Genomic DNA, 113,584 nt, shown 5'->3' with positions numbered 1-113,584 from the left:
TTCATTTCTGTTTGAGTGAATGAAACAGAATTTTCCCAAATTTCTAAAAGGGCCCTTCTTAATTTTTTGTTGTTATTCACATCCACTCTTCTCTGGATAATAGGAATTTCCACCCCCATTTGACTGGCAGAGACAGAAAGAAAAAGACAAAGACATAAATCACGTCTTCTTCTGTCTTATCACCTGGATTTTACGTTAAATGGCCAGATTTAGAGGATGCAATATTGTAAGGCTTCAGGAACAGAGAGAAAGCTTTCCCTTTTCTGCACCAAGTTAATCTTTTGACGCTGCCGTTTATCATTCTTTTTTCATTTGGATAGAGAAATATCAAAAGACGAAGATACACACAAATGTATATGAACCAAGTTTGTCACCACACAAGGAGCAGAGTGCAAGTGCTCAGTTGCTGGTGTGGAGTCCTGAAAAATGAGATGCTTCCCAAATTTCACATTCAGTAGCCATACAATTTTACAGTTGGAGGATGTACAGTATAAAGTAATTATCTATTTTAGCTCCTTCACCTACTGATAACTGGAGTAAAACCGAGAAAGATTAAATGATTCATTCAAAGCTCCTAAAGTGGCATTACCTAGCAATTTCTGACAAAAAAAGAAAAAGAGATAGTGGAATTGCATCATGCTGAATCAGGTAAATTACGAGATTAAACTAGTCAAAAACTAGTCAGATAAATTAACTGTCTGACTTTGGCAAAATAACTAAATGCCTTAATTGGGGGGCAGGCCTCATCTACATCGACATTTAAAAAAGAGTATCTCTAGATTTTTGTGTAGCTTTAAAACTCAACGTACAGAACTCACCTTTCCATTTTGGAGTCAAATACTGTATTTTTGGCTGGGGATTTTTCTACTCATATGATCAAATCATACTTGTCAAATCTTATACCATATTTGCAACATAATGTAAATTCTGATTTCACAAATATTTGAGAGTGGCGATTTTAAAAGCTATGTGGAACTATATATGTTTCTGGTCAATAATATTTAAAGTGGTTATGATGGAATTTTAAGTTCCAACAGTTTGAATCAAATAGATGAATCTTGCACACATAAAAGCACATTAAACAGATTCACTTGGCTGGGCATATTTGTTGCAAATCTCAAGGTTAGACACATATTTATCTCTTCTCAGTCACTGCTTCCTTCCCACTGTATTTTCATTTTATTGTTCAAATCAATGCAATTCATCTTTAAGTCACTAGGGGGTGAAAAAATCCTAGACCTTACTACATACTTTTATTAACTTATTTTACATTTATTCTTGTTGAGATGATATGGCATATGAATGAATTAGCTTCCCAGTCCTTAGGCCACTTGGAAGACTGGAGATGGAGAAACAGGTTGATTAAGGAATAATGATTATGAAAAAAATATTCTGAACTCCTATCATTTACATAACAGATAAAATCTATTTCTATATACAATTATATCTTTAGATAACTCCATCTTACCCATGAACTTTTATAAGTAGAAAATCAGAATGGATCAGGCAATTGATGAAGAGAAAGTAGAAAGGGTAGCACTTAAGTACTTTTTCTAAAGATTGCTAACTGGGGAGTGTCACACTTTTAATTATTAGGATCCAAAATCAACACACCAATTAGAAAGAAAAGGAATTTCTTAAATGTTAATTCAAATGATATACCATAAGATGATAATGTCACGAATCTAGATGGACAATCTGCTTAAGACTAGTTCTAATATAGTCTTGTTAGAAGAGAAGTTTCAGAGACAGGGCTGAGATCACATGTGGGGACTTGCAAAGTGGGAGCAGATGTTACAGTAAATAACCCTTAGACAGGAGCTGACTAGAGGGGCTGTTAACCATAGGCAAGAACCAGCTTCAGCTGGCTTGTCATTATGATTTCTGTCATTTTACATGAACTTAGGCCAATTATTACTGGAGTTTTACAATTGCTCCACCCTTGAAATCACCATGATGGCTCAAAGACAGCCATATACAGTATTAAAATGAGAGCAAACCCAATTTTAGGAATTACTACCCAAATTCATAGCAAAAGTCAGCCCCTTACTCATAAATACTCCTCCCCTCGATTAATAAGACTTCAGAACACCAAAAACCTCTTCCTCCTGATGCAGATGCTCTTTTCAAAGCCTGCCCACTCTCTTACTCTTGAGAGAGTGCACTGTTGCTTTCAATCATTCAATATAAAGCTTCCTGCTTGACTTTCATGGTCCATCCTAAAATTCTTTTCCTGATTAACACCAAGAACTTGGAAAAAACCTCCATTCAGAGGCCACTAACAGTCTAAAGTCTCCTAATGACAGTGAATTTAAAAATATAATAACATTTCATGATTTCCCACATTAAAACAAGTTAGAAAGTTGTTTGTACCCTAACACCAAAGGACCCCTTCTTAAAGATATGAGTCCCTTAACAGACAGTACAGATGACTTTATGACCCTATTCTCACCCTGGACATAGATGATGAAGTCAATTAGAGACCACAAGGCAGAAGAAATCTTTAACCGTGCCATTAATGATTGATAACATAAAACTGAAAATTCTGAACCACTGGCAATGGTTACTCCTTTGACATGAATACAACTCAGTGGTCATCACTCTTAAATTACTCATAATTTCTATTGCTTATAATTCAATATTTGATGTCACCCTCTTTATCATGTAAGGAAGTTGTAAAAATGGAAGAGTAAACAAAATTTGGAAAAACATATGCCTCAACTCCAAGGTAAACATCAGCTATAAGTTACTAGAGATTGTAAGAATATTTTCAGTTGCATAACTACTTTAAATGGGGGTAGGTAAACTCATAACTAATGAGCGCATAGCACACTGTATGGGGGATGGGCACACTTGTAGCTCTGGCTTGGGCAATGCAAAGGCATTACACATAACCAAAATGTTTGTAGACCTATAATATTCTGAAATTTTTTTGAAAAATGAAAATAAATAAATAAATTGGAAAAATAAAAATATAAATAAATAAAATTATAAAATAGTAAATGATTATTTACTCTAACAGGTTAGTGCAAAATGATGTTATTAAAATGAAGAAAATTATGTTAAACCAGAAATTTAAATTTAAATCTTTACATACCGGTGGCTGGTTATTTTCACTTCCTTCATGACTCTCTTGCTCATTCTCTGATGTCACTTCTAGGTCTTCTTCTGCTAAAAAATCCATACATTGAATTAAATTGGATTAGTTAGAAGAGTGAGGTAAAAGACAGTCTTTATAGAAATAGATAGAAAATAAAATTTTCATTGTATAAATTTAGAGTTTAAATGAAGCTAAATCTATGATGAAATACTTACTTCTTTAAGAAATATTTCTAATTAAAAAAAGAAAAAAAAACCCAAGCTTCAAGAAACCACTTGGGGAGACACCTGGTCCAAGGCATACAACATCTCAAAGATTCACTCACAAATTCTATTAACTATTAGCTATGTCTGTTAACTGAAGAGGAAAGTGGCCATAGATCTGTGTGAACATGCTGATTGATGAGGGGAAAAGGGATCATTAATCAGCGGAGAAAGTCATGACGCTGAGAGGGTAACCATCAAAACTGATGGGAGAATGCTACAGCATATCTGTAACACAACCCAGCAGAATTATTTGTACCATTATACTATAATTAGTTATCACGTTCTTCAATTTGTCCCACGATTTAGAAGTACTCAGCTGCAATGCAGTTGAGAGCATAATTCATCTTTCATTGGAAAAACTATTCTGAACTGATCAGCTTGGATTCATTTGTAGAATGCTAGTTAATGAAAATATTCACCTTTTTCATTAGTTATATGGGCTATTGGTATGCCTACATTTCTTGTATCCTCTGGGTTAGTCATCTTAAACTTTCTTGATACACACACATACAAAAAGCCTTAACACCACATCTAAGAAACAATGTATAATAAATTTTCTATATTGAAATAACAATTTTAGTATTCAAGGATGAACTCTGTAATTTTTTTTCTTTTTAAAATTAGTTTGGTTACCAAGTAGTCTTTAAAAGACTTTTATGAAACAATTACCTTACCAAAAATTTAGCTATCTTAAAAAAGCGGCTGATGCTTCTATATTCAAATTAATCTCATTTGATTAACTAATATTAATGCAACAGGTATATTTGCTGTCTGACAGCTATGGGGAGGAAAAATAAATTACTATTGTTCACCCCAATTCTAGCACTCCCTCCTGCTTCTACTAACCTTTAAAGTAGCAAGAATCTAAGCTTCTGTTTGAGTGTAAATATAATGAAGTCATCTGAAGTGCTCCCAAGTTTCCTCATCAACTCCAAAATCACCTTCCTAACTTCTTTCATTCCTCCCTCCTTCACCCCTCACAATCTTTCTTCCTTTACAGCAGTCATGTAGAGATCTGTGCCCCTTATTCTCCTCCTTCAACATCTTTGATTTATTATTCCCACCACATCTTTCCTCTTCATTTAGCAGTAGTACCTCACATCTCTAATTTCTCCTTCCTCATCACTTGGCTCCTTCCCCTCTGGCTACAAACATGCTCAGAAATGATAACAAAATAATGTTTTCCCCTGATCCTGTAACGTCTTAAACTGTTATCCAATGGCTCTTCTTCCAGATTTCTCTAAAAAGAAGTCTATACCCAAGGCCCACCAGCAGGAGCATCAGCTGAGAAGTTACTAGAAATGCAGAATCCCAGAGCTGCTGACTCAGAATGTGCATTTTTAACACAGCTGATTGATGAAAGTTTGAGACGCTCTGGTCTACACTGAGTGTACTTCCACATTCCTCTACCTGAACTGACCCTTTTGGAATCTAGCCTCATGTTCCTCCCTATCATGTCCCCACAAATGAAATTGTATTACAAGTCATAATGTTTCTAATGGGCTGCTTATCAGCCTCTATCTTCCCTCATCTCTCAATAACTGACCCTATTCTCTTCTTCTCTCCAAAGTTTTTATCTTGAGCAGTACTAATTCTACCCTATGAAGTAAGAACATTTCAAACCACATTAAATTATGCATGTGTACAGCTGACCACATATGCTTCTATTCCTCTATGGTATAGAAAAGATAGTGCTGCAGGCTTAGGTGCCTCAATCCTTAGTGCCTTCCCAACAGTGAGGGAGATAAGAAGAGTGAGAAATGTTTGCTATACTTCTCTGACACACTCTGGTATTGGAAGCTCACTTTATATGCTTCCCACATTTCAAACACTCTGCTCTTCCTTTTTCTGAAGAATTATTTTATTTGACCACCCTCCATTACATATGCCTGCTTCTTGATGCTTAATGATATTCTTTGGATTTTAGAATGTATCAGTGTACATGTTTTTAAATAAACAGTCTGTTAAATTATTTTCTTTTAATAAAATATGGTTCTTACCTTCTACTTGTCCATTTATGGTGTATTCTTGTTTGTGAACTGCAGCCCACCGTAAATCACCACCATACTTCTGTGGGAGATTCGTGGAGACATTCTGTTAAAATTAATATCAATAATAAGTTTCAATTAAAAAATAAAAATAATGAATTCCATCAAAATTTTCCAATCATATTCTTAAAACTACCTGAATTTCCTATTGTAAAGGCAATTAGACTTAAAAATAAGAGAAGTATGTATTGAAAAACCAAAACATTTGTACAGGGAACTTCACAAATGTTATCCAGCTCAAGGTTACCTTTTATCTATTTCTGGCTATTGACTCTGAAAACCAAGAATGGAGGAAAAAGGCAATATAGTCACAGACAAAATATTAATGGGTATGCACATTTCAACAAGGAAGTAACTTCAAAATACCTGATTGTACTTTACAATCCCCACCAAAAATAAGAAGAGTATTTAATATATATACATACATACAATACACCTACTATAATAATTACATAATTAAATATTTAGAATAATTTTAACCTTCGAAATGTTTAGTGTTAAAATAAGATACTTAGCATGATAACAAACATCAGAGTATGTCAAGTTCAGGAAGAACAGCACATTTAACAAGCTGCATCATTTTGGAAACAAGGGCTTGCAAATATCTAAATATTTTTTAATAAAGTTTTTACTGATAGTATAAACGGATGAATAAAATGATGGAGTAGTAAAAAAACATATCTTTATGTCATATTTCAATAAAACCAAGGAAATGTTACACATGTACAAGGTAAAGCAAACAAATATTAGAGATACACAAAGTAAAGTATATGTAACTCTTTCCCAATTAAAAAGAAAACTGCAAAAAAGAATAGCAAACCTTAATGAAGAGACAATTATAAGAATATTTATTCATAAAGCATCTAAATGGTGCTGGACACTTATTTGTACATTTTTTCTATACTTAATAATAATTGAGTAGGATGGTGGTTGTCCCATTTCCTGCTTCCTGGTCATTCCAGGATGTTAAGGGTAAAATGAAGAGATGTGATCCACTCATCTCTCCATCCAGAATGTCCTCCTCCTAGACTTTCACGTAGCTTGCTCATTCCTAGTCATGTGAAAGTCGGCGATGTAAATGTCACCCTCAGAAAGATATTCTCTGACTACAGAATTCTATTCACATTTCCATCCCCATCCTAACTACAAACTACCTCAATATTTTCTAACCAGTCTCTGTTTTCCTTATATGCAGAACTTATAATGACCTATAGCTCTTTGTTGTTTACTTATTTTTCTCTTCCTACCCCTATAGCATATTCCCTCATCTTGTATATTCAGTGTCTTACTTCCCAGCATGTAGTTGGTACTCAATAACAGACATTTAATCAACGTCAAAACATGTAAAATCCCATCAGGAAGGTCTCAAGCATCAAATCACTATATTCCCACAGGACATCTCTGGTAATAGTCTGCTGGGAAACTGAACATAACCAAAATTAGGAATCCATATGCTTGCTATAACTTCCATTCTTTTCTTAGGACTACTGCCTTCTGGTTTGCAAAAAGTACCTTCAGCATTCATTAAGTTAGTGAGTATCAGTGTAATCATTTGGTCCCTCATTTGTATAAACACTCTCTCCAGTTTACAAAATGTTTTTATGTTTCTTACCACATTTGTTCATTGCGCGTACTTAAGGAATAGATGTTAGTACCATATTTATGAAGAAGGTCACTGATATCTGAATAGGATAAATCATTCATTTTTTTCAAGATTGCATGGCTACTAAGCGACAGTACCAGGACACTAACATGTCTTCTGGCTTCCACTCAGTGCTGGTACCACTGTGCAGCAGCTGTTCTATCATCAGACCCTTCCCATATCTTTCCACAGTTGTCACTTCAATGTACACTGTCATTATATTATGCTGACACTAGTACAAACATGGATGCCACAAAAATATCCAATGGCTTCTATTTTTAAAAATGAATTCTACTTATTAAAACACCACTAAACTGAACTGTTGTTACTATAGTCCTACATATTTACTGTTCCCATACTTTTCCTTGTCTGGAAATGTTGTTTGCAGATCTATACTTAACAACCCAATTATACGAACACCTTCAAGTTGCAGATATTATCTTTTTAAGTTCCACGTTGGAAAAGACAATCGTTCAAACAGTTTCTCTCTGAGTATCATTAGGACTTTTACACACCCACATATAACATAGAATGATTCATTTGATCATAAGTTGACCTGGAATAATTCTTTTGTTGTAGAAAAACCTAAGTTGAGAACCCAAACTGATTCCTTTTCTAAGCTTTATTTTGTTGCACTATACTATAGTAGCTTCTTAAATGAATCCCACAGGTGAGAAGAATTGTACTATGCAATAACCAATTTGTTAATTGTGAGCTGAAAATACAAGAAACTAACTCTTTACAGGCATAAACAGAGGTGAGAACATAAAGTCTAAACATTTCCTTTTAGGTTCTAACATCATTTGATACTTATATTTTAAAATAACAACAACAATAGACAGTACCTCCAAATCCTGAGGTGATTCTGCATCTTCATTTTTTCCAGGCTTTAATGCAGACATCTTGTCTATAAAATGGTATTCACAGATACACTCATGAGAACATTTTTATCATACATTTTAAATACATATACAAGTCTATCACCATTCATTTTTATCTCAATAAAATAAAACTAATAGCAAAAATAATTTCAAGGTTGAACCAGTTTTAGGAAGAAAAAAGTAGACAGTATCAAGAAAGACAGCAAAAGAAATATATTTAAAAGAAATGGATAATATATTTGGGTCTGCATACTTTAAATGTTTTTTGTGTATGTGTGTGATGGCATTTAAGGATTAAAGAGTATCATAGGTATTCACTAACTTACCACTTCTGTTATTTTTGTGCACATAAATAAAATTGACATTACTTTTTGCTCTCGCGGAGCATGTTCAATAATACCAATACCATTTTCCTTTTGTCCAGATGCTGGCTTTGTTGCTCCTTCCTATTTAAAAAAAAAAAAAATCCCAACTTCAGAAAACATTGCATTTATTCCCTCACTCACTCACTCAATTAGTCTATAAGACAATGAACGTTACTCTGTCTATCAAATCACAGGCACTATTCTGGCAGAAGCTGATAATATAAAAAAACGGTGGATTTTGCCCTAGATTCAAGAGGAGTTTGAGATGTATGAAAGAGAGATGGAAAAGAATAATTCACTGATTCTACAATTAAAGTGAATAAAGGACAGTAAGGGCACAAAGGAGAGAGCAGTGAGTTCTGCCTGGGAAGATCAGGAAATACTGCAAAGATATATGGCCACATTGTGAAAGATAGAAAAAGTGCTGAGAATGGGTGTGAAGCATTTCAAGACAGGGCAATGTGAGAAAAAGGATGAGTATTTGTAAAGTATATGAAAATGGTAGAATTAAATAATGAAATTCTATACAGAACTCAGAAATTTTGAAAATGAGAATAAGAGGAGGAAAAATACAGTTCAATTTTTTCAACTATACTTTTAAAAATTTGAAGAATGTGAGATATAATAGTACTAATATATGAAAATATTTATTTCTGGAATATTATCATAACATACACTTTTAAATTGAATAAAAAGATTTAATTCTAAAGTACCAATTCAAGATGCTGCAAGAAGACTATTTTTAAAATTAATCTTAAGTTCCATCTGGATCTCTCCCTTGACCCAGTAATCATTCAGCAAGAGATTGTTTAATTTCCATGACCTTGTGAAGCAGTGTTTCTGTTGGAATTGATCTCTAGTTTTATACCACTATGATCTGACAAGATACATGGTACAATTTCTATGTTTTTAAATTTGTTGAGGTCTGATTTGTGGCCTAGGATTTGATCAATTTTGGAGAAAATTCCATGAGATGATGAGAAGAATGTATATTCAGCTTTATTTGGGTGGAATATTCTGTAGATGTGTGTTAGACCCATTCGTTCTAGAGCTTTGTTTAAGTCCATGATTTCTTTGCTTACTTTTTGTTTGGGAATCTGTCCAATTCAGTCAGTGGGGTACTGAAATCCCCTCCTAATATGGAATTACTACTGTTTATCATGCTATTTAGATCAAACAGGGTTTGCTTTATGTATCTGGGTGCTCCTGTGTTCGGTGCATAAATATTAAGAATTGTTAAGCTTTCTTGTTGGATTTTTCCTTTCACCATGATTTTGTGACCATCTTTGTCTTTCTTTAGTCTTGCTATTTTAAAATTTATGCTGTCTGAAATCAGAATCACCATGGCCTCTCTCTTTTGGTTTCCATTTGCTTGGAAGTTTGTTTTCCAGCCCTTGACTTTGGGTCTGAAAGTATCTTCAAACTTTACTACAAGGCTATAGTAACCAAAACACCATGGTATAGGCACAAGAACACAGATATAGAATTTTGGAGTAGGACAGAGATCCCAGACATAAAACCATCCTCATATTGTCATCAAATCTTCAACAAAGCAGACAGAAGCATACATATGGGAAAAGAATCTCTATTCAACAAGATGTGCTGGGAAAACTGGATGTCCATGTGCAGAAGATTTAAACTGCATCCCCACCTCTCACCTCTCACAAAAATCAACCTATGATGGATAACGGACTCAAACCTGAGGCACGAAACCTTAAGAATTCTGGAAGAAAATGTTGGGAAGAGTCTTTTAGACATCCACCTAGGCAAAGAATTTATGAAGAAGACCCCCAAAGCAATCACAGCAGCAACAAAAATAAACAAATGGGACCTGATCAAATTACAAAGCTTCTGCACAGCCAAGGAAACTATCATTACAGCAAACAGACAAACTGCAGAATGGGAGAAAATATTTGCTTTCTACACATCTGATAAAGGGCTGATAACAAGAATCTATATAGAACTTAAGAAAATCAACAAGAAAAAATCAAATAGCCCCATCAATAAATGTACAAAGGACATGAACAGCAACTTTTCAAAAGAAGACAGATTAATGGCCACCAAACATATAAAAAAGTGCTCAACATCTCTAATCATTAGGGAAATGCAAATCAAAACTACAATGTGACATCACCTAACTCCAGTGAGAATGGCCTCTATTAAAAAGGCCCAAAATAACAAATGCTGGCATGGATACGAGAGATTGCGACACTCTTATACTGCTGGTGGGACTACAAATTAGTACAACCCATGTGGAAAGTAATTTGGAGATACCTCAAAGAGCTAAAAATAGAGATATCATTTGATCCCGCAATCCCACTACTAGGCATCTATCCAAAGGAAGAGAATAAAGACATTTGCAATCAAATGTTTATAGCAGCACAATTCACTTTTCCAAAGCTATGGAAACAACCCAAGTGCCCATCAATACATGAGTGGATTAATAAAATGATATATGTATACCGTGGAATAATACTCAACTACAAAAAAGAACAGTGATCTAGTACTTCTTATGTGATCCTAGATAGAGATTGAGACCATCCTTTTAAGTAAGGTATCAGAAGGATGAAAAAACATGCACCACATATACTCACTATCAAATTGGTACTAACTGATAAACACTAAGGTGCTCACAGGGTAGTAATACTCACTGGGTGCTGGTCAAGTTGGGGGGTGGAGGACTGAGGGGAGTAAACCCACAGTTAATGGAAATGGGGAACACTGTATGTGGGAAGGACACTCTTATAGCCCTAGCTAGGGTGAGGCAAACAATATTTCATGTAACCAAAATGTTTGCACCCCCAAAATATCCTGAATTAAAAAAATTAAAATTAAAAAAAGGAATGACACTAAAAAAAATAAAATTAATCTTAAAATTTTAAACTGTAGAAGAGAAATGCTTATGTGATGCAGAATTATGATGTATTTCTAAGTACTATGATCATGTAAGGAAGAAACATAAAGCCCTCCATTAGATTTCACCTTGTTTTCTTACTCCCATGTAAGCAACATACTCATAGCTCTAATTTCCTATTTCCATCATATACGACGGTAGTTAAAAATTGGACAGAGCATCTACTATAAAGAACATAAAGCTATGATTACCCGAATTGAAGATTTAAGAATCTTTAAATACATCTACAATTGTCAAACAGGCCCCAATATTCACATAAGGAGTGGAGAGAGGACTACAAAATCAAGTCTACAGGCTTTCTGAGTTTTGCAGATGAACAAATTTATGTGCAAGATATAACAACTATGAATACTAAACTTAAAAAATCTTCCTGAGAATAATATAAAATGTTCCCAATGCTAGAAATATTTTTTAAAAGTAAACAACCATCTTCCAGAGATGAATGTGTATACTCTGTTGACAGTCACCCCTTCTTTATAATGCTATGACAATAAGTAGTTTATTCTAGGGAACAATAATCAATTATGATTGCATTCATGTGATGTATACATATGTGTGTCTGTTATATGTAGAAATTATTGGCACAAGATAAATCACATGTCCAGAAGTAAACAATTGTAGCATTTATTTCTTCAAGAGGGTTGCAGCTCAAAATTTATATTCTTATTTAATGAATACTGATTAAGAACCTCCCTTATATAACCTGAAATTTTAAAAAAGATCAAATAAAATGTTTATTCCTTTCTCTATTTTCAAACAGATCTAAAATGATTGTCAACATTATACCAAACAGTAATACAAATTATTTAAGTAAGTTATGGATATGCAAAAGATAAGTTATAAACCTTAAAGAAGAAATGAAAGAGTCAAAAATTAATAATTCATAATATCAGATATGGCCTGAAATATATTTCACTTGGCATTATCCAGGAACATAGGTTTTACTCGATTAAATATATTACTTTAATAATTTACTAGATTAAATGTATTACCTTAATAATTTTTTAAAAATGAGGATTCATTTTTTTCCTTTTTACATAGTTTTTATTTGAGCATAATAGATGTACAAATTTTGAAGGGACATAAATTTTGATACATTTCTAGAATCTTATCAGTGTACTTGAGATATGCATCATGTTAAATAGTATCTGTTCTTTATGGCAGAATCATTTGAATTATTCTCTTATAGCTAGTTTTAAATGTACAATATATTAATTATAGCCACCCTTAACTTTTCGGTTTGTTTTTCATTAAAGCAACCTATAAGTTTTTAAAAGAATATCAGCCTCTTTTTCATTGCCTGTCTTTTCTTGATTTGCATGAAAACAATTTCTAACATACCTTATGATACAGAGTTCCCACTCTCATTTATCTCCACTATTTCTGTTATCTTTTCATAATAATTTGTGTGATCTTGACTCTCTTAATCAAACTTTGTATTTATCTTGCCCTTCTTCCATGAATTCTTCACCATCATCCCCCTCTTCATTTCCACATTTCTGAGCTGCTCTTTTGGGTTGCTTTCTAATTCTTTCCTTCTACAATTTCTAACCTAAGAATTGTTTACTCCCCTCAACTTTTACAAATCTCAATCCTGTCCATCCTTCCTTTTGTTATTACATTTGTTTTCTATTATGGCCTTGAGGAGGTCCATTTCTTTACAGTATTTTTGTCAGCATTATGAGGATGGGGGAGGGGTACATAAATATATGGGGGAGAAAAGTTTTTCAAATAATAACTTACCTTTGTAAGACCACAGTTTTCCAATGACCCGGAGGAAGGTTTCCGCTGAGGCTCAGGTGGTGGAAAGGAAGGATTTAAAAAGCCCTGGACTTTGCCTGATGTTGTGGGAAAGCATTCAAACACATCTTCCTTTGGATGATCAGAAATCTTGTCCTCAAACACGTTTCCCTTACCTGTTCTCACAGTAGCATATTTTGCTTCTACTACAGTAAAAAGAAAGTAAATAATATGTAAAGATATTTGTAATGAAGAATCAGTGGATAACACAAAAATAGGCAATCTTTAAAAAGCTTACAATTTTTCCTGGATTGCTGAGAAGCAGTAGTTAAGTTGGTTAAGTTTGGTTCAGAAACATCCTAGAACAAAAAACAATAGCTTTAAGGATAACAAGTATCAAAGTGGTAAAATAATTATAATATTCACCATTACCATATGACCTAATGCAAAGAAAAGAGGTTTTGGAGTAGATTCAACCTCAATTCTGTCATTTACTAATTTACATCTTCTCATGGGGTGAAGATTATGAGAGATGGTACAGATGTCCTAAGAATGTTACTCCCTTTGCCCATAATCGATTATTCTACAAATGCTATAATATCCATTAGATTATATTCTTAGCCAAAATAGCCTGAGACAAAAATGGACCTAGTCAGCTTACAGGATTATTAAAGTAACTATCATTAAGATACTTAAATTAATCAATTTTGTGTTACATTGTGAAATGTGTTTGAATGATTTACATTTGGATTAACTATCTCTTGCCAGGGAAAATGGGAGAGTTTAGGTTTTAGTAATAACTTATTTTAATGGGTTGGCTTTGCAAATATTATCAATCACTTCTATTATGTTTGTCAAAATTCTAAAGATAAATTATTGTATAGATTCAGGTTCTCCCAAGAAAGACAGAAAACAATAATAAACCTTGTGGGGCAATCATTGAAGAATGAAAGCCACAAAGAGCTACTCAGTAGAAAGCTTTCACTAAATACGATGACAATGAAGACAAAGAGGCACTGACAGGGTACACACTGAGGAAATGCATTCTGCAAGGAAATATTTAGATTGGGGAAAAGCATTTTTGCAAGGTGGAAGAGGAGGATGAAACAAACAAACAAAAAGAGACATGACCACTCCACCTAATATGTGATTAAACCATGGAAGAAAAGGAAAAATATTCTGTATGATAAGGTACATGGAGAAATATGAGAATAAAACAGAGACTTTAGTTTACAGTATATCCATGATAAAACTGATAATTGATTAATATTTACTCTACAATTTACTTTCCTATATTCTTCTATAGGAAAGAATTTAATTTAATTACCATAAAACAATAAATTATTGAAACATAATCATCTTCCACTATGTGGAAGCTGTGACACTATTGCTACAGAGATAAAAAAATCAGAAAAAGAAATATTCCATCTCTTTTGTACTTGGAGAAAAAATTGGTAATTAGAATTATAAAGATTAATGTATTGCTTAAAAAGACATTTTTTAATAGAACTTCAGTTGAAGATAAGGAACACTTAAGAAATTTTAATCTGAAATCCTAATCTAAACTTCTAGTTGGATGATACTAGAAAAGATAACATAGTTCTCTTTCCTACTTATGATATGTTGCTAATTTGTTCATTTTTATGAAATATTTTCTCATAATAACTCTCCTGAAGTTGTACAATCTAATTATTAAAGGGGAACATAAATTTAAATTATATTTTAAAAATTCAATAGATTTAATTATTAATTATACTATGGATATTGTTACTTTTAACATTCCATTGTAACCTTAACATTCTAACATTTCTTTCCACTAAAATTCATTTATCTATTCATTTATTCCCATTAAAATATATTAAAATGCTTTATACATGCCAGATTACATTCTCCATACTCTAACACACACACAAATATGTTTCCTAACCTGTAGTAACTCATAGTAATACAGGAGTTATAAAATTATTATTTAAATAACTAGGAAAAACATGGAGTGGATATAGCTTAGATGGCTGACTAGAGATATCAGAAGCCAGATCATCTCAGAAAGAAGAGAAAGTTTCAGATGAAATCATAGCCCAGATGTAATTCTGCAGGAAGAGTACCAGAATCTGCCAGAGACGCCAAGGAAAGAAGTCACAGGAAATAACAAGAAGGAACAAGATTTTGGAAGAAATGAACCCCCAGGGAATTAGTGGCCCCATGGAAAGGGTAGGTGGGTGTGTTTGATTTTCCTCCTTTCACACCTCTGGCAGTCCTAAGGCTCCAAACTATTGGGTAGACCCTGTAGCCTCATAAGCCCAGCACTGCTGCCCTTAGTGAACTGAGAGCTTCTTGACAATACAGCACCAGGCTTCTAGCCCACTGGTTATCACTCACGCTTACCACAGACCCAAGTTGAGGCAGCAGTTGTCATACTGCTTTTCCAGCTATTGTGTGCCTTTGCCCTGCCCAGGGGAATTCAGCATTTTACATTTCTTGACACTGGAACCCACACAAATATTCTCTAATACTCAGTCAGATTGCAGTAACCACAGGGCACTGGTAGGTCTTAGGGGAACTGTGTGATCCCAGAGCTTGGACATACAGGGTGGGCTCCCTTCAAGTAAAAAGAGAGTGCATCCCCTGCAGGGTACACCTTGGGAAAAAGAGGACCAGAGTGCCAGCTCTCCTCCATTCAGACTCTTCTCCCCTGACTCACAGCACTGGACCTGCTCTACAGAAAATGCTCAAAAGTGCTCTAAAAATCAGAGTACAGTCAATACTCTACAGTGTAAAAATAAGTAGAAGTTAAAACTCACAATTCTTACAAAATAGTAAATTAAGTGAGAATACAAAGCTACTGGTACAAATCAACAAGACTGAAACAGTATTTCACTAATCAATATTAACATTCAATGTAAACCTTCTAAATATCCCACTGAAACGTATCAATTCGTGGCATGGATAAAAAAAACAAAACCCAAAAATATCATGTCTCAAAAAAATACATTTAATTCATAAAGATTCTCACAGAATCAAAGTGAAGGTCTGGAAAAAACATTCGATGCAAATGGATATAAAAAGCAAGCAAGAGTAGTTAATCTTATACCAGGTAAAATAAACTCTAAAACAACAATAATGACAATACAAAGATGGTTATTATATAATGATTAAGAGATCAATTCAATAAGAAGATTTAACAAAACTAAATATATATGTACTTAACACCAGAGCTCCCCAATTCATAAAACAAATGCTACTACAGCCAGGAAAAGAAATCAATAGGGGCATAATTATACTGGGGGACCCTAACACTCTACTGACAGCACTAGATAAATCACTGAGGCAGAAAATCAGCAAGGAAACAATGGATTTAAGATGGTAGAACACATACACCTAAGAGACATTTGCAGAATATTCTGCCAAAAAAACTGCAGAATGCACATTCTTCTCATCAGCACATGGAACATTCTCCAAGACAGAACTTATTCTAAACCACAAAACACATCTCAGAAAAGTTTTAAAAAATCAAGATCATATCATGTATTTATTGTCTCATACTACAGTGGAATAAAATGAGAAACAATTCCAAGAGGAACTCTCAAAATTGGACAAATATATAGAAATTAAACCACTTCCTGTGAAATGATCTTTGGGCCAAAGTTGAAAACACGACAGAAATGAAAAAATATTTTTCGATTGAATGACAATGGCAACAAAAGCTATAAAATTTTCTAAAATGCAGAAAAAGTAGTAACAAGAGGGAAGTTTATAAGAGCACAAAATATCTACATGAGAAAGACAACAAATTAATAACCAAATATCATACCGCAGGAAACTAGAAAAAATGAAAACAAACCAATGCCAAATCTAGCAGGAGACAAGAAATAACAAATAGCCAAGCAAAACTAAACAAAAGTAAAACCAAAAAGAAAATACAAAATGTCAATGAAATGCAAAATTCGTTCTTTGAAAAGATAAAACCATTGACAGACCATGAGCCAGATTAGCCAAGAAAAGAGATGATTCAAATAAACTCAATCCAAAATGGAAAAGGAGACGTATTTTAAAAGAAAATCTGAGATTACTACAAACACCTCTATGCACACCAACTAGAACATCTAGAGGAAGTGGACACATTTTTTGGAAAAATGCAAAGTCCCCTGCTTGAATCAGGATAAAATAGAAATCCTGGATGAACCAATAATGAATAATAACATTGAGTCATTAACAAGAAAACTCCCATGGGAAAAAAAAAAAGCCTAGGGTGAGATGGATTCACAGGTATATTTTACCAGAGCTACAGAAAAGAACTTGTACTATCCTACAGAAATTGTGCTACAACAAGGAGGGAATCCTCCCTTACTCACCTGACAAAACCAATATCATCCTGATAACAGAGCCAGGTAAGGACACAACAACAAAAAAAGAAAACTATAGGCCAATGTCCTTGATGAAAATAGATTTAAAAATTCCTCAAAAACAAACAAACAAACAAGCAAAACCTAGCAAAAAACACTTCAACAATATAATTCACCATGATCAAGTGGGTTTCACCTGAGAGAGGCAAATGTGGTTCAACATACAAAAGTCCATAACTGTAATTCACCACATGAAAAGAATTAAAAACAAAACCAAAGCCTAATCTCAATACATGCAGAGAAAACATCCAACAAAATCCAATACCCCTTTCATGACAAAAACCCCCAAGACACTAGGCATAGGAAGAATATGCCTCAAAATAGTGAAAACCATATATAAAAAACTCACTGCCAACATCATACTGAATGGGGGACATCTGAAAGCATTCCCTTGAAGAATTGGAACGGACAAGGATGCCCACTTTCACCACTTCAATTTAACACACCACTGGAAGTCCTAGCCAGAACAATGAGGAAAAAGAGAGATAAAGCGCATACAAATTAGAAAAAATTGAAGTCGAACTATCCTTGTTGGTTGAGAATATGATCTTATACAAAGAAAAACATAAAGACACCTCCAAGACATTCCTGAAATAGATAAATAAATTCAGTAAAGTCTCAGGTTACAAATTCCATGTATACACATCACTAGCATTTCTATGCATTAACAACAAACAAGGTAAGAATAATATCAGCAACTCAATCTCATTTATAACAGCTTCCAAATAAACAAATAAATAAATAAATAATCTGGGAATATACTTAACCAAGATTGTGAATCATCTCCACAAGAAGAACTACAAAATACTACTTTAAAAATGTACTAGATGATACAAAAAATTGGGAAAGTATCTCAGGATTATGGATTAGAAGAATAAATGTTGTGAACATGGCCACATTGACAAAGTAATCTACGGATGCAATGCAATTTATACCAAAACACCCATGTCACTTTTTTCACAGAATTAGAAAAAACAAACCAAAAAAATCATATGATACCAGAAAAGAGTACGACCAACAGCGAAAGCAATGTTAAGGAAAAAAGAAATCAGGTGGCATCGCATTACATGATGTTAATTTACACTATAAGGCAATATTAACCAATAAATCACACTACTAAAATAAAAGTAGATACATACACCAATAAAACAAAATAGAGAACCCAGGAATAAAGCCAAATACCTACAACCAACTGATCATTCACCAAGCAGACAAAACCATAGACTAGAAAAAGGAAACCCTATTCAATAAATAGTGCTAGAAAAATTGGATATTCCTATACAGAAGAAGGAAACTTGATTTCAATCTCTCACCATATACAAGAATTAAATCAAAATGGATTTAAGACTTAAATGTAAGACCTGAAACCATAAAAAAAATTTAGAAAAAAAATACTAGAAAAAACTATCCTCAAAATAGGGTTAGGTAAAGAATTCATGTCTATGACCCAAAAAGCAAATACAATACAATCAAAAATAAATAAATTGAAATTAAGTTAACTAAAATGCTTTTACATAGCAAAAGATGTAATCAACAGGGTAAACAACCTACAGAATGTATGCACAAGCTCCGTATCTGAAAAAGGCCTAATACCCAGAATCTATAAATAACTCAAATCAACACGAAAAAAGAAAAAAAACCATCAAAAGTAGGCAAAATAAATGAACATTTTTCCAAAGGAAAGAAACAAATGACTAATAAACATATGAAAACACATCACTATTCATTGTACATCACTATTCATTAGAGAAATGCAAATCCAAACCACAATGCGATACCACCTTACCCTTGTCAGAATAGTTGTTATTAAAAAGTCAAAACCAATAGATGCTAGTGGGGATGTGGTGAAAAGAAGAGGCTTATACACTTTTGGTAGGAGAATAAATTACAACAATCTCTATGGAAACTATATGGAGATTTCTCAAAGAACTAAAAGTAGACATACCAAAAGAAAAAGAAAGTCATATTATAAGAAGGACATCTGTAGGAGATCTGAGAAGAGCAAGATGACCAAATAGAAACCTGCAGCAATCATCCCTCCACATGAACACCAAATTCAACAACTAGACACGCAAGGAAGCACCTTCAGGGAAACCAAAAATCATGTGAGTGATCTCAGTACCAGGTTTCACATTCAATCAATGAAAGAGGCATTGACTGGGGCAGTAAAAAGCCTTGCACACTATCCCTCCTCCATCCGCAGGCAATGCCACACCAGCACATCAAGCAAAGAGAATACATTTCCCTGAGTCAGAGAGAATGAAGTGATTGTGGGACTTTGTATTGAATTTCAGAGGAACATAGCACAGGTCAGAATGCTGCCAGTGCCCACAGAGGGAGCATTTGGACCCACCCAGCCAAAGAGAAATTCTCTGTCCTGAAACCTTAGTTCTGACTACGTCCATCAACTGGCTGAGAAAAAGCAGCCTGGGGCCTGAAATAAATTCGTAAGGCAGTGATTTCACAAAGGACACCATCCTTGGGTAGTTCCTGTGCCTGTGCTGGCTCCGATCCAGTGGGCTTGAGGTACACATGACCCAGAGATACACTAATGGTGGTGGCCAAGACAGTGCTTATGTCACCCTTCCCACAAACCCTGGCAGTGCAGCTCAGGGAGAGTCTTCTTCCATTTGGGGAAAGGAAAGGAAAAAATTCAGAAGACTTTGTTTTGCAACTTGCATGCCAACAGCGAAATAAAGTACATAGCAGACTCCCAAGGCCCTGGATTTAACAACATAGTCCATGAATTACACTCCTAGAATCACCTTGAGCCCGAAAGATACACTCTGCTATTAAAGGAAAGACCCAGTCCTGGCAGGATTCACAACTTGCTTACTAAAGAGCCCTTGGGCTAGCATAAACATCAGAGGGAGCCAGGCAACAGTCACCATGGGCTTTTGTTGAGATTGGCTGGGGTCCAGTGTGACCTAAGCAAAGTCTTAGCTATGATGACCATGAGGGAGTGCCCACATTGCTCCTCCCCCAACTCCACCAACTCAGCACACAGAGTGAGGAAAGAGAATGACAAATTTTCCTCATAATCCAGGAAATTCTCCTATATCATTCCCAACTCCACCAAGCCAGTACTACAAGGATTGAGCAATCGTCATATAATTACTGGACGTGGGGTTCCCCCTGTGCTGATTCACCTGTAGTAACCAACAAGTTACTTAACAACACTCAATTTCCTTTGAATATCTGGAAAGCCTTCCCAAGAAGCTCATGTTAAATGGAGCCCAGATCAAGAAGTTTAAAATAAATAACTGCAAGATGGTGAACCAGAGGCACCACTAGCCAGAGCATCTCTGTAAGAAGGAGGAGCTTTAGATGAAAGAGAAAGAACAAACAGACAAACGAACACAGATTGAGTGACAGTCTAAAGGAAGGGTTTCTGAACCTACAGGAGACTCCACAGGAAGAGGCTGCAAAACACAACTGGAAGGAGAAAGGCATCAGTGGGGATTAACCCATTAGAGGCTTGGAAACCTACAAGAAGGGTAGGTGGAGGAGGAGTTAACATCCCCCTCCCTCACATCTCAGACTGTCGGTGGGCTCCAGAGCTGCTGGAGCATCCTTCTGCCCACCTAAGCCCAGAGAATGTTGCCACCAGTGAGCAAGGAGCTCCTTAAAAACAGGAAACCAGGCTCCCAGCCTCCCAGGACACCTCCCGCCCTTCTGGGAGTCAGCTATTCTCCAAGAAATACAGGTTCCAAGCAGAATCCTTGCAAGACATTTGGAAATAATAGAGATAGAGACAAAGTGTAGTTTAAAATGATGGGGGAGGCAGAGGTCCTCCAGCATTCCCGTGAGCCAGGAGTCACTGAGTGAAATCCTGCATCAGTATTTATTGGTACAACAATTAGCTGTTAGCGGTTACAGATATATGTGTACAGATCATTCATTTAGGTTTAAAGGCTCCCCAAAGGTTTCAAGAGATCCTTTAATTAATTCTATCTACGTGAGCAAATGTTTACAAAATTTTTCTAAGATAAACTTCTTAAGCACTAAGTTAAGAATAGACCTAGCTGAGTATACAAGTTAAAGATAAAATTACCAATTAGCAATAAAGCTAAAACAGAAATATACAGACCATGTATTTCTTTATCTAGTTTGTCATTAACTGAGACATGTGGTCCAGAGTGAAGCAGGAACTGTCCATGAGGCTAATTAGCTTTAGCTACAGGTGCCTGCTGGGCTGGCATCCTTTGATCACTTCCTTAACCTGTGACCCTATGCCGAGCTCCGCCTTACACAAGCTCCAGGTGCTGGCCTGCAGGCCTCGAGACAAGCATAGCCTTGCAGTCACCCCTGGTCAGTGGAATGCCTCCCCTGTTGCTAAGCAGCTTCTGGAATGTGAACTAATATGCTCAGTTTCCTTCAAGCAAAGCCCTGAAAAACTCTTGAAACTTTCCATGTCTCTTAATTCTGTATTCCAACAACACCCCACAGATCTGAGCTGGACAGTAGGTGTCATATTTCTTGTCTACCACCAGACACCTTTGTCCTCCCTAGGGGGCTTCAACCCCTCAGGTTCCATATTACTCACTCTCACATAGACATTGCTCAACTTTGTCCCAGACTACAGGAGCCACAGGGGCCCTGTGGGTCCCAGGTCATCTGCATGAATCTGATACCCCATCATTCTGGACAGACTGCCTCCTGGAGAGAGGGCTGGAGATGACCAGAGTGGATTTTCCTCCAGCCAAACTCTTCTTCTCTCCTTTCCCTCCCCAACCCATCGCTGCCAAGAGAAACAAATGGGCGACCACATGGAGGCCTCTATAGGAAACAGGGTTCACACTTTTCCTTATTGGTCCTGCAGTGGAGAGAGGGGTAACACAGACCATGAGCTCCCTGTCTGCTAGCCATCCCTGGTGATATTTCCCCAGCAACTCCAGTAAAGCATGGAACTACCAAAGGTGGGGGGACAGAGAATCAGCTTCGGTACCCCATGGATGACTTGGGAACAGCATCCACATCCCTGGTATAGTCAAGAACTGGATCCCAGGGATGGGCCCACACACCAGATCATGTATGCCCAGGTCTCAATCGTATTGCCCGGAGGCACAGAAGAAATATTTGTGAATAAGTGTCATGAAATGTGGGTGCCTGCAGGGACAAAGAGGAGAGTGCAGTGGGGGTCCTAGATGTAGTGTGCTCTAAGGGCACCCCTTCTTACATGGGAGGACCACACTTCCAGCTGAGGCCAGGATCCTGGGAAGGGAACATCCTGGCTTGCACAACAGTTGTAGGGGACCTTGGCTGGTTTGAGGGCCTAATGGCAGAGGCCTGGGAGAAACCATGTAATAAAGGAGGGTGGAAAGGAGTGAGGCATGCTCTAAACTGCCAGATTGAGGGACTCAGATAGCCCTGCCTCCTCACACAGACTTTCTGGTTGAATGGGGCCACTTGAGCCCCTCCCTGGCAGCTTTGTCCAGAGGTAGGGAGCAGATCTTCAACCCTTGTTAATAGCATTTTTCATCTTGATGGCAAGTTCACCACCCAAGCCAAACATGCCCACCCTCACTCCCCCACCCACAACTGCTGTGGTGGAAAGTAAGGGCACACTTGGAAGTCCCAGGGTTCATCCAACCACTGGGGGCATGAGAGTGCTTTTCTTGAGGGACTAGACCTGGTCACATGACCCCCCCAAAAAGCATTGCAGCTTGTTCCTTCTGGCAAGCACCACCTACTAACAGTGAAGTCAATTTGTACATCTTTTTACTGCATTTACTGACTCATCATATGGGCTGTAATTGATGCTCACCTCCAAGCACCACCTACTGGTTCAGAGAATAAACTGGGCATGTCATTCTCTAAACAAAAGAAAATCCAAAAGTAAGAAGCAATATCTGCTCCAGATGAGAAGGAATATGAGACAGAACTCCAGAAATATGAAGAATCAAAGCAAAAGGACACCCCCAAAAGGGGACACCACATCTCTGGCAATGGGTAACAACCAAAACCAGAATATTGAAATGACACATAAAGAATTTTGAACGTGGATTATAAGGAAGCTCAACGAAATACAAGATAACAAGGAAACCCAACACAAAGAAAGGACCAAAACAATGCAAAAAATGAATAAAAAAAACACCAAAGAGACTGAAATATTAAAGAAAAAAATCAAACACAATTTCTGGAAATGAAAAAATCATTCAAGGAATTACAAAACACAGTGGAAGACCTTAAGAATAGGTTAGATCAGGCAGAGGAAAGATTCTCAGTACTTGAAGACAACACTTTTTAATTGAACAAGTCAGTCAAGAGATGGAGCAGATAAGCAAGAGGAACAAGCAAAGCCTACAAGAAATATGGGATTCTGTAAAAGGCCTAACATAAGAGTCATAGGAGTCCTTGGGGAGAAAGCCAAAGTAGCTGACTAGAGAAAAAGCTTGCTGGACCATCCCAGCAGAACAGTTGAGGATTGGACTGAGAGCAGAGAGTGATTACCGCTTGGAAGTAGACTTCGGGGATAGATACCACTGGAGTCCAGGAACACCACCAAGAAGAACTGAGTTACTGAGAGAGGAAGGTAGAAGGGAGTTATTGGCATGTCCTGGAGCCCAGGGAAATGGTAAGGGTTTTCTTTTCCCCTCCCCCACCCAGAGGCCTCAGGGCAGCAACGAGATGCAGGGTTCTCATCCAATAGGGGAGTGCCAGAAGAGACAAGGGAGTTGGCATCTCTGCATGCAGATGCCATCTCCTCTGCACTCCCCGACTCCTGGCATCACAGGAAGTAATTTTGGCTCAAGCAACTCCTAGCCATGAGGCTGCACCCACACCATAGTAACCACCAAAGCACCTTGTACTGAGTGACTTGGTTCCACACAACAACACACTCCCAGCTGAGCCTGCCTTGAGCCAGAGAAGCGCACTCCCAGACCCCATTCCAAGCTCAGCCTGCCTGGGTCAGCAGAGCTGCCACCAGGGCTCAGAGAGGCAGACAGACAGGTGCCACTCCAAACTTCAGAGTGGTGCAGGAAGTCCACAGCCCCTTCCCCAAACCATAGCAGCCCTGGAGTTCTCTGTGCTCAGTAACATGCTTCAGTGCCAGGGGCACTTTTCCACCCACAGCCCTCAGTTTGTGATCTTGCTGCCTACAGGTGCTTGGTGTGTTCAGCTGCTAATTGTGCAGACAGAAGGGCAGGGGCCATGGGGGAGAGATCCAGTTCTAAGTTCAGGTGGCAAGTGAGAACCCATGCCCATTGGGAGGGTGTGGAGGAGCACAAGAGAGCAGTGTTCTATGGGTGAGCCCCATGCCCCCTTCCCCACTGAGAAGTGCCATATTGGAGTTGGCTGTGCCATTGGGATGCAATTTGCATAAGTACTGGTTCCTATGGAAACCAAATGCCTTGAGTGCCACAGGCTGAATCAGAGCAACCGTCCCTATCCCCACTCACTTTAATAGAGAGTTAAGCTTGAACCAAAATTTCCTTTAGCTGCCATTATTCTCCCAGTGGGAGCATCACTTTAGTGGTGACTTTGGGGGGTAGAGAGGCCCACCCACCTTGCGTTGGGGTCTAGTGGCACAAAAGCAGTGTACAATTGGAGATCCCCCTATCTATCAGTGATGTGCAGAGACACATGCCAACAGGCCAGATACACAAACTGTGGGGAAGCTTGAGAGCCCACCTTGGGTGGAGAGGAAACAAAAGCGGACCGATCAGAGGGAAAAGTGACCAGGTTTGTAGATAAGAATGGAAAATCTGGCCAGAGGCCTCAGCAATCACATGAGTAGGCACCTGCCATCAGGAGCAGCCCTCTAATCTTCCAGAGACAACTCTCAACTCTGTATCAGTGGCTCCCCCTAATGGCCAGATAAGCAAACTCTGAGCCCCATGGAAGCCCACACAACCAGGCTATTGCACCCCAGCTGTGATCCATCTTGCTCCTCCCCCTACTTAAGGAGGGAGCAGGGTCCAAGCAACACCTGGAAGCTAACGGCCCCTCCCAAAGCTTAAGGCATTCGTATACCCCACCTGGTGGACCAGAGCCTACCATGGGCACAAAGGATTACCTCAGTAACTGGCTCCTCCACACAAACTAAAAGCAATGACAGCAGGAACAACCCCATAGCTAAACACAGTTCCTTCCATCTCAAGCTAGTAAGGAGCAGTGGATTCGTACCCACAAGTACAGTCCACAAGCTTGAATCTTAATCTGGGGGACCGAACTCCCTACACTCCATTGGGAAGAGGTGAAGAGGAAGATAACAGGTCAGAGGTAACACAAGGGTTTCATCAAACTTATGTAGAATGGTTTTCTCTGACCAATTTTCTATTATAAAGTCATATGTAAACCACTGCTAAATTTTAAGAGAATATACTATACAAAAGGAGATTCAGAGTAGTAAAATTAATTTCACAAGAAACCACTTTACCTTGGTATCGACACTGCTTAAATCATCAATAGTCGGGTAGGTGGACATCCTTTAGAGAAAAAATATACAACAAAAATAAATGAGGTTATCGCCTTAAAATAAAAACATCTACAGGGTTCTATCTAGGTGCACTCACCCAGAAAAAATAAAACAACATGAAAGGTCAGCTATCTAGATATTAAATGATGTTTCTTGATATAATTATTAGTAAAATTTGGTCTCTGTTTTAAGAAATATTCTAGTTACTTACTTCTGTCTCCACCTCTCACAGTCTATGAAGTAGTCAATGAAGACTTACTTTTAGCTTCATAAGAGATATCGACCGCCAATATATTAGCAAATCCCGAGTATAATATGTCTTCACAAATTGTCTGTTAACTTAGTGACTGACATGACTCTTCTTACCTGAACTGGAAGAAACCTGATAACCTGAAACAAGGTAGAAAAATATGCTGTCCCTTCTCCATTACATGTCTCTGTTTCAAAGACTAATCTGTGTAACTCAGAAAATCGGGAGGCTTGCTTCTTCAGGAAGGAAAGCACCTAAGAAGGCCCTATATCTCCCCTTTACTCTAAAACCATACAGGGAGTTCCAGGAAACATCTGAAATGTTTGAAAGACAAATGTACAAAAGTAAAAAAAAATTATATGTTGTTATTGGGGATATTCTTCCAAGAAAAAGTACAAAATTAAAAATTATATTACCCGATTATTTTGCCCATACAGGTCATTCCTTATTCAGGTCTATATAAACTAGCAAGCCTTTAAAAACCTTCATAGACACTCAGATACTCAAGGAGAGAGACTACTGGAAAAGGAGAATCCTGGTAGTCATACTTCTCTTTCCCAAAGTACTATCTAAGTACCTTCTTATGGGCTCCTGATTCCAGGTCCTTCTTCTGGAGGACTCCATGGCAGTCTTCAAACTTTTAATCTTCAGTCTAATACAGCACAGGTTCCTGAAAAATAGGCTCAAATGACCAAGAGCAGAAATCCTCTATTTCCCTCATCCTGATAAGCAGGCTAAACGAGTCTCAGTCATCCTCTCCCAGGATAGGAACATTACCAGCTACCCCAGCTCCATGACTGATTTCCCGGCAAATCTTACCCCGTCTCTACTCTACATGTACATGGGAAAGACATCAGTGAACTGGGAAAAAGGACAGAGGTGAAGGGACACGTGCCATGGGCCACAGACCTATGTAATTCAGCAACCGCTAGCCCCCTAGTACTCAAGGGGCTGTAAGCCACCCCTGTGTAGGTTGGAGTGGAAGTAGATGATACCACATTCCTATCTGCTACAGAGACTCTTCCCAGTGGCTCAAATTCTTTTAACATCTTTTGACAGAAATTTCAAGTTTGCCAGTTCCTCCAATTAAACAAACAAAAACACAGCAACCTGTTCAGAACTCCCTCAAACCCTCTATTTTAATGTGCCTTTCTAGATAAATCCCAACATCCTTTCTCATTCATTCATATGATTTCTCTTTATCACACTTGTCAGAAGCCCCAATATTCTGATCTGTTTTCTTAAACCTGTATTTCTCTCCAACCCAGCATTGTTCTTCTTCAAAATTGGCCTTCCAATGCTAATTCCACTCTTATCCACTGCCACTGGGTTCAGCAGCTAATTTCATTCTTATTCTCTTCCATTGGGTTCCCTAGATCTACTCTCCATTTCTATTATTAAAACACTCACCTACAAGATGATGAAAAAGGAACAGTACTGGGCTTGAATGAAGAAACATGAGTTCAAATCTCATTTCTGCCTCTGACTATATCCAAATAAATCACTTAAATATCTTGGGTTTCAATCCTTTGTTATTTACCAAAGTAAAAAGTTTCAGGTATGCTATCTAAACAACTACTTGACCAGGATGTTAAACACAGATTAAAGTACCAGAGGACATTTTTATTAGTCCCTAAGATTCCTTAAAATCATGAATTTCTATGTGCTTTGCATTCTCTGTTTAGAAAAGTAGGGAATATTTAACAGGAAAAAAAAACAATAAAAAACCAAGAAATGCAAAGTAGAAAGTAAAAAAATATTAAGACAAAATTATAGAAAATCATGGGAGAAAAAAAGATTCTAGGAAAAAAAAAAAAAAAACACGTTCATGGGATTAGGCAAGGATACCAGCCTAATGGGAAAACTAAACTGGTAAGTCATTAAGTAGAAAAATCAATTAGAAAGAACTTCTAAATAGCTCATAAATAATTAACATAACATAGCGTATATGTAGATAACCTTCACTTAAAGTAAAACAATTCCTCTCTAGGACTTGCCTGGTCTTGCTTATGTAAAACCTATCGTCCTACAACCACAGTGAAGTGAGATCCGCCCTAAAACCTTTGATGTTAAAAGGAAGGACCACTGTCATTCTCAAATACATCAGGACATGCTCTTGGAATAACCAGATTTCTAAGAAGAACTCTTGATGAGAATTAATATATAACTAAATCTGACTTTCTAAATTGATCTAATTTGTACCTGTACCTTGATGCAATACTGCACAGGTTTCTCTTGATCTATGCTAAAGGACAAGCAAACACATTTGGGAGCCAGTCAGGCTGATAATCAAACTATGGGATCATGGAGCAATTAATTAACTTCTTGGAACCACAGTTACTTAATCAGTAAAAAGTAATAGCATGGATTCTTTGAGAAGCAGTTGTGATGACTATAGAAGATATGAAATGTTAAGCACATAATGTGGTCTGCAGCCCAGAATAGAACACTGAAAAGTTAGGTTATTTTCTCTGCATTCCCTTAGTTATCATACAATTTTTTTAAATCTGCAAAATCCTACCTGATTGTAGAGTCTTCAGAAATTCCATCCACTATTAAAAAAAAAAGCAAAGTATTTTTAAATCAACAACAGACAAATATAGAATATTAAAAGCATACAAGAGCATGGTGTTATGTGCCTATAAGTTCAGCTACTCGAGAGGCTGGGGCAAGAGGATCCTTTGAAGGGTTCGGAAATAAGACCAGCCTGAGTGACACAGCAAGGCTCCACCTTCACAAAACATAAATAATTAATGCACACTTTTGTATATGTTTTAGATTTTGGACCAAAATAAGAAAAAGACTCATGCTTTGTTACAAAGGATTCTTTTGGGGTCATACCTGAGGACTATACTAGTATTAATATTATTGATACTATTGGTAGGCAATCAATACATTAGTAACAGTTGCCTCCCCTCCTTTGATTTATCAAATGCAAGGGAGACTGGAATTTTTCAAAATTTGATACCTACAGGTGAACCGCTGTGTACAATCATCATAATCCCAACTGAAACCTACCACAGTGACAGAAACTGGTCTCACTAGCAGAGTCAGTATTGTAAGAAGACAGTGTCAAACTTAAACAGCATGATTTCTGGACTAACAGACTGGGAGATGTAATCACAGAGTATACAGCAGTCCCCCTTGCTGCTGTATGTTCTCACCCCACAACAGCAATTATCAACACAAAGGACTTCTTTGACAAAATGTGGTGGTGGTTCAGGGGCTCCCCATGAACAATCAAGCAATTCATTCTGCTGGAGACGCCTGTTGAGAGTCCTCCAATCCAGTTCCATCACTATCTTCAGATCCCACAGGTTGGGGCTCAGTTCCCAAGGCTGGCTTTTTCCCACACCAGTAGCAAATGTGGGCCTCCAGAACTTCTGAATGATCAGATTCAAGTCCAGGTTCCTGTAATACCCTCTTTGGGTTCCACTAATTTGTCAGAATGGCTCACAGAACTCAGGCAAACATGTTGCAAAAGATATGGATGAAGAGATGCATATGATAAGGTACGGGGGAAGGGGTAGAGCAATTCCATACCCTCCTGGGGCACTGCCCTAGAACAGCTTCCACATATTCAGCTATCTGGAAGCTCTCTGAACTCACTCCTTGGCTATTTATGAAAGCTTCATTACAGAGATATGACAAATTAAATCATGGGCCATTGAAGATCACATTATCTTCAGCCCCACTCTCCTCCCTGGAGGTTGGAGGTAGGGTGGAAGTCCCAGCCCCCTAATCATGCCTTGGTCTGTGATGACCAGCCTCCATCCTGCAGCTACCTGGTGGCTGCCAGCCATCAGTCAATCCTTCACACACAAAAAGATAATCACTTTGGAGAGTACAAAAATTTTAGGAGTTGTATGCCAGGAAACCAAATCAAAGACCACATATATATTTCATAATATCACATCCCCTGTTTTAAGTGCCTGCATTGCCATAGTAACTTATGCACAAATATCTGTTAAACATTCATTAACAGTAAAAAAAAAAAAAAGTAAACAGCATTGCAACTTAATATGGATCATGCAACTAAAACAACTACCATGTTATGCTATATCATTATATTATCTGCTATTAAATAAAATTTTAAAACCACTAAAAATTAAGTTGGGGTGTAACTGCTGTGCAGAACAGATTTTATACAGCAAGGATGAGACTGCCATCCTTAGAAAGGCCTGCTTGCAAGGCTGGCTCATGGCTGGGATCCAGGACATTGGCTTTGAGAGGATTCCCACCATTCCCTAAGTGAAAAGAGCGGCACACTGTGCCTAAAAACTCTTCATATAAACAATGTGACTTACTCTGAAGAGCGGCTTTCCTTCTGGGAGTCTGGAAAACACTAAAAAGACTCTATATGAATATCCATTAAATTCAACATTTATAGAAAAGTGTTCATCTTCCTTGGTGAACTGCTGCTCTTCTCTATGCATATGCCATATGGTTTGTAAAACAAAATGTTACTGGAGCACAGTCATGCCCATCTGCTTACATATTTTCTATGACTGCTTTCACACTACAATGGCAGGGTTGAGTAGATGTGAAAGCGATAACACAGCCTTAAATATTTAATACTAGATCCTTTAGAGACAAAGCTTGCCCATGCCTGATTTAGACCATATACAAAATGCCCTAAAACTGAAATCCCACCTTAAGACTCCCCTGCTCAATATTCTTCAATGAATCACTACAACAAACTTTAATGGCTCCCTACCCAGTAGCCATTCCTTCTTGTCTCTTGCTGGAGAAACACAATTCTATTTCAATATTTATCATCTTAATACCCCTCCCTGGCTCCAAAAAGAGAAATAATTATTCTAAGCTAATCACAGTAATTACATCTGTTTCCCAGTGACTGATTTAAAAATGAGCATATGGTGTGACCCACCTGATAAAATGTTACAGGGAGACCACTGCATCCTTCCCACTTTTCTCCCGAGTTACAAAAAACATATGAAGAAAAGCAGCCCTTCCCACCTTTAGATACTATCTTGTAAGAACATTGTGTTTGGAACTGGTGCTAATGAGCCAACCAGGAAAGGAGCCATAAGCACAACAGTGCCAAGAGCACCCTTGAAAGAGGGACAACAAAGTGGATCCTGGTGGCATTACTGAACCACCAAAACAACTTGGTTCCTATTGTTTCAGCCTCTGTTCCTTAGGTCATCCATTATTTGCAGCCAAATGCATTCAACCTGAGAAATTTCCCATGGCCAAAAAAATAAGATCTCTCCATTTCTACTTTTTAGTGTGGAAGCATTAAAAAGTCTTCCACAATCTTGTCTTAGCTAAGTGTTCATCTCATTCCCAAGCATTACAATTTTATGCTTTTTGCATAAGGAAAACTGAACTGCTCACACACCCTGCAAAGTTCACTCATGCATCTCAGATTTTGCACTTGCTGATCCTTCTGCCAAACATGCAATCTTGTCAGCTGTTCCTTCTGCCAAGCATCATTCTTCTGTCGCTCTACCTGGCATGCTTACCTGACATGTTACCCAATTTTTTAAAGCATGAATTCCTTGCCGTGGACTTAAACTGTCTGGCACATATGTAACATGGTAAGTACATTAGAAATGGTAGTTATGAGCTCACAGAGGGCATCAGACACATAGTAAGCACTGAATAAAGTAATAAATAATAAAAATGACAATAAAAATATAAAGCTTCTGAGTGTATTTCTTAGACATTTATATTTGGTAACATAACAAAAATGCTTATTGCCTAAAAGACTCTTGAGCGTTTTGGTCAACTGGTCAAGAAAATAAATGAATGAAAATGATTTTTGACAATTCTGTTGAAAAACCACAGACATTACTTCCTAGGACAGCTCTATTTTATTATGAGAACCCTAAGGACTGAAACTACATCTATCATTGTCTACTGCAACTTGCAAAACCTAACTTATAAAGGCTCTTTCATAAAGACGTACTAAATTAAAGGTGTCTCGTACGCTTCAGATTAGCAGGTGCTTAAGTTGTCACACCTAGGGAGAATAGTACCATTTTTGCTATTGTGAAATGTTTGTGTACTTTTATTACAATTTGTTGAGCCCAAAGCAAGTCTGTTGGAATACTGACTATGGTAATCTTTTGCCTAATGGTAACAGGGTATCCTATTCTAATAAAATTACTGTTATCATGATAGCTATCTGGCAGATAGAAGAATATATATCTTGTTTTAACAAAGTAAATATATCTCATGCAGTTTCAATTTATTTGGGATGAGGTCGATAATAATGAGACCACGTTAGAATAAAAATATGTAAGATAATTTGTGCTTCTCAACAAGTAATATCTGACTTTTGTACTCAGTATCTTTAAAAATGAATCTTCTTCTGACACTACTGCACACTGGCTACTTTTTACAGTTCTTATTGCTATTTTTTCATACCAGAAAGCTATTTTTGAATTGCCAGTATTAAAGATAATTACTTCCTTAGTGACAGGAAACACTATGTAATACCCTTGATCACTGAACAACAAGGATTTGAACTATAGGGGTCAACTCATATGCATATTCAACTCATATGCATATTTTCTTCTGCCTCTGCCACACAGAAGCAACAACACCAACTTCTATTCCTCCTCCTCAGCCTACTTTGTGTGAAGATGATGAGAATGAACACCTTTCTGATGATCCACCTCCACTTTATGAAAGTAAATAGTTTTTCTTCCTTATGATTTTCTTAATAATGGTTTATTTTCTCTAGTTTTCTTTATTGTAAGAATACAGTATATGATACATATACAAAACGTTTTAACTGACTGCTTAAGTTAACAGTAGGGCTTCTGCTCAACAGTAGGCTGTTAGTAAAGTTTTGGGGGACCCAGAAGTTATACGCAAATTTTTCACCACACAGGGAATTGGTGCCCGTAACCCCTGCAATGTTCAGATCAACTCTAATTAATATTCATTTCCTAGACAGAAACATTTATTATAAAATATAAATAACTCATTTTAATAAGAAATCCAATTGATTATAATGTCACCACAGAGGAAACATATAACATACTAACTTTAAAACCTATTTTATTATTTATACAAAAATATCATAGAGCATTTTAAGGACCATAATTAAATGAAGACTTTTTTTAGACAATACTGTTTGTGATTATAAACTCCCTACAATTAACTTCTTACATAATTCTAAATTCTAGATTACTAAGAAACAAATTTTTAAAATATGCACACAATTTACACATTGACTTTTTAACTGCCCCTTTTGTGCTCAAAACTTCCTTACTCTTTATTTTTTTATCCATGGTAGAACGACCAAGAGCAATTCACTATCAGAAGTCTTACCTGGATTGTTGTTTTCAGAAAGATCGTCAGGTATCTTTTCTTCTTTATATTCTGAAATTTGGTGGTGAATGCTATGTATAAAAATGTAATAAGTAATATTACTATTTTAATGCTGATATGAAAACATTTACCAAATATATGAAATTCTCAGAGTATTTCAACAAAATCAGGGCTAATATCAGAACTTTAATTAGCCCACACACTTCAAATGTGTAAGCGCTGCAAACTTATTACGCTTTGATTTCAAGAATACAAAACTAAGGTGAAGTCCTCATGAAGTGTGAGCAGCATAGTTCAGTCAACAAACTAGAGTACGCTTGACATAACAAAAAGTGTCCTGAACTTAAAAGAAGTCTTAGGTGCTATGACCAACAGCTATTTGTTCATGGAAAAGTTGCTTGTCTTAGGCTCAATGTCTTCAAAACATGACGATTTTTCTTCCTTGTGTCACTCTTAATAGACATTTTTATAAATATTTAATATTAATACTATAACATTTTTACAATGCTTGAAGAAATAGTCAAGTAATGGATTACTTTGTTCTTTAATTTAATTGCTGAAATTATTTTAGAATCCCAAATACAACCCATTCTGCATTTTTCCCTAGGCTGCAATATTGAATGAAATGTTGAAGTTTCAAGAAAATGTTATTAAGTCCTAATTTTGATTATTAGTTTTCCTATTCTTTGTGGCTTGTAATTCAGGGTATCTCAGTTATTTCATAATTTGTGACAAATTTATTAATATATTATCTCATTAAATTAGATAACATAACTCTCCCCCCATTACTGAGCTAATCAATCACACCAAAGGCAGAATAATCAATAAATGTCAAGACCTGCCTTGGACTGCTACTATTCCTTCTCTACCTACTCAAACTCTGAACCAGCAGATCTTCGTTAGCAAGATGCTTAATCTCCATGTTCCCTCCAAGTGATGGGGAAGGCAAAACCTTACTTTTATTTTTACTAAGTTCAATGAAGGAGATGCTGGTTCATATTTTCTCATGTCTGAGATCAGTACCGACAACATATTTGCATATGACATTATACATGTTGCTCAACACTCAACTCCACTGTCATTTCATACATCACTTTACACAATTTTCTTGTTAGTGAAACTCACAATCTTAATATTGAGTCACACCTGTTTTGCTTTGACATACACTGTTTCCTCTGAGCTAGTCAGCAAACAGTCAAATGATGTTCACAGGACTGCACAGAATATGGAATGCTTCATAAATTTTCATGTCATCCTTGGGCACGGACCATGGTAATCTTCTCTATATTCTTTCAATTTTCATGTATGTGCTGATGAAGCAAGCTCAAAGCCCTATATGGACACTGATGAGTCAGGGATGAGGTTTGGCCCTGTTAAATCCAATCAACCTCCTGTATGTATGTATGTATGTATGTATGTATGTATGTATTGTATCAACAGAAGAGCCAAACAATTAACCTACTTTTAGCTCAGAGAATTCTGATGAATGGTTTCCCTAAGAGATAGAATTTGAAAGAATTTAAGAAACCTCAGGTACAGGTCCAAGTAGCTTGGGAGATTTTCATTGTTATGGAAAACAGATCACTTGAGAGACCAGCTACAAGTTGGTGACCATTACTCTGCAGAAGGATGAAATGTGACTTTCCAATACTTAAAAAAAGGCACTAAACAGAGGCAAAAGGAGCCTTGGCATACAAATTTGTAGCAAAGAAAAAAGGAAGTTCTAATATCTTCCTACAATGATATTTGAAACTCTCTGACAGTTTAGAACAATCTCAACTATTTGCTAGAGGGAAGACAATCAGGGGCATCAAAGGATAACTTACCATAAAGACCTAGGCTAAGTCTAGGCTGAGATGAGGGCTCCACATAAGGTTTGGAGTGTGGAGGGAGGGCCCTTTTGCTCACTATGTTTGTGGCTGTAGCTAGGAGGCCCAGCTGCCAGAGCAGGGTACTGGTGATTTAGGAACAATGGTTGAGCATATGTGCACGAACTCAAAAAATGTGTATGTAGCCTTGAAGTCTAAATATGGATCACCATATGAAGACTGAGGGATCTGAATCTGCAAAGGTCAATCATTTCCAGACAGCAAGACCAGTGTCAAATGGAATAACAGAATAAATGAAACAACAGAATGATTGAAGTGTCCTTTCATTCCCCTCTCTCAGACTTGTAAAAACAACTGTCTTCTTTGCATTTAGAGAACCATTCCATTTCCTGAAAAGTTCAAGGAGGAGGCTATAGGAAATAGCCCCCAGAAGACACTACAACATTTTCTGTTAAGTAGACATTTCAAGACCCAAATAACTAATTAGAAGGATCAAACATGTGGCATATTATCTCATGCACGAGTTATTCTTCAAATGAAATGGATGATGCTGATACCATCCCTAATGATAAAGGTTTCTTGAAAGTCTTGAGATGATGAATTCTGTGCCCATTACTACTTCTAACTCGTTTAGCCTTTTGTTTGATTTCTGGCTGATGAATTCGACTAATTCACTGCCATTCCAACACTACCTGAAACACACTATGAAATCTCACCTGATGTATAAGATATAAAATTTGAAAATATTTTACACCTTGATTTAGTGTTCACTGGTCTTTTAATGTAAATACTTACGTATTAAAACCACTAGTAGTGCCATAATCCTTCACAGTCCTTCCAGAGATATCTTCAGAAAAAACATCCATACCTTCCTCAAGAAGGTGTAGTATACTTGGTGAGTTATGATGTTCAGCAAGCATGAGGGCCGTTCTAAAATAACAAAGAGATAACCTCACCCTTGGGAACTTTAATAGTTATTTAAAATGCTAATTTGATATAGATTGCCAGCTGAATATTTTGCCTATCAGTATAGAATTAACCTTTTATATGTACTAACTGACACAAGCATCCTGGGTGCTCAAGCGTGCCTCTTTGTAAATTACCACCTAGGTTAAAAGGAAGGGACAAAAACGTAGCTTCTTGTGTCATTAAGGTATGACATAGTAGAAGTTGGTCATTCTCTGCTGAGATCACTTATCTAAAGTAAGCAAAGCATTGCATGAAGTATGCTCCATGTCTTCCCTATTTTGACATAATGGACTGTGATTCAGAGTCAACTAGGGGTCAGTTAAGTAAGAGCTATCTGCAGGCTTAAACAATAACATTAGTAGTAATGGTGAAAATAGTAACCATAGTAGTTTCAGTTAATGATGTTGATGAGCACGTGCTGGGGACTGAATTCAATGTTCTATACATAATCTTACTTGCACACAACCACCCTGGAAGGGCATAGTGTTATTCTCCTTCTCATATTAGAATACACATTTGGTGGGAAGTGGTCTTCCCAAGGTCACACGCCTAGCAAGTGGGAAAGCGAGAATTTAAACCCGGTTTTATGTGAATGAAAAGCTGTCTCTTCCCTTTATCATCCACTTATGACTTATCTTCATTAAAGAAAAATTTTATCCACTTAAAGTGGTCTTTCTCTCATTTTCATAACAATTAAAAAGAAAACATCAAAATACATTAGAAATGAAAAAGGAAAACAACTGATGAACCCACAGTATCTAGTTATAGCAATTAATAATCCTTTACAGATCACCTAACATCAATATTTTTCAAAGAAAGCACTTAAGGCAAAAGAGTCGTCCCAAAGAAAAAATGATTTTCAACTTCTATTTATGTTTCATATACCATTTTTGAAGGAAATTCTATAAGAAGAAGTTAAAAAAATACTATAAAAGGATTAAGAAGTTCCATATTGAGTCATAAAGTGATCTAAAAGTTAAAGTCCACACTTCAGTAAAACTAATATGAAACCTCTTTAGGTGATATAAGATGACATGATCAAAAACATCAGATTACAAATAACAAATATCAGTCAGTATCATAAGAGATGATGAATCCTACTGCATATTGTTCTTTAGGTTCCCCAGTCCAAATAATTGCTTTTCTACCTAACTGATGATTTGTGTTGATATTTGTCACTCTATCCTCTCAACAATTATGTTAATCTTCTCATTCATTTAATAATTCTGACTTGAGTGACTCTTACTACCCTAAAATAACATTCACATTTTTTTAAAAAAAGCACTAAATACTATACCTGTTCATTTTATCTACTGCATTTATATCTGCATTCTTCTGTATCAAAAATTCTACCATTTCCTCTTTAGTTCCACTTACAGCAAGTAGAAGTGGAGTGAGGTGATCCTGTAATACAGAAAAATCAATTTATCATTCAAAAAATTTCATATTTCTCAACTGAACTGAACATTTGATGTAAGAGCCTATGAACTTAAATGTATCATACAGAAAGTAAATGAAAGGTAGTTTCATCCACTCACCCATCTGTTCTGCTCCTTCCCTTAGAAACTCCCCTCCTCTGCCTCTCCAGGCTAACTCCTGCCATCTCCAAAACTCATTTCAAACGTTTCTGGGTTCTAAGAATCTTTGTTTCTATCACAACATTTACCATGATATGCTGTACTTAATTTATTGTTTTCCATCTAAACCAAGAGCTTCTTGGGGGCAGGGGCTGTATCTTTTATCTCCATATTCCGAAACCCTAAGATGTAGTAGTAAATGCTTCAAGCATTTTTATTGAATTAATATCAATTATTGTACCTACAGCAACGTTTTTTACATGATATTCCAAAGAGTATTTAGATACCATAAGTTAAACACTGTATCCCAAAAGGAAGATTCCATGACCATCCAGGCTAGAGAAGTACTGCAAAACTGTGCATCATATGTCCAGTATTAAAGAAATCTCTCAAGCTTTGCCTGATCTCTATTTGACAAGTATTATTATTATTTAGTTTTTTTGGTAAACAACATGTGAAGAATTAAATCTTTAGAGATACAGTTTTAAGAACTTTCCAGTGAATGTGGAGGTTTCCTCCAGGTGATACAAACTCCTGTGATTCTCTTCTAACAGTAGCGTAGGACCCCAGGGTACCAATGTCAGGTACTCCTTCTCCAAAGGGTCACTAAGGAAATGGGCTCTGAATAAAAGAGAGAGGTTTCAAATGAATTTCAACTCATTATTTCATGGTCCATGTTGTTTCTCCTGTGACAAGGTGACAGATTTTTATCTTAGTTATTAGAAGGCTCACTATGATTTTTTTCCTCAATTATCCTGATGATCCTGAGATGCTAATGCCTATCTGCTTTATTTTAATCCACTTGTATTCTGATTTCTATTTTAATTGGTACTCCAGTTGGTTTTTACTTCATGCAAAATATAAATCAGAAATAAAAATATAATGGCTTATCAATTAGAGTTCTAATACTGATCTATATGGATTATTGCTAGCACAATGGAAGCCACTAAATCATTTGCATTTTATAGAGTTTATGCTGAGGAGAAAGATATAATGCTGTCTTCATTACACACAGCCTAGCCAACTATAACCATGGGTAAAGTTCCCTGGTGGTCTAGTGGTTAGGATTCAGTGTTCTCACCATGGGTAACCTAAAAAGCTTATAGGTATTCCAATACGAAGATGATTTTTTATGGTATATATAATAAAAAATTGATTTTTTAAAAAAATTTCTATATTCTAAAATCCAACCATATTACTAATGGATAAATGTATATTATAATATAGATGACATACATTCTAAACAAGTATAAACTGTCTTGAAAACCTTGAAATTATTTCAAAAAATACTAAAAAACAAGCTTTGTCCTCTCAAGTGCTTAGGTAGGCAAGTAGATGTCCTGAGCCTGTGAAATACCTAGATAGGCACAGCAGCAAACTGGAGAACATACACCTTGTATAAAGGGGGAAGATTCTGCACAGCACAGCAAACATATGAGCTCAAGGGACAATAGGCTTGACTCTTTAGGGAAGCCTGAAACCCAGGTTCCTGCATGTCTCCCAAATTTTACATGCAAACTCAATTTATCGAGGCAAAGTAAACCTACTTATGGGCTGCATTTTGACTATAGTCTCATGTTCTAAAATTCACTAATGATGTTTCCAAATAGTCATGTATAAAGCAAGTACTTGCATGTGAAATCTTTGTTTTCTTTAGTGTCATAGGTTTTGCCAAAATATCAAGCCCCAATATGGAATAAAAATTGCTATTAAGATTTATAATACCCACAACAAGAATTTTTCAAACATCTATTCGTTTACTATCTACTTGTGTTTATTTTTCCCAGATTGTTACCCAAATTGTTAACTAGTTCATAGGACTGCTAAAACTAAATTATTAAAAGAATTCCTCTCTATGTTCTTGGAAACTTCATGCTTTTAAGTGTTTAAAACTGCCATCCTCATTACGTCAAAGCTGTATGAACTTAACAGACATACTGAGATAGTCCATAATACAGCTGTACCTGAATAAAAGATTCAAGATTTGCTACTGTGCTAATTGAGAATGCCTTGCTTGTAGTAAACATTTGTTGAACTAATCCCCTGAATGATAACAAAGAAATGTGAAATCCCAAAAGGGCCCGTTACTACTTATTGAAAGACTGTCCATAAGCAGATTTCTAAAGACCCTCTGACTGGCAGTGAATGATTGCTAAATAGCAGGAAACGGGTGTTATTCCATAAGCTGATAGATGTTGCCAATAATATTCTTTGGAACTGCTCAACCACAGAGCTAGAGAGAGGCAGATAAAGTCAGGCTAATATTATTAGAAAGGAGAGATTTGAAGGAAGTAGCATCTATCAAACTCCAATTCTTCTGGAGATTTCTTATGTTTTTGAAACATGGGAATTTCTATATTATATTTATTTATTCAGTGGTTGTTAAGTAGGAATGCATCAGAATCTCAAGAAAAGTATTTTTATTGGCTAGAGAGAGGGTCTGACTATGTTGCACAGGTGGACTCAGACTCCTGGGCTCAAGTGATCCTCCTGCCTCAACCCTCCAGGGTAGCTGGGACAACAAGCACACGCTTCTGCACCCAGCTTTGAGGAAATCTGTTTCAATATACATATCCAGGCCTTCTTAGATTTACTAAATTAAAATCTGCAGGGCTGAGCCTAGACTTCTAGATTGTTAAAAAATGTTCCCCGGTCACTGTGACACAGCTCTAGCTGAGCACTAGCAGAGCAGGCAGTCACTTCAGTGTCCTGTCTCTCTCACATGGCCAAGGCCCTTTATCACTTGGAGATCTGGCCCCAAACAGGAAATAGTGAGAGATGGAGTCATTTGCTGAAAACTCCATTTAGTCTTGCTGCACAGGGTTAGAACAGGGACTAAGAAACTCAAAATGCAACTTGATTTTGCTATTTAGAAGTTTTGTACCTTCCACCTTCCCAACAAGAAATTCTAGTAGAGTCTTGTCGAAGTGGCTGTTTCTGCAAGAGGAGGATAAGTGGCTGTTTGGGCAAGAGCAGGATATTCTTCCCTCTTCTCAAGTCTTTCCCACATCCTCACCACCTATTCACTGCCAATCTGCTTTCCTCAGAGTCCTCCTAACACTGATTTCTGGGCAAGTTTACAACTCCCTAACACTCTTTCCCAAACTAAGAATTACTTTCCGTAAAACTGAAGAGCACTTTGTCTAAACATATAAACCAAGAACAAACAGACAAGTAAACACACAAAAAACTCTTCATTGTATTTCCCCAAATTACCTAATTTCCAAATGGCCAGCATATTTCTGACTGTTCTCTTTTTCCCTTTCCATTTCTTTCTCTTACGACTTGCCAATTAGAGATTAGTCACTTTGATATAAATTGCATTTCTAAGGAACTTGTCAGCAGCAGCAAGAATTCCATTTATTATATAATGCTTTAGTTTTCAATTATAAGATAAAGCGTATTTCCAGGGCAAATTTGGCTCCCCTGGCTTGTTTTATACTAAATAGAAAAAACAAACAAACAAAAAAAACACAACACTTGTTTGGAAAAAAAGTTAACAAGTTTTCCTTTAACAAATGCAGGGTTTTCACAAATATTAACCATGAATGTATAAAAGAAAACTGCATCTTCTAATGCTTCTTTAAATGTATAAACATTTTAAGTAAAATTTTAAAACAATTAAGGTATTTCAAAATATTTTCATTCACGGAACGTTTGAGCTTCCAAATATGGAAAATTGATAGTTACATATGTCAACGTTTGATATTTTTCAAATACAGTTCATTGATCTCTACCTTGTTTATGGCTTCTTTATTTGCGCCATGTGAAAGGAGCTTTGCTGCGATCGATGGGGTGTCGCCATAGACAGCATAGTGAAGAGCTGTGTTGCCATACACGTCACTGTGATTCGGATCGGCACCGTGTTCTAACAGGATGGTGGCACACTCCTCTTCCAGGCATTGTACCGCCTATCAGTATCAGATCAAGAAATAGATCATAAATTCTAACAGTTCAAAAGAAACATTCCAAAGATCCCACCGACTAGTTACATTTAAATGAAACAAATTTATTTTTATTGTGTATATTGAAATGAAATCCATCTCATGCTGCAAAAGGTGGCTGCTATATACCTTAATCAGAGCTGTCCTTTTTTCACTGTCGGGGACATTGAGCTTGCATTTTCTGTCCACCAGGACAGTAACTACTTCTGGATGGCCATTGGCACAGGCCAAATGGAGAGCAGTCCTATGAAAGTGAGAGAGATTTTTAGGAAATTGTAGTGCACTATCTTAAAATATACAAAGATTCATGTAATTATAAATATTAAACAGCATGTTTTCTTCTACCTTTAAAGCAAATATTTAATTTTCTTGTGAAAAAAGTACAATATTTATTAGCTGCTATTCCTCACTAGATTAATAAAAGAGCAGCCTATTAGAAAGAGATTGGCTTTTGGCGTCAGTTCAACTTGGATTTGCATCCTACTTTAAGCTCTATCAATTATTAGCTATTGACCAGGTGCAGTGGCTCATGCTTGTAATCCTAGCACTCTGGGAGGCCAAGGCAGGTGGATCATTTGAGCTCAGGAGTTTGAGACCAGCTTGAGCAAGAGCGAGACCCTGTCTCTACTAAAAATAGAAAGAAATTACCTGGACAACTAAAAATATATAGAAAAAATTAGCCAGGCATGGTGGCACATGCCTGTAATCCCAGCTACTTAGGAGGCTGAGGCAGGATTGCTTGAGCCCAGGAGTTTGAGGTTGCTGTGAGCTAGGCTGATGCCATGGCACTGTAGCCTGGGCAACAGAGTGAGACTCTGTCTCAAAAAAAAAAAAAAACTTATTATCTATCACTTAGCCCTTCTGTGCCTCAATTTCATCTTCAATAAAATAGGGGAAAAAAAACAGTAGCTATCTCATAGGACATCACTGTGATGCTCAAATGAGAATCTGTACTAAGTATGTGGAACAGTTCCTAATGCAAATAACAGCTCAATGACTGTTACATAATGTAATTATTACTACTGCTTAACAAAGATAACATTTTAATTAAGCAAAATAATGCAATTATACCTACTTTGTGGTTTATTTAAAGACTAGAGATAACATTGTATTTCAGTGATGCTAGGGTGCTCATTTTCTCACATTTTAACATCACTGATACTGGAACAGCACCTTTTATTCATGATTTATTTCAACTACAATGGGCAGCACAGAAAAATTATCTCATTGATAAGCAAAATAACGGGACATCACAAAATCAATGCTGCGTTACATTAAGGGAAATAGGGCATATACAATAGGTCTATGGAAGTTCTAGTTATATCACTGGCATTTATGTAAGTTTCAGTTCTTAAAAGTACTATGGAAAAAGAAGGTTGAAATAACAAAATTTTTAAAACCAAATAATTCTTACTTTGATTTTCAAATACTTCAGACCAAAAGAAACTCAGGATTCGAATGAATAGGTATGCCTCATTTGTTCAATATATAGATTTATACACTGTGTGAGAATCAGATATTTTGAACGTTTACTGTTAATAATTAATACTGTTACAAATTTTAAAAGGGCAGTTAAAGTCATCTTTTACAATTGTCTACCTTCAGAAATGCTTTTGTTTGAAAGGAGTGAGCAATGACTTTAACTGAAATTAAGTCCTAATCCTCCAATTTTAAATTTCTCAAATTTCTCAGGCTGGTCAGGTAAATAGTTTTAAGGATGGATGTGTCCTGAAAGTTAGTAGAATACATCTGTTACATAACAGGTCTTCATAGTATGTTTGATGAATAAATGCATTGAGAAAACAGAGTACAAGAGTTAAATATTTTGAAAGAAGACCCCTATAAAGTTATACCTTTGTAATAGTAACATTTATATTTCCTATTTTTCGTTTTCATAATGATACACCTAAATTATAATGAATAATCTAAAATTTTTGCATGTAAGCAATAAATTATATAACAAAACAGATGCACATTAAAAAACTGTGTATGTAATAAAATCTTCAAGCACAGATGAAAAGATTCCCTTTACTTCTGAAGGGATAAAAGTTGGTGGAATATTCCAATCCACAAAATAATTTTAAAATTAATTCATAGAAATTAAGAAATTACTTCTATCTGTGCAAGATTCATATTACGGCTCTTCCCAGGGATTATATCCTTAATGACAAACTTTTACTAGAACTTTCAAATCGTACACCCTAATTGCCCAGAAATAACAAATTTTATCATATTGTGTACATATTTTAAGCTAACACAACACCACAGTGTGTTTGTGTATATGTATAATAATCAAATTGACTTTTATTCTTACTTGATATACCTAAATACTCTTTACATGTCAGCACACATATGTATCTATGCCACCTTCTATGGTGACATATTATTCCATCTATGGACACAATCTAATTGATTTGTAAATCCATCATATGCATTCCTCTTAAAACCTTATTATTTTAAGTGCTTAGAAAAACAAATTGTATGATCTCTATTTCTTGAGGATATTTTAGTATAATGGAACTGATGGGTAAAGGGCATACACAATTTTTAAATGTGTAGTTCCAGTTGCCTCCTTAGTGCAGTAGGGAGCGTGTCAGTCTCATTTGTATGTAGTTACCACCAAGTTGTCTATTTGAAAAGAAATCAACAACATAAACTGTAAGCACCAGTATAAGTATTTTCCATGTTTAATATTAGTATTTAATGTCTTCATTCTGACAAACTTTGTGGATAGCTTAACATTATCTAATTTCTCTTTTAACTTAAAATCCTTCTCTTAGCAGGGACACTTAATATTTTTTCTTATGTTTGTAGGTCACTTGTAGATCTGCAAAAAAAGGACTTTGCCCAATTTTAAATTAGACGTCAGTTTTTATCATGTTTGATTTGTCACCATCATCAAGTTTTAAATTCTTTCATACATTTGGGTGTTTCTAGATTTTCTATTCTGTTCCATTCATTTATCTATCTCTTCAACTGCTAATAAATGATTAATCTGTGGAAATTCATAGCACATTTGGATACCTAGAAGAGCAAGTCTTACTCCATTACAAAATTTTTCTTCATGTCATCACAATAGTAAAAGCGAGACAGCATGTGTTAACTAAAAAATTTGGAAACCTTATAACTTTTATTTAGCTCATGTAAAACTGATAAAATAGAAAGAGCTCATATTCTCAGAAAAATGAGTCTTCCTATTGAAGACTATGGTACCATATACCCACTTCAAATTTTCCTTCTAAGTTCCCTGAGTAAAGAACACATTTTCATAGGTGTACAGTGACATGAAATGGATATTGAACTTCTTGCTAAGATGTTTTAACACAGAATTATTTATAGTATACTTATTATTCCTCTCACTATGTACCTTTCTATAAGGTATATAAGATAATGATTTAAAATGTGTACATTAACAATCAAACACCCAGTATACTTGTGCTAGTTAAGTAGCTAAAACTGGCAAGAAGCTGTCCTAGAAGGGGAATCATGAGTGGATGGGGAAGCAGCTGAAGTCCTGTTTTTGTGCTGCTGCCCATGAAGCTGGCCTTGGCGCCGGACCCCTCCCAGGTGCCATATCCCAGGTGCTGCGGAGCCCGCAGGCAGGACAGCCGGGCGCCCTCGCCGGCAGGACCCTGGGCTACTGCCAGTCTGGGAAGGGCGTCTCCCCCGCACCTGCCTGGCCCCCAACCCGGGATGGCCGCGCCCATTACCTCTTCTTTCTATCTCTGGCATCCAAGACCTTTTTCTTCAGCGAAAGGATCTGCTCCACTTTCGCGATGTCACCAGCGCTGGCAGCTTGGTGGATTTGGCCGAGATCCTTCTTCCGGATGTGGTACCGTGGCTGCAGGAAGGCGCTGTCACCAGCCTCGCCTTCCAGGCCCACCCTGGTCTGGCCACAGTGGCTGGAGGGGCCGGAGGGCGGCCCGCCCTTGTCTGCCCCGAAGCAGAAGATCTTCCTCATGGTGGCGGCTGCCGGCTTCGGGGGAACCTCAGCCCACTCTCACCCCCCACCCCACCCCAGCCCACCCCTGCCTATTCCCTGCCTCGGGAGTCCAGTGCAGTGAAGACAACCCGATATGACCACGACCTCCAGCAAGGGAAATCCCGGTCTCCAACTTCTGACAGCTGTAAATGGCCAGGCAGCGCCAAGCACAGCCAAGCGACCACAGGCACCGCCAGAACCCTTAAAGCAACTGCTCACATGCGCATGAGAATGAGCCGTTACTGTGCATGCGCACAACTGCCAGCGGGAAACCGCCCACCCCTCCCCCTCCCCCCCTTGGTGACACACTCCAGAATGTGCCACTCGGGGCTGTTCTGTCCCTGCTGCCGCGTGGCCTGCATGTGTGGCTGCAACTCGGGCCCCTACGTGGCCTGGCGGAGCTCACCCCGGGGCTGCCTCGGGCTCGCTGAGGGTGGCACCCCTGGGCCTATGGGTTTACAGCCAGCTGAACTCTCTGCTGACCATGGCTATAAAATTACAGATTCTAAATAAAGCTATTTTTCCAAATCTTTCTATCAGAAAATGTGTTTCTGTTTTGAATACCTAAAGCTGGTGCAGACAATTGCTTTTCAGTATGAGTGGTGGGAAAAGAGGCTGTCAGTGGAGAGGTAGAATAAAATATGATCCTCCAAGATTTGGAACAATAGACAGCTTTCCCATTGTTGGGTGTTGGCATTTGGGCCTGGGTCTGGTTAAAGTCCCTGACCTGGTGTTTGTCATATAGGAAGTGTCACAGGGAACTGACAGGGGTAGACTCCTGTGGCCTTTTGGTCTCTCTCTGCTGACCATGGCTATAAAATTGTAGACTCTAAATAAGATACACACATCTCATTGATACCTTGAAGCTGAAAAAAAAATCAATCAAGACCCAAAGATTGCCTGGCCACAAAATATCTCAAACCAGGCTTGGGCTCTTATTTCTGAGACTTTCTTCTTCCCCTTTTACAATTCCTCCTCTTAATCGTTCCCTTAGCTAAACTCTTCTTTTTACAAAAGCTTTAACTATTCTGGCAGACTGCTTATCAAAAACAGAAACCCTCTTGAAAATCAGCAGTTTTTAAGAAATATTCTTGCCATTCATACTTGTTTTAAAAGTAAAACGTAAAATTCCTATAAAGACACCCTCCCTATACTAAAGGAAATGGTGACATTATTATCTTCAAGGACAAAGAATGAGTCCAAGAAACTACTGTCTGACCTTGTTAGAACTCATAAGAGTTTTAAACTCATAAGTTTCAGCCTTCTCACATATTTCAGTCACATTTTCACAGTTAACTGTTGTTTGTACAATCTAGTATATTGATAACTGAATCAAACTGCTTTACTCAAAATTGGGTTCACAGAGTTTATAAGATGGCCTACTTAAAAAAAATCTTAACCTTATGCCATTTTGTCAGAAAAAATGATTTACATCCAACTGGTTTTTATAAACTGGCGAGTTTATATGTTTTACTATCTCATGACTAAAATTCTAAAATGAAATCTTTAAGACCTTTTTTATCTGTATATATATATATATATATATATATATACACAATATATATATATTTAGATATATTGATGCATATATACATACATGCATTATGTCATATGTAATGCCTACATAATAAAATCTGGCATAGCTAGCAAGAAATCCCTTCAAAAGAACTATTTTGGCCAGGCGCGGTGGCTCATGCCTGAAATCCTAGCACTCTGGGAGGCCGAGACGGGTGAATTGTTTGAGCTCAGGAGTTCTAGACCAGCCTGAGCAAGAGCTAGACCCCATCTCTACTAAAAATGGAAAGAAATTATATGGACAGCTAAAATATATATATAGAAAAATTAGCCGGGCATGGTGGGGCATGCCTGTAGTCCCAGCTACTCGGGAGGCTGAGGCAGGAGGATCGCTTAAACCCAGGAGTTTGAGGTGGCTGTGAGCTAGGCTGTCGCCACGGCACTCACTCTAGCCCGAGCAACAAAGTGAGACTCTGTCTCAAAAAAAAAAAATGGATCATAAATAAGCTGAATATTATGCAAGAAAAAATGGATAACCAACACAAAGAAACCACAAAAAAGATCCAGGACTTGGAAGACAAATTCACTAAAGAAATCAAAATACTGAAGAAAAATCAAACTGAACTCCTAGAAATGAAGAATTTATTCAGGGAGCTACAAAACACAGTGGAAAGTCTCAAGAGCAGGGTAGATCAAACAGAAGAAAGAATCTCAGAATCGAAGATAACACTTTCCAATTAAATAAATCAGTCACAGAGATGGAGCAAAGAAATGAGAAAAGTCCAGAATCTACAAGAAACGTGGGATTATGTGAAGAAGCCTAACGTGAGAGTTATCGACATTCCTGAGGGTGAAGAAGACAATAAGCAAGGGTTGGATAAGCTATTTGAAGACATAATTGAGGAATATTTCCCAGGCCTTGCCAAAACTCTAGATATACAGGTTCAGGAAGCTCAAAGAACCCCTGGGAGAGTCATACCAAATAGGAAGACACCACGTCAACATCATGCAGTTATCAGACTGACCAAAATTTCCACTAAAGAGGCCCTTCTTCAAGCTGTAAGGAGAAAGAAACAAGTAACATACAAAGGAAAATCCATCCGAATTATGCCAGATTTCTCAACTGAAACCTTACAAGCAAGAAGAGACTGGGGCCCCATTCTCACTCTTCTGAAACAGAATAATGCCCAGCCTAGAATCTTATACCTGGCTAAGCTCAGCTTTATATATGAAGGTGAAATTAAGACATTCTCAGATAAATACAAACTCAGAGAATTCACCAAGAACAGCTCTCCAAGAAGTACTCAAAACAGAGCTACACACACGGACCAGAACAAGAAAGACCCACGAATATACAACTACTCAAGAGAAGATAAAAACCCAGTTATCACAATGGCTCAAGTGAGAAAACAGAATAATGAAATTCAACCCAACATGAGGAACAAAAATCAATCTCACTTATCAATTCTTTCATTAAAAGTGAATGAATTGAATTCCCGACTCAAGAGACATAGACTGGCCCAATGGTTAAAAAAAATAAAAGCTAAGTATCTGCTGTCTTCAGGAAACTCATCTAACCTGCAAGGATGCATTTAGACTGAAAATAAAAGGGTGGAAATCGATATTTCAAGCAAATGGAAGCCAAAAGAAAGCTGGCATGGTGGTTTTAATCTCCAATAACTTAGTTTTTAAATCAATAAAAGTAATGAAAGACAAAGATGGTTACTATATACTGGTGAAGGTTACAATTCAACAAGAAGACATAACTATACTTAATATATATGCATCCAACTTAGGTGAACCCAGATTCATAAAGCAAACCCTACTTGATTTGAACAAAATGATAGACAACAGCACTTTGATAGTTGGAGAGTTTAACACGCTGCTCACACTACAGGACAGATCCTCCAAACAGAAAATAAACAAAGAAATAATGGACTTAAATAGAATGCTAGAACAAATGGGCCTGACTGACACCTACAGGACATTCTACCCAAAATCCACTGAATATACATTCTTCTCATCAGCTCATGGGACATTCTCTAAGATTGATCATATCCTAGGACATAAAGTATGTCTTTAAAAATTTTAAAAAATAGAAATTATACCATGCATCTTCTCAGATCACAGCGGAATAAAGGTAGAAATTAACCCTAACAGAAATTCTCATTCCTACTCAAAGTCATGGAAATTAAAAAACCTTCTCCTGAATGAATATTTTATAAATGAAGAAATCAAGACAGAAATCGAAAGATTCTTTGAATTAAACGACAAAGGAGACACAACTTATCAAAATCTGTGGGAAACAGCTAAAGCAGTCCTGAGAGGAAAATTCATTTCCATAAATGCCTATATCAAAAAGACAGAAAACTCACAAATAGACAACCTAATGAATAGACTCAAAAAGCTGGAGAAAGAAGAACAGACCGACCTCAAACCCATCAGAAGATGAGAAATTATTAATATCAAATGAGAACTAAATGAAAAGGACAATAAAAAAATCATAAGGGAAATTAATAAAACAAAAAGTTGGTTCTTTGAAAAGATAAACAAAATAGATACACCTCTGGCTAAACTAACCAAGAGCAGAAAAGAAAAATCTCTAATAACCTCCATCAGGAACATGAAAGGAGAAATCACAACTGATGCCACAGAGGTACATATCATCTATGAATTCTACAAAAATCTTTATGCACACAAACTGGAAAATGTGGAGGAAATGGACAAATTTTTAGAAACACATAGCCTTCCCAGGCTCAACCAGGAAGAAATAGAATTCCTGAATAGACCAATAGCAAGAACTGAAATCGAAACAGCAATAAAAAACCTTCCCAAAAAGAAAAGCCCTGGTCCAGATGGGTTCACACCCGAATTTTACCACACTTACAAAGAAGAACTGGTGCCCATCCTACATAAACTATTCTCCAATATCGAGAAGGATGGAATTCTCCCCAACACGTTTTACCAAGCCAAGATAACATTGCTACCAAAACCAGGAAAGGATGCAACAAAAAAAGAAAACTACAGAACAATATCTCTTATGAATATAGATGCAAAAATTCTCAGTGAAATCTTAGCAAATCGAATCCAAGTGCTTATCAAAAAAATAATCCATCACAACCAAGTGGGCTTCATCCCAGAGATGTAGGGATAGTTTAACATACGCAAATATATAAATGTAATTCACCACATAAATGGAAGCAAAAATAAGGACCATATGATCCTCTCAATAGATGCAGAAAAAGCATTCGACAAAATTCAACATCCTTTTACGATAATAACCCTTAACAAAATAGGCATTGACGGGACCTACCTAAAAATGATACAAGCCATATATGACAAACCCACAGCCAACATCATACTGAATGGGGAAAAACTGAAAGCATTCCCACTTAGAACTGGAACCATACAAGGCTGCCCACTGTCCCCATTACTTTTCAACATAGTATTGGAAGTCCTTTGGAGAGCTATCAGGCAAGAGAGCAGAATCAAGGAAGTCCAAACAGGGAAAGAAAAGACCAAACTCTCACTCTTTGCTGAGGATATGATGTTATATCTGGAAAACCCCAAGGATTCAACCAAGAGACTCCTGGAATTGGTCAATGAATTCAGTAAAGTCTCAGGTTACAAAATCAATACACACAAATCGGAGGCATTCATATATGCCAATAACAGTTAATCGGAGAACCAAATTAAGGACTCAATACCCTTCAAAATAGCAACAAACAAAACAAAATACCTAGGAATATATTTAACTAAAGAGGTAAAGGACCTCCATAGGGAGAACTACGAAACACTGAGGAAGGAAATTGCAGAGCATGTAAATAGGTGGAAAACCATACCATGCTCGTGGATCGGAAGAATCAACATTGTTAAAATGTCTATACTACCCAAAGTGATCTACAGATTCAATGCAATCCCTATTAAATTACCAACATCATTTTTCACAGATATAGAAAAAATAATTTGATGCTTTGTATGGAACCAGAGAAGACCTCATTTAGCAAAAGCAATTTTAAGCAATAAAAACAATATGGGAGGTATTAATTTGCCAGACTTCAAACAATACTACAAGGCTGTGGTTCTTAAAACTGCTTGGTATTGGCACAAGTGTAGGGACACAGACCAGTGGAACAGAACAGAAAATCCAAATATAAAACCATCCTCATATAGCCATCTAATCTTTGACAAAGCAGACAAAAACATACTCTGGGGACAAGAATCCTTATTCAATAAATGGTGCTGGGAAAATTGGATAGCCACATGTAGAAGACTGAAACAGGACCCACAGCTTTCACCTCTCACAAAAATCAAATCATGGTGCATAACAACAGACTTAAACCTTGGCTGTGAAACAATTAGAATTCTAGAAGAGAATGTAGGAAAGACTCTTACAGACATTGGCCTAGGCAAAGAATTTATGAGGAAGACCCCTAAGGCAATCACAGCAACAACAAAAATAAATGAATGGGACCTGATTATAATATATTAAAAAGCTTCTGCACAGCCAAAGAAACAGTCACGAGAATAAACAGACAACCTACAAAATAGGAAAAAATTTTCACATACTACACGTCAGATAAAGGACTGATAACAAGAATTTACTTAGAACTCAGGGAAATCAGTAAGAAAAAAATCAAACAACCCTATCAAAAAATGTGCAAACGACATGAATAGCAATTTTTCAAAAGAAGATATAAGAATGGCTAACAAACATATGAAAAAATGCTCAACATCTCTAATCATCAAGGAAATGCAAATCAAAACCACAATGAGACATCACTTAGTTCCAGTGAGAATGGCCTTTATCAAAAAGTCCCAAAACAACACATGTTGGCGTGGATGCGGAGACACAAGAACGCTCATACACTGCTGGTGGGACTGCAAACTAGTGCAACCCTTGTGGAAAGCAATATGGAGATACCTTAAACAGATTCAAGTAGACCTATCGTTCGATCCAGAAATCCCATTGTTGGGCATCTACCCAAAGAACGAAAGTCATTCTATAAAAAAGACACCTGTACCCGAAGGTTTACAGCCACACAATTCACAATTGCCAAGATGTGGAAACAACCCAACTGCCCATCAGTTCATGAATGGATTAGAAAAATGTGGTATATGTACACCATGGAGTATTACTCAGCTATAAGAAATAATGGTGATATAGAATCTCTTTTGTTCTCCTGGAGAGAGTTGGAACGCATTCTATTAAGTGAGGTATCCCAAGAATGGAAAAATAAGCACCACATGTACTCACATCAAATTGGTTTCCCTGATCATCACCTAAGTGCACATTTGGGAATAACACCAATTGGGTATCGGACAGAGGTGGGGGGTGGAAGGAGGGATGGGTGTATACCTACATGGTGAGTGCGATGTGCACTGTCTGGGGAATGGACACGCTTCAAGCTCAGACTCTGGGGGATGGGGGGGCAAGGGCAATATATGTAACCTGAACTTCTGTACCCCCATAATAAGCTGAAATTAAAAAATAAATAAAAAATAAAAAAAATAAAAAAGAAGCCTTGAACGATACCAGAATCTTACATTAAAGCCACCGATAATCTGAAAAGACAAAATCTGATCAAAAAAAATCTAAAGCACCTGTGTGGATACACTGCAGATCTGCTACACACTGCCATTGATTGATTGATTGAGACGGGGTTTCAGCATGTTCCTCTGGCTAGACTGGATCCTCCCACCTCAGCCTCTACAGTAGCTAGGACTATAGGCATCTGCCACTGACTTCACTTACACACTGCTTTTTGACTACAGGTGTATAAGTGACTGTCTTTTTCAAATTAGTGAAATGCTTTAAAACTGGATTGTTCACCTACAAGAAGGGTATTCTTATGTAGACTCTAGGGAAGTTTCTGACCCGTAACCAAAAGAGAATCACAAATACTAGGAAAGATTCTGCTAATTAGCTCTACTATGTCAACATGATCAGCCACTTATAAATTTGGGGCAGCAATTGGGTCTCCCTATATTACTAAATCAACATCAAAGGCCCATTCCAAGTCACAATACCATGAAAGAGTGTTAAGAGGAAAGAGGCAGAAGTAGAGCACAGTGTCAGTAAGAATACAAACCAGAGTCAGACAGACCCATGTCAAGTCCTGACTCACAATGGGTTTACATTCATCTTTAAGGCTTAAGTTTCCTCATTTATAAAATGCTGATATCTACCTGACAAGTTTGGTGTGAGGATTAAATGAGACAACACATACAAAGCACAGTGCCCACAACATTATTAGCATTCAACACTATTTTTTTTCTGCAGCTACAAATCTCTAAATCTTTCAGTTTCTGTAGTTTCCATAAAACTAGAAACCAAAAGATGAGTCTTTGGTCCCAAACAAATATTAGTTTTCATTTTCAGTAATTTTACATTAAAGTAAATGAGGGTAACTACTGGTCTAAAACATGGCAGTTAGCTTCATCAGACACTGCTTTAGGATGCTGTGGTGTTTATTTACTATACACAATCCTATAAAAGAAAAAATTTTGTCTCCAAAAAGCTGAGTGCAAATAAAATATTTTATTTCATTTTAGCAAGTCATTTCTTCATTTGTTTGGTCCTAATACATCTGTCTCCTCATAATCAAAATTTGCCTCATAAAACTATATACCACCACCAGAGAATCACCAGTAAAATCCTTTTTGGATACAGAGAGACACTAACTCTGTTTTGTTACATTGCCACATGTTTGTAGCAAATAATTGTGAAAAGAAAATGACTATGTCTAATGATTCCTCCCCTGCTACTATTTTACATTTAAAACTGCATCAGCGGCCGGGCGCGGTGGCTCACGCCTGTAATCCTAGCTCTGGGAGGCCGAGGCGGGTGGATCGCTCGAGGTCAGGAGTTCGAGACCAGCCTGAGCAAGAGTGAGACCCCGTCTCTACTAAAAATAGAAAGAAATTATCTGGCCAACTAAAAAATATATATATACAAAAAAATTAGCCGGGCATGGTGGCTCATGCCTGTAGTCCCAGCTACTAGGGAGGCTGAGGCAGTAGGATCGCTTAAGCCCAGGAGTCTGAGGTTGCTGTGAGCTAGGCTGATGCCACGGCACTCACTCTAGCCCGGGCAACAAAGTGACACTCTGTCTCAAAAAAAAAAAAAAATAAAATAAAACTGCATCAGCTATTTAACTGAACTTTGGGTTATGGAGAACAGCATCATATAATACAAACCTAGCATAGAGAGCATGAAAGAAAACCTTATCCTTCTAGTAAATGAAGACTGAAAGTTGTAATACTATGATTTCACATCAGGTAATCTGCACCTGTAATGAACGAGAATTTTCTTTACTGTTTTTGAAACACATAAAATTTCAAACAAAAAAATGTTATGGGATCAAATAAAAACTCAGTCGTTTCAGCCAATACAAAATGTCTAAAAGATGCAAATGCAATATACATCAGAAATTGATTTCCTAAGTTTTGGACTTAAGGAATCAGAAAGCCGATGACTTACACAGATGACTGCCTTCTGTTGACCCTGTATCCACTTCAAACTATACCCTCTTTCCTTCTCTTCTAGTTCAAACTTTTCCAATTTTTCTTCAGCCTTCTTAAATAACTGTCTTAACAGCAATTACAAAAAAAAAAGAAACACCAACTCCACCTTCAAAACCTTTTGGTCAATGGCCAAGTGAGTTTGCACAGCCTACAAAACTGTTTTGCAGTGGTAAATTATAGTGTACTGTGAAAAATACAAAGTGCCATCATTACACATCACCTTATTTTTCACGTATTCATATTCACTCTCTTCCTCTCAAAGTTAAAATCCCAGACACAAGTAGGCAAGATTTCAGGACTAGCAGTAAGGGGACAGCCACCTGGAAAACGGGGACTCTAATTCAAGCAGATCATTTAAACAAGGACAATTTAACACACCACCACAAATCCAAAAAGGTCAAGCAAGGCCACCATTCACAATGTTGTCATGGGCACTAACAATTAAAGAAAATAAGGTCACAGGTGTTGGTTAGCAGATTCTTTGTGGAAAGTGGAGAAGGAAAAGAGTTAAGGGAAAAATAAGTTTCCCAAGAAAATAAAGTGGGTGTTGAAAAATAAAGAGAGAGGAGATTCGGGTTACCAGAGAAAATTGCTTCAAGAAATTAGTACTACCCCTGAGCCCTCAGCAAAACTGTCATTAAATCTCTCTATCTGGTGCCGAGTGCTGCTTTAACCATGCGATCCCCTCCCGCCCTCCCACCCTCCCAAGTTCTGTGTCAAAATGAATTTCAGGTGAGTCTGGGGGCCGAGTGGACAGTTTCCCGCTTGGGGTAACTGTAACCGCGGCATGCGAAACTCCCCCGGCCACAGCGCGCCAGCCCACAGAGGCGCTCCTGGGCAGGTGCCACCCACGGCGGCCCCCCGTCCCAGACAGGGACACGTCCCCTCCACGTGACCAGGGCAGGTCCACGAGCCCAGTCGCGAGGCCACCCTGCTCTGACCGCCGCCTTCAATCGGAGTCTGGGCATTGGGGCGGGACAGCCGGGGGAGGGGCGGGGTCACGACCCTCCCGCGTCCCGGGCCCACAGCCGCCAGCGCCGCCGCATGGCGACCGCCACCCGCGAGGCCAAGGCTGCCTGTGACCGAGCCCGGCGCGCCGCCGGCCCCGCGGGCACGACCGACGGGGGGGGGGTGCGTGCGCAGCAGCAGCGCCCGGCCGGGCTCCGGGCCCTCTCGCTCACCTCACGGTGCGCCGCCTCCTCCCGGTGCCCGAGCGCCGCGGGGTCCGCGCAGGGGAGCGTCCAGGGGGTCCCGCCCACTGTCACAGCGCCGCCGTGTGCTCCCCTCCGAGCGCTGCCGCCTCAGCCGCCCGAGGGGCCGCCACGACGCGCTCATCTCTGCGCCCGCCGTCTTCATCTCCGCAGCACCGCCAAGGCAGCCACGGACGCCGCTGACGCCTACTCTTCCCTGTCGGGGCAGTGGATCCGCGCTGGGGAAACTCCACGCGAGTCCTTCCCACCGCCGCCGCTTCAGCCGCCACCTCAGTCACTTGATCCAGCGGCCGCCTCCATGCACCTGCGCCTCCGTGACACCGCCTGCGCACCCCTCTGTGCGCCTGCGCCCTGGGGCCGCCCCGCGCCTCCTCCGTGCACCTGCGCCCTGGGGCCGCCCGCGCGCCCCTCCGTGCGCCTGCGCTCTGGGGCCTCCCGCGCGCCCCTCCGTGCGCCTACGCCCGGGGGCCGCCCGCGCCTCCTCCGTGCGCCTGCGCCCGGGGGCCGCCCGCGCCTCCTCCGTGCGCCTGCACCTGCGCCCTGGGGCCCCCCCATGCCTCCTCCGTGCGCCTGCGCCCGGGGGCCGCCCGCGCCTCCTCCGTGCGCCTGCGCCCTGGGGCCGCCCACGCCTCCTCCGTGCGCCTGCGCCCTGGGGCCGCCCCGCGCCTCCTCCGTGCGCCTGCGCCCTGGGGCCGCCGCGCCTCCTCCGTGAGCCTGCGCCCTGGGGCCGCCCCACGCCTCCTCCGTGAGCCTGCGCCCTGGGGCCGCCCGCGCCTCCTCCGTGCGCCTGCGCCCTGGGGCCGCCCGCGCCTCCTCCGTGAGCCTGCGCCCTGGGGCCGCCCGCGCCCCTCCGTGCGCCTGCGCCCTGGGGCCGCCCGTGCCTCCTCCATGCGCCTGCGCCTGCGCCTGCGCCTGGGGCCGCCCGTGCCTCCTCCGTGCGCCTGCGCCCTGGTTCCGCCCGCGCCCCTCCGTGTGCCTGCGCCCTGGGGCCGCCCGCGCCTCCTCCGTGCGCCTGCGCCCTGGTTCCGCCCGCGCCTCCTCCGTGTGCCTGCGCCCTGGGGCTGCCCGCGCCTCCTCCGTGCGCCTGCGCCCTGGGGCTGCCCGCGCCTCCTCCGTGCGCCTGCGCCCTGGCGCCGCCTCCATGCCCCTCTGTGTGCCTGCCCCTCCTTGGCACGGCCTGTGCACCCCTGACACCGCCTGCGCCTTTCTGCACGCCGGCGCCTCCCTGGGTTTTCGGCGACAGCGAAGGAGTGTGTGGCTGCAGCCGCGCCCCCAGCCTGTGGGCAGCCGCACCACCGCCCTTAAGTGCGTGTCTCCGGTAAGGTGCGTGTCTTGCAAATACTGACTCCCAGTCCATGCCTCGCTTGCTTCTCCCTTCTGTTAATACTTTCCTTCTCAGGCAGAAGTTTTTGATACTAGCAAAGACGTACCAGTGTTTTCTTCCGTGGATTTTACTTTGGTGGCGTTATCTAAAAAGTCATTGCCAAACCCAAGGTTACCTAGCAGTATTCTCTCCTGTGGTGTTTTATGGAAGTTTTACATTTTGTATTTTAACTGAGGTCTGAGAAGTTGAGCCGTGGAAGTGGAGGGTAGAATGATGATTGCCCGAGGGGTGTTGGGGCGGGGTTGGGCCTCAGGTACCCGGGTGCACACAGAAGGACCCGGTTGTGACATCCGTTGCGCAGCAGGGCGACTGTAGTCAGTAACAGCGTATTGTAGATTTCCAAACAGCTAAGATAGTAACTTCAGATGTGTCACCACAAAAATGATAGGTGAGTGGGCCGATGGATGTGTTAACAACCTTGGTTCAATTATTCCACACTGTATACATGTATCAGAACATGACAGTTCACCCCATACATGTATACTATGAGGGTTTGTCAAATAAAAATAACATGAGTTGTAAAGTTAGGTCTAAGATTCACTTTCAGTTAATTTTTGAGGAGGAAGGACTGTGTCTCGATTCTTTCTTTTGCTTTTCTTTTTTTTTTTTTTTTTTTTTTTTTTTTTTTTTTTTTTTTTTTTTTTAATATATTTTTTTTTATTTCAGCTCATCATGGGGGTACATAAGTTCAGATCATATACATTGTCCCTGTCCCGCCCATCCCCCCAAGTCAGAGTCCCAAGCGCGTCCGCTCCCACTCTCCAGACAGTGCGCCTGGCACTCGCCATGTATTCATACCTCGATCCCCTCCCCCCCCACCTCCCCGGGTCTGCACCCTCAGGCATGATCATTCCCCAGAGGGTGCGCAATGCACTCGTCATGTAGGCATACACCCATCCCCTCCCCCCACCCCCCCCATCCCAGTCTGATATCCAATTGGTATCCTTCCCTGATGTACATTTAGGTGATGATCAGGGAAACCAGTTTTCTGGTGAGTACATGTGATGCTTGTTTTTCCATTCTTTGGATACTTCACTTAGTATAATGGGTTCCAGCTCTCTCCAGGAGAACCAAAGAGATGTCGTATCATCGTTATTTCTTATAGCTGAGTAGTACTCCATGGTATACATATACCACAGTTTACTAATCCATTCGTGGATCAATGGGCACTTGGGTTGTTTCCACATCTTTGCGATTGTGAATTGTGCTGCTATAAACATTCGGGTACAGGTGTCTTTGTTAAAAAATGACTTTTGTTCTTCTGGGTATATGCCCAATAATGGAATTGCTGGATCAAATGGTAGGTCTACTTGAATCTGTTTAAGGTATCTCCATATTGCTTTCCATAGGGGTTGCACTAGTTTGCATTCCCACCAGCAGTGTATGAGTGTTCCTGTCTCTCCGCATCCACGCCAACACGTGTTGTTTTGGGATTTTTTGATAAAGGCCATTCTCACCGGAGTTAAGTGGTATCTCATTGTGGTTTTGATTTGCATTTCCCTGATGATTAGGGATGTTGAGCATTTTTTGATACGTTTTTTGGCCATTCTTATGTCTTCTTTTGAAAAATTTCTATTCATGTCCTTTGCCCATTTTTTGATAGGATTGTTTGATTTTTTCTTGCTGATTTTCCTGAGTTCTAAATAGATTCTTGTTATCAGTCTTTTATCTGATGTGTAGTATGCAAAAATTTTTTCCCATTCTGTAGGCTGTCTGTTTATTTTCGTGACTGTTTCTTTGGCTGTGCAGAAGCTTTTTAATTTAATCAGGTCCCATTCGTTTATTTTTGTTGTTGCTGCAATTGCCTTAGGGGTTTTCTTCATAAATTCTTTGCCTAGACCAACGTCTGTGAGAGTCTTTCCTACATTTTCTTCTAGAATTCTAATCGTTTCCCATTTAAGGTTTAAATCTGTTATCCACCGTGATTTGATTTTTGTGAGAGGTGAAATCTGTGGGTCCTGTTTCAGTCTTCTACATGTGGCTATCCAGTTTTCCCAGCACCATTTATTGAATAGGGACTCTTGTCCCCAGAGTATTTTTTTGTCTATTTTGTCAAAGATTAGATGATTATATGAGGATGGTTTTATATTTGGGTTTTCTGTTCTGTTCCACTGGTCTGTGTCCCTGCCCTTGTGCCAGTACCAAGCAGTTTTAAGCACCACAGCTTTGTAGTATAGTTTGAAGTCTGGCAAATCAATACCTCCCATTTTGTTTTTATTGCTTAAGATTGCTTTTGCTATACGGGGTCTTCTCTGTTTCCATACAAAGTGTATAATTATTTTTTCTAAGTCTGTGAAAAATGATGTTGGTAATTTAATAGGAATTGCATTGAATCTATAGATTACTTTGGGTAGTATAGACATTTTAACGATGTTAATTCTTCCAATCCATGAGCATGGTATGGATTTCCACTTATTTACGTGTTCTGCAATTTCCTTCCTTAGCGTTTCATAGTTCTCTTTATAGAGGTCCTTTACCTCTTTAGTTAAATATATTCCTAGATATTTTATTTTCTTTGTTGCTATTTTGAAAGGTATTGAGTCCTTAATTTGGTTCTCCAATTGAATGGTATTGGCATATATGAATGCCTCTGATTTGTGTGTATTGACTTTGTAACCTGAGACATTACTGAATTCGTTAATTAATTCCAGGAGTCTCTTGGTTGAGTCCTTGGGGTTTTCCAGATACAACATCATATCATCAGCGAAGAGTGAGAGTTTGATCTCTTCTGTCCCTATTTGGACACCTTTGATTCTGCTCTCTTGTCTGATAGCTCTCGCAAGGACTTCCAATACAATGTTGAAAAGTAATGGGGACAGTGGGCAGCCTTGTCTGGTTCCAGTTCTGAGTGGGAATGCTTTCAATTTTTCCCCATTCAGTATGATGTTGGCTGTGGGTTTGTCATATATGGCTTGTATTATTTTTAGGTAGGTCCCATTTATGCCTATGTTGTTAAGTGTTTTTATCATAAAAGGGTGTTGAATTTTGTCAAATGCTTTTTCTGCATCTATTGAGAGGATCATATGGTCTTTATTTTTGCTTCTATTTATGTGGTTAATTACATTTATAGATTTTCGTATGTTGAACCACCCCTGCATCTCTGGGATGAAGCCTACTTGGTCGTGATGAATTATTTTTTTAATCAGCACTTGGATACGATTTGCTAGGATTTTATTGAGAATTTTTGCATCTACGTTCATGAGAGAAATTGGTCTGTAGTTTTCTTTTTTTGTTGCATCCTTTCCTGGTTTTGGTATCAATGTTATATTGGCTTGGTAGAATGTGTTGGGGAGAATTCCATCCTTCTCAATATTGAAGAATAGTTTATGTAGGATGGGCACCAGTTCATCTTTGTATGTATGGTAAAATTCAGGTGTGAACCCATCTGGACCAGGGCTTTTCTTTTTGGGAAGGTTTTTTATTGCTGTTTCAATTTCAGTTCTTGATATTGGTCTATTCAGGAATTCTATTTCTTCCTGATTGAGCTTGGGAAGGCTGTGTGTTTCTAAAAATTTGTCCATTTCCTCCTCATTTTCCAATTTGTGTGCATAAAGATTTTTGTAATATTCATAGATAATGTCATGTATCTCTGTGGCTTCGGTTGTGATTTCTCCTTTCATGTTCCTGATGGAAGTTATTAAAGATTTTTCTTTTCTGCTCTTGGTTAGTCTAGCCAGTGGTGTGTCTATTTTATTTATCTTTTCAAAGAACCAACTTTTTGTTTTATTAATTTCCCTTATAGTATTTTTGTTGTCTTTTTCATTTAATTCTGATTTGATCTTAACAATTTCTCGCCTTCTGCTGGGTTTGGGGTCAGTCTGTTCTTCTTTCTCCAGCTCTTTGAGTCTATTCATTAAGTTGTCTATTTGTAAGTTGTCTGTCTTTTTGAAATAAGCATTTATGGAAATGAATTTTCCTCTCAGGACTGCTTTAGCTGCATCCCATAGATTTTGATAAGTTGTGTCACCTTTGTCGTTTAATTCAAAGAATGTTTTGATTTCTGACTTAATTTCTTCTTTTACAAAATTGTTATTCAGAAGAAGGTTGTTTAGCTTCCATGACCTTGAGTAGGAATGAGAGTTCCTGTTAGGGTTCATTATTACTTTTATTCCATTGTGGTCTGAGAAGATGCAGGGTATGATTTCTATTTTTTTAATTTTTTTAAGACTTGCTTTATGGCCTAGGATATGGTCAATCTTAGAGAATGTTCCGTGAGCCGATGAGAAGAATGTATATTCAGTGGATTTAGGGTAGAATGTCCTGTAGATGTCAGTCAGGCCCATTTGTTCTAGCCTTCTGTTTAAGTCTACTATGTCTTTGCTTATTTTCTGCTTGGAGGATCTGTCCTGTGCTGTCAGTGGGGTGTTAAAGTCTCCAACTATTAAAGTGTTGTTGTCTATCATTTGGTTTAGATCGAGTAGGATTTGCTTTATGAATCTGGGTGCACCTAGATTGGGTGTATATATATTAAGTATGGTTATGTCTTCTTGTTGAATTGTGCCTTTCACCAGTATGTAGTAACCGTCTTTGTCTTTTATTACTTTTGTTGGTTTAAAGACTAAGTTATTGGAAATTAAAACTGCCACACCAGCTTTCTTTTGGCTACCATTTGCTTGAAATATCAAGTTCCATCCTTTTATTTTCAGTCTAAATGCATCTTTGCCGGTTAAGTGTGTTTCCTGAAGGCAGCAGATACTTGGTTTGTGTTTTTTTATCCATTGGCCCAGTCTATGTCTCTTGAGTGGGGAATTCAGGCCATTGACATTTAGTGAGAGAACTGATAATTGGGACAGATTTCTGTTTATCTTATTGGGTAGAACTTCTTTTCTATGTTTTCTCTCTTGAGCCATTGTGGTGGCTAGAATTTGATCTTTAGTTCTTGGGTGGCTTTACATTCGTGGGCCTTTGTTGTGATGATCCGTGTGTAACTCTCTTTTGAGTACTTCTTGGAGGGGTGGTCTTGTCTTGGTGAATTCCCTCAGTCCTTGTTTATCTGAGAATGTCTTAATTTCTCCTTCATATAGAAAGCTTAGCTTAGCTGGGTACAAGATTCTAGGCTGGGCATTATTCTGTTTCAGAAGAGTGAGAATGGGGCCCCAACTTCTTCTTGCTTGTAAAGTTTCATTTGAGAAATCTGGCGTAATTCTAATGGGTCTCCCTTTGTATGTTACTTGTTTCTTTCTCCTTACAGCTCGAAGAAGTGTCTCTTTAGTGGATATTTTGGTCAGTCTGACGACTACGTGGCGTGGTGTTTTCCTATTTGCTATGAATCTACCAGGGGTTCTTTGAGCTTCTTGAACCTGTATATCTAAAGTTTTAGCAAGGCCTGGGAAATTTTCTTCTATTATGTCTTCAAATAGTTTATCCAGCCCTTGCTTATTATCTTCTTCACCTTCAGGGATGCCTATAACTCTCACATTAGGTTTCTTCACATAATCCCACATTTCTTGAAGACTCTGATCTTTTTTCTTATTTCTTTGCTCTATCTCTGTGACTGTCTTATTTAATTGGAAAGAGTTATCTTCGATTTCTGAGATTCTGTCTTCTATTTGATCTACCCTGTTCTTGAGACTTTCCACTGTGTTTTGTAGCTCCCTGAATAAATCCCTCATTTCTAGGAGTTCATTTTGGTTTTTTTTCAATACGTCTATTTCTTTAGTGAATTTTTCTTCCAAATCCTGGAATTTTTTTGCGGTTTCTTTGCGGTGGATATCAATTTTTTCTTGTATATCATTCAGCTTATTTATAACCCAAGACTGAAATTCTTCTGGTAACATGTTGGTATTCTGAAACTGGCTTGTGCCAATTGGAGGAGAGTTGGTATTTCTCTTTGGGGGCGAGGTTTCCGTTTGGTTTTTTGTGCTCCCCATATTTTTCCGCTGAGCCCTTCCCATCTGGCTCTATCGTTAGATCTTTTCTCACAGCTTTAGTCTAGTTAACAGCACGTCTTGTACTCTGTTCTTAGGCTGTGGAACAGTCTAGGAATGTTGCTTCCTTTATCTATAGGGGGAGACTGTTGTGTGCTGTTTAGAGTTTCTTTTTTCTATCTCAGTTGGGGGACTGCTTCTGATGGGTCCACCCCCAGAGGGTTGGCTTGACCTAAGACCAGTTTGGCAAGTTAAATCACTGTGTTGTGGACTTTCAGTTAGTAGGCAGGATTCACACTATTTGCAAGCAGAAAGCCTCTTCTCTCTCTCTTTTTCTTTCCCTTCCTTCTTCTCTTTCTTTTTTTTTCTTCTCCCTCCTTCCTCTTTCTTCCCTTCCTCTCTCTTCCTCTTCCTTCTTCTTCCCCCCCTGACTTTTGGTTCTTCCTCTGGATGTGTGGTTTCTGTCTCTTTCTGCAGGAAAGACACTGGCTAGGCAGAGGAGGCAGTGCCCTCACTCCCTCAGTGCCCCAGCTGCTGCAGCTCCCACGGGCAAGGGTCTACACTGTCCCAGTGTTCCCAAGGTCCAGGCTCCACACTCTTGCGTCTGGGGAAGCACTCAGTGTTCACACCTGGGAAGGGGACCTGGAGAGGGTCTATGGATCAGGGGATGGAGCCTCCTGGGGAGCCGCCTGGCACCCTATGGCTCTGCAGCAGTTAGACCTTGGCCCTCACAATTGCTGCTGCCCACCCGCAGTTCGCTGGTACTGGGGGGCAATATTCAGGGACCAATAGGAATCAGACCTGGGGGTCTGGAGCACTCAGGAGTATACAGTAGCTCTTGGGCTGGAGGGCCACCGGAAAGGAAAAAAGAAAAAAAAAGAAAAAAAAAAAAGAGAGAGAGAGAGAGAGAAACAATATGAATAGCAAGGAGAATAAAGAGAAAACAAGAATGCAAAGAGAAAGAAAGAAAGAGAGAAATAAAAAAAAAAAAAAAAAAGAGAGAGAGAGAGAAACAGTATGAATAACAAGGAGAATAAAGAGAAAACAAGAAAGAAAAGAGAAAGAAAGAAAGAAAGAGGGAAATAAAATAAAAAAAAAAAAAAAAAAAAAAAAAAAGAAAGAAAAAATCTCGCTTTAATATTTAACACTCGCGGCCCCTCGCCTCGGCGCAGGCCCGCGTCTGTCCCTTTAAGAGATAGGGCGCCGGAGCGCCGCCAGAGGCTTAGCTGTGGGAACCAAGATGGCGACCGCGCATCCGCCGGTTGCAGGCGCCCGGGGAGAGCGTTCAGAGCTCGGCAGGCGCCAGGGCCCACAGTAGCTCCCCAGCCGGAGAGCTGCCGTGGGGGCAGAAAAAAGCAAAAAAAGTCCCGCTTTAATATTTCACGCTCGCGGCCCCTCGCTTCAGCTCAGGCCCGCGTCTGTCCCTTTAAGAGATAGGGCTCCAGAGACGCGTCAGAGGCTTAGCTGTGGGAACCAAGATGGCGACCGCGCATCCGCCGGTTGCAGGCGCCCGGGGAGAGCGTTCAGAGCTCGGCAGGCGCCAGGGCCCACGGCAGTTCCCCAGCCGGAGAGCTGCCGTAGGGGTAAAAAAGCAAAAAAGTCCCGCTTTAATATTTCACGCTCGCGGCCCCTGGCCTCGGCTCAGGCCCGCGTCTGTCCCTTTAAGAGATAGGGCGCCGGAGAGCCGCCAGGGTCCAAGCTCTTGCACGCCTATGTCACCTGTCCTCGGAGCTCCAGGTCTCCCGCGGTGATTCTGCTCCGATTTCAGTCAGATCCTTGACCGAGTGGATGTGGGGGTCAGTGGGGAGATCAAGCCGCTTTGCTGTGGGGCTGCACCCGCCCCACTCGCCGGTGAGGCAGGCACGGCCGTCCCGCACTCCGCTGTCTGTTTTCCGTCCCGCACTCTCCAAATTATCTCGGTCTGATTTCCCACTCGCCTCTGTTTTTTACTGTTCCCTGTGTCCGACGGTGATTCTCCGTGGGTTCACCTCACCCTTCCTGTGGAGGAGCAATCCTCCAGTGTTGTGGCAGGTGGAGATCCACGCCTTCCTCTCCGGGAGCACAAATCCAGGAGGTCACCTCCACTCCACCATCTTCTCTCTCGAGACAACATCTCTTTTGCTTTTCTTTTTTTCTTTTGTTGGCATATAGATATGCAGGGGTTCCACCATCATTTTTGAAAAGGCTGTCTTTCCTCCATTACACTGCCTTTGCCTTTTTCTAAAAGGTCAATTGACTATGTTTCTGTGCTTTTATTTCTGGGTTCTCTATTCTGTTCGGTTGATCAATTTGCAAGTCCTTCAAATTTGTTCCTCCCCTCTGATATTGTTGGCTACTGTGGGTCTTTTACCTTTTCCATATAAACTTTAGAATGAGTTTGTCACTTTCAAGTTGTCAAAATAACTTGCTGATGTTTTGACTGGAATTGTTTTTTTTTTTTTTTTTTTTTTTTTTTTTTTTTTTTTTGAGACAGAGTCTCACTTTGTTGCCCGGGCTAGAGTGAGTGCCGTGGCATCAGCCTAGCTCACAGCAACCTCAAACTCCTGGGCTTAAGCGATCCTCCTGCCTCAGCCTCCCTTGTAGCTGGGACTACAGGCATGAGCCACCATGCCCGGCTAATTTTTTTTGTATATATATTTTTAGTTGGCCAGATAATTTCTTTCTATTTTTTTTGGTAGAGACAGGGTCTCGCTCTTGCTCAGGCTGGTCTCGAACTCCTGACCTCGAGCGATCCACCCGCCTCGGCCTCCCAGAGCTAGGATTACAGGCGTGAGCCACCGCGCCCGGCCTGGAATTGTTTTGAATTTATAGATCAAGTAAGAGAATTGTCATCTTAACATTTAGTTCTCCTATCTATGAACATGAAAAATCTCTTCATTTATTTAGATTTTGATTCCTTTCAACGGTTTTGTAGTTTTCCTCATACGGAGGAAAACTTTGTTGGTTCTTTGGGATTTTTTCTACATAGAAAATTGAGTTATCTGTAAGCAGAGAGCATTTTATTTCTTCTTTCCCAACTTACATATCTTTTATTTCTTTTTCTTAAGGCATTTAGCTAGAAGGGGCTTCTGTTCCCCACTTCAAGCCACCACTTTCAAATCCCTCAAAAAATCAACCACAGCAACCACTTAAAAATGAAAAAAATAACTCTGATAAAGTACAATTTCCTTCCTTTCGATTTATGTCTGGATAGAAGGCCAACGCTGTCAGGTGAGCCCTTGTTATTTAATTAACATAAGCCATACTCACAGTCCATGGGGTGGAGACAATTGCAACAAAAAGCCTGTCTTCAGGGCCGTGCTTTACAAGAGCCATTTAGGATTCAAACTGATTTTAGACAGGCAAAATAGGATGCCATTTCCACTCTCTGGAAATGAAAAATGCAAATCCAAAATGTTAACCTAGTGCACAGTGAAGAACAAAATCATACTATAATTATATTCATCTTAGTCCTGTGATTATATGTATGAACATGAAGAAAGACAAACATCAAGGAGAAATCAATGGAGAATGGAATTGTGTGTATAGGGGGTAGTTGTTAACATTTCCTTATGCCAATTTATACTTTTAAATGCAAGCATGTATTTCTGTGATAAAAGTAGAAAATCTAGAAAAGCATTTTAAAAAGTATCTTTGAAAAAGCTAAAAGTTCTTACAATTAAAAAGGAAGTCATGAAGCTCGTGTCACACAGTATTACCCACTGGCATTTATACCAGAATTTGCCATTACAAATTAGACATTACTTGCTTTTAAAACTGCTTGAATTATGCAACCATTCAAACTAAAATATAAAAATATGAAATGTTTCCATCATTTAATATCTATCATTAAACTGAAAAAGCAAGATGTTTTAAAGTCTCTTGGGAAACTTTAAGTGAAAACGGGAAGAGGGTAACACTGGGAAATGTTTATGTCCGTTCTCTTTAACGTTTTACAGAGCACACCCTGTGCCGGTCACATAAGCTGCTGCAGGAGGCTCCTGTGTCGGGGGTCCCCATTCTTCACCCTCCGCAGATGCATCCCCTTCTCCACGTGGAGACTCCTCAGTTCCTTCCATTGAAGAGACAGCGCTGCCTCTCTGGACCCTTGACTCTGAGTCAGGCCATGTGACTTGTTCTGGTCAATGGGATGCCTGCTGCTGTGACACCTGAGGAGGCTCAGGACAGACTTGTGTTTTTCTGTGCCACTGTTATGAGCGTGTGCCTGGGCTCTGGCTGAGGGATGAGGTGTGAGGCGAATCATTCCAGATGGGGCCACCCTGGACCATCCAGCAGCAGCTTCTCTGGACAGGTAAGAGACCCCAGTGAGAGGAGAGCGTTGCTGAGCCAGAGTGTGGACGTGCAGGCCTGTGAGCTCATTGTTTCGGGCCAGGGGAGTTGGATGGGAGGGTTGGGGGGTGTGGTTGTCCCAAAGCATCATCATGACAGGAGAGGACAAAGGGGTACAGCTGCCCATAGTTTCTACCAACCATTTGTCAGTAACATTTCTATGTTATAATAGTTGTAGCAAATTAGATATCAGTAGATTTAACATACTTGTAGAGTTTCTGTATTTCTTTATAAAAAATACCTTTGAGATGTAATTCACCTGTTTAAATTGTGCAGTTGAATGACATTTTGTGTATTTGTAAAGTTTTATATTTATCAATACAACTCACATTAGAACATTTTTCTTACTCTAAAAAAAAAAAATCTCACCCCTTGTAGACATAATCCTCCAACCTTCCATCCCCTCCAGCCCTAGGCAACCAGTGATCTACTTTGTCTGTATAGATTTATCCTTTCCAGACATTTCATCAAAATGGAGTCATGCAATCTATGGTCCTCTATGACTAGCTACTTTCGCTCAGTATGTTTTCAAAGTTCATCCCTGTTACAGTTTGTATCAGTACTGCATTTTTTTCCCGGTCAACAATTTACTAACTAAAATTAATCTAAATTAAGATCTGTAGATGTACTAAAATTATAAGTTTTATATCTATGAAGCTATTCTAAGGTTTTATTATACTGGTACAATATTTCTAACATAAAATTTACCATTTTAACCCTTTTTGGGTATAAATTTAGTCATGTTAAGTCCATGCATATTGTTGTCCAACCCTCACCACTGTTCATTTCTGGTGATTTTACATCATCCTAAATTAACACTCTGTACCCATCAAAAAATAACTCTCCATCTTTCCTCCCCCTGAGGCCCTGGTAACCGGTATTCTACTTTATGTCTATATAAATTTTCCTATTCCACATACCCCACATAAGTCAAATCATACAATATTTTATTATTTGTGTCTGGCTTATTCCACTTGCCTAATGTTTTCAAGATTCATCCATGTTGTAACACATATCAGAATTTTCTTCCTTTCTAAGGCTGAATACTATTTTATGGATACACCTCATTTTCTTTATCCATTCTTGTGTTGACGATGGGCATCTGGGTTGTTTCCACCCTAGCTATTGTGCATAATGCTTCTGTTCATGTACAAGTTTTTGTAGAGATATACATTTTCATTTCTTTTTGTGAAATAACAAGAAATACACGTATATTGGTCTCTGCCCCTGGTTACTGACACAGACCTCCTAAATTTCTTGGAATTTCCTGGATGTTACGAGCGTATTTTGTTCTAATGAGGAGACTCTTATTGAGATTCTGGATGGGGGCTGGTCACCAGAAAGACCAAGCCATGATTAGAAGCTTGAATCTTTCAGCCCCCTACCCTGACCCACCATGCTCTGGAGAGGGGGGAGGGGCAGGAAATGGAGTTCACAATCCATCATGCCTACGTGATAAAGTCTCCATGAAAATCCCTGAACCCCTGGGGGGTTTGTAGAGCTTCCCAGTTAGTGAACACACCCTTGTGCTGGGAGGTCATACACCCCGGCTCCACAGGGACAGAAGCTCCTGTGCTTATGAACCTTGCTGACCCTTGCCCTACATATCTCCAGCTGGCTGTCATCTCGTTCATTGATATAATAAACCAGTGAACATAAATATTTCCGTAAGTTCTATGAGGCATCCTAGGAGATTATTGAACCTGAGGAGGGGTCATGGGAACCCTGACTTATACACAGTCTATCAGAAGTACAGGTCACAACCCAGGGGTTGCAGTTGTTGACCCAAGTGGTTGAGGGGTACCATCTTGTGGAACTGAGCCCTCAATCTGTGGGGTCTCTCCTAACTGCAGTTAGTGTCAGAATTGAGTTAAATTGTGGTATGCCCAGTCAGTGTTCACCAGAGAAGTAGTTGGTGGGTTCAGACCCCTCACATTTTGGTTGTAGAAGTGTTCTGTGTTGAGTAGTGAGTGGGAGAGATAGAAAACTTAGTTTTGTGTTTGTGTACATATGTTGGAATGAAATTGCTGGATCATGCTGTTTTCTGTATACATACATGGGAATGAAATTGCTGGATCGTACCGTAACTCTGTGTTTAACCATTCTCAAATGGTTAAGGAACTGCTAGATTTTGTTCCAAAGTGGCTGCACCATTTTCATTCCCACCAGGTATATGTGAGGGCTCCATTTTCTCCATATCCTCAACATTTGTTGACAGGTTTATTTTTTTAATTATAGCTATTATTGTTGAGTTCTTAATTTCTGCACAATTGGAGCATGCATTTGTGCCAAAATAAGTTTCAAATGCAAATTGAATAAAATTGATTAACATTTCTTCAACAGTAAACACAGGAACATAAATTTCATTTATAAGCACCATTTTATATTATAGGACTTTAAGCGCTTTAACCAAAAAGTGGAAAATAAAATCAAGATAAATATAATTTAGTATCTATCTTAGTCAATTAGGCCTGCTATAGCAAATGACTGTAAACTGGGTAGCTTATAAACAGTAGAAATTTATTTCTCACCATTCTGGAGGCTGGGCAATCCAAGATCAAGGCATTAGCAGCTTCTGTGTCTGGTAAGGACAGGACCTGCCTCCTGGTTTATAGATGGTGTTCTTCTTGGTACGTCCTCATGGGCTGAAGGGACAAGGGAGGTCTTTGAAGTCTCTTTAGTAAAGGCAGTAGTACAGTTGATAAGGGCTCCACCCACATTCCCTAATCTCAAAGACCCACTTCCTAATACTATCACATTGGGTGTTAGAACTTCAACATCTGAATTTGGGGAGGTACACAGACATTCAGTTCATATGGTAATATTCAAATGTTAATGTAAGAATGGTGAATTCACCAGGTGCTTCCAGCATGGGCACAGAAAGATTTCTCATGCAAAGTTTAGGGTATGTAGAAGTAAAAAGTTTACTTACTTTTCTGAAAAAGAAAGAAGGAGAGAAAGAAGGAAAATGGCACAGCAAGAAGGAAGGTGGAAAGTGCTGGCAGCTGAGGAAAAGGGGCTTGGTGTTTTTAAAGGGTAAAAATGGCTTCTTGTTTCCTTAGCTGCACACAGATAACAGAAGCAGCTGTGGAGCCAAGGTGTTTGCTTTTTCCAATTTTTTTTTTTTTTTTTTTTTTTTTTTTTTTGCCGCTTCTCTGTGAGGCTGGCTTTATCTGAGTCCTTGAAAGCTGTCCTGGCAGGAACTGAGGCAAAGAGCCTGCAGCCCTGTTGTCTGTTTAGGGCTCTTCAAGGCTGGGAAAGAAACTCTTAGAGATAACGAGTTAGGCTTGAGGACTGTGAGTTGAGTTTCAGGTATTTAATGAAACAAAGCAAAGCGTCCGCTGTGCTGTAAGTTTTCTCTTCAACGGGGCCATTATGTGTTGTGACTTTATTCCTCTTTTTTCTGTTTGATAGTTTATTTTCCTCCTGCAGGTAGGTTGTGAACAAGGCCACCTTTCCCTTAATTTCAAAGAAGAAAAACAAAAAACATAGCAACTATTTTCCTGCTTCCAGTTTCTTTGAAGAGTAAACTTTTTGCTTAGTGATTACAACATACAAAATATTGTGTCCATTTGGTATATGTGAACAACTCAGTGTCTCTTAGATAGATTTCACGTTGAGTCTAAAGTCACTTCTACTCTCAAGAAAATTTTAAAAAAATGATTTGTATATGGAATGGAATGTTCAAGATGGTATTATTACTTGTCTCCTATAGTACTAAAGCAAAGACTTTGCACCAAGCAAATTTTCTTGTTTAAGAAGGGCCACTACCTAAAGAGTTTAAGTATATACCTCTCAAAAAGTTTCTTAGCCTTTCATCATTACTCCTAACAATTTCAAAAGCTAAACTCATAAAATTTTTAACTTCCTTTAAGTTTCTACTGACACTGGTGCAGTATACAGACAGTCATTTTATTTTTATACTAAATGTTCCATTTAGTAAATGAGATTTCTCAATCTAAGTTGGGAAACCTGATACGAGCCAGGTGATTGGAATATAGGCTGGCTGGCGCCAAGGACGGAAGGGAAAATGCACATCAGAGCCAAGGATGTGCAGGTGAACAGGTGACCCTCCACTTCAGATGGCATCCAGTTCTCTACCTGATGCCCAGGGGGCTAAATGCGCTGAGTGACAACTGCCTCTGAGCCCGGGAGTTGTGGACTTTGTTTCTGGTAACTGTCAGAGCCCAAGGGGGCTTCTGTTGTGCTTGCAGACTTGACCCTGCTGGTCTGTGCTGGGGGGATTCTAAGTCTGTGGCTGGTCATTATTGTCAGCAAAACCTGCTAAGGTCTTTGAGAATTTTTATGACCAGCTAGCGCAAGGGCAGGGCCACATGTCCATGCTATTGCTTAGAGAACATATCTGTTTTCAAGTGACGATTCATTCTAGTTTTATTTTCGTAACTACATAGGGCAGAGTGGAGCTATGTATTAGTTTATTAAGTATGAAATGTCTGATTTCCTTAAGTACTAAGTCTGACAATTGATATCTCGGACATTTCACTCTGAACTTCTTGTTTTATGCTTATTGTAAAGGTACATCCTTAGCCTTTCAAACACACATTTTGGCTTATGATTATCTTTCAAATTGTTTTTAGATCAATTTTTACGAAACCATGGCTGTGTCAAAAATTTATGTTATTTTTGAATATGAGTTCTGTTGTCAAACCAATGCAGTGCAGACAGCTTGAAGTATCACCAGAGTGTTTGGGAAGGATGTGGCTGATGAACACTTGGTACGTGGATGGTTTCAGAAGTTCTGTTCTGGTGATTTTAATCTCAAAAATGAGCCACATGGGTGACCTGAGACCAAAGTGGTTAATGATGAGCTGAAAGCTGTAGTGGAGGCAAATCCATGTGAACCTACATGTGAATTCGCAGGGAGTTAGCTACGCTCCCAGCAAAAAATCGGGTCCCTCAGGCAGGGGTCATCACAAAAGATAAGGAAATAATAGAAAATAGAATATAATAGAATATGGTAATAAAAGAATACACAGAGACAAAAGTACAGTTTTATAAAAAATAGATTTATGAAAAAAGGGGCAGTCTTGGGAGAACCCACTGCGTTCCTGTGAACTGTGAGGCCACCAGTAAAGTTTCACATCAGTATTTATAGGTACAGTGATCGGTTGCCAGGGGTAAGAGATTTACATAATAACAGGTAGTTCATTTTAGGTTCAAAGTCTCCTAAAAAGCCTCTAGAGATTGGCCAGCGCGGTGGCTCACGCCTGTAATCCCAGCACTCTGGGAGGCCGAGGCGGGCGGATTGTTTGAGCTCAGGAGTTCAAGACCAGCCTGAGCAAGAGCGAGACCCCGTCTCTACTAAAAATAGAAAAAGAAATTATACGGACAGCTAAAAATACACACGTATATATATATATACACGTGTGTGTGTGTGTGTATGTATATATATATGTATATATATATATATATATATATATATACACACACATATATATATATATATAAATTAGCCGGGCATGGTGGCACATGCCTGTAGTCCCAGCTACTCGGGAGGCTGAGGCAGGAGGATTGCTCGAGCCCAGGAGTTTGAGGTTGCTGTGAGCTAGGTTGACGCCACGGCACTCACTCTAGCCCGGGCAACAGAGTGAGACTCTGTCTTAAAAAAAAAAAAAAAAAAAAAAGCTTCTAGAGATCGTTTAAGTAACTCTATGTATGTGAGCAAAGGGTTACAAAATCTTCCTACGACAAATTTCTAAGTTCTAAGATAAAGCTATCACTTTAACAGAAAGGAGAAACAGAGATATAGTGGCTCTATATTTCTTTTATCTAGTTATTGTGGATTGAGACAGGTAGTCAGGAGTAGAGCAGGAACTGTCCCTTGGGCTAATTGCTTTTAGCCACAGGTGTCTGTCTGTCCGGCAGGCACTCTTTGATCAGCTGTCATCCCATGGCTCCTTGCAAACCTGCTTTGTCCTAGAAAGCAGGTGAGAACCACAGGTTTGAGACTGCAGTGTCACCTTGGAAAGCAGCTGCCACTGACCTTTGAGATGCGCTCCTGAGACAAGGCAGCTTTTGGTTTGTGAATTAACACGTTCACATATTCCTTCAGGGCAAAGCCCTGCAAAACTCCTGAGATCATTTCTGTCTCTAATATAGCAATATTAATCTATGGAGAAACATGAATTGGCAGCAAGGTTTGACATTACTATTCCAACAATATTGGAGCATTGGAAACAAATCACCAAGGTAAAGAAGCTGGATAGATAGGTACTGCATGAATTAAACGAGCATCAGAAGAGAAATCATCTCGAAGCTTGCCTTTCTTTGCTGTCACGACATAAAGATAAACCATTTCTACACTGTATTGTTATGTGTGATGAAAAATGGATTCTTTATGACAATCACAAGCATTTAACACAACGGTTGGATAAAGATGAAGTGCCAAAACACAAGCCAAAACTGAATATTCATCAAAAAAAAAGCTAATGATATCTGTTGGGTGGTCCAGCACTAGTATTATCCACTACAGCTTCATGAAACCTGGTGGATTGATTATAACAGAAGTCCACTGCAGCCAATTGGATGAAATGATGAGGATGCTTGCAATAAAGAAGCTGACACTGGTTCAATAGAGACAGCCCAATTGTCTTTCAAGACAACGCTTGACCACGTGTCACACAAACAAAGCTGCTCAAACTACAGAGGCTGGACTTGGAAACTCTCTGTCATCTACCATATTCACGAGACCTTGTACCAACTGGCTACCACTTCTTCCAGGCTTTGGACCACTTCTTGCAAGGAAAAATATTCAATACTCAACAAGCTCTGAAACCTCCTTTTGCAATTTCACAGCCACTCTCTCTCTCTCTAGGCTCTTCGCTGCTGACATAAACAAGCTACCATTAACATAGCAAAACTGGGTCTATAGTTTAGCTGGATACTTTGATTAATTGTACTGCTTCTTGTTTGAGATAAAATAAATGACACTTTTGATTCTATAACAGACATTTTATATTTAATGACCTAATAAATAAAGATGATTCCAGCAGCATTTTTTAAAAATGCACTACCATACTGAATCTTACTTTCTGACAGGCAGGGGAGTACAGTGGCTTGGGATTCTGGTTCCACAGCTTCAGGCCAGCTCTGTGGTAGCGGGTAACTTACTTTCCCTCTCTGTGCCTCAGTTTTCTCATCTCTAAAAACAGGATATGATAGTAACCTACCCCATAGAACTGTTATGAAGATTAAATTATTTAACATTTGTAAATAATATCTGGAACATAGTAAATGCTCATTGAATTTTAGCCATTACTCTTGCTCTTGTTGACATCAGGTATAAAAGAATAAATGTGACTCTGGTTCATGACCTTGGGTAGAATCACAAGATAAGCACTGTTTTAGGGAAAAGTATTTGTACAGGGTATTTTCATTATCCAAAATAGTCTCACTAATAAGGTACTATTAGAGTAGAGCAGTGTTACAAAGTAAGATCATTAAATAGAAGCCCATGGTACAGAATACTCTTACAGTACATTGATAGGTTTTGACTTTCTGCAGTATCATATCTGTAAATAATAAGTCCTTGAGATTTTAGCTTTTTGGATCAACTTGCTGTTAACAATTTAATTTTTTTTTTTTTTTTTTTTTGAGACAGAGCCTCACTCTGTTGCCCAGGCTAGAGTGAGTGCCATGGCGTCAGCCTAGCTCACACCAACCTCAGACTCCTGGGCTTAAGCGATCCTCCTGCCTCAGCCTCCCAAGTAGCTAGGACTACAGGCATACGCCACCATGCCCGGCTAATTTTTTCTATATATATTTTTAGTTGGCCAGATAATTTATTTCTATTTTTAGTAGAGACGGGGTCTCGCTCTTGCTCAGGCTGGTCTCGAACTCCTGACCTCGAGCAATCCACCCGCCTTGGCCCCCCAGAGTGCTAGGATTGCAGGCGTGAGCCACCGCACCCAGCCAACAATTTTAATTTTTAACTTCTGTCAATGTTATGTACTTTTCCATTAGCTGAAAAGGACTCCCCAGGTCATTATGCAGATGTCTCTGTCAGGACAGTGTGCCCTTGAAACATGCTGTTTATGATCTGACTGTCTGAAGTCTTCCAGGACACACAGTTTCTGGCTGGCAGCATAGATGGTGCAGCATTTATGATCATTAAGTGGGTGCTAGTCTCTATGTTGAGCGTACATCTGTCACTGGGGATGCCATCTCGGTGTGAATGTGTGTGGAAACCTCAAGGTGGGTCCTTGGAGAGACCATTGCTGTGTGATTCTGAAAGGTTAGGTTGAGGTCCGTCCCTTGGATTTGCTCCTGTCCTCTCTTCTTCAACCACCCCTCGGTGTCTTTGCCATGTGCTATTGTCTTCGTGGTCTCCGTCTCCACCTCATCTCCCACCCATCTCCCATCCTGCCCACCCCCCAGTGACCTTTCTAAAGGTCTCTTCCCAAATGTGCTTACTCTCCTGGGCAACACTATTCATCCTTTTCCTCACACCACACATACATACACACAAACATGTATACCACACACTCCCCCACACACGCTGCAGACAACACAAACCCCCCACACTCACATACATCCTACATACACACCATGAACACCTCCCATATACTCACACACACCACACACACACACTCACTACTTCAAAGGCTCCACTTCACCCACTACTTCTACCCTGACCCTAAACTACAACCACTGGCTTACTTCCACCAGGATTTTCATTGCCCCTTCCTCCAGGGGACTTTGTGTCCATATCTGGTCTCCCTAGGGAGGGTCTAGTCCTTCTGCAGGGTCTCCATCCTCCTCCCCTGTGCCGGCTGAGTCACTGGCTCTGCTGGACCATCTTGGTTTTCCGGCCTGTCTTCCTTTGACAGCTCTCATCATCATGCATTGCAGGCACCTTTTGACAAGTCCGCATTCCGGCACCAACAGTACCTTAGTCGTTTTTATGTTCTAGCACCTTGGATTGTGTCTGACACACAGTAGACAGTCATTTATAATTTCTGAGCACCTGCATGCATGAATGCACACAGATATCAGGATAAACATTCAAAAAGTGCTTTCCTTTTTACTGAATCTGTGATCCAGTTCACTTACCTGTTGGCTTGCACCTGAGATAATTAAATTTCTATTAAAAATATTAATAAACTAAGTGAATCTCAATATTATCTCTGCAATTTATGCTTTCATTGAGATGGGCAAAGACTATCGACAGTAGGCCCCATGTGTAGGGGGTTGAGTTAGAGAAGTAGCATAGAAGGCACTGGAATCTTCAATGATTTCTATTTATACCACCATACAGAAGAAAAAGGATGAAAAAGACATACATAAATGAGATTAGAAACTAAAAAAATGAAGTTATATAAAATTATATACTGTGCAAATTCTATATAAAATCTCTCTTTTCCATTTGGTGTACAGTGCCTCAGGATTTTTGTCTTGTAACTTATTAATAGGAAAGTTGTACCATGATTACATTGCCAAAACTACCTGAATAACATCTGTGCTAAGTTTTTATGGAGATTACTTTAAGGTTGACTTGGCATAGACTAAACAGCATACATTTAGAGGGCACAATGTGGTAAGTTTTGGTGTATGTAGACCCATGAAACCATTACCGCTGTCAAGGTACTAAACACATCTATAATTTCTGAGGACACTCTTCTTTTCCTTTCCTTCCCACTTCCCCAGGCTCCCCCATACCCGGCCAGCTGCTTATCTATAGATTATTTTGCATGTTCTAGAATTTCATATAAAATGGAACCATTCAGTACTTACACTTTTTTGTCTGGCTTCTTTTATTCAACATAATTATTTGGGGACTCATTTTTATTGTTACATCTAAAAAGAGTTCATTCCTTCTATTCCTGAGTAGTATTCCATTATATGGATATACTCATCTGTGGCTATGTTTTCAATGTGTTCCCTCCAAAATTCAAATGTTGCCTTTGTGATAGTATTTAGAGGTGATGCCTTTTTGAGGTGATTAGGCAAGGAGGGCTGCCCTGTCGTGAACGGGATCAGGCCCTTTTTAAAAGAGGCATCATGCAGTGTGCAGTGTTCAGCTTGCTTGCCCTCCCACCTTCTGCCATGTGAAGATGCAGCAAGAAGGCCCACCTGAGATGCTAATACCTTGTTCTTGGACTTCCTAGTCCCACAACTGTGAGAAATTAATTTCTGTTCTTTATAAATCACCAGTCTATGGTATTCTGTTATAGCAGAACAAACGGACTAAGTAACCTGTTCATGGGCATTCATTTGAGTTGTTTCAAGTTTGGGGAAGTTATGGATAAAATTGCTATGAAGAGTAGTGCACGAGTCTTTATGTAGGAATATACTTTCATTTCTCTTCAGTAAATACCCAGTAGTAGAATGCCTAAGGGCATACGACAAACACATGCTCAACTTTTTTTTTTTAATTTTTTATTTCAGCATATTACAGGGATACAAATGTTTACGTTACGTATATTGCCCTTGCCCCACCAGAGTCAGAGCTGCAAGCGTGTCCATCCCCCAGACGGTGTGCACAGCACCCATAAGGTGTGAATATACCCATCCCCTCCTCCCCCTTCCCCTCTGCCTGACCCCTGAGGGATGTTACTACTATATGTGCTCTTAAGTGTTGGTCAGTTAAGTCAATTAATGCCAATTTGATGGTGAGCACATGTGGTGCTTGTTTTTCCATTTCTGTGATACTTCACTTAGTAGAATGGGTTCCAGCTCTATCAGGGATAATGCCAGAGGTGCCACCTCACCATTGGTTTTTGTGGCTGAGTAGAACTCCATGGTGTACATATACCACATTTTATTAATCCACTCCTGTATTGATGGGCACTTGGGTTGTTTCCACACCTTTGCAATTGTGAATTGTGCTGCTATAAACATTCTAGTGCAGATGTCTTTTTTAATAGAATGTCTTCTGTTCTTTTGGGTCGATGCCCAGTAATGGGATTGCTGGATCCAATGGTAGTTCTACTTGTAGCTTTAAGGTATCTCCATATTACTTTCCACAGAGGTTGTACTAGTCTGCAGTCCCACCAGCAGTGTATGAGTGTTCCTGGTGGCAGTCTGATTTTAAAAAACCACTTCTATCCTTTTTTTTTCTTTCTTTTTTTTCTTTTTTTTTAATTTGAGCTTATTATGGGGGTATGAAAGTTTAGATTATGTATATTGCCCATGCCCCCCAACCCCCCTGAGTCAGAGCTTCAAGTGTGTCCATTCCCCAGACAGTGTGCATTGCACTCATTATGTAGGTATAAACCCATCTCCTCACCCCACCCCCCACATCTTTCCAACACCCAATTGATGTTATTTCCAAATGTGCACTTAGGTGATGATCAGGGAAACCAATTTGCTGGTGAGTACATGTGGTGCTTATTTTTCCATTCTTGGGATACTTTACTTAGTAGAATGGATTCCAACTCTTTCCAGGAGAACAAAAGAGATTCTATATCACCGTTATTTCTTATAGCTGAGTAATGAGTGTTCAATCTTTGTATTTTAGCTTGTAAGATGTCCAGGCAGCCTTGAATTATGAGGAGCATAAACTTTGAGTCTATCTCAACAGCAGAAGGAAAAGTTACCAGGTTGAGGGATGGCATATAGAAAACAGAGAGACAGAGAGCTTGAGAGACTGGACATTTTAAATACATAGTGGCAGGCTGACCACTTGAGCTCTGAATTTTCGTGGATACGATTTGCCCTTCAATTAAAACGTGTGCTCAAGCATTGGCCATAACCACCTGCAGTCCTAGCATACCTGGCATGCCTTTCAATCTTTCCATTTACACGCATACTTGTGAGTAGAGGTGCCCTAAACCAACCATAGTGCCCAAATGGCATCATTCTCCTTGTCTTTCCTCAGGTTTGCAGGATTGGTTACCTGTTTTTCTTTAGAAGAAGAAATCAAACTGTAGTCTAGGGGTAAGTGTGGCGGATCACAGTGTGCTGATTGTGGGCACGACTCCACAAGGTATCACCACTCAGTCATTTCTCACCTCTCACTTGTGTCTCAGGTACTCTCCCCAGGGGTCTAACACCTCTGAGAGGGCTCAAAGTACCCAGTGATCAGCTCCTGTATGCGTTTCCTGTACAAGCTTTCTTTTAATTAATTTTGTTGGGGATTCCCTATAGGGCCACCTCACCCCACAGAGAGTCACCCCAGGCACTCCTATCTGCACCCCTAGTCACCCAGGAATACCCTCAGCTGACACAGATAAATGCCCTCTCTCTTCAGAGCTGGGGAACTCAATCTCTCATTTATCTGCAAACAGGACATTTCAGTTATATCTTTCATTTCACAAATGCCCAGAAAAGCCAATTCAAAGACATTTGGGGAGGAAGAGGCAATGAATGGAGAAGACCCTTTAGAGTGGACCTCAGAGTCAAAATTAGGATCCTCGAAACAATTTCCTACAAAAAGAATTGATAGCTGAGAATAAACCAGGATCATCAATAAAGACTGTGAGCTCTGGGGACTCAGGAGGACTTACCAGTTCTGCCCGAGGGAAAGCTCATCCTCAAGTGGCTCAAGGGTGTCATGCTGTTACCTGGAGTTGATGTTGGGCCTTCATGGAATCCTGAGTCTTCTCTGAGCCCCAGGTGTGAGCACCATCTTGTCAAAAGAACCCAAACTGTTTAAAATAATTACAGGGGTTTATTCTGATCTGAAGATGTGTGACTCACCTGGACAACATGGCCTTAGAAAGTCCTGAGAATATGTGCCCAGACTACTGTGGTACAGTTTGGTTGTATACGTTCATGCAGATAGGAATTTCAAATAAGTCCCTAACTCAATAAGTGGAGGGCGTGTATTTATTTTGCCTGAAATGGCAGGACATCTTAAAGAGTGTTCTTATATGTTATAGGTGTATTTAAAGGTTCTTTGACTTGTAACTCCTTAATGCATAAAGCTGTCTTAAGGCTTGGAATTTTTTAACTTAAGAAATCTGTTCATCGGAGACAAGCCGTTGGATGTTTACTGAAACTCAAGCGATCTCTTATGTAAATTGAAGGCCTATAGGTTTGCTTTAAGTTTTACCTTCTATAGCCTTAGGTCTGTTAATGATTTGGCATCTCATTGTTATATAGTATAATGTCTCCAAAAAGATAGAGGTGCATCATGATGCAGGTCTGACCTACCTTTTCACAGCCAGTATCTGAGCCTTAGGTTTTCTCTGCAGTCCCCTTGGCCAAGAGGGCGTCCATCCCATCACAGCTGGGGGGCTTTTTATTTAGTTCATACAGACATGATTGTAGAGTGTTCTTCTTTCGGTCTTGATCCACCACAATCATTGTGCGGCCTCTTCTGAAGCTGGTGCTCAGTGAAATAGTTGACATTCAGCAGAAAAATATTATCAGGTTGCTATGAATACCTGGTCTACCCCTAGCAACACCATATCCTAACAGTGCTAGGGGAGTTTCCAATTATTAGAGGTTGCCTCTCTCTTTCTTAGTGCCTCCTTTTGGCCAAGGCCAAAGAAAGTCAGGTTTCTGGATGTAAATCAATGATCTCTACCATTTCTGTGATGTTGCTAATCAGCTGCTTGTCCAGAGAGCACGGCCTATAGAAAAATTAGGGCTTTTAATTCACCATCTTATAATAGGACACCTTTTTGTTTCTAGAGCACTTCATAGCTGTGAACTAACGTAAAATCATACCTACCATAATAAAAAAATATGTCTTTCTTTATCTTTTGGCAATTGATATATCAGGATGATGGCAGTTAATGTAACCACCTGGAATTATTTTATTTCTGTGAGAAGCTTGTATTTCAAGGCCTAAGTTTCTGATAGCATACTCAGCTTCATAACTTTTTGTTTTTTTGAAAGTATTTACCACATAAAACCTCATTAAAATCATGGTTGTTTTGTCTGTAAGGTTTACATTACTGTGAATAGTTCCCAAAATGGTGGCAAGTAATTGTTGGGTTCAGGTGGCGAACAAAGGGTGGCTGGTTCAGAGTGATGCAGCACTGGATGTAGAGAACTTTGAAGAGGAAAGTGGCAATATCTCATAGGATGTCAGGTGACTGTCAATAAAGGAGTCTGTGTAGGATAGGAACCAGTAAGTGTAGTGGAAACTCTGGAACTAAATCAATGGAAGTTTTCATGCATTTTTCTATTGCTGTTATAGATCCCAAACAAGGTGGATATGGCTTGGCCACTAGATCTAAAAAAGACTGAAATGAACAGTAGGTCTCTAATGATTCCCACATACCTGATTCAGCATTTGGTCAGAATGTTCATAAACAAAAAGTGAAAAAGGATTTGTGAGCCTAGAATCCTAGAGAAAAATCTGAAAGTTTATATTTCAGTATTTATGTTTAAATAGGAGCATGCTTCTTTTACCTTGAAAAGTACACAGCTATGAACACACACTTCTATTAATACCTTTCACTAATATACACTTAACCTAAGATCAACTCTCTTTTGGATTTGCCAGGTTTGGAGCATTTTATTTTTTGCACAGAGGGAAGTAAAACATACATTTTTTTTGTTTTTAAATACCAAGGTTGAAGGACAAATGGCTCTCATAACAGTTTTGAATTATTTAAAACCTGAAGAGTTTTAAACCAACCAGATAAATTCCAAGTTCAGCACATTCAGAACCAGGATTTGGAAATTCAAACTCAGATGGGTTCACTGTCCTGTGTCTTTCAGAAAAACGGGGGTGGAGGGAACAATTAAGGGGAAAACATATGGAATGAAATCAGTGTAGATATAAACTTTACAACTTACATCAAAATTCATTCAAAATCATCCTCAGACTTAAACTACAATGCAAAACTTTAAAGATTCTGGGAAAAATCAAAGAAGAAAATTTATGTGGCCTTGGGTTTGGTGATGAGTTTTAACACACAAGAAAAAAATCTGATCCACAACAGAAAAAATAATACCATGGCTGTTATAACATTCAATATTTATACTCTGTGAAAGGTCAAGTTGAGAGAATAAAAAGACAAGCCAAAGAATGATAAGAAATATGTGCAAAATACACACCGGAGGAACAATTCACATTCTACATATAAAAAGAAGTCTTGAAACTCAACAATAAGAAGACAAACACCCCAATTAAAAAGGGGTACAGATCTCAACACACACCTCACCAAAGAAGATACATAGATGGCAAATAATCATACAAAAAGATGCTCAGCATCCTATATCGTTGGGGAATAGCAGATTACAGCAGCAATGAGATATCACAGCACGCCTGCTAGAATTACTAAACTCTTAAAAAAGGACAAACCATTGCTGGAGGAAAGGCAGGAATTCTCATTCATTGCTGGTAGAATGCATAATGGTACAGTCACTTTGGAAGACCGCGTGGAAGACTAGAATATGCCACCCCAAGAGATAGCTCTTTTTGTTGTTGTTATTGTTTTGGACAGGGTCTCTGTCCCCCAGGTGGGAGTGCAGTGGCACGAACACAGACCACTGCCACCTTGAACTTCCAGGCTGGAGCGATCCTCAGCCTCCCAAGTAGCCGGGACTCCAGGCATGAGCCACCACCGCCAAATAATTTTTATGTGCGTGTGCAGATGGGGCCTTGCTCTATTGTCCCGGCTAGTCTCGAACTCCTGAGCTCAAAGGATCCACCTGCCTCGCGCCCGGCCTATAATTAGTTTTTAATGGAGAAAATAATTTAAAATAAATCCTGTTTGCTGTGGTGGCTGCGGCCCACGTTATTTCCCAAGAGGCGAAACCGTGGAACTGTGGAAACCCCAAAACCCGAACTGACCTGCGCGCTCGAGAGGCGCCCGCGGGGGCGGGGCGGGCTGGGCTGGGCGCGGGGGGCGGCGCGGAGGGGGCGGCGCGGAGGGGGCGGCGGGGATGGGGCGGCGCGGGGGCGGCGGGGACGGGGACGGGGAGGGGCGCTGGGCCGGCCGCGCGCACAGCCTGACGCGGGAGCCGCCCCGGCGCTGCGGGCACGCGCTGGAGGTCTGCGTGGCGCCGGCACCGGCGTCTTCATCTGCCCCCTGGCGCTGCGCGACCTGCTCCCCACCTGCTCCTGCGTCCCCGCCGGGGCGCCGCACGACCTCTCCGACGGCGGGCGGGGGTGAGCGAGGCCGCGCCGCCCCTTCCCCGCCTCTGCCTCCCGGGGGTCCCCGCCTCTCCCTTCCGGGGTCCCCACCCATCCCTCCCGGGGTCCCCACCTCGCCCCTAGGGGGTCCCCACCCATCCCTCCTGGGATCCCCACCTCTCCCCCGCCACCCGCTCCCGCAGGTGTTTCCTACCTGTCGCTTAAAGTCATAGATTGGAAAGGCCCCGGGTCGGTGAGGTGGGAAGTCGAACTCCCCTCTACTTTTTTCCCCATCTTTCTTAATAAAAGTAAGACTGAAATATTTCCAATAATCAAAATAAAGTTAAAAATCTCATCCCTTCGTTTCCCCAACCTCCAGGTCACTTCCGTTAGTTGCCTGGCTTCCAGGCAGGTCCTTGTACCTACGCGCATCTGTTCATGTGTAGGCTTAAAAACTTTCTGAAACAAATGTGATGCATTTTCCGAAGAAAACATCTTGGACTAGTTCTTGTTTTTTTTCCTAATGTTGTGAACATTTATTAAAATAGTAAACCTTACTTTATAAGAAATGAAATAATATATTTATATGGTAATTTGTATTCCTAAGAAAATAACAGCGTCCAATTAGACAAGAAAAATTTTCTATTTTTCTGTCACTACCTAACAAAATCATGCATAGAAATTTCCATTTTAAATGCTAATTTTAAGAGAATTAATGTTTAAAGAGCATATGTCATATTTTAAAAATAGATTTTCTATGCCTCTAGAAAATTGGACTAGTTCTTTTTAAACATTGTATTAACAAAGCCATTCAGGAAGAAGGAACACAGAAAACATATGCCCTCTTGGTTGATAAAGGAGAGGTGATATTCTCCGTCCCTAGAAGGGAGCAGACATTACAGAGGAGCCATTTGGAGCCACTGAGTTAGGAGCAGTATGTGGAGGCTGAGGAAAAAAGTAGACCCCACATTTCCCGAAAGATCAGTCCCCCCAAAGAGACACAGCTGGAGAGTGTCCTGTTGTGATCCCACAGCCAGAGGTGCATTGCATTCTCGCCACTAAGGCTTACGTGCACCTTGGGAAGAAGGTCCTGGTTGTGTCCCCATTTTCACAGTTGGGTACATTCTTGTGGTCACATCAGAATTCCTGGAAAATGGTTGGAAATGTGAGAGAAATGGATCATTATGCCTCCAAGCCCTGCCATTTCCACCCCATTTCCAGTTCCTTTTAAACTCATGGAGGGTGTTTCTTTCATCCTACCACCACCAATTTGAGATCTTCAGGTTACTTCCCTAGCATTCCTTTTCTTTCATTAACTTGCACTGAGTCTAATGTTAGTAGGTCAGGATGCTGAAATCTTTGAGTCCCATCTCATCCATAGTGTAAATATTTCCAAAAAAGCATTAAACATCGGGTACAGAGCATTGACTAGAAAATGACGCATCATGTGGAAAGCCGTAAATTGACTTATGGGTTAGAGACTTTCTTATGTACTCTGGTAGAATAATTGCATCTGGGTAAAATTGCCCTGTGCAACTAACTCCGTAAAATTAATGGGAAAGGTTTTGATCGTTATTCAGAATTGTTTTTGAAGAAAAGACAGAAATGTTTTCATTTCTAAATGTTTGTGAAAGCAGATTTATGAAGTATGTTTGCACTGCTGGGTGTGTATAGTTCCATTTGAAGAGGCGAACATAACTAAGCCAAGTGGGAGCTTATACTGGGAATCAAAGACCTGAATGACTGTTTTGGCTCTACTACATGTTAATTCAGCATGTCTGGGTCTCACTTTTGCAGTAAAACATTAGGGATTAGAGAAATTTGAAAGTGGAATGAGGCAGAGATTTAGCCCCAGCCGTCCTGGGAATGATGCCCAGGGAAGGCCACATGGTGCATCTCCCCTGCTGAGGGCTTAGTCGTTCACTGCCGAGGTTTTTCTCAAGTTTTCTCGTTTCCTTGCTTTCTACTTCATGGAGAATATGTCACTCCAGCTTCTAAATACCTAATTAAAGTAATATGCTGTTCATGCATTTTGTAGGGTTAGTGTGAGAATAAAGCCTGTTAGTAAAAGTGCTTTGAAAAAACTTGGTCATGTCACAAAAGTGTAAGGTATTCATTCTATTAAGGCTGTTTAATTGGAGGTGGCCTATGTTTATGTGGGACCAGATTTATAGAATAAATAATGTTTTTAGATATCAAGTAAACTACACCAAAACGGAAGTTCAGGGGAGAGGAGGGAGCCTGCAGTGAGGCTGGAGATGGATATGGAAAGAGAATTAACTGGTACGCTGTAGGATAGGATAATAATCATAAAACTCTCCATAAATTGACAAAAGGGAGTTCAAGAGAATGTGATCTGAGCCGAAAATCAGTTCAGAATTTGTTATTTTACAAAGGTATTGAGGATCCCCAATATGGCAAAGCATTCTACCTTGGGAATAGAAAAATGAAGTTATTTATGCCCTCTGGGCCTCAGAGAATAGGAGATACCCCAAATGAGCAAAAGTAGAATTTGGTAAAAGAGGATCTATTCTGCTGGAGGAGCACGGAAGAGTCAGGAAGCCTTCCCCGAGGAGATGATATTCTAGCTGGGTCACAAAGAAAACTTTAGCCTGTTCCCAGCACAGCGTGTGTTCTAGAGACCGGGATCAGCCTGAAGTTTGGAGGAACGAAAGAAGGCTGGTTGTAGTCCAAGAATACCGTGCAAGGCATTTCTAGAGTATACAGTTTCTATGTGGGGAATGGTGGGAAATGAGATGGAAAGAGGGTAGAAAACCAGTTCTAATTCTAGCCTCCTTTGTGACTCTAAGCATGAATAAGGTGAGTGGGGAATGTTGGGGGAGGCATGGAGTAGTGGCCTTGCTGGGAACCCACAGGGCTCTGCCCACTTTCTTCCCGCCGTGGGTACAGGCGCAGCCAAGGGAAGGGACGGTCTGCCCAGGTGTGCACTGACCTCTGTGAGTCTCCCTGAAATCCTGCTGTGCACAGTGAAAGAATTTCCTAGTGGTGGCTGGCAAGTTGACTAAAAGCAATTTCAAAAAAGGAGTTCCAGAAATATTCTAAGTAATGGTAGCATCATCAGGAGAAGTACACATCCAAGTGCATTTATAGTACTACATTTGAAGAGTACTCAGGTAAGAAAATATAGAAAATTAACTTTCTCAGCAGCTCTTCTGAGAGTTCCTGGGGAGGTTTTAAAAACACAGGTGCCTGGTTTCCACCCCTAGAGATTCTGATTTAATTGGTCTGATTGTGATAACTGGTATTCAGTTTTCAGAAGTTCCCCAAGTTAGAAAAGATTATAATTTGCAGCTAAGGTTGAGAACCACTGAATTAGTGTAAATGCTGACAGCTCCAAGACTCAGGCTGTTAGGAAGATTAAAAGAAATAATGGATGTAAAGTTTTTATATGGCACAGTGCCTACCACATATACATTGCATTTTAAAAATAGCAGTGAGTCAGAATACTTGAAAAATGCAAGTCTCTCAAAAATACTTGAGATATAATTAACTGAACTTTTGATTCGGAATTGGACATTTCATATTTAATGAGCTCATACAGAGGTTTTCAGTCTATTTTACCCGGAGCCGTGATGACCAGTGTGGGTGAGTGCTGGGGTAGCTGATGCTCCAGCAGCAGCAGGGCAGTTCTGTCCTCTCTTTTCCATAAATAAGAGTTTTGCATATAACTTTAGATGAATTTTTAAAAAAGGATTTTACTGGAAAAAAGGGAAGGAGGGAGGGAAAGAAAGCACACACTGTACATAGAATGAAATGTTTAGGTGAGTTTTTCGAGATTGAGAGCTGAAAAATTGTGAAGTGGGTTAAAGGAAGTTGTTGAATTCTTTTTTTCATTCTTTTTCTTTCTTTCTTTCTTTTTTTTTTTTTTTTTGAGACAGAATCTTACTCTGTTACCTGGGCTAGAGTGCAGTGGTGTGATCATAGCTCACTGCTCAAACTCCTGGGCTCAAGCAATCCTACTGTCTCAGCCTTCTGAGTAGCTGAGACTACAGGTGTGCACCACTAAGCCTGGCTAATTTTTTAATTTTTTGTGGGGATGGGGTGTTGCTATTTTGCTCAGGCTGGTCTTGAACTCCTGGCTTCAAGTGATTCTTCTGCCTCTGCCTCCCAAAGTGGTAGGATTACAGGCATGAGCTACTGCACCTGGCCAGGAAGTTGTTGAACTTTTATTTAGTGAAAAAGCCTTAATTTTCTGGGCCAGTTCAGAGCAGTGGGCTTAACCTGAAACTTCTTCAGTTCTATTTTATTTTTCAATTTGTGGTTAGAAAACATCACTTACATTTGTTATTATAATAATTTTCACTTTTCTATGACATTTCAGAAATTCCAAAGTTCCTGAGGAAATTACACATGATGAAATTGATGTAAAATCAACAGTATTATGGGACTTTTAAAAAATACTTAGGCTGGGCGTGGTGGCTCACGCCTGTAATCCCAGCACTCTGGGAGGCCGAGGTGGGAGGATCGCTCGAGGTCAGGAGTTCGAGACCAGCCTAAGCAAGAGCGAGACCCCTCTCTACTAAAAATAGAAACAAATTATATGGACAACTAAAATATATGTAGAAAAATTAGCTGGAAATGGTGGTGCATGCCTGTAGTCCCAGCTACTCGAGAGGCTGAGGCAGGAGGATCGCTTGAGCCCAGGAGTTGGAGGTTGCTGTGAGCTGGGCTAACGCCACAGCACTCTAGCCCGGGCAACAGAGCGAGATTCTGTCTCAAAAAAAAAAAAAAATTCTCAAGTGGGTTATTGAACAGATGATTTACGAGCATGCAGGCAAGGGTGTGCACAGCATGTTAAGATGAGAGAGGGTGATGTCACGGAAAGAACTGGACTCACAAGACCGATTCCGCCTTCGCGGCCTCATCCTGTCAGTAAGCAGCTGTGTGGACATGAGCACATCACTTGACTTCTTTGAACTACAATATCTTTATTTGGAAAATAAGGTTATCAAATTAGTTGTCCTTTAATAGTCTGTTTAGCCACAAAGAACATAGCATCCCCAAGGGTACCAAATTTGCCACAATTATTTTAATTGGGCTTCCCAATGATAAAAGAGCTGCCATTTATGAAAGAGTACATCACATATTAATACTCGGTATTTATGTCACTTTATGAAATACCATGGTCCCATGACAAGAAGGTATTATTAATCCCTTTTAACAAATGATGAAATGGAGGCTCCAAGTGGCTAACAACAGATCAGATAAGTCAGGATCAGAATGTATCCTGATATCAAAATCAATTGACAGGTGTCCCATGCTGTTACGAGAGGCAAAGGGAACATATTTAGGGTGGATGACACTATAATGAGATAACACTATAGGAGCATGGCAACAAAAGTTCTTTTTTGTTTGCATAGTGATATCTAAAATATATTGATACCATATGGATCCATGTTCATTTCATGAAAAGTTTCTTCTGGTATTCCTGTAACCTTGAACTGTTTAACACTTTTATAAACAATTTGGTTGAAAGAATAGAAAAAAATTTGGGTCAAATTTGCAAGAAAAGAAAAACAATTTAAGACAGATACCCAGATTAATAATTTATTCACATATTCATTTATTCAAGTATCACATCCAAAGCAGGATTTGAGTAATTAAGCTAATTCATTCACAGAATGGTAAGTATTAAACACAGTGAAATGTGTTAGCATTGAAAGTAAATTCCTGCGCTGGGCATCTAAACTGTCTTTCTAAACATAAAAAGGCCTTAACTTTGAACAGGGCTGGGATTTGGGAAATTGTAGCAAGTAGTGAGAGTGGTTGGGATCGACTCTTGGGCTGCCATTTGCGGCTCCCCAAAAGGATTGGAAAGGGTGATACCTAAATATATTTTTCCCTTAGTCATAGGATAGGAGGGAGGAGAACCTCGGGCTAACAAAAACTTGTATGAAATTGATGCAGGTCATCTCAAGTTGATTTCAGGTCTAACAAAAGCCAACCGTTGGAAATTTCTAGCATGAAAGACTGATGTCACCTTCAGGCGCAGTCACAGAAGGGAGTGCTCAGACCTGGGGAGGCAGTACAGGCCCCCGTTTCTGTGTTGACTGGGCCACGTCCTGCCCGTGTGGTTCCCCTCCCACGTGGTCCCCAGGCCATCGTGGCTGCCTTTCTCCGTGGATCTTTCTGAAAGGTCTGGAAAGCATATCGAGTGAGGAGCAGCCGGGACAGTTAGAAAAGAAAAGGCTTAGTAGTGACACTGACACGAGAGCTTCTTTCAAATATTTGAGGAACCGCTGTTTGGAAAAGATAGTTGGTTGGTTCTGAGACTTTGAAAGCAAAACTAGAAGTGGGTGAAGTTGAAAAGCACTGTCTCCAAGTAGAGCCTTTCCCAAACTGAACGGCACGCCTTTGGGGATTAAGAGCCTGCTAATCACTGGTTCTCTTCAATTCAGTGAACATTTATTGAGTTCTTACTGTGTGCCATTCTGAATGCTGGGAGGACATCAGTGGTAAAAGTGGGCAAAAATCTTCGCTCTGGGGTTATTAATTAGTAGGGGTAGGGAGACTTTCAATAAATAATAAAATAAATCAGTAAAATATATGCATTATGTATAAGATGTGTGTATCTGTGTTAAAAGGGGAAAAAATTATGGTCTAAGAGTCGAACAAGAGATGAGGAATGAGAGGAGATGGAAGGGAATGAAGTAGAATGCAATCGCAAATACGGTGTTGGAGTAAGTTGGCCTCACTGAGAAGGAGACTATATTAGTGAGGGTTCTCTGGAGAAATAGAACCAACAGGATGTACAGAGATGTGTAAAAACAGATTTACTAGGAGGGATCGGCTCCCATGGTTATGGAGGCTGAGACAGTCCCTGACCTGCTGTCTGCAAGCTGGAGGCCACAGGAGGCCCGGGGTGAAGACCCAGCCCAGACATGAAGTCCTGGGAGCCAAGGGGCAGCGGTCTGAGTCTCAGTCTGCGTGTGAAGGCCGAGCACCGGGGGACAGTGACGGCACCGGGGGCAGTGACAGCACCAGGGGACAGTGACGGCACGGGGGACAGTGACGGCACCGGGGACAGTGACAGGCACTGGGGACAGTGACAGGCACCGGGGACAGTGATGGCACCGGGGGACAGTGACGGCACCGGGGGCACTGACGGCCAAGGGCAGGCAGAGAGCAGGTTTGCCCTTCCTCTACCTTCCGGTCTGTCCCAGCCCTCAGTGGGGGGGTGCTGCCACCCGCAGTGGGGAAGGGGGGTCTCCACTCAGTCGGGGGTTCACACACTAGTCTCTTCCAGCAACACGCACCCCGGCTGTCTAGGTCTCCCTCGAGCCGGTCAGCGTAGCACTTGGAATTAACCACCGCAGCGACGTGTGAACAAGGACTTCAGTGAAGATGCGAGGGAGTTTTCTTAGGGAGGAGCGTTGGAAGGAGAAGGAAAAGCCTCGCAAAGCCCCGAGGTGCGAACGTGGCAGCGGTTGAGTGTCCCTGGTCTGAAACGTTTGGGGCCAGAAGTGTTTCGGATTTTGGAGCATGTGAGATTTCAATTTGTGCATGAGGGGTGCTTGACCTGTATTTACGCAGAGCATTTGGAAGCGAAGTTTAAGAGAGGATCGGGACCACATGACCTCTGGGAAAGCCTCTGCCAACTCCACATTCCCGGAGTTCCTGAGTCTGACGGTCGAGAATAACGAATCTGGTGGCCGTGAGCAGGTGAGTTCAGGAGCAGAGGTGCCAGACCAGGGCTCACAAATTCCCACGGTGAAGGGGCCAGACAGACAGTGTAAACATTTTAAAAGATTAGCAATGTATTAACATATTTTAAAACATTATGTAAATGGAATCAAGCATGTTTGCAGGCCAGATATTGCCCAGTGGGCACCAGTTTGAGACCATGGTACTGGAGAAAGTAAACTCAGTTAATAATCCTTCTATAAAGTCTTGGGCAGGGAATCAAAGGAGAACAAAAGAAAAAAGAAGAAATCTGGGAGTCTTTGATAAGAATTATCTGTTTGTCACAACTTGACAAGGAACCAAAAGGGAAGAAAGAATCAAAGATTACTCTTTGCTGTAGAGCCTGGGAGACAAGTTCACCCTGACTTTGGTCTTCCCCAAGTAAAGGTCACTTGGATTTTTCCTACACGTTATCAATGGCTGGATACTGATTTATCCTCTCATTGCCTTATACACAATTCCATAGCATTTGGGAACTTAGAATTCAGTTAGAGAAAGAAAACATAACCCAATACAATCTTTTTCAATTATTTTGTGTCGATGATGTAATTACAGTCATGAAACTCTTGCATGGAGGCTCAGAATTAACTATGATAATTACAAAGAGACAGATAAAACATTTATTCTTTTTGATATACGACTTTTCCTGTTTCCTGGCTGCAGGTGCCTTCGTTTGCAAGATGGTGCCATTTGTCCAGGCTACGGCCATCGTGGCAGAAATTCTCACCATGACCCGCATTGCTGTGGAAACTTGTGCATCCTTTTAAGACGAAGCGGCAATACACCCACCGAAGGGCGTTCACGACGCTGGGTGAGGCCGCTGGGTGCGCCGTGGCGGTGCTGATGTCATTGCAGAACAAAGAGAACCATGTTTATAAACTAGATGAGTAGCTTCTCCTTTGACTTAGAGGTCACTGGGGTGTCATTTGAGGGTTTCAGTCCTCTCCCTGTTTGCTGCTCCCTCTACCCTCGCTCTCCGCCAGGCCCACTGCACACTGAAAAATCCATCACTTTGCATACACTTCTTCAGTTTAAGTCTGAAACTTCTCAGCGCTGCTGCCAGCTGATCTAGAATAGCCTGTTAGTGGCATCCATGTCAACATTCGTTAGACTGGCAAACTGCCATCCTAGTGAGGAAGGCTTTAGGCTAAGGTAACAGGCGGGTAGATTTTGGCAGAGGGCAGAAAATGTGTTTTTAGAAAAGTGGAAAACAGGGGCCCTGCTCAGAGGTGGCCCTGGGGGTGAGAACACAATAGTAGGAGGTCACAGCGTGTGTGGAAACGATGGGTACTGAGCCCTGGAGATGCCAGACCCAGACAGATGCCACCCACTCCATGAGTTTGCTTTACACATTCCTGGGTCTCAGTTCTGTAACTGTACCTGGCTGAGCACGTCAGGATGGACACATACCTCATGACAAATGGTAAATTCGAAGCAGCGTCCTATAACCTAGTACCTATAAAACAGAATAATTTCTCTATTCAATAATTACAATTGTGTCATTTAAAACCTTCTTTACCATAAACACAACTTATGGATTAAGTGAGTCTCAGCTCCCAGAAACCCAAAGCAATACCCAGTATTCTCAATGGTTCCACCCACTATAGAAAGATCCAGCAGAATTTAAGCTGGGGAATCTGCCCCCAAATCAAAGCTGAGGCTCTTGATTCTGTCCTCTTTCTGGTCTGCTAAGATTCGTAGGTTGAAATGCTCCTCTGCGGTTAATCTGGTTTTCCTTTGCTAAGGGCACATCGTCCAAGCAGTTCCTCTCGACAGACTCGTGGGGGACAGGGAATTTGGAAGGAGCACCCTGGGTTTTTTTCTTTTGTTTTTCTTTTTTACTGCCACGAGCACCCTGGTTTTTGAAGTTATAGGTGTTTGTTTTCTAAATAAGAAAATAATACCTCTGTTATTGTGCTTACAATAAACGTACTTTGGATTTTAAGAAGGAATGATAGAGGGTGGTGTCTGACCTGTTTAAAGTTATCCATCCATTCAACAAACATGGATCTGCCCCTATGGCAGCCAGGACTTTTCCCTGGAATCTTATTTCAGGAAACAAAACAATAAAAATGGCATTGTCCTTGCCCTCAGGGAGTTCAGAGGAAGTTGAGAAGAAGTGAGGACAACACAGGCCCTGCACTAGAGACAGCAAGGAATTAGTGTCAGTTTAGTAGGAAATGTTGGTGGCCTTCAAAGCGGCTTTTGAGTGAAATCCTGGAAAATGAGTCCACAGACAGGCAGTGGTTAGGGTGGCCCATCCAGGGTAAAGGCATGAATCGTGAAAAGCATGGTGCATTCTGGGACACAGGAACTCAGAACAGGCCTCGGGTGTGAAGACCTTGCACAGGTGTGAAGACCTTGCACAGGTGTGAAGACCTTGCACGGGTGTGAAGCGGGAGAGAGGTGAGTGAGATCACAGAGCACCTCAGCGGGTTCATCCTACAGGCAACAGAACACTATTAGGGAGTTTTAAACATTTAAATCCTGTCCTGGGAAGACTATTCCAGAGCAGTGAAAGAGTAGAAGCGACAACCTTGGAGGAGACCATTGCACTGCTCCGCGGCAGTGACTGGCTGCCCTGAGAATAGGGGGTCTTGATGATTAGAGAATTATACATGGATATATTTTGCTCAACTGTGGGCTATTCTGATGATTTTAACATTTTTGCAGGTGTGGTCTGGTTGGTGGCAGTCATCGTGGGATCACCCATGTGGTACGTGCAACAACTTGAGGTAGATGTAGACTCGAGACTGGGATCGATAATCTTATTGTTCAACTATTTTCTCCTCCTAACAATAAACATTTTCCTTCCTGCAAGAGTATTATAGAAAATTTGTGTGAACTCATTTATTTCACGGAAGGTTTTTCAAGTGGAAGAAAATAATTTGTTTTTTTTGTGTTTGTGTATGTGTGTGTGTGTGTGTGTGTGTGTGTTTTGAGTCAGAGTCTCAATCTGTCACCCTGGCTAGAGTGCTGTGGCATCAGCCTAGCTCACAGCAACCTCAAACTCCTGGGCTCAAGCAATCCTCTTACCTCAGCCTCCCTAGGAGCTGGGACTATAGGCATGTGCCACCATGCCCGGCTAATTTTTTTCTCTATATATATATTTTTAGCTGTCCATATAATTTCTTTCCATTTTTAGTAGAGACAGAGTCTCGCTCTTGCTCAGGTTGGTCTCGAACTCCTGACCTCAAGCGATCCTCCCGCCTCGGCCTCCCAGAGTGCTGGGATGACAGGCATGAGCCACCACGCCTGGCCAGAAAATAATTTGTTTTTAAGATTTTTTTTCTCTGTTTTATTTAGTTCTCATTGATACTATGTTAACACTTTAATGCTTAAAATGAAATTTTAAAAATGTACCAACGTCACTTTCTACATTTTCCTGCAAGCTGAGCATGCTTTTCCTAGTGTTCTCAAATGCATTGTTACATTTTAAGAGTTCAGTGATTGCTCTAGGTTTTTCTTTTATTTTCAAGTCATGTAAAAAATTGTAATAGATTGTCTACTTATTAGTGGATTCCCCTTCATAAGTCTTTTCTTATCGGCCTCCTATTCATTAACAAATTGAAATTCTACTTGGAAGCATGTTGGGGATCATCTTATCCAACCTCTCTCCTTTCCCTACACCTCTGTCAGATGGCCCAGCCAGGCGCGGGGAGTAACAGCAAAGGGGACACTATGCAGGTGTTGAGCAGCCAGTCACCTGGGCTCAGTGCCCTCTGGGCATGGCTGTTGCTCAGCATTGATTCTTGACCTCATGAATTTCTCAGAGACAACATCACTGAGGCTTCCGACCCTGCTGTGTCCTCGGGCCAGCAGCGCAGAACGACCTCTGAGCTCCCACACTTGCAGCCTTTCTGCCGAGCAGCGGGAAGCCCACGGGGCCGGAGCCCTTTTATAAGCGACTCAGTCTAGTTCCAAATTGTGGGCTCCATTTCTGGCACATAGAAAACAGATTTGTCAATTTTGAAAAATAAAATTGTTTTATTATATACTCTGAATATATTTTAAATCTACAACTCATTTTGCTTGTAGAAAATGCATATAATCTAACTGTCAAAAGCCAGTCCTCACTGTTAGACGGATGAGCTAAATCAGATTTACTTCTTGTCAGAAAAAAGTCTGATTTCATTTTTCAGGTCACATAAAAGTATTCATATGCAATCCCATGGCCACCCTTTCAGGCCTGAATTCTCTGAGTGCGGGTGGTTGAGCTCACAGAGAGCTTGCATTTCTCACCTGGCTGCTGCAAAGCACCAAGGCCATCCACATTTCTCACCCACGGCTGTTTCCCTCCCACTGGGCTCTTCTCAAGAGTGATGTATTTAGCAAATTTCAAGTGAGGGAAACAAGGAGGTGGTGAAATTAAAGCCGTCGTCACTTCTGCCTCCTCACTGTATGAAAAATGTGAATTCATAATGTCCCTGTCCAAATACCTTTTTTCCTATGCCAGGCTTTACTCTGAAAAGAAATGTATAATATTTAAGACAGGCCAAAGCACAGAGCCCTACCATGGGTTTATGACCGCTTGATCAAGGTGGCTTCATTGACATCAGTAATCTGAATTCTCTGTCCTTTTTTTTTTCCTTTTTTTGTGCCCCATAGTAAGATTTGGATTGGGTGAGACATGTAACTTGTATAAGCTGGGAGAAGGGTGATTATGAAAGAAGAAATGGGAATGTGGGCCCAGCATGACACCCAGGCCTCAGGTGCTGTATTAGGAGAATTTTACAGAAGTATAAGCTTTTTTCTTACCTCTGATGAGTAACCAAAAAGCTTCTTTTCCCCCATTCAACTGACATTGAACATTGCTGATAAAATTTGCTGGGAATATAGGCAGAAATATGCCTTAAGATCTAAGTATTCATCTAGAAAGCTCCAGAGTGACTAAAATGACAGTTGTTTTCATAAATTCATTTTTGCTCCTGTTACCCAGAGATGTGAATTTTGAATATGCTTTAAAGGTTTGGATTGTCCTTGAAATGATCCGTTTTAGCAGTTTCTATTATTATTATTGGAAATAGTATGAAGAAATCAGCAAACAAATACAATCTGAATATTTGTAGATTGGCAATAGTTTGAATCCCAATTTTTCATTCATCTCAGAATTTAAAAGCTACCAGTTGACTTTTAAATATCTTTCCAAGCAGTCTAATCGTTGTAATATGAAATTGCAGTAACAAGAAATGGCTTTCAGTCCTTTCCAACTAGAAGTCTGAAGCCTTGTCTAATCTCTCTCTTCAACAACTGAAGAAGCAAAATAATTTAACATTAAAGTAGCTGACATGATACACAAAATATTTTTCAATATGTATTTGGGTAAGTGTAATGCTTTTTCAGCCAATTGAAAACTTGTGACTAGTGAAAATAAAAGTTGAGAAAGACAAAAAAATGAAGCTCAATTCCATTTAAAATGGGAAAGATAGTTTAAAAGTCTTAAGACCTTCAGCAGTTAAGTATTCATAGAAAAACCACATTTCACAATAAGAGAACAATTAAAATTGTATCTCATTTGAAATATGTACCGGTGGCAAATTAGAAAGAGCTTAATGTTGCATAACAGGAATACTTGGCTGCTGTCTGTTCTTTTGACACTGACTACGGGTTATTTTAACTGAATTGTTCTTACTGTAAAGGTCAAGCATGATCTCCTGTATGAGAAAGAGCACAGCTGCTGCTTGGAAGAGTGGCCCAGCCCCGCACACCAGCAGATCTACAGCACCTTCGTCCCTGTCATCCTCTCCCTCCCTCCTCTGATGCTGACGCTTGTCCCATACAGCAAAATCAGCTACGAACTTTGGATAAAGAGAAGAGTGGGGGAGGGTTCCATGCTTCGGACTATTCATGGGACAGAAATGTCCAAAATAGTCAGGTCTGTTTCCTGAAATAGTTACCTCTGTTCAAAATATTTTTAAGTAGTTGTGCTAGAAGGGACAGCTGCCGGGGACCTCAGGGCCACTAGGTAATTTTGCCAGAGCGTCACTGGAATTCACGTTTAGGGCACTGGCTCTCTGGAGGTTTTTTGTTTTTTTTTTTCTTTTTGAGACAGAGTCTCGCTCTGTCGCCCGGGCTAGAGTGAGTGCCGTGGCGTCAGCCTAGCTCACAGCAACCTCAAACTCTGGGGCTCAAGCAATCCTCCTGCCTCAGCCTCCCGAGTAGCTGGGACTACAGGCATGCGCCACCATGCCCGGGTAACTTTTTCTATATATGTATTTTTAGTTGGCCAGATAATTTCCTTCTATTTTTAGTAGAGACGGGGTCTCACTCTTGCCCAGGCTCGTCTCCAACTCCTGACCTCGAGGGATCCTCCTGCCTCAGCCTCCCAGAGTGCTAGGACTGCAGACGTGAGCCACCGCGCCCAGCCCAAGTATGGGTTTTTCTAAACTTAAAGCACCATGCAAATGTGTCGATCTCTAGTAGATGTAAATCTCCTTTACAGGAGTAATGGAGAAACTTAGTCTGAATCTCTGGCTTAATCAGATTATTTAGAAATATAAGAAAGTGTTGAATTTTAATTCTATCCTTACAGCTTCCCTTATTTCATAAACACTGATATTTTATTGCCACAGGCATGAGGCTTTTTAATATAAAGTGAATAAGAGCTTAGTCACTAAAGTTAGACTGCCTAAATTCCCATCTAAAATACATCTTTTACGAGCCATCTGCAAGTAACTTAACCTTTTTTGTGCCTCAGTTTCTGTAACTGTCAAATGGCTCAGTGGGAAGATTAATTACATAATCTGTGCCAACCGTCTGTAAGTGCCAGGCACCAGAAGGATACGGATGATGTGAGAAATACATGGATGGGCCGGGCGCGGTGGCTCACGCCTGCAATCCTAGCACTCTGGGGGGCCAAGGCGGGTGGATTGCTCGAGGTCAGGAGTTCGAGACCAGCCTGAGCAAGTGCGAGACCCCGTCTCTACTAAAAATAGAAAGAAATTATATGGCCAACTAAAAATCTAGATAGAAAAAATTAGCCAGGCATGGTGGCGCATGCCTGTAGTCCCAGCTACTCAGGAGGCTGAGGCAGTAGGATCGCTTAAGCTGAGGAGTCTGAGGTTGCTGTGAGCTAAGCTGACGCCACGGCACTCACTCTAGCCTGGGCAACAAAAAAAAAAAAAAAAAAGAAAAGAAAAAAAAAGAAATAGGAAGGAAATTTTGGGAAGTCACATGATCAAAGAAAATTTGAATACAAGCTAAAAGAAAAATACCAACATTTCAACATCCCTCATGGTTGAATCCAGCTGTAATTTCTGATTTGCAAAAGGAAGTAGTGATTCATTTCCATTCATAATGGGCCCCAATGTACTAAGTTTCTCTTGCTTCACATAATCATAGACTCTAAAGGGAGCCGGGTGATGTGAATTAATAATATGGAGATTTGAAATTGTTTTTCTTCTTTTCAATTCTATTGACTATACTATATAACCTTTTATGAATTTAGTATATTTCAAATTAATAAGATAATTTTCTTAATTAAAAATAACAAATTCACATCGAATTAGTCAATAGACACATTAACAACAAACTATGACTTATCCCATGAAGTAAAAAGTTAACTGTGGCAAACATACTCAGTTTCAATATTTTGAAAAGCTCCAAAAGGGAATGGCTATGTTGAACGTGGAAAGTGTAGTATAAATTTATGCAAAGGAAAATCATGGGGAGTATTTTGTGACAGGTGTAGTTCTAGCAGGTATTTCTCGTCCACGACTGTCACTGTGGTTGGAAGCAGCTTCAGCTGTGTGTGCACCAGCACCGTGTGACAGTCTCGTTTTGGGCCATCACAGACCTCAGGGCGTGGCCCGGGCAGCCCACGGAGCCCACGTGCTGCTCCCCTGCCTGGCACATGGAGATGCCAAAGCCCTGAGACCCGGGACCACGCCTGGCCAGTGAAGGACGGGCCACGTGACACCCTGGAGGGACAGTCCAAGCACACATTCCTGAGACTCCTCAGAAGGTTCTGGGGGGAGCGTCAGGTGACCATAGAAGTGACCAACTCATTCCTACCCCGGCTTTCCCTCCTTCTCTGCGTGACGTACTGTATCAGTTGTCAGGTTCCATGGGACAAATTATCTGAAAATTTAGTGGCTTAAAACAACACATATTTATTCTCCCAATTTCTGTGCTCAACAATTCAGAGGCAGCTCAGCTGGGAGGTCCTGGCCCAGGGTCCCTCTGGAGGACGCAGTGAGCCAGGGCTGCACCGGTCAGAAGGCTCTGCCGGGGCTGGAGGATCCACTTCTGAGCCTGCTTGTGTGGTTGTGAGCAGGGACACACAACCACACGGTTTCTGGTCACACGGACTGCAAGATTGTGCAGCGAGGCAGCTGCTACAGCGAAGAGAAGCTCCTGCATCCTCAGTATCCTGCTGGCCCCTCTCCCCGGGGAGCCAGTGCAATGGGGGTCACATGGCCAGCGCCCCACTTGCTGGGCCTGTCCTGGAAACGCCCCTTCACGGAGCCGAGCTGTAGGGACGGTCGCCACCAGGTGGCGCCAAACTGCAGCTGGAACCAGAGCGGATTCGCCTTAGGCCTCCAGGACGCGTAGACCCAGCCGGCGACTCATTAACCTCGCACAATGCAACCTTGCATTTTAACCCCGACTTTGCAAAACCCCACCCAAGCAGTTGTGGCAAGATTTTACCATCATAAATAAAATATGGCTCTTATAGCCCAGATGAACTTTCAATAATGCTCATTTATGTGAAAACCAGACAGCACTTTATATTGATCTATTACAGAATTTGAGTTGTCAGCTCTACTTGATTATAGTTATAAGGAATAGAGGAGACACACCAAGACGCTAACAATACTTTTTAAATATTTTTTTTTTCTTTTTGAGACAGAGTCTCACTCTGTTGCCCGGGCTACAGTGCCGTGGCGTCGGCCTAGCTCACAGCAACCTCAGACTCCTGGGCTCAAACAGTCCTCCTGCCTCAGCCTCCCGAGTAGCTGGGACTACAGGCATGCGCCACCATGCCTGGCTAATTTTTTTTCTATATATATTTTTAATTGGCCAGATAATTTCTTTCTATTTTTAGTAGAAACGGGGTCTGGCTCTTGCTCAGGCTGGTCTCTAACTCCTGACCTCGAGCGATCCTCCCGCCTCGGCCTCCCAGAGTGCTAGGATCACAGGCGTGAGCCACTGTGCCGGCCTTAAAAATTTTTTTAAGGCAGACAAAAGTGAATTTTAGAAAATGAACATCTTTCCAAATTATATGAACATTTTGTGGTAAGCAGGTTAATCTCCCACCATTTTAATTGTAAATCCAAGTGGCCTTGTCAGGGTTTCTATGTTGTCAGTGAGGAATGAGGATGTCTGTGGCATTGTGTCCTGCGGGTGTTCCACGCCGTGACCACAGTGACGTTTCTATTCTGACACACGTGGTGACAGCGGGGCTCAGGGGCAGTGTGGCTGCCGCAGTCTGGGAATGCCTGATGTGCAGTCTCAGTGAGCAGGCTGGCTGACACCTGACACGCATCACTCCACTCATAGCCAACGTGCATTTAGTTTCCCCCACACTTCCAGCTTGCTTTGTTTTTAGCAGACACAAACATGCAATTAAAGTCTCCTTAATGTGATAAAAGTTCGAAATGTGGTGTAAATACAGGACAAAAAGTTGAAAGACTACTTTTTATAAACTGTCGAACTTGCCCTACAAGTTTTGTCCCCTGAAAAAGCTGTGGGTCCTCTATGTTCCCCTGCATGGCCCTCTGAGAGGAGTCACGGCCACTCGGGATGGCCGTCTACTGCTGGATTTTCATTTTTGCCTTCTTATGGTAAACGTGTAGTGTGTGGACTTAGGAACACACACAACATAGTAGATACAGCATGAATAAGGCTAAATGTGGCTAAAAATATCCTTACCAGATACAGAAAGACCACTAATTATAAATTTAAATTCCATGCAAACACACATCCTTCTGCTCATTTGCTCTGAACTCTTTTTTATCAAATTATGCTGAGAGGTAAATATTAATAAAATATGCAAAGTTATATAACAAGTTTTCCCTCCAGTTTTGTTTCCCGTAGTAAAAATCTTGAATCACAGAAAAAGCAATTCTTTTTCTGTCTCCTATCACCTTTGTGGCTGGGAGAAAACTGCGTTTTTCATGCCAACCCTTGAATATTCTACTCACTATTGACCCAGTTAACTATTTTCCTAATCACCATAAAATATAATCATAAAACTGCTCTCTGTTGCCTCAAGAGTTGTTCCTGAAGTAAAAGCAGAAAAACACTGTTTATGTGAGGTCCCCGTGTTGTTTGTGATACAGAGCTGCTGTTTGGAAAAGCTTCCATGAGATTCCTGCCTGTATCTTCAGGGGTAGCTGGGTACCTTAGTGATTGTAGGTGTCTACCAGCCTTAACTGAAAGTTCTTTTTCAAATGAGATAACAAGTATTTATATCTTGGTTTTATACAAGGAATTAAAAAAAAATTCTATTTGGAAGTTGACTTGCAGACATCAATATAAATGTAAATAACAAAGAAAAAAAATTGCTTACCCAAATTCCAAGAGTTTCTACTTGGGGAAGAGTCAGCTTTGAAGTTATTTTTTTTTTTTTTTAACATGCTCCTCAGAACAGAACAGAATGGAGTTAAAGCTTTAACAAGCCTATTTGGAGTCTGCAGGGCTGCAGGTTGGCCGGCACCTGAGACAGATTTGGCGGGATGAGAGACAGCTCTGCTACCTGCTTAGAAGAAGAGAGAGCTGAGACTTCACAGGGAAGGGCGGATAGAGGGAGAACCACAGCCTGGTGATGGAGATGAGAGATCAAGGAAAATGTTTTGTCACTTTGGAGTGAGATGCCATGTGTCGTGTGAGGCATGTTCCCTCATTGTCCTCCACAGAGTCATTAAAGTTGGTGTTGCTCACTTACGCTCTACAGGGAAGAATTCCTGCTGGAAAAAGCTGAAGTCCTGAATCCAGCTTTAAGGTCAGTATAAGCTGAAAGTAGCTGTCAGTAGAAGAAGAGATTACATGTGAGATGAGAAGGGATTTCAATAATGTGATTTTCAAGCTGGAGAATCTCTTCTTTACCTAAGACCCCACATTTCCCATAATTTGCATGGATAGAAAAAGAGGTTAGATTTCTTAAGAATAAACATTCATAGTATTTTAAAGAGAGGGGCCATACCCAGTGTGTGCCAGCCTGGGCTGGGCAGGGAGCAAGTCGTGAACACATGGTGCCTGAAGTACCTGCAACCTCTGAGACTGTGAATTACATAAACCAGTGGTTTGCATTTAGGTTGGTTTGGCTTGAATTTCTGCCACCTGCAGTGAAACAATCTTCCGCCTTTGCAGCGGAGAGCAATTTGGTCAGTGTCGGAAGCAGCCGAGAGGGAGAACCGCGGGAAGGAGAGAGGCAGAGCAAAGCGCTGGTGTCCGCGGGAATCCGCGGCCGCTGTGAGCAGGCGGCAGAGGGCGAAAGTGCAAACCCAGGACCCTGGGCAGGGCCGGAGAGACAGGCACGGCCGGGCAGTCCCCAGGGAGGCCTGGGGTCAGGGCTGGAGGAGGAGGCCAGTGTATTAAGCGGTACATTAAGTTAAGAAGCTTAAATGTAAACTAAAAGTTTAAAAATATAGGATGATTATTAAAAATTTGGAAGAAAACCACATTTGAAGGATATAAAAGTCAAAGCAAACATTTATTTATTTATTTATTTATTTAATTTTTGAAGACAGAGTCTCACTCTGTTGCCCAGGCTACAGTGCCATGGCATCAGCCTCGCTCACAGCAACCTCAGACTCCTGGGCTCAAGCGATCCTCCTGCCTCAGCCTCCCGAGTAGCTGGGACTACAGGCATGTGCCACCAGGCCTGGCTAATTTTTTTCTACTTTTAGTTGTTTGCCTAATTCCTTTCTATTTTTAGTAGAGACGGGGTCTTGCTCTTGCTCAGGCTGGTCTCGAACTCCTGACCTCAAGCGATCCTCCCGCCTTGGCCTCCCAGAGTGCTGGGATTACAGGCGTGAGCCACCGCGCCCGGCCAACAGTCTTAATTAAACAGACACACAGCGTTTTTTACGTACACAACTCCTTCTGCACAGACACACACACACACTCCATGCTATTATCACACAGTTCACAATTTACACTACATTTATACATGCTGCTTCTATAAACATGAGCAGCAATACACTTGTTTACAGTCCCTAAGAAAGAAGCTGAAATACAAAATATTAAGCCAATACAAGATTTTTAGTTATAATTTATTGACACTAAATCATTGAAGAATGGTGATTATAGTAACAAAAATAAGTGATAGACTACAATGGGGTTTGGAATGTTTTTGTTGAAATGATTTTTTCTGTAGTGTTCAGATTTCCTTTGTCTTCCTAATTTGGTTAATAGGATTTCCACCCCTCATTTTCTTTTAAATATTTTTGCCCTGTCTCCTAGAAGTTGTAGAAATTGATGTTTTACTCAATCTATTCATAAGGATAATGTACTTAAAAAGCTTAATGAAGCTTTTTAGCATAAATTTGTACAAAAAAGGGGTAGAGTGGGGGGAAGTTCACATGAGAGTGTGTTTGTTTTTCCATGGCCGTGTTCAGGGTGGGCTCTAAGCTCAGCAAGAGTGTTTACACTGTGAGACCCACACCCGGGAGCTTCCGTGTCCTTCCAAGGACAGGTAGAGAGAGAGTGTCAGAGTGAACCACCAGGCTTTTATGAAATTGCCCACATGAAATAGTTAGAAAAGCAGTTAGAAAGTTTCCCACAAAATCATCATCCATTCTTAATTCTTTCATGCCTCAAAATGGGAGTCTCACAGCCTTGTCCAAGTTCCCAAAGTTCTAGAACTGTCCTTGATACGTGATCCACTTTACATGCAGCTGAAGTGGATTATGTATTTTCGTTTCTGTCTTCTCACTGTCTTCTGTTACTTTTAAACTCTCTATAAACACTTTGGAGTTTTTGCATACAGTTGTTAATCTTGAGAGACTTTTTTTAAAAAATTCGTTTTTTTAGAGGAAGCATGAAGAAATCGTCGTCAGAGTTCTCTGTGCCTCTTCGAAGCGCTGAATTCGGAGAGTTCATGGAAGCGCTTCATCCAGAAAGTGCCACTATGAGGTGGATGAAACGAAATGAAAGTAATCTTGGTACGATGAGAAAATTTAGCCTCAAATAAATCTTACAGGCGCTTACTAGTCAAGTCTTTAAACTATGAGTCACGGCCCATGATTAGTGGAGTATTCCTCCTCAGTTTTCAGTAACCATGAAGGTAATTTTTATAAAAGTAGTTATTACCCTGCCCACAGTGATAGCTGGGAAAGATAAACTCCCACGCAGGTAGGGGTGCGGGCCGGCTACGATCCGCGTGGGAAGCTGTAGGTGTCGGGACGCCTTATGGGGGAGACCCGGCTCCTTCAGCCTCAGCATCACCAGCTGCTTTCTAGTTCCTCAGTTGGTCTGTTCTGTCTCTCTCTCAAATCCAACACAATGCTGCCAAAAGCAGTTTATAGTCCTTTATTTTTTTTGAGACAGAGTCTCTCTCTGTTGCCGAGCTAGAGTGTTGTGGTGTCAGCCTCGCTCACAGCAACCTCCAACTCCTGGGCTCAAGTGATCCTCCTGCCTCAGCCTCCTGAGTAGCTGGGACTACAGGTGTGCGCCACCATGCCTGGCTAATTTTTTCTATATATATTTTTGGTTGGCTAGCTAATTTCTTTCTATTTTTAGTAGAGACAGGGTCTTGCTCTTGCTCAGGCTGGTCTCAAACTCCCAATCTCAAGAGATCCACCTGTCTTGGCCTCCCAGAGTGCTGGGATTACAAGTGTGAGCCACCGCGCCTGGCCCTTTCCTGTCTTTCTTTCTCTCTCTCTCTCTTTCTCTTTGTCTCTCTCTCTTTCTTCCTTTCTTTCTTCCTTCCTTCCTTCCTTTCTTTCTTTCTTTCTTTCTTTCTTTCTTTCTTTCTTTCTTTCTTTCTTTCTTTCTTTCTTTCTTTCTTTCTTTCCCAGTTGAGGTGTGGTCTTGCTGTATCACCATGCTGGTCTCCAACTCCTGGACTCAAGTGATCCTCCCTCTGCAGCCTCCTGAGTAGCTGGAACCCCAGGTCCACCCACTACACCCATCACTAATCATTGTTTCCAATCATCACCATCATCAAACTCATATATGTGAATTGCTTCCATTTATAGTTATTGTTATGCTACACAACAGTGATAATTTCATTAAATTGTACAAGCTAACCTTATTATAAACAACTTAATTCTGCAGTCAACTCTGTCCAAATGTGTTTATTCTTTATATTACACCATTTTTAATATCTATATTGAAAAAACCAGAGAGAATGATCACGAAAGCCTCTTGAATTTATGACATTTTCATTGTCTTTCTGCATCATAGTAGATGAAAGAGAGACTGTGTTATTAAATTGCATGAGATATTCTGTTTCACCCAACTAGACATATTATTACCAATAGAAATACTTATTAGCTTTATCCAGTAACAAAATATTGTGTTTAGTATGATACCAGTTATTATGTGACTAGAGAAGAAAAAAATTAGAGGAAAATTTTCAAATTTTCTGAAAATCATTGTCATCTTTGGAAATCACAGCCTAATACTAGAAGTTGCTTCTCTATTTTTTTTTCTTTTCATATAGTAAAGTTTTGTACTCCTTAAATTTGGCATAATTTCTATGTTTGGCATTTGTAATTTAAAAAGTTAAAGAAAAATTATTATTTTGGATCTTTGGCTACCTTTGACTTTCTGGCATCCTAGCATCTTTGTAAAATAGAGAAAATTTTCTTTAAAGTTGAAGTGATTCTTCTTAATGTCAAATATTTTAACAGCACAGTGAAATACACAATAAGATAGTTTTTCCTAAGACTTAATTACTCCTTCGCAATAAATTTGACATTCAGGAATATAACTTTTTAATTGCACTGGGAGTCCAACCAGTTTCGGTCTTTGATACTTTGCTTGATAGCAGAACTAGTTAATATAATTCCGTGAGTAGCATCAAGTCAGAGTAGAACAATGTAGAACAATGTAAGAATCATATTTTTGGAATATTTTTCCCAATTATTCTATTATAGGTACCTTAAAAAGACTATTGATTTCATGCCATAAAAACCAATCAAAATGGAAATATGTTGTTTGCTATTTGGGATGATATCAAATTATAGACTCTTTTGCCTGGAAGGGGCTTTTAAGCATTATCTACACCAATCTTGTTTTTAGATAAAGGAACCGAAGCCCCCAGGAGTTAAATGAATCTGATGTGTAATGAGGGTGTTCGAACAAATGCCTGGAGAATAATGCACTGGTTTAAATTAAACTTCTGTAAACAGATTTCTCTCCTAGATGAATAAAATGACTTTCCATACAAGCTTTAAAATTATTCTGTGAGTTTCCATGTGCTGGAGGTAAAATTTTACATCTGTTATGTAATCTTCTGAGTCCTTTGGGATAAAACAGTGAGGGCCTCTCCCAAACTTCAGCTTAGTAAATGACTTTCCCTTAAAATAGCCATAAACTTAACCATTTTAGTAACTGTTTTCACAGTTCTAAAGTTCCTGTCTATTTCTGAGCGCATGAACCCCACAATACCAGAGTTGGAGTTAAGATCTGAATATCACATGCAAACAGCAGCCTGTAAATGAGGGTCATGGAAGGTGGAAATCACAGCTTAATATCAGAAGTTATTTTTCCATTTTAGTTTTTTTCTGTTTTTTTTTTTGAGGCAGAGGCTCGCTCTGTTGCCCGGGCTAGAGTGCCGTGACGTCAGCCTAGCTCACAGCAACCTCAAACTCCTGGGCTCAAGCGATCCTCCTGCTTCAGCCTCCCGAGGAGCTGGGACTACAGGCATGTGCCACCATGCCAGGCTAATTTTTCTATATATATATTTTTTTAGCTGTCCATATAATTTCTTTCTATTTTTAGTAGAGACAGTATCTCGCTCTTGCTCAGGCTGGTCTGGAACTCCTAAGCTCAAACAATCCTCCCACCTCAGCCTCCCAGAGTGCTAGGATGACAGGCATGAGCCACCGCGCCTGGCCTCCATTTTAGTTTTTCAGTTGAAAACCAGACAATGCTATAGAAAGAGGTCCCATCAAATACAGTGTATAGGGCTTCTAATACCCAGTCTGCTTTCCAATGGATGGAGGATGTTTAAATTATTCAATGTCGGTCTTACAGAATTTGGTCCAAAATGCCTGATTTCTAAGTTAACGTTCTTTGGGTGGTAAGACAGGAATGATGAGAGGCAGATTTAATGTTGAAAACAGGTATGATTCCTGAAGTCGGACGAGAAAGTATGTTCTTGTGTATTGAAAACAGGAAGGCGCACAGTTGTGGGGAGGGTCAAAGGCAAAGGGTGGAGTGTCAAAGAGTCCCCAGGGCTTCTCTACTCTGTCAACACCTGGACTTGCCTTGTAAAGACCAACACATCTTCGGGGCCTGGCTTGCAGTGATAACTGGACTTTGGTCCCAAACAGCTGCATTTCTGATTTAATCTACATCCGCGTTTCATCTCCATCCTTTCATCCTCTTCGCAAAGCAGATTTATGCCCATCCGCTGACCCAATTGTTAGCATGATTTATCCTCCTTTTGGCAGAATTTTCCAGAATAAAAGTTGGTTCCTGTCCTTAGGAAAAAGCAGAACTGTGATATTTTCATGGTTTAAATCATGTGCTGTCTGTACTAGAATTTAAAAAAAATAAATAAAAAGCACACACACAATAAAGGGGGAGAATCCATCAAAAATACATTAACTACCCATTTTTCTAAAATAATAGCCATCAAATACTGAAATCAGCTAGACAGACTTCTAATTGTCATGGGAGTTTGAATCTGAGAGGAAAAAGAACGCCATTCTTTTTTATGACAGTGAAAGGCCCAAGTGAACACTGAGGTTTTCTCCTAACACACTGGGCTAGGAAACAGTAGAGCAAATGCCCAAAGTATCGCCCTTCCAGTTTGAAATCCAGCCCTGGCACAGCCATCTCTGTCCTTGCAGTAATATCACAGGTGAGGCTCTGAGGCTGTAATGGGAATATGCTCCCCAGTTTGACTCTCAGCAAAACAGTGTGGAGCAAAGTCTGGCAAGAGGCCAGGGCCTCCCTCCTCAGTGACTCTGCAGGGCTGTCGAATGTCACCAAGCCACAGAAAGCTGTCACCTCACAGACGGCATCTAGTTGGAACACCTCCCGAGGAAACTACTTGAACGGGACAAACATTGCCAGGTTGGCTTTATCACACTTTTAAGAAAAACTTTATGAGGGCAAAGGCTTTGAAAGTAAATTCCCCGACTGTGACAAGCACGTTCATTACCTCCGCTCAGCCCCCATTTGTCACTCGTGGTTTGGAGTCTGGGTACGGGGAGCTGAGCGGGAAGGACCCCGAGTCCGTGGCAGAGAGGGGAGTGCCTGGCATCGCTCCAGGAAGCAGGTGTGGACGCTCCTGGCCGTCACCTGGCCCAGCCCTGCGGTCGCCGACTCGCGAGACACCCCAAGGTCCAAGGGGACTCACCGTTGAGCGACGTGTCCAGCTCATCGCTACACACAAGCCGGGCCTGCCCTTTCCCAGGCCCAAGGAAGCCTGGCAACTTCCTTATCTCAGACTCTTTAACACTCTGGCTGGAATAGAGGAAACATTAAATGTGACTGTTTTCTTTTTCCCAGATGCAACTCAAAACGGCCTTGTCTTACTAAACCACTTTCATTTTCTCCCTCCCCCCCTTCCTTCAGCCGCTCGCACCCCCAGACGTGTGAGATTAATTTTGGATCGATCACTTCAGGCACTTGGTCTTCCAGTTTTACTAACTTTTTTTCTAACTCATTTCCTTATTCTCCCCTGAAGGTAAATCTGTAAACAAAACACTCTTCGGAGAACAGTTTAAATCATTTAGTCGGCACGCGGCCGGTTCCTGCACACAGTTGAGGCTCAGTGGTTGGATGGACGCAAGAAGCAGCCCAGTGACCCATGAGCCGGTGACGGGGGCACAGGTCACGGTGGCCCAGAGGGTCCTGCTCCCCTTTACACCCCGAATGGTGGGAAGCAGTGATAACAGGGTCGGCCCCGCTGTTTTAGAGACTCTCCCCCTTCACCAGCACCATTTCTACGTGGTGAACAGAAGTGGTGTCTTGGTCCATGTCCCACTGACCGGCATGGTTATTTCCATCCCACAGGTTTTTTGTTTGTTTGTTTTCTGAGACAGAGTCTCACTCTGTCGCCCGGGCTAGAGTGAGTGCCGTGGTGTCAGCCTCGCTCACAGCAACCTCAGACTCCTGGGCTCAAGCGATCCTCCTGCCTCAGCCTCCCGAGTAGCTGTGACTACAGGCATGCGCCACCATGCTCAGCTAATTTTTTCTATATATATTTTTTAGTTGGCCAGATAATTTCTATTTTTAGTAGAGACGGTATCTCGCTCTTGCTCAGGCTGATCTCGAACTTCTGACCTTGAGTGATCCTCCTACCTCAGCTTCCCAGAGTGCTGGGATTACAGGCGTGAGCCACCGCGCCCAGCCCCATCCCACAGTTTTTAATGGAAACAACCTTACTGCCTGGATAGGCAGACTCTGAAATACGCCTCTGTGATTTCCCTGCACCTTTTCAATGCGATCATCAAATAAAGACGCGTGGCTTGAGGTGAGATGGCCCTCAGCACACTCTGGGAACATGTCAGTTCTAATAACGGTGATCACACTGTGCATTTGCATAGCACTCCGTAATATTAAAAGTACTTTCAGAAAAGGAAGTTATTATTTAGGCCTAAAGATTTCAGCCTGTAAGGATGGCTTAACTTTCAACCTTCTTGCAGTTGGCTGATGAATTTCCCCTTGCTCTTTTGATATGACACAAAATGGCATATTCTTGTGCAACATTAAGCTATTATTTTTCTCACCGGAAAGAAACTAATAGGGTAAATATCATTTTGTGTAAATTCAAAAGACTTTTAAAGAGCCATATTGAAAATACTTGAGAAGATCTTGAAACAATGATTGATATTTTCGTGTCAAATGGATGTTGTATTTTCCTATCAAACTTTAATAGCTCAGGGTAAGTACCAACTGTTTATTTTCTAAGTTCTGTTTTGATTTTTTTTTTTTCAGTTGATTGCATGTGCAAGCTACATTGTGTTATGGACTATTTTTGCTCTTGAAAATTTTTGAAAATACAGAAAAGCATAAAGAAAAATATCACAAACCCTCATGACTTCAGCACCCAGGACTGATGCTTATAACATTTTGTAATAAAAAAAAAACCACAATGTTAAAGTTCCCTTTGAGATTTCTTGACTTCCCAGAGTGTGTTTGTGTGGAAGTGGAATCACAGAAGAGGACGGACCGTCGTTGGCTAACTAGCAGTGTCAGTCTGCTTTTCTGAAGTAGCCACCTCTGCTGTGATCAGAGCTCTGGCAGAGCACACGGTAGCCATCCGTCTGCCCCACGTCACCAACGTGCTGGCCTGCTACTCACCAGGCCTCTCTGGAAAAGGAATGCTCCAAAATAAACAAGTGGCGTGAATAACCAATAACAATCACTATCGGCCACTTTGTCAGCTAACATTTTGTTCCTGAACTGGTACGAATTTATTACTTTGGGGAGATTTTCAGACAGTTTTCTAGTATGACAAGAAAAATACACCTAATCCCTGATTTTATGGTGCTAGTGAAGCAACACGGAGACTATAAATAGTTTCCCCTCTAAGCAAGAAAACACTCAGCAACTGTTTAAAAGGTAACGGGCTGATTTCTAAATGACTTTCAAGGGGGCCTGTTGAGATGGTGACCTGGCTCTAGCTCTCGCAGGGAAAGAAATAGGAAGGCAAAACACAGGAAGATTCCTAGAAATGAGTGCGTGACCTCTGAGGTCCTTACAGTAAATTAGACTAATTCTAAATCTATGTTGGTGTGTTTTGGCCTATGAAGCTCATATAACTTTTCCACTAAGTGGGCAGGTGGGTTTCCTGTAGTAGCCTGAAGCCGGGGATTGTTTTCTCGTGTTTCCATTGCAGCACAGAGACCCAGGGAATCCTCTGTGGTCTCTCACACAGGCTGTGAGTCTTTTATCTGAGTCGTGTTCGTATCTGAGCGCTGAATATTAACAGCCTCTTGGCAGCAGAGTGATTTTCTTTAAAAAGGGGTTTCCCTGTGTATGGGCGGATTAACCTTTCAAGATACGTGTTTATGCTCAAACCACTGAGCTACTGTTTGATTCAGAGTCAGAAAGACAGGTCTGCGTCCGACAGAGACCTCGTAGTGCGCTCGCCTAGACCCCAGAGGGACGTGCGGTGCACAGCATGGTGAGTAACACGATGCCTCCGTCCTTTGCTTTCATTTTGCTCACTTGCCAGAGTTCGCCATAGCTTGGATTTCTTTTTCAAATGGCTAAAGTGCCCGTATTAGAAAGACAGGTGTGATTGATTATGAACTCAGTCCTATTGGCAATTAAGATGGGGTTTTATATGTTGCAGGTGGGAAAGGAGCTAGAAGTTGGTGTAAATGTAAAAACCTGTGATGTGTCCTTTAAAAGTATTTATTTTAGAACTGTTGCTGGTTAGCTCTCTGTGCACATCTGAGAAACCAGGCTTTTGACATTTGACTGTATGCATCTTATCCTATGTGCTTTATTATTTCTAAAAATTCTGTAAACAATAAGTACTCACGAGTATTTAGTATGCTTGCCCTCTCAGGATACTGTGGTGCCTAATAATCTTGATGGAGTGATAAGTGGGGTGAGCATTCACCCCGTGTGTCTATTGTGGGATATTTTCCTTGTATTCTTCATGGTAACCACGTAATCGTGCAGATGGGGACCATGAAACAGTGTAAAGCATGTATTTCTAAATGTAAAGCTACTGGACTATTTTATTTAAATAGTCAAATTTTCCAAAGGAGATTGGAAAATAAACTTCCCAAGGAAGAATTTAAGTGTAAGCAGTCAAACCGTCCTCCAAGGGAGCTGAGTTGTCAAAGCCAGCAGAAGACAAAGGCAGGCTGGATGATAAGGGGCACAGCGATGATGCCCCATTAGGACAGCGACAGTCAGTTTCGGGCCCTGATGACTTCATCCCTCTCGGGGATCTCAGGCACCGTCCTGTCCCAGAGATGCCCAGAGTGTCCAGACCTGTCCCCACGGTGGACGCTGCGTGGGGCCTCCCCATAGGGGCAGGAAGCCAGTATTTGTGGAATAGATCACGGTTAACAGACTATTTTCAGAGATGGTCTTCTTAATATTTTGAGGCTTTTTTTAATTTACAATTTTTAATTGTAATAGATTTTTAAAGTCCAGGAGATAAAAGAAAATATACCTCCTGATTTTCCCCTCTTCCTTTCACTCTCGGTCCCTGTCCCTGTCTCTCTCTGTCCCTCCGTGTCTCTGTCTCCCCTCCACTTGCTCTCTCTCCACCAACTGTACATCTAATTAATACATCATCAGCTGCTGGTACGACTTGCCCACGGATATTTGCAGCCACTGCCCCAGTTCCCAATTTTACTGAAGTTAATGAGGCATGAATGAAGAAAAATAATAATTTTTAAACATGGGAAATTGAACGTTAAACTCAGCTCCTGCTGTTAAAGAAACCTAAAACACAGAGCAGCCAAAGAGCCCTGTGGAACAGTGTGGAAGAGACAGGCAAGAGTCCCCGGTACTTAATCAATCAATCAATCAAAGCTTAATCAATAGAGGTCTCTCATTCCTTAACAGGCCTGTGGGTCTCTTTATCCAGGCGGTGGGGACGGGGCTGAAGGAGGTGGGCAGAGGGGAGGCAAAGACACTTTCGCAGTTTTTTGCCAGCTCAATATTTCTTGCCAAGATAAAACCTTAGGCCTCACTTTAACTGTTTTCAAAAATTACTTTATAATGCTTTACTCTTTAGCTCTTTAACTATTAATTTCTAAACATCGATCTCTCATTAAGATTAGATAATAAAGAATTCTCAGAGGAAAACCTGTTAGTTGTTTTCCTATCTGTTTGGAGTTGTGACAATTTAGCTCTTTCAAAGATTTGTTTCCTGAGCGATGAGGCTGTAGAATAAAAGAAACTCACTTTTCACACACATGTCCTCAAGTCTTGAAAAAAGCAAGGATAAAAAATGTCTTTCTACTGAAATTGTGCAGAGCATGAGTAAAAAATCAATTTTATTTGAAAACACGGCCAAGATTAAATATCCCTAGGGTTTTAAAATAAAAACACCATATGGAGAAAATTGTTCTGGTGGTTGCAACGCACAGTCCAAACAAATGAATCCTTTGATTGATCTAAGAATGTAGAAAACCTTGGATAACAGAGAAACTGCCACACTGGGGCAGTTAGTACACAGTTAATAGATTATTGTGTTAAGTAATCAAAATTAACCATCCTCTGCCTTTGCTAACATGACATGTGTTCTGTAAGAAGAAAGGGCATCATCTGTAATGTAGTATTAAGTAGCATAATTGATAAAATGCATTT

General features: G+C 40.3%; 1 protein-coding gene, 2 long non-coding RNA genes and 1 other non-coding gene across 6 annotated transcripts; 1 reads left to right on the top strand and 3 right to left on the bottom strand.

Annotated features, from left to right (window-relative positions):
* Positions 1-3,131: 3,131 nt before the first annotated feature.
* On the bottom strand, positions 3,132-7,943 carry LOC123629820. The gene is made up of 3 exons (XR_006732299.1): positions 7,902-7,943; positions 5,367-5,460; positions 3,132-3,171 (listed from the first exon to the last, which is right to left on the bottom strand). It is a non-coding gene; the product is annotated as an uncharacterized LOC123629820 (long non-coding RNA).
* Positions 7,944-8,145: 202 nt separating this feature from the next.
* LOC123629811 (ankyrin repeat domain-containing protein 26-like) lies at positions 8,146-56,448 on the bottom strand. The gene is made up of 14 exons (XM_045539189.1): positions 56,427-56,448; positions 55,864-55,982; positions 45,369-45,499; positions 41,788-41,902; positions 41,452-41,625; positions 37,435-37,541; positions 35,964-36,098; positions 33,340-33,410; positions 28,553-28,583; positions 26,609-26,701; positions 25,743-25,791; positions 13,255-13,315; positions 12,960-13,162; positions 8,146-8,383 (listed from the first exon to the last, which is right to left on the bottom strand). Exons 1-14 carry the CDS (start codon positions 56,446-56,448, stop codon positions 8,255-8,257), a joined length of 1,440 nt encoding a protein of 479 aa, XP_045395145.1. The 3' UTR covers positions 8,146-8,254.
* On the bottom strand, positions 34,559-34,665 carry LOC123629829. The gene has a single exon (XR_006732305.1). It is a non-coding gene; the product is annotated as a U6 spliceosomal RNA (small nuclear RNA).
* Positions 56,449-57,055: 607 nt separating the features above from the next.
* LOC123629822 lies at positions 57,056-93,999 on the top strand. Of its 3 annotated transcripts, none has more exons than XR_006732301.1 (6): positions 57,056-57,211; positions 66,192-66,354; positions 67,083-67,435; positions 91,025-91,153; positions 91,838-91,985; positions 93,848-93,999. It is a non-coding gene; the product is annotated as an uncharacterized LOC123629822 (long non-coding RNA). The 3 variants fall into 3 exon arrangements; XR_006732300.1 differs by having other exon boundaries at positions 57,056-57,216; XR_006732302.1 differs by lacking the exon at positions 91,025-91,153 and having other exon boundaries at positions 57,056-57,216.
* The last annotated feature ends 19,585 nt before the right edge of the window (positions 94,000-113,584 follow it).

This window comes from Lemur catta, unplaced genomic scaffold (genome assembly GCF_020740605.2).
Source record: "Lemur catta isolate mLemCat1 unplaced genomic scaffold, mLemCat1.pri scaffold_47_ctg1, whole genome shotgun sequence".
Lineage (NCBI taxonomy): Eukaryota > Metazoa > Chordata > Mammalia > Primates > Lemuridae > Lemur > Lemur catta.
The sequence above is the reverse complement of the archived record's forward strand: the minus strand, read 5'-3'. Positions and strand labels throughout refer to the sequence as shown.

Excerpts from the sequence above, each read along its gene's own strand:
- LOC123629811 (XM_045539189.1), bottom strand. The coding sequence starts at position 56,448 with ATGGGGGGGCCCCAGGGCGCAG. Across the intron at positions 41,903-45,368 it reads GCCAGAGATAGAAAGAAGAG|GACTGCTCTCCATTTGGCCT; the intron begins GTAATGGGCGCG and ends TCACTTTCATAG. Across the intron at positions 13,316-25,742 it reads TAAGCAGTGTCGATACCAAG|GATGTTTCTGAACCAAACTT; the intron begins GTAAAGTGGTTT and ends TTTTTGTTCTAG.